General features: G+C 42.9%; 5 protein-coding genes across 5 annotated transcripts; 2 read left to right on the top strand and 3 right to left on the bottom strand.

Moving 5' to 3' along the window:
* Positions 1 to 21,554: 21,554 nt before the first annotated feature.
* On the bottom strand, positions 21,555 to 29,746 carry narf (nuclear prelamin A recognition factor). The gene is made up of 12 exons (XM_080747880.1): positions 29,442 to 29,746; positions 28,616 to 28,688; positions 28,446 to 28,514; positions 28,097 to 28,225; positions 27,568 to 27,700; positions 27,259 to 27,393; positions 26,126 to 26,244; positions 25,637 to 25,766; positions 24,121 to 24,193; positions 23,469 to 23,606; positions 22,854 to 23,011; positions 21,555 to 22,105 (listed from the first exon to the last, which is right to left on the bottom strand). Exons 2-12 carry the CDS (start codon positions 28,670 to 28,672, stop codon positions 21,855 to 21,857), a joined length of 1,392 nt encoding a protein of 463 aa, XP_080604006.1. The 5' UTR covers positions 28,673 to 28,688; positions 29,442 to 29,746; the 3' UTR covers positions 21,555 to 21,854.
* A 358-nt stretch (positions 29,747 to 30,104) lies between these two features.
* On the top strand, positions 30,105 to 35,268 carry cybc1 (cytochrome b-245 chaperone 1). Its single transcript, XM_080747874.1, has 6 exons — positions 30,105 to 30,234; positions 30,855 to 30,942; positions 31,220 to 31,261; positions 31,649 to 31,819; positions 32,424 to 32,577; positions 34,139 to 35,268. Exons 2-6 carry the CDS (start codon positions 30,855 to 30,857, stop codon positions 34,320 to 34,322), a joined length of 639 nt encoding a protein of 212 aa, XP_080604000.1. The 5' UTR covers positions 30,105 to 30,234; the 3' UTR covers positions 34,323 to 35,268.
* Positions 35,269 to 35,382: 114 nt separating this feature from the next.
* Positions 35,383 to 42,955, bottom strand: hexd (hexosaminidase d). The gene is made up of 12 exons (XM_080747873.1): positions 42,816 to 42,955; positions 42,498 to 42,615; positions 42,139 to 42,254; positions 41,717 to 41,804; positions 39,751 to 39,915; positions 39,001 to 39,184; positions 38,477 to 38,548; positions 37,602 to 37,800; positions 36,717 to 36,878; positions 36,530 to 36,634; positions 35,736 to 35,825; positions 35,383 to 35,642 (listed from the first exon to the last, which is right to left on the bottom strand). The coding sequence occupies exons 2-12, from the start codon at positions 42,582 to 42,584 to the stop codon at positions 35,435 to 35,437; spliced, it is 1,476 nt and encodes a 491-aa protein (XP_080603999.1). The 5' UTR covers positions 42,585 to 42,615; positions 42,816 to 42,955; the 3' UTR covers positions 35,383 to 35,434.
* Positions 42,956 to 43,418: 463 nt separating this feature from the next.
* Positions 43,419 to 74,066, top strand: ogfod3 (2-oxoglutarate and iron dependent oxygenase domain containing 3). Its single transcript, XM_080747059.1, has 9 exons — positions 43,419 to 43,638; positions 45,587 to 45,816; positions 46,996 to 47,071; positions 47,215 to 47,257; positions 47,997 to 48,061; positions 49,307 to 49,363; positions 51,261 to 51,414; positions 56,818 to 56,941; positions 73,873 to 74,066. The coding sequence occupies exons 1-9, from the start codon at positions 43,571 to 43,573 to the stop codon at positions 74,007 to 74,009; spliced, it is 954 nt and encodes a 317-aa protein (XP_080603185.1). The 5' UTR covers positions 43,419 to 43,570; the 3' UTR covers positions 74,010 to 74,066.
* Positions 74,067 to 81,332: 7,266 nt separating this feature from the next.
* Positions 81,333 to 82,442, bottom strand: LOC308302995 (urotensin-2 receptor; the record flags this gene model as incomplete). The annotated part of the gene is made up of 1 exon (XM_080747314.1): positions 81,333 to 82,442. One exon carries the CDS (start codon positions 82,440 to 82,442, stop codon positions 81,333 to 81,335), a length of 1,110 nt encoding a protein of 369 aa, XP_080603440.1.
* Between the last annotated feature and the right edge of the window lie 38,652 nt (positions 82,443 to 121,094).

Genomic DNA, 121,094 nt, shown 5'->3' with positions numbered 1-121,094 from the left:
AGTGTGTTAGTGTTTGTGCGTGCATGCATGTGTGTGCGTGCGTGTACAGGGTATTCTTCTAAGTGACCAAAGCACTTGGCTCCCAGGGAAGGGAAATCCTTCCTTGAGTTTCCTATAAGTATAGCATAAGTACCCTGACACCGTGGCAGGCCGCGGTAGACCGCGGTACGACTGTTACCGTACACAGTGCTATTAACTGGGGATGTAAAAATAATATATTTTCTCAAATAATTGACGTCGATTCCGGGGGCTTAAAACAACTTGTCGATTTTTAGAAGACAGCCCTACCGTATATAACACATTTTTATTCTGAATGATTAAAAGGGTTTGTGTGTGTGTGTGTGTGTGTGTGTGTGTGTGTTTTGTAACAACAACTTACATGCCCTCTTCGTAGGATCCGTAGAAGTTCATTTCACTTATTCCCTGCACCCAGCCGATGGTCCAGTCAGATCTAGATGGCCCAGAGTAAAACACTGTTACATCGGCGTGAAAGGTTGGACAAGTATGTTCCACCCACTAAAGGCGAGACATGGCAGATGAAAACAAAAAATGATAAATTTGAGATTTTGTGCTATTTTCCTTCCTTAACAATTAACATGTCTTATTCCAAACTAAGGCAAAACAAACCCTTTGTGTTCAGCGAAGTTGTTTTTCTTCCACTCATCTGTCAGGCACAATTTTGCCATTGGGCCGGTCAGGGAACTCTGATCGATGGGGTCGTTCCTGTAGTTGTAGTATGGGCCCCTCCACCTCACTGTCTTCCTCCCATCAAGTGTGGGATAAATCCCATCAAGCACCATCTTGAGGCTGTATCCCCAAGCTACCTTGAGTAACACAAAGTAGCTCAGGGAAGTTGTTTTTCTTCCACTCATCTGTCAGGCACAATTTTGCCCTTGGGCCAGTCAGTGCATCCAGGTCGATGGGGTCGTTGTTCCTGGTGTAGAATGGGCCCTTCCGTTGCACGGTCTTCCTCCCATCAAGTGTGGGATATATATATCTCCTCTTATATCCATCTTTGGCCAATTGGGGCACTATATCATTTTGAGCAATTTGTGAAACGCTTAAACCCGTTTTTATGCTGGGATTTTTGAGCAATTTGCATGAAACATTCTACATCCAATCTAAGGACCTTTATAAATAATATTAATAATAAGCAGCGATAAAGTGGCCAAAAACCTCAAATCATGAACACATGTGCGTGACATTTTGCAAGCACATTCCCACTAGGTCAAGGAACAGATGCCACCCTTCTCACATTGGTCCGATTGCGTCAGTAACGTCAAAGAGAGCACTGCCTGCGATCTTGACATTTTGTACTTTTATAGCCATTGTTTTTTGGCTTGAAGCGAGCCCACAATTGTTTCAAAGGAGCCATATTTTCTAGTTGTATTTTTTGTTGTATGCAAAACAATTTGTATTAGCTTTATAAATAAAGCACTTTGAAAATGAAGACGGTGAACAATATTGATGATGATAATAGGAAGAAAAAACGAACCCTTTTTTTAAACTTTTTTTCAAACGAGATAACGAATTGTGTTTTTTTGCAAACGATTGTTATAGCCCCCCCCCCCCCCCCCCCCCCTGGCCATTTGGAGTAAGATTAAGATTGGTTCAAACAGAATGAAACAAAACAAATTCTCTAGACCTACCCCGTTTGTGTTGTTCACAGCAACCAGCCAGGCTGTCATGTCGCTGGAATCGTGGATAGCACGTAGAGTGCGCTGATTGTTCTGACCGCTCCAACGCCAATACCAATGCCCCAGATTGATGTCAGTTAACACAAACGACCGTGTCTCGCCTAGCACGGCCGTGTTGTTGTCATACACATGAAAACGTGAGGCGCCGACCCAAGGAATGCTCCAATTTAGTCCCGCACAAATGGTTGGGCATGTGCACCCTCCAATGCAGGGTCTTCCCCCACCCGTCTGCCGGAGAGAGAGAGAGAGACTATTCAGTGACAGATAAATAAGCTACCATGTCTTTTGTTTGCCAGGATGTATGTATGTGTGTGTGTGTGTGTGTGTGTGTGTGTGTGTGTGTGTGTGTGTGTGTGTGCGCGCGCGCGTGTGTGTGTGCGTATGTGTGTGCGCGTGCATGAGTGTGTCTATCTCTGGGATCTAGGGCATTCACTGAATATTCGAATATTCGAATATCAAAGTCACTATTCGACGCTGCTCACCAAAGTCGAATATTCGGTTATTTTTTTTATTAATCCTAACTTTTTTTTTAAATAAATATTATTTCTTCATAATTTATACAGCTTGGCTAGCAAGTCATAAGAATACGTTGTCAATGCCCCTGGTGGATGAAATGGTTAATGCTCTATGCTGATGTCATGCGCCACGCTTCGTCTCCCGGAACTAATAACCAGTGGGAAAAACAGCGGCCAGCCGGCAAACTCAATGTCATGATGGAGGAGCCAGCTAATGCAACTGTCACAACTAGACCAAAAATTGCAAGTTTTTACTGGATGAAAAAATACATATATATTTCCTATTTTTCACCGTGGTAGGCCGCGGTAGACCGCGGTACGGCGGTTACCGTACACAGTGCTATTAACTGGTGATGTAAAAATTATATATTTTCTCAAATAATTGACGTCGTTTCCGGGGGCTTAAAACGACTTGACGATTCGTCGATTTTTAGAAGACAGCCCTACCGTATATAACAATTTTTTATGCTGAATGATTAAAAGGGTGTGTGTGTGTGTGTGTGTGTGTGTGTGTGTGTGTGTGTGCGCGCGCGTGCGTGTGTTTTTTGTAACAACAACTTACATGCCCTGTCTGTAGGATCCGTAGTATCGGAATTCACTAATTCCCTGCACCCAGCCGACGGTCCAGTTGACGTCAGTTTGCCTGGCGTAGTTCACATCAACCGTGACGGCAAAGGTGGGGCATTGATAGTCGACCATCTGAATCCGAGACATGGCAGATGAAAACAAAAAATGATAAATTAGAGATTTTGTGCTAGGGTTAGGGTTAGGTTAGGTTAGACACCTAACCTGTAAAGTAAGTGCATTTACTCAAGTATAGTTTTCTGTACTTTTACTTCTACTCCACATCGCAGAGGCAAATGTTGTACTTCTACTCCACTAAACTTTAGTTACGTCCCGGACCATTGGCTTAACCATCTGGGCCATTGTTTTTTGGCTTGAAGCGAGCCCACAATTGTTTCAAAGGAACCATATTTTCTAGTTGTATTTTTTGTTGTATGCAAAACAATTTGTATTAGCTTTATAAATAAAGCACTTTGAAAATGAAGACGGTGATTGAACAATATTAATGATAATAGGAAGAAAAAACTAACCCTTTTTTTCAACCGAGATAACGAATTGTGTTTTTCAAACTGCTCAAAATGGCGGAGCCTACTGGACAAAAAGACAGGTGTACTTCTTGAGTCAAGCCTATTTGCATTTGCAAACGATTGTTATAGCCCCCCCCCCCCCCCCCCCCCCCCCCCTGGCCATTTGGAGTAAGATTAAGATTGGTTCAAACAGAATGAAACAAAACAAATTCTCTAGACCTACCCCGTTTGTGTTGTTCACAGCAACCAGCCAGGCTGTCATGTCGCTGGAATCGTGGATAGCACGTAGAGTGCGCTGATTGTTCTGACCGCTCCAACGCCAATACCAATGCCCCAGATTGATGTCAGTTAACACAAACGACCGTGTCTCGCCTAGCAAGGCCGTGTTGTTGTCATACACATGAAAACGTGAGGCGCCGACCCAAGGAATGCTCCAATTTAGGGATGAGTCCCTGTAACAACAACTTACATGCCCTGTCTGTAGGATCCGTAGTATCGGAATTCACTAATTCCCTGCACCCAGCCGACGGTCCAGTTGACGTCAGTTTGCCTGGCGTAGTTCACATCAACCGTGACGGCAAAGGTGGGGCATTGATAGTCGACCATCTGAATCCGAGACATGGCAGATGAAAACAAAAAATGATAAATACCAAGACCCACCAGGTTGGTCCCTAAACGAACACTGCCTCACGCCTAACATGGCCGCATTGTTGTACAGCCAAAAATCTGTGGCGCGGGTCCAAGGAATGCTCCAAGGTAGTAGGGAGTCCCGCACAAATATTTGTTCATTTGGACCCTCCAATGCAGTCTCTTCCAACATCATACATCAGACAAATTGAAACACCTGTGCTGGCCTGGTCCTCAACATGGCCGTTGGACTACAAATGCAACCCATGAGTATAAGTTTGGCTTCATGATTGTTGCTTAAAAAGTGTGTAGCCTACTCACCTTTTTATTGTTCTGTAATGTTTTATTTTCCATGTTACTGTAAAGGGGTTTATGACTTTACCTGAAGGAAGGGAAGTGTGTGTGTGTGTGTGTGTGTGTGTGTGTGTGCGTGCGTGTGTGTGCGTGCGTGTGCGTGATTGGACACGGTTGGAGAGCAGGGCAGACCGTGTCTCGCCTAGCAAGGCCGTGTTGTTGTCATACACATGAAAACGTGAGGCGCCGACCCAAGGAATGCTCCAATTTAGGGATGAGTCCCTGTAACAACAACTTACATGCCCTGTCTGTAGGATCCGTAGTATCGGAATTCACTAATTCCCTGCACCCAGCCGACGGTCCAGTTGACGTCAGTTTGCCTGGCGTAGTTCACATCAACCGTGACGGCAAAGGTGGGGCATTGATAGTCGACCATCTGAATCCGAGACATGGCAGATGAAAACAAAAAATGATAAATTAGAGATTTTGTGCTAGGGTTAGGTTAGGTTAGACACCTAACCTGTAAAGTAAGTGCATTTACTCAAGTATAGTTTTCTGTACTTTTACTTCTACTCCACATCGCAGAGGCAAATGTTGTACTTCTACTCCACTAAACTTTAGTTACGTCCCGGACCATTGGCTTAACCATCTGGGCCATTGTTTTTTGGCTTGAAGCGAGCCCACAATTGTTTCAAAGGAACCATATTTTCTAGTTGTATTTTTTGTTGTATGCAAAACAATTTGTATTAGCTTTATAAATAAAGCACTTTGAAAATGAAGACGGTGATTGAACAATATTAATGATAATAGGAAGAAAAAACGAACCCTTTTTTTCAACCGAGATAACGAATTGTGTTTTTCAAACTGCTCAAAATGGCGGAGCCTACTGGACAAAAAGACAGATGTGTACTTCTTGAGTCAAGCCTATTTGCATTTGCAAACGATTGTTATAGCCCCCCCCCCTGGCCATTTGGAGTAAGATTAAGATTGGTTCAAACAGAATGAAACAAAACAAATTCTCTAGACCTACCCCGTTTGTGTTGTTCACAGCAACCAGCCAGGCTGTCATGTCGCTGGAATCGTGGATAGCACGTAGAGTGCGCTGATTGTTCTGACCGCTCCAACGCCAATACCAATGCCCCAGATTGATGTCAGTTAACACAAACGACCGTGTCTCGCCTAGCACGGCCGTGTTGTTGTCATACACATGAAAACGTGAGGCGCCGACCCAAGGAATGCTCCAATTTAGGGATGAGTCCCGCACAAATGGTTGGGCATGTGCACCCTCCAATGCAGGGTCTTCCCCCACCCGTCTGCCGGAGAGAGAGAGAGAGACTATTCAGTGACAGATAAATAAGCTACCATGTCTTTTGTTTGCCAGGGTGTGTGTGTGTGTGTGTGTGTGTGTGTGTGTGTGTGTGTGTGTGTGTGTGTGTGTGTGTGTGTGTGTGTGTGTGTGTGTGTGTGTGTGTGTGTGTGTGTGTGTGTGTGTGCGCGTATGTGTGTGCGTGTGCATGAGTGTGTCTATCTCTGGGATCTAGGGCATTCACTGAATATTCGAATATTCGAATATCAAAGTCACTATTCGACGCTGCTCACCAAAGTCGAATATTCGGTTATTTTTTTTATTAATCCTAACTTTTTTTTAAAATAAATATTATTTCTTCATAATTTATACAGCTTGGCTAGATAGGAAGTCATAAGAATACGTTGTCAATGCCCCTGGTGGATGAAATGGTTAATGCTCTATGCTGATGTCATGCGCCACGCTTCGTCTCCCGGAACTAATAACCAGTGGGAAAAACAGCGGCCAGCCGGCAAACTCAATGTCATGATGGAGGAGCCAGCTAATGCAACTGTCACAACTAGACCAAAAATTGCAAGTTTTTACTGGATGAAAAAATACATATATATTTCCTATTTTTCACCGTGGTAGGCCGCGGTAGACCGCGGTACGGCGGTTACCGTACACAGTGCTATTAACTGGTGATGTAAAAATTATATATTTTCTCAAATAATTGACGTCGTTTCCGGGGGCTTAAAACGACTTGACGATTCGTCGATTTTTAGAAGACAGCCCTACCGTATATAACAATTTTTTATGCTGAATGATTAAAAGGGTGTGTGTGTGTGTGTGTGTGTGTGTGTGTGTGTGTGTGTGTGTGTGTGTGTGTGTGTGCGTGTGCGTGTGCGTGTGCGTGTGCGCGTGTGTGTGTGTGTGTGTGTGTGTGTGTGCGCGTGTGCGCGTGTGCGTGTGTTTTTTGTAACAACAACTTACATGCCCTGTCTGTAGGATCCATAGTATCGGAATTCACTAATTCCCTGCACCCAGCCGACGGTCCAGTTGACGTCAGTTTGCCTGGCGTAGTTCACATCAACCGTGACGGCAAAGGTGGGGCATTGATAGTCGACCATCTGAATCCGAGACATGGCAGATGAAAACAAAAAATGATAAATTAGAGATTTTGTGCTAGGGTTAGGTTAGGTTAGACACCTAACCTGTAAAGTAAGTGCATTTACTCAAGTATAGTTTTCTGTACTTTTACTTCTACTCCACATCGCAGAGGCAAATGTTGTACTTCTACTCCACTAAACTTTAGTTACGTCCCGGACCATTGGCTTAACCATCTGGGCCATTGTTTTTTGGCTTGAAGCGAGCCCACAATTGTTTCAAAGGAACCATATTTTCTAGTTGTATTTTTTGTTGTATGCAAAACAATTTGTATTAGCTTTATAAATAAAGCACTTTGAAAATGAAGACGGTGATTGAACAATATTAATGATAATAGGAAGAAAAAACTAACCCTTTTTTTCAACCGAGATAACGAATTGTGTTTTTCAAACTGCTCAAAATGGCGGAGCCTACTGGACAAAAAGACAGATGTGTACTTCTTGAGTCAAGCCTATTTGCATTTGCAAACGATTGTTATAGCCCCCCCCCCCCCCCCCCCCTGGCCATTTGGAGTAAGATTAAGATTGGTTCAAACAGAATGAAACAAAACAAATTCTCTAGACCTACCCCGTTTGTGTTGTTCACAGCAACCAGCCAGGCTGTCATGTCGCTGGAATCGTGGATAGCACGTAGAGTGCGCTGATTGTTCTGACCGCTCCAACGCCAATACCAATGCCCCAGATTGATGTCAGTTAACACAAACGACCGTGTCTCGCCTAGCAAGGCCGTGTTGTTGTCATACACATGAAAACGTGAGGCGCCGACCCAAGGAATGCTCCAATTTAGGGATGAGTCCCTGTAACAACAACTTACATGCCCTGTCTGTAGGATCCGTAGTATCGGAATTCACTAATACCCTGCACCCAGCCGACGGTCCAGTTGACGTCAGTTTGCCTGGCGTAGTTCACATCAACCGTGACGGCAAAGGTGGGGCATTGATAGTCGACCATCTGAATCCGAGACATGGCAGATGAAAACAAAAAATGATAAATACCAAGACCCACCAGGTTGGTCCCTAAACGAACACTGCCTCACGCCTAACATGGCCGCATTGTTGTACAGCCAAAAATCTGTGGCGCGGGTCCAAGGAATGCTCCAAGGTAGTAGGGAGTCCCGCACAAATATTTGTTCATTTGGACCCTCCAATGCAGTCTCTTCCAACATCATACATCAGACAAATTGAAACACCTGTGCTGGCCTGGTCCTCAACATGGCCGTTGGACTACAAATGCAACCCATGAGTATAAGTTTGGCTTCATGATTGTTGCTTAAAAAGTGTGTAGCCTACTCACCTTTTTATTGTTCTGTAATGTTTTATTTTCCATGTTACTGTAAAGGGGTTTATGACTTTACCTGAAGGAAGGGAAGTGTGTGTGTGTGTGTGTGTGTGTGTGTGTGTGTGTGTGTGTGTGCGTGCGTGCGTGTGTGTGCGTGCGTGTGCGTGATTGGACACGGTTGGAGAGCAGGGCAGACCGTGTCTCGCCTAGCAAGGCCGTGTTGTTGTCATACACATGAAAACGTGAGGCGCCGACCCAAGGAATGCTCCAATTTAGGGATGAGTCCCTGTAACAACAACTTACATGCCCTGTCTGTAGGATCCGTAGTATCGGAATTCACTAATTCCCTGCACCCAGCCGACGGTCCAGTTGACGTCAGTTTGCCTGGCGTAGTTCACATCAACCGTGACGGCAAAGGTGGGGCATTGATAGTCGACCATCTGAATCCGAGACATGGCAGATGAAAACAAAAAATGATAAATTAGAGATTTTGTGCTAGGGTTAGGGTTAGGTTAGGTTAGACACCTAACCTGTAAAGTAAGTGCATTTACTCAAGTATAGTTTTCTGTACTTTTACTTCTACTCCACATCGCAGAGGCAAATGTTGTACTTCTACTCCACTAAACTTTAGTTACGTCCCGGACCATTGGCTTAACCATCTGGGCCATTGTTTTTTGGCTTGAAGCGAGCCCACAATTGTTTCAAAGGAACCATATTTTCTAGTTGTATTTTTTGTTGTATGCAAAACAATTTGTATTAGCTTTATAAATAAAGCACTTTGAAAATGAAGACGGTGATTGAACAATATTAATGATAATAGGAAGAAAAAACGAACCCTTTTTTTCAACCGAGATAACGAATTGTGTTTTTCAAACTGCTCAAAATGGCGGAGCCTACTGGACAAAAAGACAGATGTGTACTTCTTGAGTCAAGCCTATTTGCATTTGCAAACGATTGTTATAGCCCCCCCCCCCCCCCCCCCCTGGCCATTTGGAGTAAGATTAAGATTGGTTCAAACAGAATGAAACAAAACAAATTCTCTAGACCTACCCCGTTTGTGTTGTTCACAGCAACCAGCCAGGCTGTCATGTCGCTGGAATCGTGGATAGCACGTAGAGTGCGCTGATTGTTCTGACCGCTCCAACGCCAATACCAATGCCCCAGATTGATGTCAGTTAACACAAACGACCGTGTCTCGCCTAGCAAGGCCGTGTTGTTGTCATACACATGAAAACGTGAGGCGCCGACCCAAGGAATGCTCCAATTTAGGGATGAGTCCCTGTAACAACAACTTACATGCCCTGTCTGTAGGATCCGTAGTATCGGAATTCACTAATTCCCTGCACCCAGCCGACGGTCCAGTTGACGTCAGTTTGCCTGGCGTAGTTCACATCAACCGTGACGGCAAAGGTGGGGCATTGATAGTCGACCATCTGAATCCGAGACATGGCAGATGAAAACAAAAAATGATAAATACCAAGACCCACCAGGTTGGTCCCTAAACGAACACTGCCTCACGCCTAACATGGCCGCATTGTTGTACAGCCAAAAATCTGTGGCGCGGGTCCAAGGAATGCTCCAAGGTAGTAGGGAGTCCCGCACAAATATTTGTTCATTTGGACCCTCCAATGCAGTCTCTTCCAACATCATACATCAGACAAATTGAAACACCTGTGCTGGCCTGGTCCTCAACATGGCCGTTGGACTACAAATGCAACCCATGAGTATAAGTTTGGCTTCATGATTGTTGCTTAAAAAGTGTGTAGCCTACTCACCTTTTTATTGTTCTGTAATGTTTTATTTTCCATGTTACTGTAAAGGGGTTTATGACTTTACCTGAAGGAAGGGAAGTGTGTGTGTGTGTGTGTGTGTGTGTGTGTGTGTGCGTGCGTGTGTGTGCGTGCGTGTGCGTGATTGGACACGGTTGGAGAGCAGGGCAGACCGTGTCTCGCCTAGCAAGGCCGTGTTGTTGTCATACACATGAAAACGTGAGGCGCTGACCCAAGGAATGCTCCAATTTAGGGATGAGTCCCTGTAACAACAACTTACATGCCCTGTCTGTAGGATCCGTAGTATCGGAATTCACTAATTCCCTGCACCCAGCCGACGGTCCAGTTGACGTCAGTTTGCCTGGCGTAGTTCACATCAACCGTGACGGCAAAGGTGGGGCATTGATAGTCGACCATCTGAATCCGAGACATGGCAGATGAAAACAAAAAATGATAAATTAGAGATTTTGTGCTAGGGTTAGGGTTAGGTTAGGTTAGACACCTAACCTGTAAAGTAAGTGCATTTACTCAAGTATAGTTTTCTGTACTTTTACTTCTACTCCACATCGCAGAGGCAAATGTTGTACTTCTACTCCACTAAACTTTAGTTACGTCCCGGACCATTGGCTTAACCATCTGGGCCATTGTTTTTTGGCTTGAAGCGAGCCCACAATTGTTTCAAAGGAACCATATTTTCTAGTTGTATTTTTTGTTGTATGCAAAACAATTTGTATTAGCTTTATAAATAAAGCACTTTGAAAATGAAGACGGTGATTGAACAATATTAATGATAATAGGAAGAAAAAACGAACCCTTTTTTTCAACCGAGATAAGGAATTGTGTTTTTCAAACTGCTCAAAATGGCGGAGCCTACTGGACAAAAAGACAGATGTGTACTTCTTGAGTCAAGCCTATTTGCATTTGCAAACGATTGTTATAGCCCCCCCCCCCCCGGCCATTTGGAGTTAATTGGTTCAAGCAGAATGAAACAAAACAAATTCTCCAGACCTACCCCGGTGAGGTTGTTGACAGCAACCAGCCATGCTGTGAAGTAGGCGGCATCGTGGAACGACTTCAGCGTGAAGTTATCACCGGTATTTTCCCAACGCCAATACCAAGACCCACCAGGTTGGTCCCTAAACGAACACTGCCTCACGCCTAACATGGCCGCATTGTTGTACAGCCAAAAATCTGTGGCGCGGGTCCAAGGAATGCTCCAAGGTAGTAGGGAGTCCCGCACAAATATTTGTTCATTTGGACCCTCCAATGCAGTCTCTTCCAACATCATACATCAGACAAATTGAAACACCTGTGCTGGCCTGGTCCTCAACATGGCCGTTGGACTACAAATGCAACCCATGAGTATAAGTTTGGCTTCATGATTGTTGCTTAAAAAGTGTGTAGCCTACTCACCTTTTTATTGTTCTGTAATGTTTTATTTTCCATGTTACTGTAAAGGGGTTTATGACTTTACCTGAAGGAAGGGAAGTGTGTGTGTGTGTGTGTGTGCGTGTGTGTGCGTGCGTGTGCGTGATTGGACACGGTTGGAGAGCAGGGCATGAGTATGAAGAGAGAGTGGAGTTTGGAACAGAGCGGAGTCGGAGACAGCGTGAACGAGAGAGAAATGTTTGAGGAAGAAATCAAATAAATGTAACACGTTATTTTATGAAGCGTATTTACCAGTCCAGATTGGTGACAAAGCAGTCTGTAGAGTGAGTTATAAGTGCTGGACTGGTTGATGTGCAGTCAGTTGAGTCAGTTCGACAAGGAGTTACTACGACGTTTTCCAGCAGCAATGTGACACTGACAGTGACTATCTGTATGTAGACATAAATTATAAAAAACTTGTAGAGAACTTTTATTTTGAAGACGGAGAAAACGTAGTCAAAATAAGTGTTCTACACTACAGAATACAAAATAATGCTGTTATTTGTTCCAAAAGCTTTATACCCTGTTTATATATAAAATGTCACAATGCGAGCCGACATAGCTCTGTTTACACAATGCTGTACCCCCTCCCAATATATGTTCTCCATTTTCAACTGTTTTTATTTTTTTGTGACACTTTGGCAATTTAAACGTATGTTTTCTCATGAAAATAAAGCTCCTTTGAATTGAATTGTATGCTGTTGTTTGGAATGGATTCTAGCTAGCTAAGCTAGCAAGCTGGACAGTGTGGACCATAGGTGAAGGAGGTAGCCTGTTTCTAAAGCAGTCCACTTATTAGCTACTAAACCTCGCATGCAGCAAGACATCCCATAGCTGGGGCAAATCTGGTCAAAAATCATCAATTTCGTGCACTTGGTGCAAAGTTTTTGATTTTTGGTATGGTGTTAGATATGGGTATAAGGTTAAGGTTTTCAAAAACCATTGCAAACAAGTTGGGCTCGCCCCCTAGTGGTCTGTTTGCAATGAATTAAATATTCGATACATCAGTATATGGTTCAAACCCCAAATAATTGATAAAAGAGATTTTTCATGGATTCTGTTACTATTGGATATGATAAACAACATACTAAAAAATTGGGAAAAAATAACTACCGGAAAGGCACCATTTTCAAGATGGTGTCCAAGATGGCTGCCGGGAGCTGAAAATGCCTATAAACTGGGTTTTAATGTGTAAAAGTTCATAATAAATCTGCACTTGGTGAAGAGTTTTTGATTTTTGGTATAGTGTTAGGTATGGGTATAAGGTTTTCAAAAACCATCGCAAACAAGTTGGGCTCGCCCCCTAGTGGTATGTTTGCAATGAATTCAATAGATCTGTCAGTATATGGTTGAAACCCAAAATAATTGATAAAAGAGATTTTTCAATGGATTCTGTTACTATTGGATATGATAAACAACATAGTATAAGTTTAGGAAAAAATAACTACCGGAAAGCCATCATTTTCAAGATGGCGTCCACGATGGCTGCCGGGAGCTAAAAATGCCTATTTAATGTGTAAAAATTCATATAAAATATGCACTTGGTAACTAGCTTTTAAATGTTGACATGGTGTTAGGTATGGGTATAAGGTTTTCAAAAACTATCGCAAACAAGTTGGGCTCACCCCCTAGTGGTCTACAATATACTGACCTATCTAATATTTGATTCATTGCAAACAGACTCTCTTCCATCAATTATTTGGGGTTTGAACCATATACTGATGTATCGAATATTTGATTCATTGCAAACAGACCACTAGGGGGCGAGCCCAATTTGTTTGCGATGGTTTTTGAAAACCTTATACCAGGGCAGGAATTTCATGGAGGCCATGAAGGCCATGGCCGCTGTTGCCCCTCAGTTTGGCCTTGTGCCCCTCAAACCAATGGCATGACCTAAGGCCACAGTGGCCTTAATAGTTAGGTCAAATTAGCCAAAGGTTAAACCAATCTGGGAACTAAATCAAAATCAATATCTTTCTTCACAAATGTGTTCATAAAGGTGTCAACTATCACCTCTGAACTTTCTCAATCACAACTCCCTTGGGGAACTTTGTGGGAACCAATCAAAGTTGGGGGTATCGGGATACCTGGGCCTGGGATTAAAGGGGATAAAATGAAAGAAATGCCAATATGAGCATATGGGGTGTGTAATTAGGGTATTTTTGGGCTGCTGAATCCATTCCAACCATTCGTTTTCAGTTTAAATGACTCCTTGGCCATAAAATAGGCCTAATTGGCTAAGGCTTTGCCAATCATGTCATTCGAGTTCACCTGTGTCCTGTAAGTCCCTATGCTTTAAACCCTTTTGAGTGTTCCTTGTCAGATTGTATCATGTTATCATGTGTGTCATGATGTGCGCTTACCCACCTGATCTTGAATAGTTTTCATGAATTCAAACCCTACTCCAACCATTTTTTTATTGACAATATTATGTCTTGTGGACACAAAAAGGTAGTTTGTTGTGGCCTATTTTATGGCCAAGGAGTCATTTTTACTGATAACTAATGGTTGGAATGGATTCAGCAGCCCCCAAATACCCTAATTACATACCTCATATACTCATATTGGCCATTTTTTATTTTCCCCCCTTTAATCCCAGGCCCACGGGATACCCCCAACTTTGATTGGCTCCCACAAAGTCCCCCAAGGGAGTTGTGATTGAGAAAGTTCAGAGGTGATAGTTGACACCTTTATGAACACATTTGTGAAAAAAGATTTTGATTTTGATTTAGTTCCCAGATTGGTTTAACTTTTGGCTAATTTGACCTAACTATAATGCCCCAGCTGACTGTACCACTTTCTCCTCTGTCTCTCTCTTGTCAATATGTAGACAGTAGACACCAGTGTCTCTTTCTTGTCATGTAGACACCAGTGTCTCTTTCTTGTCATGTAGACACCAGTGTCTTTTGTTGAGATTCTGAAATCGTAACTCCCCCGAGTCCCCATCTTTAAACCAATCCAGTGAATCCAGACTTTGTTTGGAACAAGGCTGAGCATGGATTCATCAGATTGTAAATACCATCATTTATCTATTTCACTGCATATTAGGTTATCATCCCTAACCCTTAGATTCAATAAATTCTTTCTGTGGACTATTAAATCTTATTTTATTTTATGGCCTTCCTGCCCTGGCATTTGGCCTTTTTGCCCTCAACAGATGGACAACACCAAAGGCCAAGTGGCCTTGCCCCTAAAATGACAAAATTCCAGGCCTGCCTTATACCCATACCTAACACCATACCAAAAATCAAAAACTTTGCACCAAGTGCACGAACTTCACCAGATTTTCCCCAGCTACCAGATTCCTCTGGCAACCTAGGACCAGAGCCTGGGACCTGCCCCCTCATCTTTAACAGACTCACTCTGCCCACCTAAAATTAAGTCCCTTGCGCACGGACCACAGGCACGTTTGTCCACCGGTGCACAAAAGACACTCACACAGAGCCCTCACAAACTAGCGAGCCATAAATTAAAACCTTTGTGTGTACGTGTGTGTGTGTGTGTGTGTGTGTGTGTGTGTGCGTGCGCGCGGTTCCAGAATAGTTTTATTGTCAAACTGAGGCTGCATTCACACTGTGATATGCCCTCTCCTCCTTGGGGGATGAGGGCGTCGTCCAATTCATTCCCTATGGAAGTCACATGGTTTCATGCCTCTAGCAAGCCCCAACAAATCTACAAAAAAATCAGAATAGTAACAGAAAATATTGTTCATAACGAAACCATGTGGGCTTGCTTGAACGCTTCAAGCCAAAACATAATGGTATAACTCTTTCATGGTTCCAGGCAATGCTCTCTTTGATGTTACTGATGTAAAATGGTAATAGAACTACAATGCAGATAAGCAGTGTTATGTTAGTGTTAACTGAACTGTATGGACAACTAGAAAAATGTTTTAAGAAATTGTGTGTGTGAGAAGGGGTTAAATTGTGTGACTCACGCTCAAAGCGTGAGTCTTGGCAGCTAATATAATAAAACCACTGCAGTCGTTGGTTGAGTAAAAGGGTTTCAAAACACTTATGCATAACTTCATGAATCATCACACACTAATGAACTGTATGCACACAAACGTTTAATAAGCAATATATGGAGGGAATATCTGACATGTTTACAAGTTTTAGATGGCATATCACATCAACATGCCCTTACAGTTTGCTTGATATTACAGATCCTTCTCGGAAAATTAGAATATTGTGTTTTCAAACAACTCTGACTTCAGAAGGTTGACATTTCGCTATTATAAATCCTTGTTTTGAGTGGTTTCGTGTAATTGTGTAATATTTTGAAATATGGACTTTTGAAATTCATGAGATGTATGCCATAAAAATTCAACATTTTAACAAAAAAGGGTTTGAATAATTCGCTGAATGTCCAATGTATCTAGAATATATGAAAGTTTCAAGACATATGACAGTTTCAAGAAAATGTACTTTTACACAATATTCTAATTTTTCCAGAAGGATCTGTATATAGGCCTGCATCAAAGGCAGGATGTGGTGTCTGACTCATTTTGTCAGACTGACACAGGTTGACAAAACTGAGATAAAAAAACAACAACATTACAGACCTCAAATCACAAGCAGAGGAAATTACATAAGTGAACAGTTCAACAACACTGCATCTGCAATTGTCCTTTCAGCTGTATTTTGTTATGCTCCAGTTGATGGGGACTTGACAGTTTAACAGATTAAAGCATTAGTTTATTTCAATTGCTGGTACTGTATGTAGTTCTTTTTAACCTGTAGACATAAAAGGAACCACGTTAAGGGCAAATCCTAACATAACATGTCTTAAGCATTAAACGGTCATACTGTTCACTAGATTCATATTTTTACTTGTATACACTTTCTGTCTCTTATGTACAAATTGTTTATTTCCTTCCCTGTGAACATAGTAAATTACACATTGTAATTATAGGAGTAGTTCACCCCCAAAAAACTACTTATTTTCTATCAATTACACAGCCCATGAACCCTTTGATCTGCAGGGTCTCCAATAAGAGATCTTCAAATTATTGGCTGAGGAATGCAACAAAAACAAGAAAATCTCCATTAACTGCTCCTCATTAACTTGGTGAATACTTGCCCCCTCTGCATCTCCATAGCAGGGTTCCAATGAAGATGAGGAACATGACAGAGAATGAAGTCAAACTCAGGACAACCAAGGTGAAATCAATATGGGGAGTATTCTCAGTCTGGGACTGGGACCCACAGCTCTGCTCCCGCCTTGGGCCTATACGACACACATTTGGAGAGATGATTTACTTGTTTGCAGTGGTGGAAAGTAACTATGTACATTTACTTAAGGGCTGTACTTAAACCTTTTATGTTGGCCTACTCTTACTTTACTGTAGTATTTCCAATTTGTTATACTTTAAATTTGACTCCACTACATATCAGAGTCAAATGCTGTACTTTACTCCACTACAATTATTATAAAACTTTGGCTACAATGGTGGGTGGGCTGCAAACACAAGGATATTTTCAAGTCATACCAATATACAGTAACAAAAACGAATCTTTTACCTTTAACAATTAAAATTGTGCCACTGCTGTTAAACTCTGCATGGGAATACGTCCAGTGGCAGATGTATTGATCTGTGTCATCCACAGCCAACCGAGACAGCCGCAGGGTGATGCCACATCCTTGGCAGTGCTCAGGGCTCCTGCTGGGAGACGCGCGGACTCTGCCGCGGTAGTTCTCATCCTCGGTCTGCTGTTGGACCACTCCGTTCATCAGGGACACGGACACCACGTCTCGGTTGCCATGGAAACGGCCCCTCAGGTACAGCCCCTTTGGTCCAGGTAAAGATGTGGAGCACTGGATCTCAGCGGATGAGTTGACTCTCACCGAGGTGATGGCAGGTGGCTTCTGGGAAACTGTCGGGGACACACATAGCTGACACTGTGGACCAGTGATTCTCAAACCTTTATTTAATTTCAAGCACCCCCAGTTTGGTTTGCATTAGGCCACAGACCCAGACAGTGCACAAATGGAACCAAATGGATCCGTATAAGGGTCCATTTGTATACTCTGGTAACTCAGTGTCGATTTGTTTACTAAAGATGGGGACCCCCCGGAACCACCACTGCCGGTCCCTGGACCCCACTTTGAGAACCACTTATGTGGTCTACAGTACGAAGAGACACAGTCAAAAACACACTGCCCTCTCCTAGTAAAATCATCATCAGTGTGACACTAACAGTTCGATCTTTGCACTCTCAGAGAGAACACTGAAGATCTTACTGTGCAAAATACCAGAAGTCAGCATGATTTTCTACATGCATACCGGTAGTTTTCTAAAGATTAAAATAGTTTGAGACGAGACTGGAAGGAAGTGACAGATCTGTCCTTGAAGATAACTTCCTTTAATTTTCAATACTCTATACTCTCTCTCACATACACACACAGATCATCTTTTACATTTAGATGTTATTAGTGATGATGTACTGTACCTATAGTAAAACTACAGCATTATTGTAAACAGACCAACCACTAGTTCAGGCAGGCAGGCGCACGCACGCACGCACACACACACTCACCTGTCACACTGACCACTGCAGGTGTGCAGAGCAATCCCAAAATACAGCTCCACAGGTGCGGTTTCATCTCTCAACTTGGGCTGCAAGGACCTCTGTAAAACCTCTGTTAGTCTGAGACAGTACGGTGTCACAACAGCACAATACTGCCTGCAGAAGATGCTGAGGAAGTGTATTAGTCAGTTTGTGGTTACTGTCATGTGTGTGTGTGTGTGTGTGTGTGTGTGTGTGTGTGTGTGTGTGTGTGTGTGTGTGTGTGTGAGAGTGTGAGAGCGAGAGAGAGAGAGGTGCACATGCAGTATGTGCACTATACTGTTACACCTCTTTAATGAACAAATGTTGAAATATTTCTCTTTTACAAACCATTATGATTGTCTAATTCTAATACCAATTTGATATGTTATCAGGCATTTGGCCTATATAATAGTGGCAAAAACCTCTAACTTCAGAACAGTGTTTTAACTTCATCTAATATGTGCATATTTACACAAGGGACCAATAATAGCCATTGGTTATTTAGAACCAAAGATTAAAGGGGCCCCACCATGAATTTCACATTTTTCATTTTTTTCTTGTTTTTTGATCTTCCCAGTGTCTCTTACAGCAAAAAAAAAAGAAAATCATTAACTCTTGCCTTTCATTTCAGTGATTTTCTGAATGGGCATGTCTGAACGGTACTCTTTTGAAATCGAGCCCTTGTTTATGTCATCAGCCCTTCTTTATGTCACAAAGGGGCTAATTTCCTATTGGCCCCCCTCGAGAAGGGCTGTACTTTTTGGGAGGCTATATTCTATTGAGACTATATATATGAGGTGGAACCATGAGGTAAAGTGGTACTAAAATTGGGTTGAATGGACTGACTCTACATGATTCTCATCGTGATACCATGCTAAATTTGGAACAATACAGAGAAAATTAGCATGGTGCCATGCTAAAATTGGAACACTATAGAGAAGATTAGCATGGTGCCATGGTATCTTTGCTGTATTGTTCCAATTTTATCCCAAAGACAGCACCCCATTCATTGCCAACAAAGGGCATCTTGGTATTGCATCTGAAATGGCTAGGAATTAGAGACAGACAGAACATGATATCCGATTGGTTGTTTAGGCTAAAACCTGTATAAAACCGTATTATGGACCAATATTAATATAACAGGTTGGTTTTCTTCATCTTAACTTTTCATTGGCTGTATTTGTAGAATTCATTCCCAAAAAAGAGCTTAGGAACATGGTAAAAGGACAAATAAAACCAAATCAACCAAATGTATTGGGCTCTTTAGGTTGAAAATGCATTGTAGGTTGTACTGTACATAACATTCAAATGACTCTTCAACCAAAAGTGCCTGCATGACATAAGACAACCAGCTCATAATTATTTGGGGTTCAGATGGAAATCAAAATAGTTGCAAAGGAACCTCATTTGCTGGGGCACTAAGGCTTTTTCAGCATAAGAGGTTTTAGCATTTTTAATATACTGTAGCAGCAGATAAACAGACATGTTTCAGCTCCTCAGGTCATCATCCGGGGTAAAGAATTTAGCCCCAGGTAATTTTCCTTGCAATAATTGTGTTCCAAGGAAACAGTGTGAACTGTAATGCCATGATTAAGGGTGATTCCTTTCTAAACCCCCGACAGGCAAAAAGAGGAGGCGGCGGATTACTTGTAAAAACAAAATGTGTGACATTTCTTTTAAAAACATCCTTGTGGTTTCTGTTACGTAAAACCAAAGAGAACTAAAGATCAGAATCTGTGAACATGAACGTAACGTAACCTCAGAAACCATGATGCAAAATCCCCGGTATAGCTGTAGGCATAAGGTCTAAGAGGTGAATTTAAAGATCAAGACGAAGTAATATTGAACTACTTTTTACAGTAAAATTATTGACTGTGCTCTTGTGGGTTTACTTATAGTTTATATTCAAATTTGTATTTTGATTAAACTGTTGTGTATTGTATTGTGAAGTTGGAATGTGCATACTTGGCTTTTAAGAATATTTAAGACAAATCATACTGAGTATACATGAGTTTCTACTATCTACAGATCATAGGTTTGCTTACACTGACCCTTTACTCTCTCCCAGTTCAATTAACACTGGGGATATAAACCATGTACCCTTAACATACTTTATACAAAACCCTATTTACCAGTCATTTTCAAAAATGAGTTGAGGCCAGGGGTCGTCAACGTTTTTCAGCCAAACCACTTTGTTGACAGATGAGTTGAAGCCCGGACCCCGCACTACATATTGTATAATGTTGGATTCATGTTAACATGCATTTTTAGACATTTAACCATTAAACCCTCAATACTCAGTAAACTTGACCTCGCTCTTTCCTTACCTTCAGACAGGGTGGTCCCCAGCTAACTGATGGAGAGTTGGTAACTAAATGGACCCTTATTAGATCTTGAACTCTTGAAAGTGTAAAATGAAACCAAATGGACACTTAGGCTATGGGTAAATTTGGTTTCATTTTACACTCTCAAGAGTAAAATTATTGTTAAACATCTGCATTACTTAATTTACAAATGTCTCCACAATTAGAGAATGTAGAGGAATTGTTATTGTGATCAACGTTTTGCCTACGTTTTGCGACATCAATACAGCATGGAATTGTGGACAAAATCTTATCCAATGATAACACAATATTCTAAGTTTGGGGTGTGAGGCTAAACCTCCTCAAATGGTGGTCTGTGGCTCAAATGCCGAATACATAATGGTCCTTGATATGAAAAAGGTTGAAAACCAGTGACTTATTAGGCCAGTCAATCTACGCAAAAAAAAAAAAAGGCCCAACCCAAAATAAATTGCAATAGTAATCGTTTTAATATATTATTTGGATGACCCAAAGGATCATAAAAAACCCTGAATGATAACTATTGCAATTTCTTTTGGGTCAAACCACAGATTGACTGGACTATATAGGGTGGTTCAGATCACTGGAGGGGAAGTCATACAGATGTTTAACAGCGGATGCATTTGATTCCAACATCTAGAAATGACACCACAGCTGTTCACTTCTTTGAATGTTTTAGTGCTCAACATGTATGACATGTATGAAATATAACACAAAAAGCATAACAATACAAATATAATTGTTTGGACGTCTTTGTCAAACGAGAAGGACAAAAGAATACAACTTTAAAAAGAGTCCTGTACCGCTAAGAGGGATTTTGGATTCTTCATTTGGACGGCAGAATCAAACACTGGATTGGTAAAAACAAATAACTGGCGACTAATGTCAAATCATAGTATTTAAAGCAGTGCAGATGCGGGAGATGCCTTTAAATTGTTCTATCATACAGCAGCCCCAGTTTTTGCTATTTAGCTGATACACTATAAAATCATCAGTGTTAAAAAGAGTGAACAAATGGAACTCGCAAGGGTCTATTTGGTTCCATTTGTTCATTCCGAGTTAAGTCGACCCTGAGGATTTTATTGTGTACGTCAGATTGCTCTAACTGAAATCACATGCATTTCAACTGCAGTCATCTTTACACACTGATTCATACACAACAATACACACACAGATTTACCTAAGGTAGGCTAGCTTCTAAATTGGACCGTCTGGTTTCTAGTACAATTGGCTCCCAAATGCACATTCAGCTCCTTGATCTCCAGTTGCACCAAATACTTCAAAAAGATTTCCATTAGTGGCTTATTGCTCTGTTGAGATTGGCATAGATGGTTGCAATCTGCAAACCAACCAGAACCAACCAACCTGTAGCTCAGAAATGCTGGAGGAAATGGCTACAGGAGAATGACCATGACCTTGTACCCAACAATGTCTTTATTCCCAGTACAGTCTATATATGAGATGATACACTCCCAGATAGGATACCCCCCCCCCCCCCCCCCAGTTTGTAGAACATGTGTGTGGCTTTGCACCGTTTCCCTAGGCCTTTGATTGGCAGGAAAGTGGCCAAGTGTTAAATCTGCAGGAGACATCGCCCTCCTGTGGCCAAAGGTAGGAATGACAACTTTCAATGGTCCTCAGGTTATATCTATGGAAGCACCAGCGGCAATAATGTTGGCACCGATGTTGGCTTCATATTGTGACAGGAAGAACGTGTTTCCTCTAAATATGAAGCACACACGCAATGACTGAGTGCTGCTTCCAGCACTCCTTATCCACTCACTCACACACGCACGCACACATGTCTATCCTCACCACTGTATGTGTGGGGGCAGTGTGTGTAGCTGTGCATTGTGATGCCTGTACTCTGTGTGCAGGAGAGCGCTGGCCTGCTTGGAGTCTTGGCCCTCCAGCCAGTCTTGGTAAAGGGTGTGCAGGCTGGGATTGTGCTCTGGAAGACGGACTGGGAGGCTGCTGTACGCCTCTTCCATCTGCTGGACCAGGGCCTTGTCCACCCGCCCGGCCACCTCGCTCTCTGCCTGACCACGGCCACTCAGGCAGCCTGGCATGAGGACACAGGAGGAGATTAGAGGCAGGGGTCATCAATATGTCCGTGGTAAGACTTGGTTTTTTATTCTTTTTACACACCATTATAAAAACAAACACTGAACCCAAGTGTCCAGGTTTTTTTCAGAATTTGGCATATTGGGAGTCCACTAGTACTAGTGGTTCTCAAATGTTTTATTTGCAAGGGGGGTCCTCAGAGTTACTACAGGGGGTCCTCCAAATCTTTGCGTGATAGTCCATATTATGAGAACTTTAGCCAAAAATTGCAGATCTACAAGCTCACAACGCCTTGCGCCATGAGGCGTTGAGAGCTGAAAACACAAATTGACATGAATCCAAAACACACTGATGATCGTGCTGTCAAACAATGAAACTATATGGAATCTCTGAAAAGGTTAACCCTGCTTCATCTCTCTCTTAACTAAGGGGTCCTTGGCCTGAAAAGATTGAAGACCCCTGCTTTATGAGTATGTGTATGTTTCAGGTAATATTATTGTCCACTCATTTTGTATGTCCGTGGCAAAAACAATAATTTTTACAAAAATCCCCACCACAAACCAGTATAGCGATGATGACCCCAGTCAGATGACCAGCTTTTAGACGTGCTTTTAGCATTTTTGTGAAAGAATAAAATTATTAAATATGTCAGTAATTTCTTTGTCATATCTGGCCTGTGCGATCTTTGATTACGAAGCCTAAAAGACAAAAAAATAACCATCCATGTCTCTTAACGGCCATGTTACCTCCCGGGCAGGACAGCACCTCCACCAGCTGGTAGGGCACACGTCCCTTCCTCATGCGATGCACCAGCGTCTGGATGTTCCTGAAGCCGTAGACGGCAGCAAACTGCAGCAGTGTCTCTCCGTCCCGCTCCAGACTCACTTCCTGGAAGTCGCGGTTCCTACACAGTAACATTCTCAGGGTTAATGCAATCCTGAGAACGAGGCCGATTCTACCAATGCCTTGTAAGTCAGCAGTTCTCACACTTTCCAGATACTTCTAAAATTTACAAAAATAGCAGATGTACTGTGCACGCAGCGCATCAATTTGTGTCGCGCTTTGAGCTTGTACATGTGCTAACACAAAAATGTAAAATGGCACAGATGCTTTCCCGGTTTTAAAGGGTTAAAGATTCACTCCGTAAGATCCTATCCCGGCTGGGACCTCATTCATGTATTTTTGCATTGATTGTTTTGTGTATAATGTATACAGTACATAGATACAGTCATGGCCATGTTTTGATCACAAGATCCTGGCTCAATTGAGTAGACACAAAGATCGGATTGTGTTCTGTTCTATTCTTTGTCTTCACTCTATGTGTACATCCCCTACAATCGCATCCCCTTTTGCTCTCTCACCTGAGGGTCTTGTATGTGATCTCATGAACATCGAGACCAAATAGTTCTTTGGCAGCGTGTTTGAAAATGTGTTCTAGGAAGCCTTCAGAACCGCGTCCCTCGTATCTCACCAGCCCAGGATCACCAGCCTCTCCCAACCTGCAGAACACAGAAACTTTGAGGTTCAAAAGAGAAATTTGAGTAAACCACTTAAACCCTATTCTGGGCATGTCATAACATTCAGCAAAAATAGACAATCTATAAGTGATGCATTGTGAGCTAATAGATCATCAGCTTTTGCCAAATAGATTTGGTGTAGTGGGAAAGAAGGCCAATGAAGTGGTTAAGGGGAGGGGGGCTCTAATAGAAGATCTGTATTCTAAAGCTATTTGGAGGTCATCAGTTGAAACGGCGACTTTATCTCAATGTGTTTTTCACTGGTTAAATAAAATAAATCGTCAAAGACAAGTGTTCCAAACCCGTGCATTGTACCTACAGTAAAATTACAGCATTATCCTCCCACTAACTAAACCCAGTAACTACATTTACTGTGCAAAGTATAGCATGCCATTGGCCAAATGGGTGAGCTAAAATGTTCTGAATATTGCATACAGTAGATACTACTTGCTGTGATCTATGCTATACACTTCACATCCATGCTCACACCACTTACACATGATCTAGTGGAACTGAGTCCAGCTCCTCCACAGACACATGCCTCTGCTCCATCATGTAAAAGATCTCCCCTGCAACAGAGCGCACATTTTCAATTTGCATCGCCAGGAAGCTGGATGGGTTCAAAGCTGACATAATGTGAAGTGAAACAAGAAACCATGTCTTGTTTAAGAAGGACACGGGAAATGAGAAGAGAAATTGGAGAGCTGTAGACAGAGCTGTGTTGAAAAGGGTAGAAAAGGAGATGTACTGAAACAGATGGCTGAGAGAGTATATCCTAGCATATAGTATGCTAGGAGTTAACCAATCAAATGTATTTAATTGATTATAAATAATAATATATTTGAATAAAATAATCGATTCTCATAAAATACAGAACAGTAAGCTCACAATGTGTCACAACGCAATGCGTTAATCTTAACGGCAGGGCAACATAAGGTACAGAACAGATATTTCAGATATTTACATATTAAAGGCATTAATATATAAATAGGTTGCTTTCTTTATGGAAATGACTTACACTTAGATAAGTTCGTCATAACTGGGAAAAGGCCACTGTACAGGAATTAGAACCAGTAAGACTCCCTAATCTGGTCAGGTCATGGTGGCGCTAAATGGGACAGATCCATGTTGATGACATGAGTCTAGACATACTGTGTACCGCTTTGCGTGATTTTAGGGCAAAATCTGTAGGAGCAGTGTCCAAAAATGTGATGAGTTCGTCACAACTGGGAAAAAGCCACTGTACAGGAATTAGAATCATCAGGAGTGGAAGAAGTTAAAGGGGTTACACATTGAGCTCAGGGAACTTAGACTCACTCCCTGTTGCTGGTAACATAAACACAGTCAGTAGTACCGAGTCTGACATATATCTGATGAGGAAATTGAATGCTTAGGAATGACACAGGAACTACACATCACTAAGTCATTCATTGTAACTACTTTTACCCGTTGACTCACGTCGGCAGCACTCACGTGTGCCACATCGCGTTGGCGTGACGCTCCACAAAGGTATCATATCTCTAACTAAAAATAGGGTCAACGTGGGTCGCGTCGACATGATTTATTATTAGTCGTGTTGACACTAATTGTTGTTTTTGTCCCGTGGCCAGTCATATTTTAGTCATCTGAAATGTTTTAGTTTTGGTTGACTAAAAGGTTATTTTGGTGGAGTTGTAAAGTCTGATTTTACATTTTTGGTTGCATGCTGAAAATAGCCAAGCTTCAGCTTTGTAGAACGCAACACCCGAGCACAACCCAACACAAAATAAGTTGTCTTTTAGTTCCACTGGATCTCTTCTCCACTAGTCCCTCCCTAAACATTTTAGTCTAGTTTTTATTTGTTGACGAAATTGTCAATATAGTTAGTCTTAGTTTTAGTTATCATAGCTTAGTTTGTATATAGTTTTGTCAGCCAAATAAGGTAGTTGACCAACATTTTTCATCATAGTTTTAGTTGAGGAAATCAACACTGGGTGAGTGGTGTAAGGACGATGCAGAGATGAGGTCCAGACCTGAGGTGAGGACACAGTCAACGTCCCTGCTCTCCAGCAGACTGCTGTAGAACTCCTCTCTGACCGCCTCCAGCTTCTTATCAAAGCACGGAGCCACCACCACGTGGTACAGCTTCTCTGCACTCAGCTTCTGCTCCCAAATGAAAAGAATCACAATCAGGAATTTGGGATCGATGGCTGGCTACAGCATATCTCCAGACTGGCAGCCCAGTTGCAATTCTGGCAGCCCATGGAAGATTTTGCTCAAAATAGTCCACCTACAAGCTCACACAGCATCACATCGCATGCTTTGTTAGCTTGTTGATCGGGTATTTTAGCTATTAAAAGATTATAATAATTGAAGTATAAAAAATTAAATAGGAATTGTGATTAAAAGCAGGAAAAGACAACACTCTCACGACATGACACTGTCCAAAATCCAGGGCGATATGCAGTCTCATAATAACCCTGCCATACATACACCGATGGAAGCTAACAGACCATGCTGACCTGCTGCTTGGAGAAGTAGTCTTTGACCAGACAGCCCATGATCTGTTGAGAAGATCTGGCCGTGCAGATGTGGGGGGTGACCAGACTGCCCAGGATACGCTCAGCATACCGAATCCATCCTAAACCACACACACACACACACACACACACACACACACACACCTTAGAAGGTAACATTTTTGAGCGGTGGTCACAACGCTCCTATACGTGGCTGTGTGTGTGGGTCTGTCTGTCTGTATGTCTGTCTGTCTGTCTCCGTAGCCTGCAGTAACCTTTTCTGACCACACATGTTAAGCGAGGGGCGCTGTTGCGCGCACACACACACACACACACACACACACACACACACACACACACACACACACACACACACACACACACACACACACACACACACACCGCTCAGTTCACACGAGTGTGATTTTTCTTATGGGTTTAAATATAGTAAAAATCGAATTAAGATGGTGATTTAATTATAAAATATATATATATTTATTTCCTTGCAGGTCAATATCAAGGGGCTGTGTGCATTCAGGCAAAGGGTTGATGAACAAAATCAAAAGAAGAGAGGCAGGGAACATTCTGCACTCTTGCTGGTATCTCTGGTGGAGGGAGTGGTGTGAGCTCCACAGTCTATCTCCCTCCAACAGCACTCCCCTGCTATCTCTCCCCTCACTAAAAGAAGCTCTCTCAGCCTCTTTACAATATGTGACCCGCAACCACACGCTACACTTAGCAGCGTTGTTAGGGGCAGTATGACAAGAGAGCGAATAACAACAAATAAATGATGTATACTATTAAAATAGGAAGGCATGCATGTACCCGCACGGAGAGCGAACATGGGGGTGGGGCATTTAAGGACATGTTTAGCCCATTGACTGTGACTCGTCATGCTATACTTGACGTAATATAGTCCCTGTAGAAAGCAGAGAATTTTAAGGTTGGTATCTCTATGACTCTATCACTTGAAAGTTTTAATGAATATCATCTTACAAACAATATCACAGTAATTTCCAGCAGTTTTCAATGGGCTAGCAGCCAGACCACTGGTGTGGTTCTTTAAAAGAAAGAAATGAGAAAGGGGACCAGGACCATTAGCAGAGGCCTGACGGGGAGAGGAGAAGGCGGATTACCTGGGCAAGATGAGGTGAACATGGGCAAGGCGTGGGAGTCTTGGTTCCTCCTGCGGTACCTCTGAACAAACTCCCTCTGACTCTCTAGGATGCTGAAGCCTGCCGCCAGAGTGGTGTCAAACACATACTGCACTCCTACGGCAGAAAGGCATGGAGAGAACAAGAGAGGCAGAGAGAGAGAAAGGACAGAGTGGGGAAAAAGAGGCAAGTGAGGTGAGAGTGTTGAGCATCCACGATAGATACCAATGGGCACGGCACATTTTTTCACACACACATATTATAATCTATTGACACACACACACGGCTTACCAAGACTCTTTAGGAAGCCACAGAGCTTGTGGGCGGCCTCTGGAATGTCGAGGCCAAACTTGACGGCAAAGAAAGGCAAAGACTGGGGACACACTGAGACGACCAACACCTTGTGTTTGGACACATCACACTTCTGACGAGGAAAAAAGAAAAAATAAATGGTAGAGACAAATAACCTGAATGAATGGAATACAGTGCCAGGTGTAATGCGCATCGTGTCACGCATGAAACGTTGCCTATCTACAAGCTCGCAACGTGTCGCAATGTGATGTATTGTGAGCTTGTAGATCAGCTATTGTGATGCGCAACACGGGCACACAACTTAGGTATAAATCAGGCTTCAAGTGCAATGAAGAAACCTCGCTTCTGACCGGTTCCTTGTTCCTTTTTGAAAAGTAAAAGACAAAAGAATCTTGTATACGAGAAATCTGCTGCAACTAATAGTGGCCCCCAAAACAATAGTTACTGTTCTAAAACAATGGGTGCCTGTTCTGGGTATAGTAAACGTGTGGTCCTCCTAACAGTGTACCTTATTGAGGGCCAGAACGTGGTCCACCTCCTCCAGGCTCTGTTGAGATATCTTCTGGCTCTCCTCCTCTGATACACAGCCCTCACAGGACAGACAGGCACTTAGCAACACTGCAGAGCCTTCACTCACCTGAGAACACCACAGAGAGGAACCCATGTTCTAATCATGAATAGCCATGTAATAATCTTTCGATATATACTTCTGATTCGTGCAAACAGAAAGCCTATGGAAAGATTGTGACACTGATAAGTCTAATATACAATAATAAAAAATAAACACTATCTCAACTTTCTACCAGAACAGGTGAAGAAATATGTATTATAAAACAAAACAATTAAGATGAAGATACCTCTCCATTGGATTCAGGTTTCTCTTGGAGGGAGCTGATGCCATCATCCTCACTCTGTTTCTTGTTGCACTGAAAAGCAACACACATTTACAGACAGAAACGTTAAGCAAAAGGTTTCCCTTTCGCTACACATACGCAAAGCAATTACATCGTTCCACACACAAGCTCACCTGTTTCGTGCAATTCTCACACTTCTCCTTGCGCTTTGCTATGCTGACCTCGGCCATCTTTCTTTGAGGTTGTCTGTGAATAGGATACCACACACAAATAGAACATCACAAATCAGTGTTCAGTTCCTCAGTGACACACAGCAGTCCTAAGTGCGCTCTCTGAGCACTGACAGGATGACTGTTGATACATATACGCTCTCTGTGTGTGTGTGTGTGTGTGTGTGTGTGTGTGTGTGTGTGTGTGTGTGTGTGTGTGTGTGTGTGTGTGTGTGTGTGTGTGTGTGTGTTTTGTTTTGTCAACTCCACCCCAGACTAGAGAGCTCAGACGCTACTGTCCAATCAACAGCCACAGCAAGTAAAGTAGTTTCCCGTCATCAAAAATATAATGGCTCACAGTAATTATGTACACAATGACAAGAAGAGAGCCACAAATCTCCTTAGTACATCACATTGTATGAGGGGAAGATAAGACAAGTGTGGACATGTTAACCACAAACAATATTTGGACACCACAACAGTCTCCAATTACATCAACAATGGCTAAATGGTATATTAGATCACAGAGAACACCCCGAATTTGTCTAGAGCCTCTTTACCATTATTTTTCTTCCAGAATGTTATTACACGTTAATAATAAAACCCAACAAGTCTGTGACTGAATTAAAGACATGGAATGTATTACTTAATTTATTTTATATTCATAGCCTATATATGCTGGTAAGGTAACCTTAGGTAACCTTTCAGTTGCAGGGTAGAAGTAGTGCAGGATCGTTCAACAATAATCACTATAAGCCTTCCAGCAATGATCATATTGATCTGGACTCACCGGTTGATATCTGTAGTGTTAGTGTTATTATGATGTCAGACAAAGACATGGAGGTAGAAGTCACTGCTAAAGGACAGCGCCACTTGGTACGACAGGTGAACTCAAGTATTATCAGTCATCCAGCGAATTCTGTCTCTGAGATTAGATCGCTTGGGGGCAGGTTTACCATCGCTGCCTCTAAACACAACTCGGGCAACTGTTACGAAGTCTATAGCGAACTAAAACGCTGTTTTACAAGTCGGAGTTATTGATGAATGTCTTTCTTCAGCACGTCTGACTCCATTGTGTTGTTGTTCTTCCCTCGCTCCCCGGCTCGCTATGGACAGGGGCGCATGCGCAGAACTCCACTGTTATGTATGAAATAAATAAATAATATAACGAATAATCAATAATAAAATGTAAAAACAATAACATAATAATACGACAATATAAATATTATTATTAATAGTATAGTAAAAAAAAAATTATATACGGTATCTCTTTTAATAAAAAATGCGCAGGGCAAATCGCTGGGCGAAAAAAAAGAACGAATCTACAAGCTTACACCGAGTCGCGATGCGACGCGTTGTTAGATGTTAGATGTTGTAGATCTAGCCCTTTTGGGCAGCCACGTCAAGGCTTCAACCAATCAGAGGTGGTTAAAGCAGGAGGAAGTAGCAGCCTCTTCAAACGGCAGTTATGTGAAATGGAATGTGCAACTTCCTTGTAATGCAACTGAACTGAGTCAACTCACACATTTCTCTTGCTAAACTAACCAGTGCATAGCAGCTGAAGACAAGTTGAAGACTTTAAGGTAAGTCAATGGATAAATTAAGCTTTATCTATATTTATAGTGTAAAAGTCCCTTTGACTTATGCGGCCTGCATATGGACAGACAGTACCTGGTCATCATCATCATCATCAATCAGCATCATCATCTGTCGTACATTACAGTCAGTGTTGGTTTGTAACTGATCTGGATTCATTATTAGATTACAAAAAATAAGTAGCCATAATCAAGTCCTACTAAAAGAGCTGGCAGTGAATAGTAGCTCTAGAATAACTGTGATATCAAAGATACATTCATGTATTCCAGTAGCCCTGAAACATATTTCAGTATCCAGATTCCATAATACATGAAATGTATACTTGTATGTAATATCACAGCCACAGCAGCTGGACATAAGTCTATTTACTGGTCTAGTAATGTAAGTTTTAACAAAATGATATGACTGTCTGTATTCATTATTGACAAACGAACAAATAACAAACAAACATGATGGCACTGCAGTTAACATCTGGCTACATTTCAAAATGTAATCTGATCCAGCCCTGCCGGGAAAGAAACTCATGGCCCCAGTTCTAGTATAATGTATTAAATGTAATGTAAAGGGATGATAATGCAGCGCTAATAATATGTTCTCTGTTGGTCAGATGGGATACATGATGGTAGAGGAGCAGACTGCCACCCTGCTCCACTTGAAGAGGTCACCTGGGATCCGATCCTGGTCTCTCCTTGTTGGTAAGTTAGTTAGGTGTGTGTGTGTGTGTGTGTGTGTGTGTGTGTGTGTGTGTGTGTGTGTGTGTGTGTGTGTGTGTGTGTGTGTGTGTGTGTGTGTGTGTGTGTGTGTGTGTGTGTGTGCTCGCGCACATACGTGCGTTCACAAGGCTTACATATAACTGCTGTTGCTACTAGTAAATGGTACATGAAATGATTGGTTGAAGAAGTCTTGTCTGTATTTCTCTATCATTTGCCCTGGTCTTGTACTGCCTCAAAAGAGTTCTTTATCTGGTTTTAGGTATAGCATCGATTGGATTGGCTGCTGCATACTACAGCTCAGGTACACAAACAACACGCACCAATACCTATTAACCCACCCATTGTCAATAATATAGCCCTGTTTAGGATGATGTACAACAGTGGTTCCCAAACCTTTCAGGTCGGGAACCTAAAAAAGACGTTTGCCCGAGACACAAACTAGTGAAAATGGCAGATCTACAAGTTCACAACACGGTGCGAAGCGTTGTGAGCTTGTAGAGGGCAATTTTCACTGTGTACGCGACCCACAAATGGGTCCCAACCCAGTGCTTGATGTACAGTACTGCACTGTTTCACAGTACACCACTGTCCCAAATGGGGAAACGTTCTGTTGGAACCTGTTTGGCGACTCCATAGCAGATGGTGTCACCCATCATGTGTTCTGTTGTGTTTTATTTGGAACCAACAGACAGCATCCTGTGGAAACTCTTCTACGTGACTGGCTGCATCTTTGTGGCCATGCAAAACATGGAGGAATGGGAGGAGGCCGTATTCGACAAAACCAAGAACCTGATTGAGCTCAAGTCTTTTAGTCTGTACGCCCTCATCCTGACCTTGTGGAAGAGAGGACAGGAGAAAGGTCAGTAACATCGGGAAGATGGTTAGTGCTGTAAGGCATAACCTCTACAGGACAGACGACATTTAAATCCTAATTCATACTTATAATTCATGTTACTCTGTGACGATAGCTGACTTTTGCTGAATGGTGGTGGGCGCCTAATCACAATTATTTTAGCATTTACTTTTTCATGGTCGTCATAATCGTTTCCATGTTGATAAATGTTCATACATTTTCAAATATTTTCATAAAGTACATTATTCAGTGTCAGTATTTTCTTTGTATATTGAAGTTATTTGCCATATCTGCCCTGTGAAAGTTTTGTTCACAAAGAAGAAATAGTTTCTTTGTATATTGAAGGTATTTTCCATATCTGCGCTGTGAAAGTTTTGTACAAAAAGCAGAAATGTAACTTTTATTTACACATTCCAATATTCAATGCCAAAATCGCAACTATTTGTGTGTATATAAAATACTTTGAGATGCAGGTCTGCGGCCAAATACATATCATTCTGGGGGTCCTTGACATTAAAATGTTTGAGCACCCTGACATTATAGCAAGCAACACATGTTTTTCAGAAGACATGTTTTTGTATAAAGATTTCTTTCTCCATCCATCTCTCAGTGGTGCTGGACCTGACGCATCTGCGAGATGTCTCCGTCCAGGAGGAGACGGTCCGCTACTTGGGGACGGGCTTTGTGCTGATGCTGAGGCTCGCTACGGGTCTCTCCTACCCTCTGACACACACCGCTATGCTGGGTGGAGTCGGTGGACGCAGGTAACCCGAACAGAGATGCCTTACATTTTTACGTCTTCCCATTCTGTAGGGCTGGGATCCTTTTAGAATTTGAATAAGTCCGGTTCCTTAACAATTCCCTCTTTATCGGTCCAATTCCTTAACGGTTCCCCTTTAATGATTCCTATAGCGGGTTCCAAATATACAAATGGAACCAAATGGACCCAAACCTACAATGGTCTTTGACATTTTTGAGTACCGGTATTGTAATTGCATAGAAGATGTCTAGTCCATATATGACAGGTTCCAAATGTGATGGAACCAGTTCCGGTTCCTCTATAGGCCAGTCAATCTAAGCTAAAAAAGGGCCTGACCCAAAAGAAATTGCAATAGTAATGGTTCAAGGTTTTTTATGATCCTTAGGGTCATCCAAATAACATATTAAAAGTTGCGAATTATATATTTAGTGGATCAAGGTGAATTCAGGGGGTTCACGTTTAGGTCCATTCACTTACTATACAGGAAAAAAAGACCCCCAAAAAAATCTTATTTAAGTAGCATGTGAGGGGTCTAACTAGGGGTTTTTCATGATTCTGAATCCATTGCAAGCATTTGTTTTGCACGAAAAACATTCCTTGGGCTAGAAACGGACACTACAAAACTATGGATTAGTGATGAGTCATCACTTTTCTGGGGCCAGCTCCGTTTTGTGGTGTCCGCTTTTAACCTGACGAATGTTTTTTGTGCAAAACAAATGCTTGCAATGGATTCAGGATCATGAAAAACCCCTAGTTAGACCCCTCACATGCTACTTAAAGAAGATTCTTTGGGGGTCTTTTTTTTCCTGTATAGTAAGTGAATGGACTCAAACATGAACCCCCTGAATTTACCTTGATCCACTAAATATATAATTCACAATTTTTAATATGTTATTTGGATGACCCTAAGGATCATAAAAAACCTTGAACCATTACTATTGCAATTTCTTTTGGGTCAAACCTTAGATTGACTAGCCTACTAATGATGAAGGCCCTACAAAGCTGAAACGTGTCAGTCGTTTCTTTTAATATTGCTGCCATGATTTAAAATAAATTTGTTTTCTACTTGCAAGTAAGAGAGTTGCCTTGGATCTTGTCTATGTTCCCCACCTCATCTCTACACAGCTTTTATATAATGGAATGGAACTAGATTCTTTTGTCCTCTTATCTGTATACCCTCTCCAAAGATCACCTGTCCATAGTTTTTCTACTTTTATCTAAACAAACGTATATATTAGGTGAAACCACCGTGGGTGTGATACTTTTCAAGTTGCATTGTTCTTTGAATAAGTTGTTGCTCCATGGATCTTACTGGGTCAAATCTGTGCAAAGTTTAATTGCATATTAAAGCACAAGTTGCAACTAAGTAAATCAAGTCGGACAGCAGACCTGAAGTCAAGTCACAAATCTTGATTTTGTGTTAAGTATCTAGTCCTAGAGTAAGAGTAATGGGAAAATATTTTTAATAGCATGAGAATAAGTATGTACAATCCAGTACCTGCTTTGTCAATTATGTACATTCATAATGTATTCAACTCTGTTTCATATTTTGCCAAATCCACCAGCGATGTGGAGGCAGTTGGTGCATTGCTAAAGCGCTTCCTAGGCCTGGAGGAACTCCAGCGACGCTTGGAGCAAGAAGAGGCGGAGCAAGAAGAGGCAGAGTTTGTTGCGGATGAAGAGGCAGAGTTTGTTGCGGATGATGAAGATCTGGCGCATAGCAGTGACACGGAGGATGAGGCAGATTAACTTTGATCTCTCTGCGATAATTAGCCTTATTGTAAATGGGTTCTAACACAGGGCTTTGATCCTGCACATTAGAGGGTCTGCTTTCATTATGATGTTCAATATACAGTATCATACCTAAGGCCTACTTGGGAACCAATGGAATAGTCCCCTGAAGCATGTGCACTTAAAAGAATATTCTCTACATGAAAAGCAGATGAACACAGTGTACAGTAAGGTTTTTTTTGTTACATGGCACTCCAGACGCCTACAATTCCCTCAGTTTTATATACCGGTGCAACACAGTGAAGAAAAAAGAAGAAGAAAAAAGTCTGAATACCCTTTAAAGACAGTTTTGGATTACCTGGTACCGTTTATTTTTGAAGTACCTGAATGCAAGCATTCCTGGACCAATTACCACCCGAGATGTGTCTTCTACTGTATAGTTAACTGTGCCTTCCTACTGAACTGTAATAAGTATTTATGTGGTTAAGCCATTTGAAAGTGCTTTAGGTTTTTCCCACAGCAGAGGGAACGCCAGTGTTTTTCTGGACCACCCAGTTGATAATCACCTTTTGCATGTTTTGTCTATTCCAATCCTCCATGAATGCATATGATGGTGTAAACTATAATCAAGCATGAAGGATTCGCATGGCTCAATCAAGAGTGATTTGTGTGTGCAAGGTGATGTACTTTTGACTGTAGCTGTTTCTTTGTCCAACTGTTAAGAGTTATAGCATCTTTCCCTCTTTGTGAACCAAAGACTGAATCTCAGGCAAACTGTTTGGCTATTGATGAATCAAGGGCTGTATTATTTACTATATGTAAGAGAATCGTTTTTACTTTGATAATTGCAGGAATTATATTAAACCATTTTGTTTGTATGTAATTGATGTTTCATTGTAATTTCTGTGTGCACCGCACACATCAGCTTGTATTTGCACAGAAAATAAATCAAATAAAACTTTGATTACATTATTCCATACTAGTGCCTTTTATAGATCACAGGGAACACTTGGAATAAGCAATGGAGCGTGTTCCTTCTGTTGGATTAGGATGCATCTGTGAAAGATGAAAATCCCTTGTTGAACCTTTTCCTATTCTCATCCTCATTCTCACAATCCTTAACCTCTGGGTCACTTGGGCTTCTCAGCCAGAGCTGGGAGGCCGTTTTGGGTCATCATCTCCAGCAAACAGGCAGTGATATCCTCCACAATCTTCTGTATAGGAGCCACTACTGGGGCAACATGCTGCTCTATCCACTCCTGAGCTGTGGCGAGTGGGTAAAGACGTACCATCTCCTCCCTCACAGCGCTCACTTTCTGCTCCAACACATTCAACAACCTGAAAATAGAATAGTTTTAGGCATAATCAGAAAAAATAAAGGAGTCATAATTGGGAAGATACTATGGATGGAAATAAGAGCTTTAAGCTTACTCAGTCGCCTGAGTTCGAATCTGCATGGTGATAAGAGGGCTGACTGTTTTCCTCTGTCGGTGGTAAGGAGAAAACCACCCTCTTACATACCTACAGTAGCAAAGGCATACAGAATTCTTCACTTGGCAGTGTAGTTTAACATGACTATTGGCAATATAAGCTTATATCCATTGCAGTAAGAAAGTTGGATATTTGGTGCCTCAGTTAAAATGTAGGGTAAGTGATTTATTTGGTTACAATAAGTATATATTCTGATAGTACTCATTGCTATAGAGTAAGCAGAAAATGCATTTTCAGGTCTGGATACCAATTTTATCCAATCAGGCTAGAGAACTGACACAGTATCCACAACTTTCCAACATCCCATCGTGCATTGCGCAGAAGGCGAGCGGCATTTCCGGCGTCGCCGCCGAGTTGCATCTGCGACGCAACGTGAGCTTGTATGGCTGCTGTTAACCGGAAGTGTCCCGCAGATAATGCTACAGTAAAGTTTTGCGGAAACAGGTGGATACATAAGTGAATTTGGAAGACAAAATTGGAACTGAAACACTGGTACTCTCTCCTGGTTGGCTGACATTTGGCAACTCGCCAGAAAATGTATTATCCGTTTTATTAAGAGCTGGAGAGATAGGGTCCTGTTACTGAACAAACACTCTATAGCAATGATTACGATCAGAATATAGTGCTTAAATAAAACTATATCACCAACTATCTTTAAACCTTCTACTCTATAGTAGTAGAAGAGACACTGAAATTAGCTTCAAACGTCATTGCCCTTTTTTTATTTTACTCACATGTTGTTTTCAAAACCGCAAATATCGTTTGAGTTTAGTATCGATACGAGCTCTACGATCAGCGCAGCCAGTCTGCCACCAGGGAACGACGAGTCATCAACATTGCTGCATAGGGAACAAATCAAGTCATATATTTTTACATTGTATGATAGCAGTGCAGCAAATTGTATCACAGGCTGACTCTTACCTCTCTATTTTCTCAACCTCCACTGAGGAAACGCCTAGGCCCTTAGACACATTGGCTTGAACCTCGGAACTGAACTGGCCATGGATGAGAGTCTGCAGGCAGGCTGCTAGGGATGGCAATGCCAGGGGCATCAGCTCACACAGCACTGACAGATGGTCATACCTTACATGATGGGAAAATAAAAGTGAATACAGTGCACTAGGGAAGGGACGATATGAACATTTCATGTCACGATTATTGTGACCAAAGAAATAGCGATTTACAATATCGCGATAGTGAAAATATCCCCAACATTATCCCGGAGCGGAACATTTGCCAAAAAATAGAAAAACTTTGCGATGCGTCGTGAGCTTGTAGATCGGCTATTCTTCTTTGGCAAAGAGATTTGGTAGAGTACATTATTTCCAGGTCAGCTTTTACAATTATAGAGGGTTTTACCGCATATGCAGCTCTGTAAATAAAAGGTGAATCGATCCCAGTACATGACGATGACGGAGGATAATTTCACGATAAATTGTATTTTCCACAATATGATTATTGTTGTGAGTGTTTTTTATCATGATAAACCATAATAACGATTATCGTCCCATCCCTACAGACCACTTAGGCCAGGTAAAAGTAAAACACAAATGAATTCCTCACTCCTATGTTGACTTATGCACTGTTTTCAAAATCCACTGAAATGTGCAATACAAAAGTTCTAACCACATGAATCCTAGCGTCCCTATTCAGGGGCATTCTTGATAAAAATAGGTGAAAATAGATGAACATTCGATATTTGATTATTCTTTCCCCACTATTTGTACAGTCAAGTACGGTATATCCTACATATAAACGAAATACGAAAAAGTAAAGTTTGAGAATGACTACTAAGTAGATTCTTACCTTTGCCAGCCAGTGAGAGCAATGCCCTGGAGGCGCACGGCTGGGGAGACGGCGTCTGCCACCTTCAACCACTGCAGGTGGTTGTCCACGTGTCTCTGGGTAAGAGCCACGTTGGTGTGGACGCTGGTGGAGCCTTTAAAGGAGCTGGCTGCCCACAGCGTTGACAGACCGGCACTGCTGTACTTCTCCAACAGAGACACTGTGGAGACCAGAGCCGTCAAATTAATGTACCGGTATATGTCAATATGTCAGTAATAATATATTAGTAGCACCAAGAAGGCGGGTGAAAATGTATAATCTGATGCCGTTAACTGTGGGCATGCTCTCCTCTTGGGCTATATCAATATTGTGATAAGAGAATTTATATGATCTGTGTTTTTGGTCAAATAGCGTTGTCTTCTCCTGATTCTTTTTCTGTATTTAGTTGACTGTCCTAGGTGTTCTATTATTTGCCTTTACCCACATTATGTAGGCATTACTGATGATCATTTATTCTGTAAAAATTTGTTAAAACACCAATAGTCATCCACACTATCATCCCAATATCAAAGTACAAAATGTGGTATTTGGACAAAAACAAAATACTGTGATATTTGATATGGTCCATATTGCCCATACCTAATCACTACTTTATCGAACCATTTTCAAAATAGTGAAAATAGCAGATTTGTTGCCACAGCTACCTCTACATTATGAGCTTGCCTTGTACAGCTGTACAAGCTCATAATGCACTGCGACGTGACGCGTTGTAGATTGACCACTTCCACCGCACAACACCATCATACAGCGAAGTATAAAACAGGGCATATTCAAGTACTGTAGTTAAATGAACTTTACATGATGTATTATGTAAAGGTTTATGCTGGAGTTCCTACCGGTCGTCTCCACATCCAGAGCAGGGCTGTAGTCCCACAACATGGGCTGGACCAAACCTACTAGTCCACTAGCTGTCAGGTGGAAAACAGAGGATGCAATGAGCCAAGTACAGTATATTTCACACAGCAATCAAGCAGAACAGTGACAACCACACATATTGCATAATGTTGTAAATACATTTTAATTTACTATATCAGTACTTTGTGCACAATCATTTCCCAATACAGAGACAAATTCCGTAAAAACTAAAAATAAAAAAATAAAACCTTGTGCCAGTTCACTCAATTTTTTTTATTAAATATTCTTTTGGGGGCTTTTTCTGCATTTATTTATAGTGTTAAGTGGAGAAGGACAGAAAACAGTGAGAGGGAGATGCCTGGTGAGAGACAGGCAGCAAATATCGTCGGGAACAGGACGCGAACCCGTCAGGCTACATAGGAGCCTACTGTAAGTGCCTTGCCTTGAGATGCCTTTTATGTTTGATAACCACTGTAATACAAGAGCCATACCTCGCCCCCCTCACCTTTCAGAGTGTCATGGTTCATCCCTCTCAGCATGTCATCCCACATGACAAGGTTCAAGTCAGGCCATACCTCCTTGACGGCCTTGGCCACCCTGGTCACATGACCCAGGAAGAGCTGCTCCACTGTACGTCCGGGTGTGGACAACCAGAGTTTAGACTCCTCCCCTTCACCAAGCAGATACACCTGGGACACATGGGACATAGAAAGGGTCTATCGGTCTCAGCTGCACACGAAGACTGTAGATACAAACAGAGACCGATCCTCACTTCATGATACAGTATATTACACATGGTTAAGCTCACCATTAGTATGGTTATTCATGATAAATCAATCATTAATTAAGGGCTAATTACATGTATGAATTTGAATGCTCAAGTAAATTGTGACCCTTAATTAGGTTGTTGTACGCTATAATATTACAATAAGATAGCCATAATAAGATGCGGTGCTACTCGATGCCAATTGCCAAATTCACAGAAAAAATTTAACCCATTAAAACCGAGTGAGCATTTTGTGTCACTTTAGATTTTAGCGTTGACTATTCAAAAATAGCAGATATACAATCTCACAGCACACAACTTCCTGCCACGCTGCGAGCTTGCACATCTCTGCTACTTTTGAACATCTTGAAATTGTGGGAACTACTCATTTAGAAGACAATTGTAGAATTGGCCTCAGGTTTTAATGGGTTTTAATTTGGACCTTTTATAACTTTCACTCTGGTCTTCATGATAAAAAGCAGTCTTCACCTCGTCCGCTCCGATGTGCAGCGTGCGGAGGCCTGGATGGCGCTCCACCACCTGCCTCAGCATCTCCACCACTAGCTTCAGGCCGTCCTCTCTGTGGGGGTTCAGGGTTCCCAGACAGTGGCCCACCTCTCTGAGGCCCGACATGGACGGGTGTTTCAACACAAACTACAGCAACAGCAGGGAAACAAAGACAAAGACATGGGTGGCATTCCCAGCTCCTGCTGAATGGAAATAGCAAACGAGGAAGGCAAGCAGGAAATAATGAGTGGAAGGACAGCAGTGTGTGTTTGTGTGTGTGTGTGTGTGTGTGTGTGTGTGTGTGTGTGTGTGTGTGTGTGTGTGTGTGTGTGTGCGTGTGCGTGTGTGTGTGTGTGACTGTGTGTGTGAGTGTGAGTGAGTGCGTGCGCATGAGAGAGGTAAATGTTAAGTGTTCTTAAGTCAGTGATGTTGCTAGGTTTTCAATGTAATGGGTCCAGGGACCCATAGGTGGTCATTCAAATGGGTCCCAGAATTATTTTATGGCTCCCGCGACGACACATGCATTATATCAACGGTGAAAACATCAAAAAGGACTTTAATTTAAACAAATAGTGGCAAATAGCTACTTTTATGTTGTTAATAAAGGACAGAAGTTGTATGCATCCTGGGGGTGCAGTGATGCTTAGTTTAATGCGTCCTTCAGGGGCGTCACCACCATTCATTGTGAGTACGACGGAACACCCCAACTTTCATAAAAACGTGAACTCATCCCCCCCACCTTTTTTGCCGGCCGGGCTACTTTTTTTTTTTTTTTTTTTTTTTCTCCACTGCAAACTGGCTCTCTCATCAACACAAACGCAACCTCTCGTTACCGAAACTACAGCCAAGCGCTCCCAACCTCCTTGCCCATGTTGTATATTTTGAGACAAATTAGACTGAAAATGAATGACTAATCAGTACAGGCTGCCTGTCAACTAATTATTAGTTGGAATACTCATGGCAAATATACCTCAGTTGACACAGTCGTTCAAATTACATTCTTTAGTTACATAATCAAACATTCCTCTTATGTCAACTTTACACTAATTAGTCATCGTGATAATTTGTTTAGCTAAAAATCAACAACACATAAACTGATTCACTGAGGCACTGTAAAACAAAAGAGGTGTTATCGCACCCTCTCTAGCAGAATACCAATGAATATCAGCCTGGATCCCAGACTCACTGTCTCCATACATTCATTAGCCTACAGTGACATAAGAAATATGGAGTTATTAATATTGCCAGGCCCACTGGCCCCCACCATTGTGCTTACATTCCTTCCGGAAGCAGTCTCCCAGTTCCAATACAGAACCGCGAGGCTCCAGGCATATGTAAACAACATTGCATGCAACATTGACATCATGACAGTTCGTGCGCTATCGGATAAAGGGGGGTTTTAAAAAGGTGTCTCTCTCTCTCCCTCCTTCCCCCTTGGAGACATATATTTCTTACAATGCTGCCGCTGTCTATGCAAAAAAGCATGACTTATTTGCAAAACCGCCGTGCATTTTTTTTTCTGTCAGTAATAGCCTATTGAATCTAACGTGGGAACAGAACAATCTTTGTAGTGTGTGTGTGTGTGAGACATGCGTGCGTATGCGCTGTGCTGTGTGCTAACTATGGAGCTGTTTGCTGCTCCTGGCTTGCTATACCATTGTGTGGGGAAAAATTACCCAAAACCCCAATGAAAATCGCCCGAAAGCGCAATAAAAACACTCAAAACCGGATAAAAAACACAATATTTCAATCATCCCCCCCACTATCTAAGACCCTGTGACGCCCCTGGCGTCCTTTATTTAAAAGTATGCGTCAGGGACGCAGGATGCAGGGCTAGTTTAGCATCACTGTTAAGTGTTAAGAATAGTTCTGTAGTCTCTTCTAAACAGCAAGGTTTGTGAACTGTTGCTATTAAAGAAGGAACTCCAGTCTTCAGTGCCCGTCTCACCTCCATGTGACCAAACGTCTGCACCAGAGGGATGACCTCCAGCCCTCTGGACTTGGCAACGTCCTGTAAGGACAAGACCTCCTCGTGACTGCAACGAATGAACAGACCACAGTTAGGTCAATGCAACGTCAGTCCCCATACCTGAGGCTGGTCATTAAATGACCATCCTATCATTTTGTATATCTTTATGACGGGACGAGAGCTTTTGAATAAAGTGTCTTCTCACAGTAAGTTCAGTAAGTTCATTCCAGGTAATAATTGCAGTTTTATTACCTCACATTGTGGGTCAATCAGCAAGTCATAAACTGTCTGTGGGTGTATGCATGCAGAACCTGTCCTGTGCACACGCGCACGCCACACACACACACACACACACACACACACACACACATGCGCGAATCAAACAACGAACAATACATCACCTGTAGGCAGGATGGACTGTTGCCTGCAGCAGGTTCAAGTGCCCTTCATAGGGAAACATGTCCTCATACTCAACCAGTAGGCCATCAGCTCCCAGCTGAGAGAACAAGTCGATCAGCTGTGGGGACATGATGAAAGTAAAACACACATTTAACTCACTCAAGGAGAGAGGCAGACTCAAAACCAACATGATTGGCCTCAGGCTCTCACTGTCATATAATATACTACTACTGTGTTGAGTGTATTCAGAAATGTGTAATAACATATCAACAACAACAACTCACACTATCAACAATACATGCATGCTGTGTGGAAATGTGGACTGTGGACAGAACTCTTGTTTCACTGGGACCTTAATTACCTTGTGAAGGTATTCAATCCTTGGGGGGGCACCTTTCAGATCCAGGTGAACTAGTTTCTTTCCTTTCGGCCATGGTGAAAACGCCATTTCTGTCTGAATCAAGGTGCTGGTGGCACGCCTGAATAAGACATGTACATTATTAAACTGGTTTATACTTCGCACCCCGAAAATAGCCGATTTACAAACTCACAAATACATCTGCATGCCAAGGGTTGAGAGCTTGTAGATCTGCTATTTTCGGGGCGATCACACAGAAACCTTTGCATAAAGTGACCCAATCAATGAGCAGTCATAATTTCATTAATCGCTTGGACTCACCACGGAATAGTAGATACAGTAGATAGACAAGACCGTGCAACGGTGCGTGCGAGAAATGGTGACACTATTGAACTGACTGACACGAATGTGATAAACACTTCTCACACTAGATTCATAGTTACGCTTTCGTTTGCTCTACATCCTGGTGTAGGCAATCGATTCATTTTGCCTTAAAAATAACACAGAACAATCGATGCTGCTGTCATTGATTTTTCTTGGCATGATTGTAGGCCTATATATTTTTGGGGATGACATAATATTCAAGAGCAGCGTTAGGGTCGATCAACACTCTGCTCAGTGGGCAATTCGTGTGTGTTTTTTGGGGTATTTGTTTATAATATAGAAAGTCAGACATATTAATCATAGAGTAGACATAATAAAATAAGAAATACAATTGTATAATTGGCATATTATATTTTAATTTTAAATAATAAAATAAAATAAAAAGATGTATAATATGTTACAAAGTGTTTCTGTGTGTTTGTTTTTCAGGCTATGCACTGTCGATGATGATGTGGTCCAATCAAAACGCGTAGCTGCTCTGGGGAAGGACCAATGGGAGGAGCTGGTACGCGGTACACAGGAAGTAAACCACAATTCCGAACCATCCATCCATCCATGGTACCAGCCTGGTACCATACCAACCATACCAACCGTACCAACACGTTTGACTTGCTTGTACTACAGGGGACAATCTGGTCTTTCCCCCCGCACTCTTTAATTAATGCATATAAGGTAACACGCTGGATTTTATCATGACAGTGCAACGGCGAGCAAATCCCAAAGTTCCAGATGCAAATGGGATTGAAAAGAAAATCAAAAGGTAAGTCATCATCTGTGTTGAAAATGTAGCTTCTATGAAGGGAAATAGTAGGCTACTAAACGCATGCTGTGGCATGCATTATTGTGACTTTAAAACGCTGGTTGTATTGTGAAGTTTAGGCATTGGGTTTGGTGTGGTTAAGGAGGTTTATATGCTCCCCAACAGGCGGGGCATTCTGTTCTGGGACTGGGATGGTGATGATCAGGATCACATCCATTCTTAAACAGTGACCATATCCTTAAACCAGGGGTCTTCAACGTTCTCAGGCCAAGGACCCCTTAGTTGAGACTTGAGAGTGAGATGAAGCAGGGACCCCCACAACCAATATCATATATTCCATATAGTTTCATATGTTTGACAGCAAAATCATCAGTGTATTTTGGATTCATGTCAATTTGTGTTTTGAGATATTTAACCACTTGAACCGTCAATACTTAATAAACTTGACCTTTCACTCTGTACTTGGTCTGCTCTTTTTCTCCTCTACACCAAAGCTCTTTGCCAAAAATAGCCGATCTACATGAGCTTGTAGATCTGCTATTTTTGGCTAAAGTTCGCAGAATATGGACGTTAGGGTTCAAGTGGTTAATATGAAAAATGAGAAAAAAATGTTTCTATCACTCTAAGATTTCGAGGACCCCCTGTAGTAACTCTGAGAGGACCCTCTAGGCTAGGGCTTCCGGTCCCGGACCCCCTGTTGAAGACCCCTGCCTTAAACCGAATCTCCACCTCTTCAGTGAACTCCATAATATCTCTCTCTCTCTCGCTTGTCTTTCTGTTTCCCTCTCATTTCATTTCTCCTTTATTTGTCTGTGGAATAGTTGTAAATAAGTTGTAAACAGTGATTTCTGAATGTGTGGTTGAAGGGGTACTTATAACCATAGCCTTGGATCAAAGATGTATGATCCAATCTGACTTTTACTTTCATGTCAGAATCGATAAAATATCCTACATATATGATAGTCTTGATTCCAAGGCTTCTCTAACCACAACAACAATGCATCTTAACATTGAGAATGGATACTAGGTATCTGATCGCCTAGATTAGTGGTTCTCAAAGTGGGGTCCGGGGACACCCAGGGGTCCTTGAGGGCTTCCCCAGCAAAATGCATGAAAATCTGTTTAACCACTTTAACTGTATATACATCAGCTATTTGAAAATGAAGCAATGCGACACGTTGTGAACTTGTACATCTGCCATTTTCAAGAGATCTTGGGAAAAACAAGGAAACAGTATATCAATTTCGGGGTCTTTGACAAGGAAAAGGTTTCAGGAGGCCTCTTTCTTAGGTTGCCATTTTTATATAGGCTATAGTTTGTTCGTTACTTTTGAAGCAGTGGCGTTCAAAAGTAATCAATGTACAGATACCCTGTATACACTACTGCATGTTGGTTTGTTTACTGTTGTCTGAGTGACAAAACAATGTTCAGCCCCCTGTGGGAACCAGGGCGTTGAACCGTTTATGATAGTCCTGCTCCTAAGTGTAACAGGATAGGTTAGGTGGGCACTAGGGACATCTGGGCACCTCAATGTAAAATTGTCTATTTAGTCCAAAACGGTTAAAAAAAAAATATTAGTATGTAGTAATACATGATTAGAACATGCTTAAACATTTGACAATTAAGGTCTAATATTTGTACAAAAGTCATTTTGGGGCATAAACAAGAAGTTGAAGGATAAAATGAAGTCTGATAATGATGTACCGTGCATGTTTGTTCACATAGACACATCCCCAGAGCGGCAATCATAACTGCAGTGTCAAGCGGCCCCTGCAACTAGGGCAGTGCTCTGTGGATTCGTTAAGACAATTTTCTTTTCTTTTTCTTTTTACTATTTTACATGGAGTTGCAGGTGCCCAGATGTCCCTATAGTGCCCACCTATCCTGTATCCGTCATAAGTGCTCTAGTCACTGCTGGTCCCACAATGCTTTCTCCTCTCGTCCTCAGGGGCAATGCTCTGCGGCAAGCGTCTGCATGGAGAGGCACCAGAGTCCCTCTGCTCCTGCTGCTGCTCGGGGCGGTGTGTGTCTGCAGTCTGGGAGCGTGGTTCTATGTCACCCTGGGGGACAGCGAGGTCACAGAGACCCTCGTCAGATGGAAGGAACAGGTGTCCCCGCACCCCAGAGTCTTCAGCGTGCCGTGCTCTACAGACTATGAGAACTACAAGCGTTACCCTGGTGAGTTTCCTTCGCGTTTAATCCATTTAGGCCTAGAATTATTGAATGCTTTAACCAGTGAAAAATAGCAGATATACAAGCTCACAGCGCGGCACCGAGTGCCACGCTGCAAGCTTGTAGATCTGCTATTTTGAAAAAGTCGTAAAAATGTGTGCAAATCTTTGAATATACGTATTTTCAAAGCGAACGTTTGTAACTTATTTTGCTTCTGCGGGGTCCCTGGAACTAAATATGTTGAATGGGGGTCCGTGGCCAAATAAATATCATTTTGGGGGTCCTTCACATGAAAAGGTTTGAGAACCACTGACATAGTAGTCTCTCAAGAACAGACCAACTGAGCTCCATTTAAGTGAAAAGGACCTTTTCTTTGACGATGGCTGGCCAGATTGCTGACATAGAAACATAGGTTTTTCAAAAAATCTTAGAAGGATTCAAAAGACACTTATAGAATCGGGTCAAAATTCTAATTTTCACGATTTTTCAAAAATAGCAGATCTACAATCTAAAATAATGATACACAATAATGTGTACCCGTTCTAAATGGGTTTTAACAGGTGGCCTCTTGTTGAAACGTGACCATAATGAAATGACGTGAAGCCGGTGAATTATTTTGTCTTTGCGAAACACTACAGATAAAAGACTGTAATGCAGCCTGACATTGAGCCGCCACGGGTTCGATTCCCAGAGCCTGACGACCTTTTGTTGTGTGTCACTCCCAGTCTCTCGCTCCCTGTTTCCTGTCTCTCCTACCCTATGCAGCGCTATTATCTGCTCTTAGGTGGTGATTCTTAAGTCTTAATTGTTCCATGTAAAGCTATTAAATGGTAAATGGTGCATTTATATAGCGCTTTTATCCAAAGCGCTTTACAGAGATTGTGCATTACATTCACCCATTCACGCACACATTCATACACCGGTGGCGGAGGAAACCATGCAAGGCACCAACCAGCTCACCGGGAGCAATGTGGGGTTCAGAGTCTTGCCCAAGGACCCTTCGGCATTAACTCAGGGGGAGCCCGGATTCGAACTGGGAACCCTTCGGGAACCCTTCGTGCTCTAATAACGGTTTCTCTACCCCTGAGCTATGCCGCCCCACAAGCTACTGGGCACAGTCAGGGTTAATGATGGTCAATGTCTGGTGGTCATTTAAATTGGACCACATCCGTTATGTGTTCCCAGGATGCACTCCTAAGAAGTGTGGCCGCGCTGTCACAGATGGCGTGGTGACGAAGGAGGAGGCTCAGGCACTGAGAAGGTAGACAGACAGTCTAGACTCTAGACACTAGACACTATTATACAAATGACTGCAGTCTGTTCTAGCACTTAATGCATTCTCTTTCATTCTGTTCCTTCTCTCCATTACTGTAAAGTTCATTTCAATACTCTTCCTTTGCGTAGGTTGGCTGAGAGGGGACTATCTCTCGCTGGGTCAGAAGGAGGAGTGAGTATACTCTACCTGTAACATCATTTATACAGTTTAGTTAGAATAATACTGAAGGGTTTGAAGAGAGGTCGACTCACTCTCCTAATAATAAACCAAACAGCTGTTAAAAATGTCATTGTAAATATGTATTAAACCAGTTTAACTTAATGAACTACCCATGGGTGGTGTTTTTTTCTAAGTAGTTATACAGCTTTTTAGCTGCATTTGCCCTCTCTTGTCACTAGAGGGCAGGCTGGTACAGTATACACTTTGCTGGGCTGATATGACAGAGCACAGCATCTTGCACGCCTGTCGCCTGCAAGTGAGGCAGTGTAGATAGATAGATACCTTTTATTATCCCAAGGGGGAAAAGTGTTTGTAACATTCTTGTCCATGTTCTCTGGATGACCTTCATCTGCCCTACCCTCTGCACTCCACCCCTGCCGGCTTGGTCCCCAGCCAATACATTTGTTGTTTATAGAGTGTTAACACACCAAAATGAATGGAAGGTAAAACCACAGGGGACTTCAGAGAAAGTGACTTATTATATTGGCTGGCTTGTTAAAGACAATAGAGAGTCCCAGTTCACAGCAATAATAAGTAAACTATGACACAGCCAAGTTGCAGCAGTTATACGATGCAATGGATGTGTTCTCATATGAATTTTTTCATCCCTCTTTTATTTTCAGTTCAGCTATTATTATTTGTTAATTCAATTGTTTGTACTTGGAGAATTCATGTTTTGTTTTTACTTTAGGCCTCGATCCTGGACCTACACTCTGGAGCGCTGTCAATGGGAAAACAGTTTGTCAACATTTACAGGTATGCATACTGTATACATTTGTTCTGTTCCTCTGCTAATGTGTGTCTTGACAACTAGTTGTGTTTGCATCCCACAGGACACAGGAATATCGCCCCTATATCTGATAACACACAAATGTATTGAACAAAGAGTATAGTTTATTCATGGATCCTGTTGATGCTGGTTCCTCTTTGTCCACTTTATTAGTCCACCACTGGACCTCTGGGGGGCGGGTAACTATCGGTTTGCACTCTGCCTGTCATTCAGTCCGAGATCTTATCTGGAGCATTTCTCTCTCATATCTTTAGTCTACGGTCGGTCTAGGTCCCCTGGGATAACCAGACTTGGTACGTGGTGGTTACGTGTAGAGAAGACGTTGTTTCACGTACTAAAATGGCTCACAGTGTGGCCCAAACACAAAACCAGTCACAGTCAATGTTTCATCCAGTAGGGGGACTATCTCAGTTGACACACTACCTAAAAAAGATTACTGCATCAAAAGCAATCAACAAACTATACTATAACAACTGGTGAAACATTGGCCAAATTGTCAAATAATCTAAAAAAGAGACAAACATTTTGAAATAATGTAGATCTGCTATTTTCACAACACTGTATTCATCTGTTGAACCGAGTCAAACTAAATGTAATGCCTCAACTCCTACGATTCCAATTGCTTGCCAGGGTGGAGGGGTCCCCCTGTTGCTTAAAAAGGTTGAGAATGCCCCTGGACTATCTGGCTCCATCTCCCTGTCTTTGCCCCATTCACTAATCTGTGTCTCTCTACTTTCCTGACACTGCACCCTCCTCCATTCATTTCTCCGTGCCCTTCTTTATGCTTCCTAGTCCATTGATCAGGGACAGAAACGCAACCCTTCAGTACCGTTAAGCTGGTTCCATCTGAAAAGTTGATGAATGCCAATCCTCTGTCAGGGAACGTCGGGGCAGTCAGACGTTTCCCATCTGCCATGTTTGAATGGCTGGGTGGCGTCTGGTGTGCCCGCTTGAATAATTGTGTGCTGTGCCGTGTTCAGTGTGGTACCGTATGCTAATGATTCTGTTTTGCTCTGTTCCCTTCCCTGTCTGCCCTGTCTGGGACTTGTCTTTCATTGTGTGAGTTTGTGACTGTTTTATTGTGTCTGCTGTTCGTCTGTGATTGTCTGTGTCTGTGGTCGTCTGTGTCTGTGGTGGTCTGTGTCTGTGGTGGTCTATGTCTGTGATCATCTGTGTCTGTGCTTGTGGCTCTGTTGGGGATGTGACCACAGGTACTTTGGGGATCAGATCGGGGAGGTATTCACACAGGAGGACTTCGAGCTTTACAGGTGACTGATTGACTAACTTTGATTAACGGCCATCTATGTTTAAACCAGGGGTCTTCAACGTTTTCAGGCCAAGTTGAGAAAGAGATGAAGCAGGGACCCCCACAACCTTATTTTAATTGTATTTATAGTTTAATTGTTTGACAGCACAATCGTCAGTGTATTTTGGATTTATTTCAATTTGTGTTTTCAGATATTTAACCACTTGAACGGTCAATACTTAATAAACTTGACCTTTCACTCTGTACTTAGTCTGCTCTTTTTCCCCAATACACCAAACCTCTTTGCCGAGAATAGCCGATCTACAAGCTCACAATGCCAGTTGTGAGATCGGCTATTTTTGACTAAAGTTCTCAGAATTTGGTTTGACTAAAGTTCAAGTGGTTAATATAAAAAAGGAGCAAAAAAGTTTCTATCACACCAAGATTTGGCGGCCCCCCTGTTGTAACTCTGAGGACCCCCTAGGCGTCCCGGACCCCCTGTTGTAACTCTGAGGACCCCCTAGGCGTCCCGGACCCCCTGTTGTAACTCTGAGGACCCCCTAGGCGTCCCGGACCCCCTGTTGAAAGTCCCCTGGTTTAAACCATAACCCTACCACCCATCGGGTACACTGCTGAATCCTGAATCCTAATTTAACTCTGGGAGTGTAAAATGGACCCACAAGGGTGTTCAATTGTTTTCAACTATGTTAGGGCACACTGTTATTATTATAGAACTCCATAGGAAAGCAGAGTTTATTTTCTTTTGCCCTCACAGAGGACATGTACAGCAAAGGATACACACATAACATATTTTAGGTACCAACACATCTTCCAGTAAGAACTAAAAACTAGAAAGAATAAATTGCAAGTGTGGTTGCACTGACGCGAGTTGTGAGGAATCCCCTGGGAAAAGAACTGTGTAGTGTGTACTGTTCCTGATGAATTCTTTATATTACATATTGTGATGTCACATGAAGCTTGACCAATCCTGTCCGATTGGACATTATATTGTCCAATCAGAAAAGGGACAGAAAAAGTCCATTGAACACAATGGACTTTTGGGGTTACAGAAAAAAACTTTACTCTAGGTGAAATAAAAATCACAACCATTGTGAAGTGAGCAGTGCTATTTATGAGTTAATTATGTTAAGCGTCCTGCGAAGCTTTGCCAATGTGACCATGGCCATGCGTACAACAATTGACCAATGACAGTCGGGACGAACAGACAAAGCCAGATGTAGGAGCGGTTAGCACCGCTCTAAAATGGACAAGAACAAAAGTCACACACACACACACACACACACACACACACACACACACACACACACACACACACACACAATATATAGAATTGTGGAGATATCTCTTGTAAAATGATGCCATATAATGTTATCATGCTTTTGCAGCATTTCCCTGTTGTATGACAGTCTTGGTGTCTATAATATTAATATATAATATTGGATGTATTTATAGTGCCTGTGTTCATTCACCACGTCTGATGTCGACTCGACGTGTCAAATGTCAGTATATGTTGCTGTGTCATTGTGTATCGGGTGTGTCCTGACAGGTTTTGATTGATTGATTGAAGATTTTATTAGACACAAATGAAGTAAAAATCAAGTACAGTCAAAACAAGTCAAACACCCTGCCTAAAAGGAACACCCCCCAAAAAAAAACTCTTGCGGCCCTTGCTGTCTTGTTTCCGTTGGAGGTCCTTGGTCCTTGGCCTGACAGGTTGTGTGTGTGTGTGTGTGTGTGTGTGTGTGTGTGTGTGTGTGTGTGTGTGTGTGTGTGTGTGTGTGTGTGTGTGTGTGTGTGTGTGTGTGTGTGTGTGTGTGTGTGTGTGTGTGTGTGTGTGTGTGTGTGTGTGTGTGTGTGTGTGTGTGTGTGTGTGTGTGTGTGTGTTTTCCTCGTCTTAGAAACGTGCGTGGCCGTATCCAGGCGGTGATAGCCGAGACGTTTGGTTTGGAGCCGTCCCTGATGTATCTCACCAAGCCCACCTTCTTCTCCAGAATCAACAGCACTTCAGCCAAGATGGCACACGACGAGTACTGGCACCCACACGTGGATAAGGTAACAGACTTGTACGTAGGGATGGGACAATACGCGATATTATAGTTTATCGTTATAAAAAACACTCACGATAATCGTATGGTGGAGATTTAATTTATCGTGATATCGTGATTCGTCCTTTTATTTGCCTCGCTGCATATCCGGTACCACTTAAACCCTCTATAATTGGTAAAAGGTACTTATAACATTCGTACTGTTGATACAGTCTTTTTTTCACTCTCTATCAAATTACTTTGCCAAAAAATAGCCGATCTACAAGCTCACAACGCGTCGCAAATTAGTAGACTAAAATCTAATACTAAATCAAAATATGCTGTCAAAATTAACACTGCTCTCAACATGGACCAACAGCGTAGGGAAGGCGTCATTGAGAATTGATTGAGGCACTTCACGCACCACTGGGAACTTTCTCACAGTCCTCTCACTTGGTCTGAAATGTCTTTATTAGGAACAGTTCCTTGAGATGAGCCATCTGGTTTTCAAGGGGTTCCACAAATTACAAAATATACTTCATACTGTACATTAAGACAAAATATTTTACAGACAATTCAAACAACATCAACCAGCCAATACAAACGAAACAGAAAACAAAACATAACACAACAAAACAACAACTCCAACAATAACAACAGTATACATAGCACATATATCAATCATTGCATCATAGATCTGTTATAATGATGATTATTCAGAACATGAACAGGTAATCTCAAGGTGAGAGGACAGAGCAGGCTTAAACAATTGAAAAGATGTCATTGAACGAATATGAACAGGTAGATTGTTCCAGTCAGAAGGAGCTTTAAACACAAATGATTTAGATACAGTTGGAACCAGACTTCGCGCTAGGATTTTAAACTGCCAGTCACCGTGACCAGCATGATTAAAATTTACCGGACATCTGAAGAAAATACAGGACATAATCATTTTAATGCATACATTACAAGCAGGTGCACAAACAGCCAATATCAACAGTTAAAGTATTAGGCCTACTGCATAGTTGGGACTGAAAACGAATTGAATGAAAAAGTAGGCTAAAAAGAAAAAACGCTTCAATCTTGCATAAGGGAATTAATTATATTGGACTAATCACGCAGGCTGTCTGCATGTGGCACACTGCTTTCACAACAAGGTCTTTCTGTTGCATCATGTTTCATGCCAACAATACAATACCATGTCTTGACTTCAGAATAATGAAAAATAGCAATTGCTCCATAAGATTGATAGATTCATCATTCATCTGGCCAGCAATGAATCCAATACTCACTGTCGAGTGGTGACACAGACAGTGCGTTCATGCGCATGTTATGCAACTTTGGGAGAGTTGAAAAGGCTTTGTTCTTCCTTCTGTCTCCACTCCATCTCCTCATAAAGAACTTCAATTAAGTGTATAATATTTGTTTATGTGGGTTGATTGCTGACCGTGCGTGCATTCCTTAATTCCCATGGCTTTACATTCAGTGCGAGCATCGCAAACTGACACTGAAATGAGCGAGAGAGAGAGAGAGAGAGAGAGCGGGGGAGCGCCTGAGAGAGAGAGAGAGAGAGAGAGAGAGAGAGAGCGAGAGGGGGGGGGGGTAACAGTTCAGTAACATTTGCCATCATTGCCTGTTCATTATGTGTGCGGCATCTCCAGATCTTTCATATTCACATCTGTTTTCTGCTGAGAGGAGACCAGGCACATTTTTGAGAGAGATGTTTATGATCATAAACAGGGGCGTCACAAGGGGGGGGGGGGGGGGGGGGGGGGGAGGGGGGGAGGGAGTGGGACTGAGTTACTAGGGCCCAAGGTGGAGGGGGCCTTAATTATTTTATACTTAAGGTATACATTTTTTTTAAAGTCGTGAAAATGTCTGCAAATCTTTGAATATATGTATTTTTTAAGCGATCATTTGTAACTCAAATTTTGCTTCTGGGTGGTCCCTGGAACTAAATATTTTGAGATGGGGGGGGGGGGGGGGTCCGTGGCCAAATACATATCATTTTGGGGGTCCTTCACATGAAAAAGTTTGAGCACTGACATAGAAACGTAGGTTTTTCAAAGCTTGTATATCTGCTATTTTTCAATAGTTAAATCTCAAAATAATGTGTAATAATGCGTTCCCAGTCTAAATGGGTTAAACCCCCTCCCCCTATGAAGAACATTCATGGGGGGCCCGCAGTGAATCCTTGTACCCAGGGCCCAGAATTCAGTGCGACACCCCTGATCATGAATGTGGATAATGTGCAACTTATTCCTTTCCTAGTCCACACTGTAAATCTCATTATGTGTATAATTCCTCGGCTCTCCATCTTTATTTTCATCCGTAGAGTTAGAGTGTAGCTTTCTCGACACAGCTTTATTATCACACGTGTGCACGTGCATGTGTCTGTAGGGCTGTCACAATTATTACATAATCGTCTAATCGTGATTACTTGACATTATCGCAATTATTTTGTCATAATCGTCATAATCGTGAATGTTGAAAAATTTCCGAAATAGTGGAAATAGCAGATCTACAAGCTCACAACGCGTCGCATCACTGTGAGCTTGTAGATTGGCTATTTCCACTATCAATGTTATTTTTTAAGTACTAAGTTGTCAAATATGTCAGTAATGTATTTGTATATTTAGGTTATGTGTCATATCTACCATATGCAACTTCAAAGCCTAAAAGCCAAACAGAAATGTAATTATCAACGACGAATAGACAATTAAATCGTTATTCGCCAATTATTTGAGTGACAATTAATCGTCATGTAAAATGTCATATCGTGACAGCCCTAGCAATGACCTGCAATCGACCCATTATCAGCCTTCTGATTGGTCCCTGACCGTTCAACCAGCAGGCTCCTTCTGCCTTGTTCCGCCTCCTTCTGGTTGTTTATGAGTAGGATACAAAATAAAATACAATAAACATTCTCTTATGTGATGTGAAGAATATGGTATAGGATCCTCTGAGCAAGTGACATGCCAGCCATGCCCCAATAATGAATCTCTTTCATAATCGCTTCCATATTTTCCTCTTGATCCAAAATCGAGGAAACCGGGTCCGCTCAGCATTTCTATGCATTGGATCAATAATAATAGTTAACTACTTCCTACCGGAGTGGGAAATTCTGTATTTTCAGCCCAACCCAGCTGATTCGCTGCCCACAAGGAGCACGTGAGCAATTAGGGCTTAAGAGTCTTGCTCAGGGACATACATCGACATTGCTACCCTGGCCTGCTGGAATCGAACCAGGGACAACCAGGGGCTCTGGTTCCCCAGGTGGGCTCCCTAACCATTCAGCTATGACGCCTCCATGATCATGCAGTACACCTATATATATTCAGGACTCGCTGTTGTTGCTACGACGCCTGAATTTGCCCACAGGGATCTGTATATTTATCTGGTATATTTGTTCTGCTTCTATAATTTCGTGGAACATTACCTGTTTGCCCGTGCTTCTGTTCACAGCCCCGTCTCCCCAGAGTTTCTCAGCCATATTAATTTACCTCCAGTCATCCTCTCCTCCTGCCCCTTGACAGACGGACCGTTTTAATCCAAAAGCCCCCAGTCTCCCGCCCATCTGTCTGCCGCCATTTTGGGGCTAATTGGCTAACCCAGCCCTCATTTAAATGTAAATGGCTTCCAACGTCTTTGGTGGTAATTCCTCTCCATGAATCATATTGCTGATGTGGTGTCGTGGTGCAGTCATGAGGTGGCGGGAAAAGTGCCCTTTCCGTCATTCACGGAGGGGGAATAATCTTGGCAACGTAATGAGGCTGACTGTTACAGTGGAAAAACCAATGTCCTTTAGCTCCAGAAATCAATGCGCCGCAGACATCTCTGTTGACCCTGGAGGATGGTTCCTGCAATTTCCCTCATCAGTTAACCCATTAAAACCGGAAAGCATTATGTCATTTTAGATTTTTGCCAGACCCACGAAATGGGTAGGCCTACATAAGCAAATGTCTGTCCGGGTTTTCTATATAAAGGGTATATATGATGATGACATGATGATGACATGCCTACAAAAGGCATGATGTCATAAATGATGATGACCGGAGGGCCCAGAGGGTTGGCAGAACCGGGGTCTGGCACAACCAGGTTGACCTGGTCTAGTTAACTATATAGCAACATACATTTTTCATAAAACTTATGAGCAGATTTAGAACAGTTTTTGAAGCGGTGAAAGCCGCTTCCAAGGAGTGGCTTTGTGTGTCCCGTTCATGTCCATATATGGTCATTCCAGTCCAGAATGAACAGGTTTTATCTGTCCCATACACGTGTGTCCCGTGTGTGTGTCCCATGTGTTTCCCGTTCATGTCCATATATGGTCATTCCAGTCCAGAACAGGTTTTATCTGTCCTGTACACGTGTGTCCCGTGTGTGTCCCATGTGTGTCCCGTTCATGTCCATATATGGTCATTCCAGTCCAGAATGAACAGGTTTTATCTGTCCCGTACATCCAGAATATGTGTGTAACGTCCATCCCGGTCTGATGATTGGATGATTAAAAATGTCCAATGAGACCATACTTGGAGGATTGGTCACATGACAATTCGGCCCTCCAGATAAAATCATTCATTCATTCAGAATTGGAAGAATGTATAGATCACAGAGTTCATAGCTCTAGAACACATAGAATAAAAGTTCACCGCTTCAATTCGAACCGAGGTTTGATTTTTTTTAAAATAAATAGCAAATATACAAGCATGAACACTTAGTGATTAGTTTTGCATTTTGTAACACAAATATTCTCTTCTGGGGGTCCCTAGAACACAATATTTTCAGATGGAGGACTCTGCCGGCCAAATACACCAAGGGGTCCTTGGCACAAAAACATTTGGGAACCGCATTTGTAGAATCGGCCTCCGGTCTTGGTGGATTAATCTCACTGGTCCTCCACCAGAACGAAGGCGCTCTAGTGCTACGGGTTTGCACTCACAGTCGTAGAGACTTCACAATTACTGTTCGACTCCTTGTGGGTGTATTTATTGCTGCATGGCTAGGCGTGTTGGCTAGATCCATCTCAAGCTGTCAGCTTGTCTAATGTCGCATTATCTAAGCCACTTACTGTATCATTCAGATGACTGAGTTCATTGATTTGGATTTGAACATCAATCACCACAGGATCGTTGTGATATGCCGAGCATGAATAGCATGTATATCATCGCTCTCGGGCGTAAACCTTTAAGGGCGACAACTGGTGATTTTCAGGAAATGGAAAAGATGTAGTTATTACTTTGTCACAAGCTCTTCTTAATACTTTTCATTGGTTAAATATTTATGAAACGCACAGAAATACTTGACCACTTTCACTACACTTTAAGAAGATTAGTCTTTCACTACGATTCACACTTGTCCGGTTGAATTCATGGTAGGAAAGTTAATGAGGTCGGGTTTTTTAACTGCATTCTCCATCTTCGTCATGTTGCAGGTGACTTATGGCTCCTTTGACTACACATCCCTGCTGTACCTTTCTGATTATGGCTCTGACTTCACTGGAGGAAGATTCATCTTCATGGACCCCAATGCAAACCGGACTGTGGAGCCACGAGCAGGTGACCACCACCTCCACCTACACAATACTGCCCTAAAGTATTACCTAGAGAAACTGTGTTATGGTTTATAAAGCATAACATTTCTTAGTTCTCACTTGCCCCCCACGTAAAGCGTCTTTGGGTACTCGAAAAAGCGCTATATAAATTTGAGATATTATTAAATTCAAGATTAGATATTATTATTGTAAAATGCTGATTTTGAACTGAGTAGGGAATTTAGCCATGGTTATGGGTAAAACCACGTAAGTGATTTTTGCCTGTTATAAACATTCTTAATCCTGTTAGTGAGTAACCTTTGGTGCAAAGAATATAATACTAGTAAGACGCCTCAGGGTGACATGAGACCTCGCCCTTCGCGCCAGTTCTTGGCCATCTGGCCAGTGATGTATATATCGGACCAGTTAGCCATATATGGAGACCCCTGCATGATAGTCAACAATGTTATGTCAAAACATGCCCATATATGGGCATTACCAAATGTGGGCATTCCCAGATATGTCCTTAATATTGATGACATTGGGACAGGGATCTCCATATTTGGGCATAAAACGTATGTTAATTAGTAAAATCAAGCAGGGCCTTGGCAAGTTAGGGCCTGGTTTTGATGCCTAATAGGGAATCATCTGGGAATGCCCATACTGTATATGGACATTTGGTTTATTTTATCCTTTATTAACTCAGCGGGTGCCTACGCGTCAAACTCTTTGATGTCGCTGGAGGCCCACAATGTCCTTGTGTTCTAAGATCCTTTCCCACGTCCAAGATCCTCTCCCACGCCCATTTGCAGATCTACGCGGCTGCACAGAATCTGTCACCTCCAGCGCCATCTTTGCCTCGAGTTACTCCTGTTCGTTATTTTGGAAGGATCAAAACAACGTGAATGGCTTGTTTAGATCTTGGCACCGCCCCCATTACGAGTGCCTGCAGTGGCGCGCAGACTGCAGTTGTAAACAGAATGCAAAGAGAGAACAGCTGTGAGATCCCTGAGATGGAGAGATTATTGAATCGGCCTCATGGTGGCGCTAGAAGAGGGCCATGTGAGAAATGATGGGGTGGAGGTTGTGGTTTGGCAGTAGTGTGCAAAGTTTGCCATGGATACTGGGGTGGCGGAGATATGAGTAGGGCAAAAGTGTGACATGATGTGATGGACAGACTGACGGACTGACAGCCGGTGGAGGTTTTGATAGTAACTGGGACCTGAGGGTCGCAATAACACATTGAGTTCTGGGGGTTGAGAGCTCCTGCTGGAATCGCTGCCAGCTTATTATACGTAACACAGCATGTTCTCCTTGGTGGGTGGATGGATGATTGGATGGTTGCATTATTGCATATTCTACATAATTATGTTATCACGCAATGACATCACAACATTGTCATCACAAGTTCACAACCAATGTAACAGTCCTTTAAAAGTAAATGTCCAATTAAGAAAAATGTCATTCAACAACTTATTTCAACTTAACAACTTATCCTGGAAAGTGTTGCACTGATTCGCGGTGGTGCTGTTGTGTGAAATGATGCACTGGACGATACATCTGAAAGGAGGACCACAGAATGCCTTCCATGCTGCTGTGGTATTCGGACACAAGCTGTACTTTTTTGGAGGAATCATAGACCAGAAATGTGATCAGATTCAGATCCACATCTTCAACACATTGTCTTTGCGTTGGAGGAAGTTGCCACCAGTGAAAAATGGAAGAGGACAAAGACCCACTGAGGTTCCCTCCGGGCGCTGGGGCCACACAGCTGTGCTGGTAGAAGAAATTGTCTACATCTTGGGAGGAATTTATCCTTTATGCAATGTGCTTTATGCCTTTGATGTCAACACACACAGCTGGTTCAAACCCAATATTTCTGGGACTATTCCAGGAGGAAGAATAGACCACTCAGCCTGTGTCCTGGAGAAGGTTATGTATATTTATGGAGGAAAAGTGAACACTGGGCTAACTCCATATATACTAATGACATCTACAAGTTTGACACCACCATAATGCTCTGGTCTTTAATCAGCACCAGAGGCACTCCACCACCTGCTTCATCAGTACACTCTGCCACCATCATTGGGACAAAGATGTTTGTATTTGGGGGCTCTGTGGGCTCGCCGAGCGGCCACTTGAACAACAACACAGTGTTTGACACAGAGACTAACTGCTGGCTGAACATGCCTTCTGCACACCTTATCCCAGAAGGACGCTGGGGTCATTCAGCCTTTGCCTACAATGGAGAGCTGTACATATGTGGTGGCCATACTGGGAACCAGTTCATCAATCAGTCATCATTAGTTCTGTGGAAATTCAGTCCAGAGACCTTTTCCTGGAAGCAGATTGAGCCCAAGGGGAAAGCCCCCCCTGCTATTTATGGGATGTGCTGTTGCGTTGTGGGAGATTGTATTGTCGTCCATGGAGGAAGAAACAGCCTCAACTCTGGTGACCTGTACATCCTAGACTTAAATCCCAGCCTGAAGATGTTATGCAAGCTAGCAGTCATCCAGCATGGTCTGGAGAAGTCTGGACTCCCACATGATATCAGGTGGGAACTGGCAACAATGACTACCAACAGCAACAGAAAACAATGACAGGAGAGTCACGTGAGGCACAAAGCAAGATGATCGCACGGCACTGAGTGCTGATATAGTTTCCTCTTTTTTATAACATTACTGACTCATACTACATACCGGTACTACCCAGTATAATTATTTTTTTCAACGTTGATACAGATAAAGACCGAGTTTCACGTTATGGACCCAAATATTGATCCATTCGCTCCAAAAATGCAAGATTCAGACGGAGGACAGCATTCCAGCGTTCTGCCAGGGGACATGGCTAAGCTAATCAAACAATCAATCGAGACGCAGATGGCATCCTGGCAAGGAATGGTAACTTCAATCGTGAAAGATGTAATTTGGGCAAGCTCTAGTCTAGACCCCATTCAGAATGGTTTAACAGAGAATGGAGATTATGCTCAAGGCCCTAAAAGGACAACTAAGGGCTCCCGTGCTAAAAAGTTTGAAAAGCTGTCCACCCAAGCGGATGGCCTGGAGGTGGACATGCGTAAAAGCGAAAAGGACAATGATACCTACCGGTATCTTGCTGAGATGTTCAGGATCCAGATGAACAAAATTGAAGATAGATCCGGAATGAATAATGTCCGCCTTGAGGCATGTTTTCATTGCAATTCCGGAATTTTTCCTGCAAAATAAATAATTATAATTAGCATAACTTGCCGAGAGTTTCGTTTTTTGGGTGTTTTCACATGCCCTCATCGGCAGCAAAAATGCTGGTATCGCTCGTTTTCACTAAACCATTGTAACGGCATGAAAGACCAGTTGCCAGACTTTGCGAGAAAAATAAGCAACCAAGTGTACGAAAATGAGCCCCAAAAAGTGATATTATCTAGGCCACACGAGCTTTAAAACTATATGCATCGCCGCATCAGCTACTTGAACATTGCCGATCTACAACCTCACAACAAATAAAACGCAACCAGCAACTATCAACCTACAAAGCAACTTTTACGAAAATCAAGCCCAGAGTCGCTTATAATTAGCAGACATGGCAACCGCCACACTGCCTGATGCCTGATTTGGAATCGCACGCATGTGTCTGACAGCTTGCTGCTCGTCACTTCTTTTTTTGTCAGTCTCTTTCTCTCTCTCACCCTGAACCTACAAATGGATTTTACAAGAATTATTCTTCATGCAACAACACATACGGTTCAGAAAGGATCGCTGATGTGTAGTAGCTGTGTTTTTTTCACGCTGCACGTAAAAAGAGTTGGTAAAGATTCCAGCTTTCATCACATTATTACGAGCGCATCGCGTCCCGTCTCCCGTTCTCCAGACCGGACTTGTATCGAAACCCACACAGCTTAATTAAAAATAGGCTATAGAATACAAATAAGTTTGAACCATGAATTGATCTAGCAAGCTTGCATTTCTCAGCACCGCGGCCGTATAGGCTGGAGATTGTAGAAAGAAAAGACGTCTGTCTTCTGTGTTTGGCAGGCTTACATAACATTCGAATGCAATATGGATTCTGAATCTTTCAATCCCAATTACAACGCTTTAACTGTTAACTCATTCTGTGCCAATCACGAGTATACACGTGATATATTAGCGCATCCCACAGTGCCAATCACGTGTATACTCGTGATTCAAAAAAAAAAAAAAAAAAAAAAATTAAAATTTTTTTTTGAATTTTTTTTTTTTGGACCCCATCAAAACTAGTGAACATGATTTCAATCGCGATTTTGCATGTTTAACCCCCATACAACCCCCATACAACTCAGGTAGCAGACCTCCAAGCTCACAACAGTGTAAAACATAATGGCTATTATCTCAAGAATGCCTGAACGGATTTCCAATCGGATTTTTTTGTTTGAAAGCTGTGAACAAACTGCACAAACCCACAACAATGCAATCCAGGATTGCATTGGATTTTTTAGAGCTCATTCTTCTCTGTTTTTTTCCCATGCATGAGGTGTGCAAGGTTTAATCATGGCTAAGTTGACGAAAATAAGGCTTTTAAAATGCTTGGTAGCCAATAGCTAACTTCAAGCTAACTTCATCCTCTTCCTGTACATGCACAAAGGAAAGTGTTTAGGCAAGTCATGGCTGCAGGGCTTCTGCATATACCAGCATATCTCTATGGGATTGTCTGTGGCACACTTGGCCCCCTCTAGTGGTGAAAGGGTGGCATTAAATGAGTTAATATTGGGCTCCTTGCATGGACCTGCTTGTCCGAAAAAAGTAAAACTCACGGTATGCCGTTTTCACTGTGGGGAAATTTCTATTCTCCCAGTACTTTCAGCAAAAATTACTAGGTATTTTGCCGTCAAATTTCGGACTCCAAAACTAACGGAAGACAAAATAAGTGGCCGTTTTCACATGGCGTGAATTTCAAAACTGCCGTCATTTTGGAAAAAACTTCCAGAAGTTTGACTCAGTGAAAACGGGGCATTGTAAATGTACCGATTGGAGCAGAGGGGGAGGATGCGAGGGTTATCTCCAAAAGATGCTACTACCCAAATGGATTCCGACCCTGTAGAGATTGCGCTGCTGTTTTTTGCGGATTACAGCCCCGGTACGACCAAGGCGCGTCGTTCATTCAAAGAAATCCGTGCCAGATTGTGGCAACAAGGCATCGAATCGTGCCTCGTCTAACCAACCATTTTGAAGGTAACCTACCAGGGCAAGAAGATGTCGTTCAGCTTGGCGGAGGAGGCGAGGGCGGCACTGGATCCACGCAAGGCTGGAGACGCTTCGCCGGTGATGGTGGAGGACATCGGCGACGCAGATGGAGACGCCGCCGCCCACCAAACTGTTGCTTAATGAAGATGGGGTGAGCTGTATCTAACCATGCGATCGGAGATTGAATAGACATGGACACGTGAATGTATCAGGGGTCTTTTATGGGCCTTAGATTTTATTTGTTTAATTTTTTTATATTTTTTTGTTTGAGAAAACCGAGGATACTTAACACTTATGTTGCAATGATTTTTTCCGGCCAATGTCCCGCGTTGCCATGGTTACCATAGACTTCCATGTAATTGTGCAAGTGTGTAAAAAGTGCACGCCCATGCCTAGATGATGCACCACGTGTGTAGATGCTGTTCACAGCTTTCAAACAAAAAAATCCTCTTGGAAATCCGTGCAGGCATTCATGATTTATCAGCCATTATGTTTTCTTCAGATGTAAACAAACATGGCTGCCATGTTTGAAAGAATGGGTTGGTATGGGGGTTAAACATGCAATTTCGCGATCATGCCTAATACATTTCTGGAGGTCCAAAGAAAATTTTTGAATTTTTTTTTTTTTTTTTTTTAATTCAAAAACGGCCCAAACTCGGGAAACTCGGGGTTGGCACAGCACTAGTACCAATACAAACTCGGGAAACTCGGGGTTGGCACCATATGTGTTAATAAGAAAGGTATCATTTGTTTTGATCTTATCATACAAGTACAACATGAGGCTGGATCGTATTGAAAGATGATGAAAAATCAACGAAGAGCAGCCAGGCATGTTTCTTACTACCTTCTAAATGTTTAAGAAGATTAAAGTTGCTATGTCACCTAAAGGGATACTGTCACCTTAAGAAATCATCTTAAAAACAAGTTAATATTTTTTTTATGTCATTGTGGGAATGCACGATAAGCCAATCAAATGAATGAATTGACTGTTACTTACTGTATGTCTGTACAATGTACATTCCCATCCCATCGCCCGCAGGGCCACTCTCGCAGCCCTCAGAAAGCACTGCTCCTACAATTGTAAGGTGGATAAAGCGTCTTGCACACCTCTCCTGGCTCTGTAGGCAAATTGAAAAGGGTCTAACAGAGACTCGGTTTTTACCAGGAGATCTGTTTTAACTAATGTTTGCCGCGTTTACTGTATTTACAGTATTAACTTTAAATCTCACCGTAATGTGGGGGCTACGCCTGGATGCAGCCCATTCACCGCGGGTTGCTTTGAATTGACGCTGAGAGCATCGCGCGGCCGTTTTTCTCCATATAGGCCTACTCCAATGCATTTCCCCATCTTTAACGCCCTTTATCTCTGAAGTTTGTTTTATGGCTAAAACTGTGGCAGGCTGCGGCAAAATGACCAACTTTTGATCGGCAAACAACAGCTATGATCAACACTGGTCCATACAGTATGTTACACAATAACATCTGTCTGCGGTCATGTGACCAAGTGACGTCATGACGCATGCATTGACGCAGCAGGGCCGTATTCAATAGAATGGTGGTGGGCCTGGGAAGCGAGAGGGGATAAATGGGGCTCAATCCAGGGTCACCCAATGTGTTAATATATATCCATATACTGTACATATATGGACTTAATATTAACGTTTTCAGAGTAAAGCAGGCTTTTGGGCCAGTTAGGCCCTGGGATTGATGACATCAGAAATGTTCATATATAGGCATAAAAGGGATTTTGTTTCTGGGAATGACCATATATGGACTTTTTATTTTATTTTATCCTTTATTAATAATAATATGTATCCATATACATACAATATATTTTATGCTTAGTCTTAATTCACATTTGATACCAGGGCATAATATATATGTTGTTACACTACTTAAAGGGACTACACCATGAATTTTCATTTTTCCAATTTTTATGTATTTTCTTGGTGTCCCACCAGCAACTTCTATCCTCACAAAGTCCTATTTCTGACCATTGTGTCTTTCTCAGTTTATGGGCAGATCTATGTTAGCATGTCTCAGAACGGTCCTGATTGTGAAATGTCAGATTTGTGATGTCACAAGGCCTGAGAAGGAGGCAGGAGGAGCTGGGAGAGGGTTGGGGAGGGGTGGGCAGGCCTGAGAAGGAGGCAGGAGGAGCTGGGAGAGGGTTGGGGAGGAGTGGGCAGGCCTGCTGAGCAGGAGGTGGGGAGGAGTGTGGGGCCAAAACTGGCTCAATAGCGCAGTCCTCCCACTCAGGACAAGGTGGTACTGCAGCTGAAAATGCTCTGAAAGCCAGGCAGAAATGACAGGGGCTCTGTATTCAGGAGTGGTAATTTAGCCTCAAACCTTTTCAAAAACGTTTTTGGAACACAAACAGTGTTATATAAATTATTTTTAAATGCATGGTGTAGGACCTTTAAACCAGGGGTCTTCAACAGTCCAAGTCATTAGAGTTATTGCAGGGTTAAATGTCTGAAAACATTAACAAAAAATAAAAACATTAATTTACACAACAGGGATAGGCCCTGGTAGTGCTGTCAAACAATCTATGTATGAAAAGTTTGAAAAAGTTTAATCTGACTGCAACACAATGTTATACAATATGTAGTGGGGCTCCATGATTCATCACGCTCTCAGCTAAGTAAAGGGGTCCTTGGGCAGAAAAACGACCCCTGAAAAACTTTTGACTTGAAAAGTACACTTGAGGAGAAACCCCAAATTGAGGCAGATTGCCTGTCATTTTTTACGTGTTTGCTTGCTTTTCTTTCTCCTTGGATTCATATCGGTCGAGTTGCCTCAAGGGAAATTCAAACCACTGCAATCTTTCTCTACAATGTTCTAATGCTTAAAAACCTCCACCGGCTGTCAGTCAGTCTGTCAGTCTGTCGGTCAGTTTGTCCGTCACACGTCACGTCACACTTTTGCCCTTCTCATATCTCTGCCACCGTTGCCCCTATCCATGCAAAACTTTGCACACACACTCCTTGGCTGCCAAACCACAACCTAATTTCTCACATGGCCCTCTTCTAGTACCACCATGAGGCCGATTCTTGCAAATCACATTTTTGAACACTGCTCCTACAGATTCTGCCCTAAAATCACGCAAAGGGGTACACAGTATTGCTAAAGTCATCAACATTGATCTGTCCCATTTCCCATATTCCCTCCTGATTGGCTACCATTGCTTTCTAAAGTTTGTGTATGCGACCTGACGGTCGCTTATCTCCCGATTAGGGAGTCTTACTGGTTTATGCTTTGTCATACGATGGCGTTGCACAACAAAAGTATAGCTATTCTACACACTATTCGACGCGCTGTGTGAGCGTAGGCGACACCATCGTACAGTGGAATATAATCTGGTGTAAGTAAAGGGTTTTGTCTCGTGGTCACGTCTCTTTGGTTTGAACTAGGCTTCAGACACATTTACAAGTTCAAGCAACATGGGAAATAGGCTCACAGCCAGTGCATCTGACTGACAGTATCACTTCCTCTCTCTGAACCTCACAATCAGCAATCCTGTCCCTTTCTAACTTTTCCCCATCCATCTCCACTTACCTTGTCCCCTCTCTCACTCTTTCTCTCTGTCTTCCCCCTAGCTTTCCTCCTTCCTTGACCCCCTTTATCTCATCCTCTTGTGTGTAGTCTTCCGCATACAAAGCTCTCCAACTTTAATCTTCCAAGGAGCCTTTGCAGTGACCGACCAACCTCCCCTCCCTCTCTTTCTGTTCTTTATTTTCTACCCTCTCTCATTAGTTTTGTCCCTTATCTCACCGCCGCTCCTGTTTCACACCCTCCGTGCCCTCTCAACCAGTCAGCTAGCGCAGTGAGCGACCCGAGTCTTGACACGCCACTTCCCATAGAACGACCCCGTAAACGGTGCCGACATCTGCTGAAGGGCATATGGTAATGGGGATTGGGGAAACACTGCAGTCCGCCTGCTGCCGGGTCTCCCTCTGGTAAGGCTTTGTCAAACCACCGAGCCATCCTGCATCACCGAACTTAGAATCGACAGCACACAACAGATTGAACTAGGGCATCCTCATCTCAAACCCTGTGGACCCCGCTAGTTGAATTTCAAGCGAGTGCACGTCTCTGGTGAGCCGAGAATGGGTAGAGACACTGACAGACATGAGGAAGAGAGAGAGGAAGGGATGGAATTAAATATTCTTTTCTCTCAACAGAGAGAAAAAAGCACATCTGTTTGGCTGGAGTAAAATCCACAACAAGGTGCTGTTTGGTACAACTGGGTAACACGATTTATGCAAATGAGAACAAGGCACTCTGGTGGAAAAGTTAAAAGCCTGTAATAGTCTGGATAATGCATAGCAAGAATCGAAAATACACCTACGCATACATACGTGGGTTAGCTAATTCACTAACAAGTTTGTTTTTTTACTTTGGTCGTTCCCTGCAACGTTTTTTCGCCACGGCACGCTGACACCTACTTCAATATGCCACTCTGTCACCATCTTCGGGAGAAAGGTGTTTGTATTCAGAGTCCAACTGCTGGCTGAGCACAACTTCTACACAGTTTTCTCATCTGAAACCCGGGGGATCCTGGGGATCCATCTCAGGCGAGTGCACTTCGTGGTGATCCGAGAAGGCGTAGTGACAGATAAAGGGAGAGAGAGGAACAGATGGAATGAGGAAGATATTCTTTATCTTACTTTGAGTATGGGTTCCAATACCTCAGCAGACCTGGATTATGTGAACCACTCAAGCCTATTTTATACCTATGTTATACTTCATCATACAATAGTGTTATGCGGCGAGAATAGATGCAGTCTACTCTACAGTACAAGCTCACAAAGTGCCACATTGTGACATGTTGTGAGCTTGTAGATCTATAACAAGCTGCTATTTAACTTAAACTGTTTTTTTTACATTGTTGCATATAATGACATGCACAGGTTGAAATTTTATACAAGAAATTATCAAATGTTGCGTCTTACAAAGCTGCTGATGTTGATGTACCAAACCCATGGTGATAGTGTTGTGCAGTGTTCTGTTTTTTAGAGAAGCTAGTCAAGAGAGGGAGGAAGCCAGCATTCATACATAATGCATCAATAGCCCGGGTCTTATTGTTGCAGTTGTTTTTTTTGTTCTGGAATACACAGCTAACTTCGCCCACAAAGATCAACTTCAGATGGTTGACTGGCAGGCTTTGACTTGGGGAGAGTCAGACCGTCATGCCCTGAGCTGATCATTATTTCACAGAGATAATGATGGCTCTCTGTCTTCTATGCCAGCTCACTTCTGTGCTCCTCGGGAGGGATAAAACCGAGGATTTAACTACCGTAAATAAGTAGCATATTGTCGATGTTCAAAACGGTTATCCCCACCCCCCCCCCCCCCCCACCCCCAAAAAGAACCCCTGTTCCAACAGATAAACACACAGAAAGACTTAATAAGCACTTTCACTTTGACTGAAAAAATGTAATAAAGCAGCAAGAATTGCTGATCTACAGTACCAGCTCACAGGCGACATTGTGACTTGTAGATTGGCTTTTCTGTTCTACTTTAGTGTGACACTTTGTATGACAATGTAGGGCATTAATTAACAAAGGATTAAATGCACAATGATCTGGGCTAAGGAGGAAGGAGTGCAGAAGAAAAATGAGCAAAGGTGGGACCAAGCTAGCCTGGGGCCAGCCTAGATACTAATGCATCTAGCTAACTAACTGCAGTATCATTCCCTCCTTGTTTTAACATGGGTCGGGATGTCTAGCTGGCTAGGCTAGGATCAAGCACCATGATGAAGAAAGGAGAGTAGCAAATAGGAAGTGGTGGGAAGTACATTTAGTACTCAAGTACTGTACTGTATATCAGGAGCATCACAGGGGGGGCTGAGTTACTAGGGCCCAAGGTGGAGGGGCCTGGAATTATTGTATACTTTACAGTAGCTATTGAAAAGTTGTGAAAATGTGTCCAAATCTCTGGAACGAAATATTTTGAGATGGGGGGTCCATGGCCAAATACATATCATTTCAGGGCTCCTTCACATGAAAAGGTTTGAGCACCACTGACATAGAAATATATATTTTTTCAAAAAACCTTCGAAGGATTTGATATTCAAAGGCTTGCACAGATTTTCACGATTTTTCAAAAATAGCAGATCTACAAGCTTGCAGCTGCGAGCTTGTATATCTGCTATTTTTCAATAGTTAAAGCACAAAATGATGCGTAATAATGTGTTCCCAGTCTAAATGCAGTGAATCCTTGTACCCAGGGCCCAGAATTTAGTGCGAGTACAATTATGAGTTACATTTACTTTGCGTATTCCTTTTTACTTGTAACAGCATTTTTGTATTGTGGTACTGCCCGGTATTACTACTAAGTAGTAATATAAATAAATATCAGTACTTCTTCCACCACTGCAAAGAGGACAGACAGTAAAGGCTGTGAGAATGAGGGATGACCATGGTGATGAAGAAGGGACATTGGCAAAGAGGACAGCAGTCTAATAGACTGACGGTTTGAGAAAGAGTGTGTTAAAGGACTAGAAAAGACAGGTTGGATGAGTGATGGAGTGGTTAGAAATGGGAGATACCTGGTAGATGGGCTCTGCGTGATGGAGCGATAGTGCATGCAGCAGGGAGCGAGAGATACAGATGGTGCAGTGGGGGCAGAAGCGTGAAAGAAGCACATCGGCCCATCCTGAGAACTGATGGGGGGGGGTTTAACCTTGCACTCCGCGTGGCATCTGCAGGGGAAACTAATGCTTTGGTGTGTTTCATACTTAAGACCTAGAATTATTTTATGCTTTAACTATTAAAAAATAGCAGATATACAAGCTCGCCGAGGGCACCGGGTGTCGCCCTGCGAGCTTGTAGATCCGCTATTTTTGAAGTTGTGAATATTTGTGCAAATCTTTGAATATATATTTTTTAAAGTGAACATTTGTAACTCAAATATTTGCTTCTGGGGGGTCCCTGAATATTTTGAGATGGGGTTCGGCAGCCAAATAATTCTAGGGGTCCTTGGCATGTAGGATTTTAGAGAACCAATGCAGGGGAAACAAATGCATTGGTGTGTTTAAACCACCAGCTTAGCCGTGGTGCCTTACTACTCCTACTTGAGAGGTATGCCTTAGATGAGATGAGCTCTATAGATGAATTTCATTCAGTTTGTATACTGTTTTTAGCTGGTTATGCTTGTTTTATGACACTAATAGCTATTATAGCTGAATAGCTAGTATTTTTGCTGCTTGAACTAGGAGAAACCATTTAGTTTTTCCGAAGCTGCTTGCATTCATTCATTCATTCATTCATTCATTCATTCCACCCAACATCTGGCCTTTATTTAACCACTTGAGCCGTAGTAGCTTCCCAAGTATGGGGGGAACATTTGCTGAAAATAGCTGAGCTGAAGGGATTTGGCGTAGAGGGAAAAAAGTGAACCAAGTACAGTGGCAACTCATGTACTAAGAATAGAGGGACAGTCCCTGCCCGTCAACTGCCTGATCAACAATTTAACTAGGGGGTTCCCTGCCGATCAACTTTGGTCAACTTTTATATAAAGAGTAATTTTTTAGATATTTTTTTCTATAAGGAAAACGCTGATTTTGCTGTCAGGAGCTGGATTATTTATGTATTTACTCCAAAATGACAAGAGCATGACGAAACCCATAAAGGTCTCTCTCCACCTTTGCTGTCATTTTCCACTTTCACTCAACAGTTGTTCTTCACAAACTTGTTGCATGAAGTCCTCTTTCATACCTGTATGCTCTGTAGTCTGTTTCCTTTCCCAAAGCATCCGTCTTTTAGACACAAGCAGGGACATGCTGGGCCCCTGATTCAGCCCGGGAAAAGGAGTTGCAGAGGCCCTCATTGCGCGCTATAGAGAGAGATATCTCTCTAGATATCTCTCTATAGCGCTGATATCTCTCACACAGGTTGCGAACCACTGTTATATCACTTTCTGTGTACCAGAAAGGACAACAGAGGGAACAGGCTGTATCCAATTACCATATATACTACAAGTGGGCCGATGCATAAATAATTAAGTAAATCCAGACACTAGGAATGCTGCTCATGCTCCCCAGATTTACATTTTAAAACCTGATGTGAAATTCCTTATAGCGCACGTGGCCCTGCATCAGTGTGAAATTCCTTTTTAGTGCACGTGGCGCTCAGCTGTGAGCAGTGTGAAACTTACATCATCCTCTGCCACTAGTGTCACAATTTTAAGGGTGGCAACTCCAGCCCATAACCAAGTACAGTGATGGAAAAGGTACTCTGTACTGTACATCAGGGGTCTTAAACAGGGGGTCCGGGACCCTCAGAGTTACTACAGGTGGTCCTTCAAATCTTTGTTTGATAGAAACTTTTTTCTCCTTTTTTATAAACCACTTGAACCCTAACATCCATATTCTGATAACTTTAACCAAAAATAGCAGATCTACAAGCTCACAACGCCTCGCAGCGCGAGGCGTTGTGATCTTGTAGATCTGCTATTTTTGGCAAAGAGGTTTGGTGTAGAGGGGAAAAAAGCAGACTAAGTACAGAGTGAAAGGTCAAGTTTATTAAGTATTGACGGTTCAAGTGGTTAAATATCTGAAAACACAAATTGACATGAATCCAAAATTCACGATGATTGTGCTGTCAAACAATGAAACTATATGGAATCTATGAAAAGGTTGTGGGGGTCCCTGCTTCATCTCTCTCTCAACTAAGGGGTCCTTGGCCTGAAAATGTTGAAGACCCCTGCATTACTGTATTCAAAATGTTCTAAATCTACATCTAGTCAATAAGTCAAAAGTAAAAAAATGTTCTTCTGAAATGCACTGGAGAAAAAGTAAAGTATTGAAAAATGGTAATGCCCTAGTAAAGTAAATACCTGAAAACTGTATGTAAGTGCATTGCTCAGTTACTTTCCACCGCTGAAATTAATTCAGGACTTTGCTGAGTCACACTCCTGAGTATTCAAACCCCCTTCCTCTTCCACATTCCACCTTGAACTCTAATTATGTTATAATGATAAGCTCCAAAAGGCCTCTAACAGTCCCCTAAGATATTGTACACATTCATCTTATGTTAATTAATTATGATGTGTGTGTATAAATTGACTGGGATGTGTATTGATGTGCACACATGGGTGTCTTCCACTCCGCAGTAGCGTTAACCTCCGGTGTATCGACATACTGTATGATGAATCGCTGTATGCAGCAACTATTGAGCTAACAAGTACCCTCGTCTCCCTTGGGCCTGGTAAAGTGCCATGAATGTCAAATTGGAATTAATTTTCCGGACGTTGGGATTTAAAAGGAAAAGGGGAAATATAGGCAGCATAATAATTTCATCGTTTGACAGCGCAATCATCAGTGTGTTTTGGATTCATGTCAATTTGTGTTTTCACATATTTAAACACTTGAACTGTCAATACTTAATCAAGTTGACCTTTCACTCTGTACTCTGTTTCAGTCTGCTCTTTTCCCCCTCTAGGGCCTCTACACCAAACCTCTTTGCCGAAAATAGCCGATCTACAAGCCGTTGCGAGGCGTTGTGAGCTTGTAGATGGATTATTTTTGTCTAAAGCTCTCAGAATATGAACACTAGGCTTCAAGTGGAGAATATAAAAAAGGGGGAAAAAACAAGTTTCTATCACTCAAAGATTTGGAGGACCCCCTGTAGAAAAACAGAGCTTCGATAACACCTGAATCTCACCAAGATAATCTAAATAATATGCCCATAACCCTGCAAGGCCCAGCGTTGCTTTTTGGCAACATTTTTTAAATCATTTTTTAAAAAATGTTATAATTAGTTTTCCTGTTCTTTTTTTCACATTAACATCACCATTAAATCCTATTGTTTAGTATTCCAATGCCATTGGCCACGATATTTTCATATCAATACCCCCCACAGAGGCTGACATTCACACCTCCCAGAGAAGTTGAAATTCCAGCGTCTGGACGAACAATATCTCACTTTTTAACTGAAGCTATTCCTCACTAAAACATAAGTAAAATGCCTGTAATATTTTTTTTCGTGATCATTAAAATGTCTAGAACACGTGCATATGTTAATATTGTGAAACATATCCCCAAAATGTAAATTAGAGCATGATTTATGGCTATAAAATCTTACAAAAACATTATTAATTTTTAACATTACATTTTCCTGTGATTAGGACTGCTACAACACCATCTGATTTAAAAAAAATAAAAAATTGGCCAGTAGAAATTAATTCGGGTCTTGCTGGGTTAATGCTATTTTGGTAAATTGAAATAAAATGCACACTGTTTTATTTTCAAAATTGCAAAAGTACATAGTATACTGTATACACATAAGCTATTTTTTACTATTTTTAGTTACTATATCTGTATGTATCTTTATTGTTATTATTGTTATGTTGTTGCTAGAACAGTTTTGCGGACTTTACCACAATTGCATGCAGCTGCTTGTACCTGTATGATTGACAATATAATAGTGACAAATAAACCTTCTTGGTTCTTAGCATCCATTTACATAGATCTTGTAGTAGCCTAATGGTTAGAAAGACTTGAAGCCATACAAGATGGGACTAACTGAATCCAGGGCCACCGATTAAATAGACCATCCAAACATACTGTACGTACAATGACAATGAGAGAAAAAACAGACCCAATTAACTTTTTGGATAAGTCTATATCCCTCTATTGTATAGTCACTAATCCGCCTTACCGAAGGTGCTGAATTTACTGTTTCTTTCACAGTAAACAGTGGAAATGTTAATGCAAGGGATTATTTTCAAAAAGAAACGTATTGTGCAGCAGTTATCTAAAGCAGTGTGACAAATTCTAGTACTTCAGAATGCCTTAACTTTTCTTGGATACGAGTTGAAAGCAGAAAAACACATCATGAGCTCCTGCTTGCTTATTCTTTTGTTTATGTGCTAACTTCTGAGTTATTCTACTCACACTCCATTCTTTAGTTCTTTAGTGATTCCCTCTATTCTCACTGTCAGAGTAAAGAATTTCATTACGTAGACACACATCCAAGTGCTGATTTGCTCTGGATATCCTGCCTGGGGGATTTATATATGGGCACACAAACACAAATGATCAGACAATAGTATTTCCCCATGGAATAGAGAGCAAATAAATTGGTGCACAATTCTTGCATTTTGTATTTATTTATTTATTTTTTACAGTAGCTCTTTAAAAAGCAACAACTCTTTAGCTATATATGCCTATGTTCCAGCCAAGCAAAGCCTCGGCTGACAGAGCTGATGTTACCCTTGAGGAACTTGACCAAACTTAACAGTTACGTCAGAGAATGAGTGTTAGTTTTTTATTCAGGCAGTCAACTCTTGTCAGATGTCTTGGATTTTAAAATAACTTGTCACATCACAAGTTTACAGCAAGTATAAAAGAATTGGTGCCGTTATTTTGCACAAGCTTCCCATGTTACATGAAATAAAGAATACAATAAACATCTCAAGTATCTGTTCTTTGTTAGCTAGCTACAGGGGACCTCAAGAACCTGATCCTGTCCATTAGTAATCTCCTCTTGATGTCTGAATGTTCTCCATCGACTGCATCAAACTTTCCATCTTCTATCTCCCAATTCCTTTGTCAAGACTTTTGCTTCTCATTTCTCCTACTATTTTACTGTGTTTCTAATGTAGTTTCTCCCCCTTCTTTCTCACATGTTGCTTGTGAGGCAACCATAAACCCTCCCAAGAGGCCTCAAGCCCTCGAACCAAAGTGTTCCCTTCCCTCATAAAAAGTTCCCTTCTCCTCTCTCGTCATCCTCTGCAGGGCGAGTCTCCTTCTTCTCCTCTGGCTCGGAGAACCTCCACCGTGTAGAGCAGGTGGCGTGGGGCACGCGGTACGCCATCACCGTTGCCTTCACCTGCGATCCGGCACACAGCATCTCTGACCCCATGCTGACCTGAATGGCACCCGGGTGACCGCGGCGCCTGCTGGCCGGAATAAGCACTGAAACACAGAGTGGGCAGAGGGAGGGGCGGGGGTTGGGTTGTGGAAAAAAGTGTTAAGGCTTTGTGGGGGCAGGGTACGGGGGGGGGTTGGACATGGAGAGAGGAGATGAAGATGAAAGAGAATAGTAAAGAGGAGGCTGTGAAAGGAGAGCGATAAAATGACGTAAAATGATTTTGTTGCACATTCCATTTTTACGTGCTGTTTCATTTACAGTCATGGCACATGTGTGTGCATGTCTTTAAGTTTTTCCTTTTCATTTATAGAGTTGCTTCTCATAATTGTGCCAGAGAAAACAGTCACATAATATGAAGCCCTTTTTTTTCTTTTTTTTTTAAATGCTGCCCTGTATGTGTTTGTTCCTTGATTTTGTTTCCTCTTGTTGTGTACCAGTTGCTTGGTCAGGGTACATCACACTCAGACGTTACAGTACAGTACGTCCATTTCTACAACATGTCTCCTTTTGATTGAAGCCAAAGTGGAAATTGCTTAAAGACAAACAGGGTTTGTTGAAAGAGGCACAAGTAATAATGTGTTTCCCCTCGTAACTCTTTAGTACTTTGGAAGAAAGAGTGGTCTATTTCTGCTTGAAGACACGACATCAGTCTGCTGAATCATCTGTAGAAATCGCCTCTTCCATCCTGGAATCTGCCACTTGCCCCTTTACTCAGACATCCAGGAGGTATTTTCTTCTGAGAAGAACCCTCTCTTTGTCCGAGCACAATTTGTGATTTCTGTCTCATTAATGTTTTACTTTGAATGACGTCTTTGCGAAGGAGATGAAATGCAATCCAGAGACGAGTACATTGTGTCTCTAGGCCTCCTCACACCTGCTTCTCTTTATCCAGTGGTTGGTGTCTGCCCCGTGGGGCTTGTTTTGAACCAATAGTTATGGTTTCTGTCAATGTTTTATTCAAGACCAACAGACAGGGAAATTAATTTGAGAGATGCAGAATCAATTGCATATTTTAAAATATTATGCAGTCAGACAAAAACCCTTGATATCATGTTTCTTTCAGCTGGTGATGTGAAAATCCAATTGAATTTACTTCACTTGAATCAGTAATGTTTCTTTCAGTGCCAAACCATGCAGTAGATACGTGTATATACACGTAGATAGCTCATTGGCTGCTACTGTTCAATGGAGTGAGGCGTCAACTCAGCCGGTACATTGGTCTTTGTGCATGTAAAAGCCAGCAGAGTTTCTAGTTCAGAAGTGTTCAACAGGGGGTCCTCAGAGTTGCTACAGGGGGTCCGCCAAATCTCTTTGTGTGATAGCCAGGATATTGTTTTTTTTTACATTACCCACTTGAACCCTAGAAACCCTATTCTAAGGAGAACTTTAGTCAAAAACAGATCCACAAGCTCACAACGCCTCGCAGCGTTGTGAGCTTGTAGATCGGCTATTTTTGGCAAAGCGGTTTGGGTTTGCTGTCGATAGAAGAAAGAGCAGACCAAATACAGCGTGAAAAGTCAAGTTTACAAAGTATTGAGGATTTAAGTGGTTAAATGTCTGAAAATACACTAAGCCGACTCGGGTATATGAAGCCATCTACGAAATTGATGACAAAAGTTTAATCTGCGACACGTAGAAACGTGCGAAACGTACAATGTATAGTGGGGGTCCCTGCTTCATCTCTCTCTCAGCTAAGGGGTCCTTGGTCAGAAATGAACTCTGCTACCGTAGTGAGGTGCTCGCGGGCAAACACTCTTAACAAGCTTCAGATGTTGCCTAGATATTGACGTGCGATCCAGCGGCCAATGCGGCGCCTATGTATATTATGCTTTATGATCTTATGTCTATTTTTCTGAGCACTCTGTTTCTTTGATCAAGATTACACGTTCAAATGTCTTCTTGTGGTTGGCATTGTGCGAAAGGAACAAGCGAGAACAATGTCAAGGATTTCGACTGATGCTTAATTTATACGAAAAGGGATGTCATATTGCACGTCATATTGCATGCCACTTTCACACTTTCACTTTCCTCATTAAATCTGTTTGTATTGCAGTGAAGGCAACCGGGAAATCGACTTTGTGTACTTGTGTGTTCTTTGTACAAAAGGTGCTATGAGAATATAATCAGTATAGTTCATCTATATTGATATTTAATTGAATTACCATTAAATTGGCTAATGTTATAACTAGTATGCACAATGGTTATTGTGCATAATGTTTCTCTTACTATTGATTCTTATAGCTTTTCCTTTCTGAGCCTGACTTGTGGAATTGCTTCTCTCAAGGGCAAGGCTGATGTTCACACATTAGGCACTTTAAGAAATCATTGGATCTTTTGTATTTTTGCAGCAAAGATGTCATAATATATGCAGTACATATTATGCGAAGAACCCCCCTCTTCATTCCTCCTTGACTGACACCATTATTGATGGAAATCTAATTACTTTGCAACAACTGCCTGTGAGCATCAAAGTGACTACTATATTTGCTTAGCTTCATATCGATTGGCCTGATATTTTGTAAGGCCACAGTTGGTTTCAGAAATCACATAAATAGTGCATTGAACATCACATTGTATATTATTTTCCTTACTTACTTTCCTTATCTTGTCTAGTACGCACAGTGTAATAACATGTCTATTCTTTGACTATGAGTACGCAGAAACTAAAACTTTCATTTTGCTGAGGTTTTAAGGGGTGTGAAGCTCCATGCCTCTGCTTTCGAATTCGATACCCCCCATCAGTCTCTAGAGCTGCTAGTGACTAAATGTGATTAAAATAATAACGCTAGCATCGTGACTAGTATCACTATTTTATTTTTTAATATATATATATATATATTTTTTTTTTTTTTTTTTTTTTTGCTCACAAGCTCACAAGGTTTACAAGCCATGGTTGTAGATTGGCTATTTTGACTATTTGTTGAACTAAGCAGTATCACCACCCCCTCCACCCCCTCTGAGCTTGGCCGGATATGAAACCTATATATCGTTGTTGTCGGGTGGAAACCTTGTCCAAACCGTTTATCATTTTAAAACTAGTGAGAAAACTAGTGAAAATAGGCCCCCACTTATTTTCTATATGTTCTGTCCTTTTGTCATCTTACTAGATTATGATATTTACTGCATGCAACACCAGGCTTTAGTAGTCATACCTCTGGTAACTCCCTTGTAGTGAACTCCCTTTAGTGAATAATCTACCAAAGCGATTTACAGAAAGTAAGGAAAACACAAGTTAGTACATTAAATAGCATAGCAATAGTAATCAAGGATCATAGGCAAACCAATCAGTCTAAACGGTATAATTAAAAAAAAACTATAATCTGTACATACAAACTATACACTACACTATATGATGCCAGGGCAACACATTTACCTGGAATCTGTCTACATAACATGCTATCTAAATAAATTACATTTTAGCCTTTGCATAAGCCTGCAAGGACAAGGTCGCCAAGGCTAGGGAAAGTGCTAAAGTGGAGTCTGAAGAGATGAGTGTTCAGATTATGGCGGAACATTGAGTTCTAACTGCAATGGGGAGATCATTCCACAGTTTGGGAGCCAGAAGGGAGAATCATAATGATTGTTTAAGAATGTCAGAGCTGAAAGCAACTCCATGATGACTTTATTTTGTACTGAAGGGAAAGTGACACATCACCATTCTCGCTTTAACTGCTTTAACTTGGCCCCACTTATTAGAAACCCCACACACATATGTCAGGACTCGGGACAGACAAGTAATCTGAGCTTTGACACTGGCTGGAGTGTGCAGCATGCTTGCCTTTAATTTCTATTAAACCTGATATAGTATTTATACTGGCCTGCCACAATAAACACAGGCATGGGTTCCAGTCAGGCCACTCCTGAAGTAATCGGAGCGGCTGACAGAGTCATAAGAAAATGTTAGACATTTAACTGGCCCTATCGATATCAAACTTGTCTAATTGCTTTTCGGAGTGACAAATTATCACACTTTTATTGCTAAACACGGCCAAGTGGTGACACACTATTAGGTGAAGTAATTCTCACGCCGTGTGTCTTGGAGTCACTGATCCCACGGACAGAAAACAGACCCTATTTCATGAAAGTGATAAGCAAACAGCGATATTTGGTGTAGAGGAGTAAAAAAGGAGGGGGCCTAGGCGACCCTGGGAGACTCAGGTCAACTAAGTATATAGGTTTAAGTGGTTAAGCTGCTTAGCTCCTTTGTTACAGACCTCACTCTTCCTGGTCTCAGTAATCTTGGGTGGATTTAAACACCTGAGCCTTAGACGTGTACATCAACTTACAATGATGTGCGTAGTACCTGATCTCCCAGTAGCTCCCAGTCACTGGCCGCACTGAGTATAAAATGTCGATATTGGCCTACAAAGGCATAGCCTGGCATTGTCAGCCTGATAATGTGGATTCACTCACACGTTCCACTGTTTCCGAAAATTCTTGAAAGGTTTTACCCATGCCCAAAATAGGGACGCCAGATTAGAAGTGGTTAAGGAAAATGATCACTGTTTCTCCCCAGCTCGGTGATTACAGTATTGGCTGGCTTTCCTTAGTGCAGGAGAAGATTTAAGATAGATACAGATGCTAGATTAATTCCAGTCCTACATTTGTGTTCTGCTTGAAAATGTGACAGATATCTGCAACCAACGGCTTTTCCACATGTGACCGTGTGCGTCTTTGTCTTTTGAAGAAGAGGATACACTGCATAATACAGAGTGTTCAGTTATCTCTTGAGTGTATTTAAACGTGCCGTATCCCTCAGGATTTTACTGAATATGTGGCCAAAGCTGCAGCATAGTCATCGATTCATTTTGGTACAGCCAGATGGTTCCATCTGACCGTATCGAACTATGAAACTGACTGGTGATTTGAGTGTATGAGAAGTGGGTCTGAAGAGGCAAGTATGTACAGTAGGTATTTGGCTTAAAGATTGAGGAAAATGTACCTTTGGGCAAGTGGGCATGACCTTTGGGCAAGTAGAACCACCTGGTTCTAATGATATCAACGCACTTAATGCGAAATATTCACGTGCTTTCAGACTCTTCAATGCAGAAAGTATCCAGGATACTTGGATATTCAGTATCCAATAACTCACCAATGCAGAGATATTAGTAGTAAAATGTCGACATCTAGTGGTCAACCTCAGAGGAGCGCAAAAATAAAACCTGAGGTGACTCCCAGCCTCGAACCAGATGCCAAGTGTGCTCTGTTCCCCAGTGTAACGCTCCACGCCACTGACCCCGACGGAGCGGCGCGGTATTGGGCGCCGATGACCCCCGTGAGTCGCCACCGAGGCGAGCGCTAGCGAGCCGAGTTGCCGCGACGAGCGGTGGGAACGGCGCCCAATCCCACTCAGCCGCGTTACCGAGTTATGTGCCGTTATGGACAGAATAGTAAATATTCCGTCCCTCACTATCAACATCTACCCCACTATCCACGTCATAGATAAATGCACAAAAAAGGAGTCACTTCATCCGTTCATTAGCTCAGTCAGTAGAGCACGGATGCAACAAACCCACGGTTTGGGTTCGATTCCCCTGAGGGGAATAATATTCAAGGCGAGAGATATCGGCGCATGCGTACTTCAAAGTATCCACTCCGTGGATACCCAGTGCATACTCTCTGCATTCAAACGTCTGAGAAATGGTGAAAAAGTCGGATTGAATGCGAAGAGAGCAGTCGAAGCCGGTGAGTAGAACAGCCTCTGAGACCTGCTTACACCAGTGGTTCTCAGGCTTTTTAGGCAGCGACCTCCCAAGATAATCATATTTTTTTAACTGAGGACCCTCCACCCTGATAAGCACTTGGAATTGTAGGAGTTTGAGACTTTTTGTTTGACTCGGTTCGGTTCCACAGATAAATATTGTGAAAATAGCCGATCTACAAGCTCACAATGACTCACAATGTGAGGTGTTGTGAGCTTGTAGATCACCAATTTTCACAATTTCTACCTCTTTCTTATATGATTTGACAGTTTGGCCAATGTTTGTCCTAGTTTTTATAGTTTGTTGAATACTTTAGATTTTTTAGGTATTAAAAAGGCCTTAAAAGTCCTTCAATTGTCACTTCATTGTGACGCTGGGGGCGCCACAGGTTGAGAAGACTTACAGGATAGGAGTGGTTCTCAAAGTAGTCCTTGAGTGGATCCAGGGGCTACCCAGCAAAACGAGGAGCAATGTAACCACTTAAACCCTATACTATAAAAGCTATAAAAGTAAATGGCCAATCTACAATCACCATGCAATGTGAGCTTGTAAAATGTCTATTTTCAATTTTGACAACTTTTTAACAACACAAATCTTCTCTTATATGAGTCCCTGCCCCTGGCTTAAAATCCTTTCGGATGGGGGTCCACGGCCAAATCCTTGACATGAAAATGTTTCAGAACATCTGCAGTACTAGTACAGCAGGTGACCTGACATGAAACAGATGCTGCTTAGCACTCCTAGAAGGGATTATAGAGCCAAGGAGCTTCTTTCCAGCACCGGAGGCCATCTGAATTAAGACGTTATGGCCTCTATATGAAACATGAGGCGCAGTTCAGCATCGCTCATGAAGAGATCTGCCAAAAAATATGAAACATCCTGAACACTGGACCCACTCCTGCATATCTCAGGTTTAGATCTGTGTTTGGTTTGTTAAATCAAACAGCCCTCTGCAGGGTGATCAATAAAGGAACAGAAGGAATAGGCCTAAATAATTCTGTTGATGTCATCTATTTCCTCAATGATTAACAGTACAGATAAATAGGACAGGGCTGCAGTGCTACACACCATCTCACACACAGGCATTTATTTGTACACCCTGGAGGTCTTGGAAATTAATAGTTTGAGAACCTCTGTTCTCTCTCTCTCTCTCTGTGTGTGTGTGTGTGTGTGTGTGTGTGTGTGTGTGTGTGTGTGTGTGTGTGTGTGTGTGTGTGTGTGTGTGTGTGTGTGTGAGTGTGTGTGTGTGTGTGTGTGTGTGTAGTAATGGACAGGACCAGCGGTGTGATGCAATGACAGTGACGCAGCAAAAGAAAACGGAGAGATGGAAAGCGATGGAGGGCTTAGGAATGATCAATATATTTACAGTCTCTGTTGTTCCATTCATACACTATGTCTTAAATTAAGTTTTGAAAAACATATTTTACTTTTAGTAGGCTAGCCTACACATTCTGAAACACGGAATGCTAGAAAACAGTTATGAAGTAAATAATTTGGTCGTCCATGCGCCTTTTACGCACAATTACGCACGAACAAAACGGCACGTTTGTAACGCCTGTTTTTACCTGTTGTGGTTCCTACAACAACGTCTGTCTTTCCCTCGCGACGCGACTCACGGACGGTCACTTCAGTGTCCCCATGGCCAGGGTCTCGGAGTTGAACTCGAACTGGTTGCTGGAGGACGCCGACTTCCCCCAGGAGTACAGGCTGGGCGGCCGCTGCTTGAACGAGGACGTGTAGCGGTAGAAGCTCTTGTGCCGGTTCTTCAGGTACTCCCTGTAGTTCTTGGTGAGCAGCGTGTAGAGGAACGGGTTGATGCAGCTGTTGCTGTAGGTGAGGCTCGCCACCAGGTAGTTGATGCACGTGTGCGTCTGCGAGGCCAGGCTGAGGGGCTTGGTGTGGTACAGGGGCAGCAGCTGCCAGATCCAGAAGGGCAGAAAGCACGCCCAGAACACCAGCACGATGGTGAAGATCATGATCAGGACCTTCTGCTTCGGGGACTTCTTCCTGCCGCCCCTGTTTATGTCAGCGTTGCGCTGGGACTCCAGGTAGGTGCGCGCCAACTTTATGTACAGGTAGCCGATGATCAGCCCCGGTGCCATGATGCTGGTGCCGAACAGGACGGTCACGTACACTTTGTAGGCGATGGGCGCCCAGGTGGGCGCGCACATCCTCTTCACGCCCCCGTCCGGTGTGCTCTTCGTGGTCTGCGCGACCATCACCATCATGGGCACGGTGAGGACCAGGGAGACGAGCCACACCCCCCCGGCCAGGGCTTTGCGGTAGCTCTTGGAGCGCCGGACCGTGTCCAGCGGCTTGGTGACGGCCAGGTAGCGCTCCGTGCACATCACCGTGAGCGTGAAGATGCTCGCGTGCATGGTCAGCAGGTCCAGGCTGAGCAGGACGCGGCAGCCCACGTCCCCGAAGTACCAGTCCTTCAGGAAGTAGGTGGACACCACGAAGGGGATGGTGGAGAGGTAGAGCAGGTCCGCCAGCGCCAGGTTGATGATGGAGATGTACATGGAGGTGGCGAAGCGGATGGAGTGGCACTGGCACATCACCACCAGCGTGTACACGTTCCCCGACACCCCGATGATGTACACGAAGGAGAGAAGCGTGCCGAAGGTGGAGGTGATGATCAGCTCCAGGTCGTCGGTCCCAGAGCCGCCGCCGCTGCTGCTGCCGGTGGCCCGCGGCGGGCTGCTGTTCGGATGAATAGACTTGTTATTCATTGCTTCGGGTGTTCTGTGTCCTCTAATTTCCTCGTACAATGTGTTTTTCCAACGCGCTCTTCCTTTCACACAGAAGTTTGTGAAGACGCCGACGGGCGCGGGCAGCGACGCGCACCACCGGCACAGGTTGTGTGCATGGTCCTGACGCGCTGCTTATCTCTCTCTCCTCTCCTCTCCTCTCCTCTCCTGCGATCTCCTCTCCGCGCTCGCTGCCTGTCCGGTCCTCCTGAGCCCTGACGTCAACACACTTCAACATCTCTTAAAAGAGAGTGTGGGACAGAAAAGAGATCAGATATAAAAATGATGACTTTGTGTTACGTTCAAATTGAACATTTATCTATTAATTGACATTATGAGCAGTTCTATTTAAATCTGGCAAAAGCTATAAAGTCTAGCACTCACTCTGGATTCGTCAGTGCCACAAATCGAATAGGATATTACGGATTAAATCAGCAGGCTCTGGCTAATTCTTTATTTCAGATTTCCCCTCCTATATGTGTGTTTACCAATTAAACCCATATAGCAGCAAAAGCAAGCTCACAATCCATTGCAGTGGAACAAACTTGCAGAATTGCTATTTTTGGTGAATGTTTGCCTATTTTCGCAAAATGTTTGCCTATAGATAACAGGGTCGCTAGGGTTCAAGTGCATGCTTAATATAAGCTCACAAATGAGATCAGCACTTTGAAGCTTACTGTGCATGAATGTGGCTTTATAACGTTATAAGACACCAACTGTGTTCAATCAATTATGAATTCCCCCCCAAGTCCCAACCAAGGACAAGACTGTTGATTAAGGAGAAAGAGATTCAAGATGGAGAGCAGCCTTGAAATGAATGCATGCATATTTCATAGACGTGATTAAATTAGCTATGTTGAATGGGCTTGCATATTAAAGGAAAACAATATTTGCTTAATCATAAATTGCCCACACACTCTTGAGTGGCTTTTCACAAAGAAAACACCAGTCACCACGCATTTAATGAATTATTTGTAGTTTAGCCTAGGCTGCTAATTGGAAATCAAGCAACAACATACTAATTTTAGCCAAGATATGCAAGCACCTGAATACAAAATAAGGAGGATTAAAGCAGTTTACAAGCAGTAGCCCTTTACCCCCATCACTCATCATCTCATGCAGTAGATTATATCCGCCAGTATATCACAGAAACCTTGTAGGCATATTTATGTAAACTTTAGATTTTTTTTTCGTAAAGATATAGGGAATGAAGACTTGAAGTAATTTCATGAACATTGTAATGTGAGGGTCACAGTGACCTTGACCTTTCACCTTTCTTTGACCACCTATACTCATAATCTGTTCATCCATGAGTCCAAGTGGGCTTGTAATGTCATGGAATTCCGTCAAAGTGTTTGCATTGTGAGCCTGTAGATCTGCTATTTTTCAAGAATTATTTATACATTTTGAACTCTGACTATTTTGATGCAGAATGCAGATACCTTTGTACTTTTACTCAAGTACATTTTGAATACGGGACTACTTCTACTCTACAGAGTATATATCTATCTACATTGCAGTATTGATACTTTTACTTGCTTAAACATGAATACTTCCATCACTGGATGTACATACATAGGGGATTAGGGACGGACATATGGACAGATGATTCGTCATACAAATGTTTAATTGTTGTTATATGTAGACCCCTACTGTTTTTATTTCTGTGTATTATGGAGCACCCCCCAACCAAGTTTTTACTTGTGTACTTGTGCATTCTTGCAACCATAAACATCTTGAATCTTGAATTGTTGGAGATGCTCACAGCTGCGTGCAGTGTAGGCCAGTGCATGGTTGGTTTTCAACCCTTTTTAATGTCAAAGTCCATTATGTATTTGGCATTTGAGCCACGGACCAACATTTGATGAGAGTTAGCCTCTCAGACCCAAAACGTAGAATATTTTGTTATCGTTGGATAAGATGTCCACAATTCCATGCTGTATTGATGTGGTGCCATAGGAGATAACAGGCACATATTGTAGACTTCTTAAGTGATGCAGATGTTTAACAATAATTTAACACTTTAAAGCAAAGTGAAACCAAATGGTCCATTTGGTTTCATTATACACTCTCAAGAGTTAAAGATCTATAAGGGTCCATTTGGTTACCATCATTTAGCTGGGAACCACCTGGAACCCCCTCAAGGACCACTGGTGCCTCCGGACCACTGATTGAAAACCACTGGCCCACATAGTTTCCTCCTCCACTGGCCTCCACTTGTAGCTTTTCAGAGGTGGGAAGCCAATAGCCATGCTAAAAATAATTAATTACTACAATGATGTTTATGTTCCCTAAAAGCAGAATATACATTTTTATTGATATATCAATTGTATCATACTGGAGATCTAGCTTTATGCCTATAGGCTATACATATATTCAGTATCAACTTTTCTGTCCACACCAGCGAAAACAAAACAAAACGGAAACGTGTTGAATATGAGAACAACAGCCTCTGCATTGGCTGAGTCTTAAACATCTGCCAGGGGTTAACCTAGACTAGAGGGTAGACAGCCAGGAGGAAGGAGATGAAAGCAAGATGTGGGAGGAGAAGAACTGAAAACAAGGAAGAGAAAAATGTTTTCAGAGCGAAGAACGACAAAGAGAGAAGTGTGAAGAGGAGAGATGAAGATCTGCGTGTTTATCTGTCTCTCTGGAATGTAGAGAAGCGACCCGACACTGTGCTGTGCACTAACGTTAGTGTCTATTCTTAGGATGAATGCAGGATGAACGCAAAGCCTGCTGTCTTATGCAAGGGGGGAGTATTTTGTGAGGTGTTTCATTAACAGTCCGTACTTGTGATGCTATGAAAGACAATACAACAAGAACCACCCGATCTACTATGTGCACCAACATAAGTTTCACTTCAGAATTTCCCATAGGAAGTATCTGGAGGGGAGGGTCATACAGTTATTAACTTGTTGAAAACTTCTTATAGGCTTTAGGGTAGCTGAGAGAGAACAGTGGAGCTGTGGTACCGGTCAGATCTCTGATAATCTTGCTAATAAAACCTACCTAATGATTATAGGGTGCAGCACAGATAGCTGCAATGGAGTTATGGATGACATAGACCTCTGGTTCCCAAACACTGGGTCAGGACCCATTTGTGGGTCGCGGACACATTTTTATGGGTCCCTTAATTTTTTGTTTCCTACATTCCTACATTGTCAAAAAAACATTCCCCAAAAATCTAAGATTGTCATGAATCAAAAAATGCAATGATTTTTTCTAAGTCATTTCATTATTAAATAAATGAACAATCGAATACAAATGTTTAAGAAGTATAGTGAAAATAGCCAAATAGTGTGTGTGTGTGTGTGTGTGTGTGTGTGTGTGTGTGTGTGTGTGTGTGTGTGTGTGTGTGTGTGTGTGTGTGTGTGTGTGTGTGTGTGTGTGTGTGTGTGTGTGTGTGTGTGTGTGTGTGTGTGTGTGTGTGTGTGTGTGTGTGTGTGTGTGTGAATGATAAAGAGTGCAGGCACATGAATCATCATGGTAATGGAACATACAGTAGACTACTTAGAGCATGTGCACACTCTACAGCAACTCTCAACTCAATATTGAAACAGATTATCCCCTTTACCATACCATGGTTCTGCTTTTATCCCAATAAAGAACTTTGATAAGATAATTGCAAGCTACAATGACATAATGTCATATCCTGTTGGACTTTGCTAGTCTCGTTTCCATTGTGACACTTGGAATATTATATGTTGTTATTTTAGTCCCGTCTTCACTGTGTGTTGTGCATCATCAAAATCAGAAAAAAACTGTATGTTATTCCTGCTTTTTGCACTGATTGTAGTGTATGCCATTCAATATATTATTTTCAAAGGTCTTACACTCGTTGCTACTTACCACCTTACCATGTACCTTTTATAATGAGCAGACAGATAGATAATCGTTGCCCTTTATTCAAGAAGTCTAAAGACTCCCTTATCAGAATAGTTTTTTGCCCTCGTGAACAAGGAATCACAAGATATCAAGACACTATTTGAAATATTTTGCTAATAGATTTTTGCCTGCAGATAATTTAATAAAGCTTCTGTATGTAGACTCCCCCCCCTGCCCCCCGCCCATTTGTTGAGTGAAGTCATTCATTTATTTTGTTGATTGATGCCTAGAGGAAGTAATATTTGATCACTTTTCTCTTCAAGGTGATTTCTTTTTAAAGCGTCATCATCAGACACAGCCTCTTCCTCTTGATAAGGAGCTTGACAGGAGCCTCCAGTAAGATGTTTTGTCCATTCGTTTAACCTTTAATTATATTTATTTGTTGTATGTTAGTTATTTCGTTTCCTTGGATGATCAGTTCTCCCACATGCTGGAAGATCATTTAATGCATTAAACCTCTGACGCACTGATGTCTCTGTTCTCTTTTTCTGAAGCCTTCACCCACTGATTTCTAAATTGTCCAGACAGGTTGAAGTTGTTTCAACCTGTCTGGACAGTTGTTTACACACTCATGCTTTTTACTTCATTTATCATGATGCCATTGCTGTTGGAAAGAAATCCATGTCCGGGACTAACAGAAACAAACTTTACAGTATTACCCGTATTGCTTTCAAGATCATCTGACTTCCCACAAGCGACAAACTTTTGAGGCTCAACATTATGACAGCTTTGAAATGACAGCAGTATGGGATGGCAAAAGTAAAAATTTACTTATTTATGATCTACACTAAGACCTTGCCCTGTTGATGTCAACCTGGCATTTTTCATTAACCATATTATTTAACCTTTGTCTCTCAAGATAAGGGGTCCTTGGCCTGAAAGATGTCGAAGACCCCTGTTCTAATTCACTGAAATTCAGACATACAAACTGTTGTATATCTGTACCTTGTACATTTGGCATAAAGTTAATTGAATGTGAGATCAAATAAAACATATTTTTCTGCAGATAACACAACACAAGCTCCATAGAAATGAGAACAAAATACATCTCTGGTTTATTTTGCTCCGGGGTGAAATTCCTCTTAAAGAATTTACAGCTTTCTGTAATTCAGCACAGATGCTTATATATTTAATATTTCATTATATTCAATTATATATATTCAATACTGTATAGCGTCCCACAATTAATCTATGACTGGTCCCTGAAATTCTAGCAAAGTTTCTACGTAAGACTACTCTCTCTCTGTACTCTGCAGTTGCACTAAAGATCAATATTTTTCAACTGTTCAGCAGTGACAGAGATGACCACCTCGTTACTTCTCTGAGAATCGCAACCAACAGACTGGCCACTATAGTTCCCAGTGCAAACTCTCACACCAAGGGTGAAACCCGGGTGAAACATCAAAGATAATTGCGACCGTAGGTCGCATTTACTACCAAAACCTCCACAGGCTGTCTGTGAGTGAGTGAGTCAGTCAGTCACACTTTTGCCCTGCTCATATCTCCACAACCGTTGCCCCCATCCATGCCAAATTTTGCCTGGGGACCTGGGGGTCCCCCAGATGTAAAAAATGACCAAATGTGCAAAAATTACCAAATGACCACCCCAACGGGGCTGCTCACAGGGAATTCCCGGGGACCACCGACTCCTGGTGCTCCAGAACGGATGCAAAAGTGGTGGCGCCCCCAGTGGAGGACCCCCTGCCACTGCAGCGCACATAAAATGCCGTAACTCGGGCTAGGAGGGTCCGGGAGAGCCGGGGTCGGTACCTATTCGTCCGCCAAGGCAACGCGGAGACCCCACCCCTCATTTCTCACATGGCCCTATTCTAGCGCCACCTTCAGGCCGATTTTTAAAACACATTTTTGGACACTGCTCCTACAGTTTTTGCCCTAAAATCACGAATATCACTACACAGCATGTCTACACTCATGTCATCAACATGGATCAGGAAGATTTTGGAAAAACAAATTTTTGCCCTATTTGTGGAGATAAGGCACCTACGGTCGCTTATCTCCCGATTAGGGAGTCTTACTGGTTTTATGAATGAACTATTTTATGTCGATGCAATATAGGGGGAGAAGACCACAGCCTCCATGTGGCCTCCCCTGCAAGTAAGAAGAAAATCTTGTGAAACAAATGTCACCATGCCAATCAAGTTCAAGTTCACTTTATTGTCACTTAGGATGCACGGTTTAGGTACATACATGTGAAAAACTTATGCACAGGAGCTCCAATAAAAACAACCAATAAAAACAACAACAGTAAAACATGATCATATCATCACATGATAAAAGCCTAAAAACACAGGTCAATAAAGTCAGTCCAAAAGTGCATAGTGCAAAGTGCATAGCCTTCTAAAGTGCTTTACAGTAATATTGCACATTCACAGTCACTTTTTGTTAAGGATCCTGACAGCCTGCGGAAAGAAACTGTTCCTCAGCCTGCTTGTGCGAGCTGGCAGGATTTTATATCCCTTCACCCTTTGTGAGCGGTTGGGTGAGAAGAGTCCTCTGTGGGGGTGGGTGGGGTCCTCAATGATCCTCAGGGACTTGTTGAGGCATCGCTGGGCGTATAGGTCCTCCAGACTGGGCAGCTCGCACCCAGTGATCTTTCCGGCGGTGCGGACAACCCTCCTCAACGCCTTCTGGTTTTTGTCCGTACAGCTGCCGTACCAGGAGGTAAAGCTGCCTGTCAGGAGGCTCTCTATTGTTCCTCTATAGAAGTCCCTGATGGTATTGGGTCTCAGGCCAAATTTCTTCAGCCGCCTGAGGCCATACAGGCGCTGTTGAGCCTTTTTCACAATGGCAGTGACGTGGCAGTCCCAGGTCAGGTCTTTCTGAATGTTCACCCCGAGGTATTTAAAACTGTCCACTCTTTCCACCACTGTGCCATTGATGCTGACTGGCTGGAGCTCATCTTTCTTCTTCCTGTAGTCGACCACTATCTCCTTAGTCTTCTTGACATTCAGGGAGAGGTGATTTTCCAGACACCACTGCTCCAGAGTGGCCACCTCCTCCCTGTAGGCCGACTCGTCGCCACCAGAGATCAAGCCAACCACTGCCGTGTCGTCCGCGAACTTTACGACATGGTTTGACTCCTGTGTCGCAATGCAGTCATATGTGTACAACGAGTACAGCAGGGGACTGAGGACACAGCCCTGTGGTGCCCCAATACTGACAGTTAGGCTGGAGGACATGCGACCATCCACTCTCACTGTCTGGGGGCGGTCTGTCAGGAAGCTCTGGATCCAGTTGCACAACGATGTATTCAGGCCCAAGTCTCGGAGCTTTCCATCAAGCCTGGAGGGAATTATGGTGTTAAATGCAGAACTGTAGTCCACAAACAGCATCCTCACATAGGTGCGACTTCCCTCCAGGTGGGTAAGGGCCGTGTGCAAGACATGGGCGATGGCATCTTCGGTGCTCCTGTTTGCACGGTATGCAAACTGTAGGGGGTCGAGGGTGGGCGGAAGCATGGGCAGTATGAGTCCTTTGACCAGGCCCTCGAAGCATTTGCTCACTATGGGAGTGAGTGCTATAGGGAATGGGGACGATGGTACTGGTCTTGAAGCTGGTGGGAACCATCATCAAGGACGATGACACACAAAGAAGAAGACAGCAAAAGATGTGCTTAATGATAATACAGTTTATATACAGTGTGTGACACAAACAAGCTTGTGCTGCAGCACAAAGTGGTAGTGTGCACATATTCACATAAGAACGGCATTAAAAGTTTGTAATTTTGTATCTCCATATTTAGTGGATTGGTTGCATGGTAGAGGGTACGGCACAGGGTAGGGTACGCATTCCTAAACAAAATCATTCCCGAGAAGCATTGGTCCAGGCCAGTTTTTTTACACATGTGCGTCTGTGCGTGTGTGTGTGTGTGTGCACGCGCAACTTTGTGTACTGTAGATTTGAGAATTTACATGCAATAATATCAAACCAGGGTTGTAGCACACATTTCTGGTCCCTGTACAAATCACTGATCAGTATGTCTGGGACCCCTTCCCGTCTCTTGAAAATCTTGGAAACAATAAAGTCAGTTATATATGATGAGAAAAACTTTTACTTTATTTGCAAAAATGTTTTAATCTTCTAAATGTTTATTTTATTTGTGAGATTCTATAGTTCTACCCCTTGTGGTCTCCCATTCTAGTCAAAGCAGGGGGTATATAGTGCTTATAATATAACTCATGAGATGCGCGACCACCTTCCTAAGTTACTATCTCCGCCAATGGAGTTGGCCAGGCTAGATATTCAGGAAACTTGGTTGGAATGATGATCACAGTAGGCTGCCATGAAAAATGATTAACTTTTGGGCCAAAAGGTCAAAGGAAAAAGTCTATCTAGGGCAAGGGCAAAATTACACACATATACTAAGGTGGAGATGGGATATCTTAACATTTGTACAGTGTTGGCGTAAATATGAACTCTAAAGAGTGGTAGTCTCTGATACCCATAGCAACATCACTTTAATTTGTTTAGATCTTGTCAAATATGGTGATCATCAGACAGTAATTGCAGTCGTTTACCGTTTCTAAATGAGTGGTGCTGAAGTAGCCTACGATTGATAAGCCCTTGACCTGGCATCCTCCTTTTAGTCCTTAGTCAGACAGTAACTATTCCAAGTGGCTGTCACTGAAAGTACCTCTTTCCCAGCTGTTAATCAAATGTTGCAAAGTGCCAAATGCAGAAGCACTCATTCAGGCATGTGACAGGAAATGGGATGTTCAGCAGGCCGCAGAACTGGTTTCCAAGTCTTTGGAAAGAACCAATTCGTTTGAGAGCAAAATACCAAAACTCAAAAGAAAGAAATTACACCTTTGACAAATTGACACCCATTCAGAAGCCAAAAGCAGATATAGGCTACTCAAAGACCTCACATCAGACTTTGGTTTAAAAAAAGTTAAAATCCTCAGTAACCATTATTAGTAACCTAAATCTAAATGAACCCCATTTCATTACATTTTGTACACTCTCAGACGTAACACCAAGGGGCCTGACCTATTTGACCTAATTCGCACCACTCTTGAGTCTTGACTAATCTTATTAGTCATACGTTGGTATAAGATCCAAGATGGCGCCGTGGCATGGCGACACGTTGAGAGCTGCTCTTGCCTTGTTGCTGGTTTTTATGTTGTATGTCACTGTTTTTGCACGTAATGCGTCCTGTACGATGACCTACGATCGCCAGACGTTACTGGACTTGAGATTTGTTGCCTCGGACGTTTTCAGACCGGATTTGCCGGGAGAACTGTATAACAACAACAGCAGCACGGTTCCACCATGGCGTGGCCATAGGAGGAAGAGAGGGAAGCGAGGGGGTTCACTAGTGAAGCTACGTGGACGCCCTTCGCGACCACCCATCCCCAGCATACTGTTGGCAAACGTCCAAGCGATCGACAACAAGATGGACGACCTCCGAACCCGGCTACGCGTTGAAAGGGATATAAAGAACTGCTGTGTGCTCTGTTTCACGGAGACGTGGCTGAAGGCTGACGTTCCTGACAGGGCGGTACAGCTAGATGGCTTCTCTGTGTTCCGCACGGACCGTTCGATGGCAAACACGGGGAAGACGAAAGCGGGCGGTGTTCTGTTTTATATCAACGACTCTTGGTGCACTAATGTGGATATAGTCTCACACCACTGCTCGTCGGTGCTGGAGCACTTAACACTACGGTGCAGACCGTTTTACCTACCCAGAGAATTTCCTTGTGTGTTGCTGACGGCTGTATACATCCCACCAGAAGTGAATGCATCCGAAGCTATGGACGAGCTAAGCGATGTCATTTGTAAGCAGGAAAATAAGCACCCGGAAGCCATTTCAATCGTGGCGGGGGACTTTAACCACTGCAACTTGAAATCGGTGTTGCCGCACTTCTACCAGCACGTTAAGTGCCCAACAAGGAAGGTAAGGACGCTGGATCACTGTTATTCCACCATCAAGGATGCCTACAAAGCGGTCCAACGGCCCCACTTTGGGAGATCTGACCACCATGCGGTGCTACTACTACCTGCCTACAAGCAGAGAATGAAGAGCGAACAACCCAGGGTGAGGTCTGTACAGTGCTGGTCCACAGATAATGTATCTAAACTCCAGGGCTGCTTTGAATCGACAGAATGGTCCATCTTCAAAGACTCAGCCACAAGTTTGGATAACTATGCTGACACTGTCACCAGCTATGTTAAATTCTGTGTGGATAATTGCATCCCAGCGCGAACCGTTCGCTCCTATCCCAACGAGAAGCCGTGGATGAACCAGGATACTCGTCTGAAGTTGAGGGAGCGCCGAGCCGCTTTTCAATCTGGGGACGAGGAACGGTACAAAAAATCCAGATACGACCTGAGGAGGGCGATCAGAGACGCTAAGAGACAATATAGGGACAAACTGGAGAACAACTATAGTGGCTGTGACGCACGGCGTATGTGGAGAGGGCTGCAGGCGATTACGGATTACAAACCGAAGCCGGCTGTTATTAACACCTCGGACTCTCTACCGGACGAATTGAATAACTTTTTCGCCCGCTTTGAATCTCACAACACGGACCCAGTTACACCGGTGCGGGGTACACCCGGTGCGGTGGAGCTGCAGGTGACACAACGAGATGTGAGTAAAACTTTTAAAAGCGTTGGGACTCATAAAGCGGCCGGTCCTGATGGGATTGCCTCACGTGTCCTTAAGTTGTGTTTTGACCAGCTTTCGGGAGTCTTTACTGACATTTTCAATATGTCCCTGTCATTGTGTGTGGTACCGTTGTGTTTCAAGGAAACCATAATTGTACCCATAGCAAAGAAAAAACCTGTCACCTGTCTTAATGATTATCGCCCTGTGGCTTTGACCTCTGTTCTTATGAAGTGTCTGGAAAAAATGGTTATATCACATATAACGCACATTATCCCTGCCAATACTGATCCATTACAGTTTGCATACTGTGCTAATAGATCAGTCGATGATGCTATTTCTCTCGCACTACACATTGCCTTGAAACATCTGGAGAATAAGAACTCTTATGTCAGACTACTCTTCATAGATTATAGCTCTGCCTTTAACACGATTGTACCATCTAAGCTTGTGTTGAAACTCAGGGGTCTTGGTCTGGGCAGTAGTATCTGCAACTGGCTGTTTGACTTTTTGACAGGCAGGCCACAATCTGTACGAATAGGGAACAAGCATTCATCTAAGATATTGACCAGGACTGGAGCGCCCCAGGGCTGTTGCCTCAGTCCCTTGTTGTATAGTCTGTTCACCTATGACTGTGTTGCCAGGTATGGAAATAATTCTATTCTCAAATTTGCAGATGACACCACGGTTATAGGACTAATATCCAACGATGATGAGAGGGCCTATAGGAGGGAAATTGAAGAACTAACCCTATGGTGCCAGAATAACAATCTCTCTCTAAATGTTAGTAAAACAAAAGAGATCATCGTTGACTTTAGGAAATCTGAAGTCAATCACAGTCCTGTAACCATAAATGGTTCACCTGTAGACATAGTGGACAGTTTCAAATTCCTGGGTGTTCACATAACAAACTCACTCACATGGTCTCAAAACAGCGAAGGTATCCTTAAGAAAGCGCAGCAGCGATTGTACTTTCTGCGGCGCCTCAGGAGATTTGGCCTAAGCACCAAGGCTCTTGTTAATTTCTATCGCTGTACCATAGAAAGTGTATTGACAGGATGCATAACAGTGTGGTTTGGTAACGTGACTGCTCAAGACAGTAAACAGTTACAGAGAATTGTGAAGAGAGCTGCCAAAATCATTGGCACAGAATTACCACAGCTACACACAATCTATAACACACGCTGTAAGAAAAAGACAGAGAACATCTTAAAGGACAGCTGTCATCCCGCCCATTCCCTGTTTACTGTCAATATTCCAGGATGACCTCCCACTTGGGTAATGACGCCCCCTGGCGATCATTCAGAGAAACTACTTCAGCTCCCGTACTAACGTAGGTAGGAAGGGCCTGTCACTCAAACCGGAGTGACCCGCCTCCAGGCTATATAAACCCCCGGAGGCGGAAGTAACATCCTCTTTTCACTCTCTGCGATATCACATTCAGATAAGTTGAAACTCAGCCTTTGTATTATTATTCTTCGCGCATTAGCCTAAAGCGGTGGCATTGGAGTCGCCCACTGGCGAGTGTTGAATTAACCCGTACTTAAGAATACTTATTCTTGTTCCGTCCTAAATCGACGGTTATTTCCTTTTATAACAAAGGATTATTACTGCTTGTTCAGGCCTCCGCCGAAGCAAGCGTGGCATAGCATTAGCCGTTAGCTTGTTAGCTCGTCTGCTATTGTTAACGTTAGCTACACTGCTTACCGCTTGTTCAGGCCCTGCCCGAATCAAGCGTGGCCTAGCCTTAGCCGTTAGCTTGTTAGCTCGTCTGCTTCTGGTTAACTCTATCTACAGTGCTTCGCCATGGATCCTCTGGCTTTCCTGCCGAGGCAATGTCCAGGCTGTCCAGGACTCATCGACGGACAGGATCTTCACCATCTCTGTGTCGGCTGCATGGGCGTTGCACACGCCTTCTCTGCACTGAGTCCTCAGGGGAGAGCAGGACCTTTCTGTGACTGCTGCGTGGCCTACGACCACGATGTACTGATACACCGGTTCTACCTAGCCAGGGCAGGCCTCGGGGCCTGCGCTCCACCAGGTGGGTCCACTGCTCTCAACCCCACAGCCCAGTCTTTCCTTCCCCAGGCGGCCCGCACCGTTGGTCAAGGTGCGGCGCTGCCTTCCGGAGATCCGCTTGGCAATCAGCGCGCCATTCCAAGTCAAGATGGCGCCGTGCTACATGAGACACCGCCTGCCGCGCAACCGACCGCAGCTAGCTCCACTGTCACTGGAGCTGGCGGGTCTGGTGAAGTCGCCGCTAAGAAGGCGACCAAGAAGGCTAACATCCAGAAATCTCCGGTAGCCTTTTCCCCTTCGGGCGCGGTGCCCAAAAAGAAACGCTTGGATGTGACCGTCGGGGACGTCCCCCTCGACGTGAGCATCACCAAAACAGTCCAGACCTTCAGGCGAGAGTCGGACCTGAGCTCCTGTCAGAGCGAGGGTTCTGGTTCTGAATACTCTGGATACACGGCCGAGGAGGAGGAGGACTCCGTCGAGGACGAGGGTTCTCGACTCACGGTCACTGTGAAAGGTAATGCCCCTGCGGCTCCAGCACGTCAACTGGACGCCGCAGGGAGCTCCCAGGCCTCCTCAGGCACCACTGCCCCTCCACCCGCCAGTCAAGCGAGTGAAGCGGGAGCAGAGGACGTCGATTCTGCAGCAGAAATGCTGGATCATCTCACAGTCTACATGAGAGCTCTGGCCAGAGTTGGAGAGGAGTTGCCACCTCCTCTCCCCTCTGAAGAGGCCGAGGATGATGACGAGATGCCCGGGCAGGAGCCTTCGGTTCCCGCCCCGTATGTCCTCTCCAGGCTGCCGCTGGTGAAAGGTTTCACCAAGGCCCTCCATTCCTCATGGAAGACACATAAAGACCCCAGGAAGCTGCCTTTTTCTGTGTTGGATTTGGTGGGCGGTGCGGAGGCAGGCATGTCCACCTGCCCTAACCTGGACCACCTGTTGGCACAATCTTTTCTGAGTTCCGTCAGACCCCAGTACAAAGATGTAGGCACAGCTAAAAACGGGCCGTTTGTTGGCCCCGTCGGCACCAACCCGCCGGGGTTCACTGTCCTGGAGGACAAGCTGCAGTCGGACAGGGCTCGTAACGCCTACCGGTCCGCTGCTCTGGCCGCTAAGGACCTGAATCTGATCCAGCTCTTGCTCGCTTCCACCAAGGACCTGGTCAAAGGTCTGCCCACGGGGGAGCACACAGCTGAACTGAACACTCTATTTGACATCATGCTGAAGGTCAATTGGCATGCGGTTAAGTGGATGGGCAGGTCCATGGACTACAACCTCCAGTCTGAGAGAGCCCGCTGGCTCGACTATGTCGACCTCGAGCCTAAGAGGGACGTGGGCGAGAAGCCTCTAGGTCCTCACGGGGAGATGTACAAGTCTCTCATAAACATGGAGAACAGTCCCACCACCCTCATGGGTGGGGGCTTGGAGCTGCTGCAGGGTAGAGTTACCTTCTTCAAGGCGGCTAAGGACATCGTCGAGTCCACCACAGTGCCACAGGATGAACCGCAGCAAGCTAGGAGGACGTCCCGCTCCTCCCGCGCCAAGGAAAGGGGCCGCTCTGCTTCTTTTAAGAAGCACTCGTCTTCCTCCAGGGGAGCCTCTGCAGCCAGGGCGCCTGACAGGCCCCGCAGCAAGGCTGTGGTTCCCGAGCGCGCTCAGCCGCGCCGCCCGTCCAAGGATGGCAGGCAGCAGTCTTCATACCGCGGTGGCCGCGGTAGGGGACAGCGCAAATGACACTTTGAAGAGGGGAATTGTGCTGGGGCGGGGGTCCGAGGTGTCTCTCGGTCCCCCTCCCCCCAAACGAGGGCGTTTTTCGGTACCCCGTGTCGGGGAAATGAAAATGTTGATTTTGATGCCTCCTGTGTCGACAATAAACATGTTGAAAGAGCAAAGTCTGTCTCTGTCCAACTCTCTCGCACTAGCACAGACGACCCCATCGTGCATGCCTCCTGTAGTAATGATGAAGTCCTGTCAGGACTCGATAATCAATCACAGGTTTTATCAGAATCCAGTAATGTTAATGTCAAACAATTATGTGGTTCCTCAAGCGCGCGAGTGGGATATCCCTCGCGTCGACAATATGAATCCTTTATGCATGCCTCCTGTAAGAATGATGGAGTCCCGTCAGGACTCTTTAATCAGTCAGAGGTTTTATCAGCAACCAGTAATGTTAACGTCAAACAATTATATGGTTCCTCATGCGCGCGAGTGGATTTTCCCTCGCGTGAGCGATGCTATGAATTTAACCTTGAGTCAGAAATTCTGTCGGCCTACTATGAGCCCGGGTCAAGGGACAAGCATAAAGGCCTTAGAGCAGGTATTAAACGTAAAAGTTCCTCTCCTGTCAGGGGAGAATGCTTTAGTTGTGGGCGAGTCTGTTTATCAGTCGAATCGCTTTGCTCTTCCTGTCGCTCTATCGAGCGAAAACCGAACGCTTCCGGTTTCACCGGATACGGATTCGCTAGCTCCCCGCTTCCGGTCCGGCCGCAAAAGAGCTCCGCTAGTCAAGCGGTACAATCAGAAGGTGTTCCCACCTTGCGGCCTATTGAACCCCCGCGCTCCGCATCCGGGTGTTCCGGATACGGATACGCAGGTTCCCCACTTCCGGTCCCGCCGCAAAATAGCTCCGCTAGTCAAGCGGTACAACCAGAAGGTGTTTCCGCCATGCGGCCTATTGAACCCTTGCGCTCCGCATCCGGTCGTTCCGGATACGGATACGCAGGTTCCCCACTTCCGGTCCGGCCGCCAAAAAGCTCCGCCGTCACGGAAGCACAGTGGTGGGGTTTCTCTCGCTCAAAACACGCTAGCACGCTGTGCGCGCCAGTGGAAGTTATGCAACCCGAGCCATTGGGTATTTCGAACGATAACCAGGGGTTACAGGTTACAGTTCGCAGATATACCCCCGCTTTCGAGCAGGGTTATTCATACCAGAGCACGTGGTTTAAAAGCAAGTCTTTTGAGAGAAGAGATCAGCTCATTGCTAAGCAAGGGTGCTATAGTGGAGCTGGACAGGACCCAATCCCGCATGGGATTTTGGAGCCGTTATTTCCTGGTGCCCAAAAAAGGGGGGGGGGCTACGTCCCATCCTGGACCTAAAGGCACTAAACGTGTACCTGAAGAAGTACGTTTTCAGGATGCTAACAGTACCCACCATGTTACGGTCGGTCAGGCAAGGGGATTTCCACTGTTCAGTGGATCTGAAGGATGCTTATCAGCACGTCCAGATTTATCCCCCACACAGGAAATTCCTTCGGTTCGCCTTCGAGGGTCGCCTGTACGAGTATACAGTACTCCCTTTCGGTCTGTCACTGAGCCCGAGGGTTTTCGTGAAAGTGACCGAAGCAGCCATCGCCCCGCTGAGACAGCAGGGCGTCAGGTTGGCGACGTACATCGACGATTGGATGATTTCAGCGAGCTCCGCCCACGAAGTGGCGCGTCACACACAAGTGGTTTTGGCTCACCTGAAGGCCTTAGGTTTCATAGTCAACCACGGCAAGAGCATGCTGACTCCAGCAAGTCGTCTTACATTCATTGGGGTCCTTCTGGACTCATCCGACATGTCGGCCCGTCTCTCAGAGGAGAGGGTGGACAGGTTTCGGGAATGTCTCGACTCCTTTCAAGTGGGCCAGGAGGTCACTTACAGGAGTTGCATGGTACTGACGGGAATGATGGCTTCCGCAGTACATCTGTTGCGTTTGGGCAGGTTTCATATGAGACCTTTTCAAAGATGGATGTTATCCCTCGGGATCCCGCCCTCCTTGAAGTACAAGAAGGTTACGGTTTCCCCTTCCTGCGCGATCGCCCTGTCTCCGTGGCTGGTGGAGGGGTTCCTCACCAGCGGAGTCTCGATTGGCGAGGTGGTTTCCCACAAGTCGATCACGACAGACGCCAGTCTCAGTGGATGGGGAGCCACTTTCGAGGGGCGCACAGCGCAGGGGCTTTGGCCTCTGGAGATGAGGGGTCGTCACATCAACTATTTGGAGTTGATGGCTATACTCCTGGCGCTCAAGTATTTCGAGCCTTGGATTTTGCATTGTCACGTCCTGGTCAGGACAGACAATACGACGGCCATGTTTTATGTCAACAAACAGGGGGGCCTGTCGTCGTTGCCACTGGACCGTCTGGCTCGAGAATTGACGGTTTGGTGCTTGTCGCGCCTCAAGTCGATCAGGGCCTCACACGTCCCAGGTCTCCTCAACAGCGGAGCAGATCTCCTGTCCAGGGGAGGTCCTCGCTACGAGGATTGGTCTCTCCACCCCAGGGTGGTGAGCCAGATTTTTCGCAAGTTTGGTCAGCCAGTGGCGGACCTGTTTGCGTCAGCGGAGAATACGAAGTGTCCGTTGTTCTTCGCGGTGAAGGGCAGTCCTCCCTTGGGGTTGGACGCCTTAGCGCACACGTGGCCGAGAGGTCTACTGTACGCGTTTCCCCCCTTCGACTTAATCCGACCCACTCTGGAGAGAGTCAGGAGGTTCGGTCTGGAGATGCTCCTGGTGGCTCCCTACAAGGGCACGTGGAGATCGGCGATCGCCCCTCTCCTTTGCGAACCGGGTTGGCAGCTGCCTCAGTGCAGGGACCTGTTGAGTCAGGCCAGGGGGGAGATCTTCCACCAAGACCTGCAGGTCCTAGACCTGTGGGTTTGGCACGTGAAAGGTTAAACCTGCTGGCAGCCGGTTTTTCTTCTGAAGTGGTTGATACCATTCAGAGTGCTAAGGCGCCCTCTACGAGGGCGTCTTATGATGGAAGGTGGAATGCCTTTGAGGACTGGTGTGAGTCGCGTGTTCCACCTGTGGTGGCTCATGTGGCGTCAGCCCAGGAAATTCTGGAATTTATGCAGAACCGCTTGAGAAGTGGTCTAGCATTTTCTACCCTTAGGGGGTATTTGGCGGCTATTAATGCCTGTCACCTGGGGGTGGCGGGCAAGGCACCTTCTAAAGTCCCGGAGGTCATCAAGTTCATGCAAGGAGTTGAACGTTTGAGGCCGGTGACTAGGTCTTTGTTCCCAGTTTGGGATCTGCAGGTGGTTCTAGGGGGCCTATGTCGGGCTCCCTTTGAGCCGCTTGTAGGGATGCCTTTGAAACTTTTGAGTTTCAAGACGGCTCTTTTGCTGGCTTTGGCCACGGCTAAAAGAGTTGGTGACCTGCAAGCTCTCTCGGTGTCTGCGGAGTGCATGCAGTTTATGAACAATGATCTCAAGGTGTTGCTCAAGCCTCATCTTAAGTTTGTTCCTAAGAACATGGTGGTTCCTAAGGAGCCTGTTGTTCTTCTGGCTTTTCATCCTCCTCCGTTTGTCTCGGTGGAGGATGAACGGCTGAATTGCCTTTGTCCTGTCAGGGCATTGAAGGCCTACTGTGACAGGACTGCTGGTTCTAGAGCTTCTTCTCAGCTCTTTGTAGAAATGGGCAATGTTCTTGTCAGAAAGCCGGTGTCTAGACCCACTCTTTCGAGGTGGATTGTGGATGCTATTAGGCTGGCTTACTCTAGTGCGGGTGTGGAAGTGCCGGCGGCACTTAAAGCCCATAGCACTAGAGGTGTGGCTACTTCGTGGGCACTGGCAAAGGGAGTCTCCGTTCAGGAGATTTGTGTTTCGGCGAATTGGTCTTCGCCTTCTACCTTTGCAGCCTACTATCACCTGGATATCGAATCCTCTTCGCTAGCGCATTCGGTTCTGGGTGCAGTTGCCTCCTCTACGTCATAGAGGAGTCGGATCTTCCCCTCCCACAGGTGGGCATGTAGCCACCTGGGGTACTTTGGGGGGACCCTGTGTTTTCCTTATATAGTGTGTCTTACTTATAAGGCGGACTTGTCCTTTTCATTTAGTTGAATGAGGCGGACTTCGGTCTGTCAGGGTCTCTCTTTATTTTCTCATGCCTTCACACCCAGGTCCGGTGGGCCTGGGACCTTCTGGGTGATGGGTCACGCCCGTTTGGGCTGTGCTCACCCGTATGAGGGGTGTGTGGGGGTATGAGAGTAGGTTGTGGCTTAGAGGGGAGTTTAAGAATCCCAAGTGGGAGGTCATCCTGGAATATTGACAGTAAACGGTAGGTTCCGTACGGAACCATTGTTTACTTAGATATGGAAGGATGACCTCCCACGTAATGCCCCTCTGTTTCACTGAATGTGGCAGAGAGTGGTATTAAGAGGATGTTACTTCCGCCTCCGGGGGTTTATATAGCCTGGAGGCGGGTCACTCCGGTTTGAGTGACAGGCCCTTCCTACCTACGTTAGTACGGGAGCTGAAGTAGTTTCTCTGAATGATCGCCAGGGGGCGTCATTACCCAAGTGGGAGGTCATCCTTCCATATCTAAGTAAACAATGGTTCCGTACGGAACCTACCGTTCTATCTCCTCCCTTCAAAAAAACGTTACCAGAGCATCAAATCTCACACCACCCGTTTCAGTAATAGTTTTTATGCTCAAGCAATCAGGTTGCTTAACGAAGAGATGGAAGCGAGACGTAGGTAGTCATGTGCAATATACGCAGTTTTTAAACTGTACACTGTCACACTGTATGGTTGTTTTGTTGTTTTTTGGGTTGTCCTGGGTGACCTGTTGTCGTCGTATTGTTTTGTGTGCAATAAGGCTGAGAGTGCTCTTGGCACAAGCATTTCATTGTTTGTCTGTACTTGTATGGATACGCATTTGACTAATAAACCGAACCTGAACCTGAACCTATATGATCTACAAGCTAAAAATGTGTCGCTGTAGTTCAAAATAATAAATAACATTAGTCATAAGGCATAAGTTGCCACAAAGATTTTCATTGTTACATAGCAAAAGTAATGGCTTTTATCTGATAAACACTCGTGGCCGTATTGGCTCGAATGAGAAGGGGATCCCCACTTGACGACCCACAGTCTTATGAAGAACCAGCATTCGGGAGTTGTGAAACCTGTGTAAATTAAACACACACACACACACACACACACACACACACACACACACACACACACACACACACACACACACACACACACACACACACACACATACACACACACACACACACACACACACACACACACACACACACACACACACACACACACACACACACACACACATATTTGTATTTTGGTGTGGGAGAAAAAGCTTGAAATTAAATAATGAATGTTAAGGAATTGATTTAATGATAATACGTGCAACAAATTATATTGAGCCCAGGCTTTATTTAACTGAAATATGCACAAAAAAGGTTGAGAACCACAGATCTATTACTATCCCACTGTTACCCTTATTCCATTCTCTTACTTTATCCAACCTTCCATTAAACTCATATTAGCTGATTTGTATGTGAGTGAGCAGACACATGTGATTATATGGGCACATATCTCAACCAGGAAATCCTGTACACTTCCCTTTCTAACTGTGGAATTTCTAGAACTCCGACTTACCAGTAATTGACAAAATTGACGCTCAATCATAGGTCATTTAGTATACTCTTTCGTGGAAGAAATCCTTTAATAAATCTTCACTTTCTTACATTACTAAATGCATGGTCAGGGACCACATCATGCCATACCATCATGTATGTATGTACTAGTGAGCAGATTCAGTGTCCCATGGTGACACAGAGCTGTGTGTCAGAGTCCATGAAAGGCTGGAATCCTTGTCGTCTCATACAGGCTAATGGCGGGAAAAGCTGCTCCTCAGGGGAAACTCATCCCAGTGAATCCAGCTCCACCCCCGTCAAGGAAAAGAATAACCTCATGGTCAGGTGTGTTTGGAATGTTCAAAATAGCTAGTATCAGTGAACTGATCGTATTCATTTATATTAATTAATTTACACGATTTATGTTATATTTTGTTTTGTATTTATTTATTTTCATTCAAATATCAAACATTCAAACACCGGTCGACTATATGCTAAACATTGTTTTAGTTGTACTGTATATGTTTTATCTATTGTGTACTCTCTCATGCAATATGTTGATATTTTTGGCATGTGATACTGAAATGTAAATTAGGTGTAAAGAGATAGTTCACCCCCAAAATGGCTATTTTCTATCGATTAATCACCCCATGTAGACTTGAATTCATGTCAATTCATATCAAACTGGGTTCCTTAAAATAAGAAGGGTTGAGAATCACTCTTATTGGCCTAAATGAAGCAGTGATCATGGAGGCCACATTTGATATAAAATCAAACGATAAGAGTAGAATAACAAAGGCAAATGCAGGTATTTGTATTGTAAATTATGTTCTGCTTCTGTGAAATGGCATTCATTACTGGACATACCAGCTACCATAATTGTCAGATTTGTCATCATAAAGTCAGGTCCCCTTGCTTTATTTGTAATCAGAGATATGATGACATATTCGTATTTGCCTCCTGTTCCTCAGTCTTGAGTCTGTCACTATACTGGAGGTCTCAGTCTCACAGCTGACATCTCTCTGTAGTGTGTAATGATTCTGACCTATGTACTGAACATTGAGTAGTGCACACCAGTGGTGGAAAGTAGTAAAAGTTTGGACACAACTTCTCTCACACATTGAATGTGAAGCTGTGTCCAAACTTTTACTTACAGTAAGTAAAACATTTGAACATACTTTTTTCCACGACTGGTGCTCACCCAAATTCCAAGTGCCCCCCGGGGAGCTATGTCCCATGACCCATCGCACTCCTTCGTCTCCCAAGGAGCACACACTGAGGGTTCCCTGCTGGGTCTGTCACCAGCACACCCACTCCAACTCCTGGACGTTTAACGCTTATTTCTGACATCTCTTCCCGTATTTCCACTTTGAAACAATACTGACAAATGGACGAATGTTGACACCACACCACCAACTGATATCACATATCTTGTACCTCATGGGTTGCATTATGTAGTCCTACACCAGCCATTGATTGATTGAAGAATTTATTAGAAGTTTGCAATAGAAAAAAGTACAGTTTCATGACAGTACAAATCACTGGTACAAGGTCAACTAAAAGGAGATCCTAGAAAGCCGAGGCTTATTTCCACAGGAACCACACTAAGTATCTCATATAACATTGAAAGACAGACGGATAGAACATAGTACTTTATCTAGGATAATATCAGTTTCAAAAGCATAACATCATGTTGCATGTTGCAATCTCACAACACCGACACAGGTGTTCTGATTGGCATAGTAGAACATCAATGCCAATCAGACAAATTGAGTAACCTGTGTTGGTCTGGTGTTGGTCCTCAACATGGCTGTTTAGGACTACAAAGTACAAATGCAACCCTTGAATACGATAACAAACGTGCACATGTGTTCTTCTAGTTCCGCCTGCGTAATGCTCCAGTATTGTTTCAATGGGTCTGATCTGGTTGCTGCCCATGGAGTTACTGCCATCTACTAGCCGAGAGGTCCTATTTAAAGGTCAGTGGAAGTAAAAGTAAGTATTTTATTTGTATTACTACGTTATCCCTGGAAGGACCACCCCATAACTCTGAGTTACACCTTTAAGGATCCCTGGAGTTTGGAACCCACTTGAACCACTGAGCCGCATCATCTTGACAATGCATTCAGTAGCCATAAATTATAACCCTTGTAGAGGACGTCTTCAAAATAAAAGTACTCTACAAGGGTTATAATAGCTAGCATTCATGCATGCATGCGTGAATGAAAATAATTAGGCCTATAAGTAGGCTACAGTAAATAAGTAACTGGTTTAAAATCAAATAATCGAACAAAACAAAACAAACATAGGCTACATATACAGTAGGCTTATACATAGCTGTTGATCTATTGCTGTCATATTGTGTTGTACGTTGTGTACTAATTTGATTTCATGCTGTCGTCTATTGCAGTCATATTAGGACTCAATGACTGGGTGACAATGTATCATGTTCAGTGACTGTTTCTGGCTCTTGAAAGAAGAGAGAAGACTCATGTGAATCTTTAGTGTCTCTTGTTGAAGGTAGATTGAGTTGTGACAGGGTATACTGTAGACTAGCATACGTTGTGTATGGCTGGCTCTTGATCACTTAAAGGAGTCACGTGTCAATAATGTTTTTCCTCACTCATGATGACAACATATAAATAATATGATTATTTATTTTATTCTGTATGACGTTTGAATCCGTTTTCAGACCACTTCGAAGGCAGGCAGTGTTCCTTCCCATGGCTCCTTCTAGCGTAGTGGCTGATTGTGTTTGTTGTTGTCAGCTATGAGCAGGGCGCTCGCACCTTTTTCAATCTGACACCAGCTTTTCCAAACATACTGCGACACACACACACACACACACACACACACACACACACACACACTCACTCGCTCGCTCACTCACTCGCTCACTCACTCGCTCACACGCACACACACACACACACACGCAATTCAATTTCAATTCAAGGGGCTTTATTGGCATGAGAAAACACACACACACACACGCACGCACGCACGCACGCACGCACGCACGCACACACACACACACACACACACACACACACACACACACACACACACACACACACACACACACACACACACACACACACACACACACACTGGAACTGCTCCATGACTGCTGCCCAATTCTGCCTTTATAAAGTACTTGAAACTAAGCCACACTTGAGTTAAAATAAATATATTTTTACTATTTTAAAGGTTAATTACACCCATGAAATCACTCAAATAGTTAAATTAGCTCACATTAAATGTAGGCTACTTATGAAAAGTGCTAAAACATAGTTAAGTAGCCTATCAAGAGTTAAGTATCAAGAATCCTAAGTAAAAGTACAGGTATCAAGCTTTTCATAGAGCAAAGAAACAAAACTGCCAGAAATGATTTCTCTCCTCGCTTTACAGATTTTTTACTTCTTTTTTTATGTTAAATAAAGCAATAAAAATACTGGATAATTTGTCCCATACCATTCTTCCAGGTGAATGATCTCTCATATGCCAGTGTATGCCAGACATGTCCAAATAGCTTGTGGCTAGATACTTCCAGAATAGCTTTCAAATAGTTCAGCTACTTTTTTCACTTGGGCAGGGTAATTGCTACATTTTCAGTGACACATCATCACAATATGGGTTTTGAGTACAGTTCGTCCATTACGTTCCATCTCCCTCCATTTGTATAGCTTTTGTTCCATCACACCAAAGAAAGAATTCTCCATCTCATCCATTAGTTTTTGTTCTTGAGTTTCTCCAAATCACTTAACGTCATGATGCACTAAATTCCCAACACATCTCAAGAGCCTGTGCCCTTATCAGCCAGGTATTCAAACAAAAACCAAAAACCTTTCAGTCATACAAACATAGAAACACTCCAGAACCATGTTAGCCTCATTACTTTTCTCACAAAGATGCTTCTATGCAAGGGTCCCAAACACAGAACACATTTGAAATGCATACGTTTTATTTTCTCAATTCGTAAATGTATGAAATGTCCATTATGGTCCTATAGTAGCCTATCCAAAGTACCTATAGCACATAATGTACTGTGCAATGGACACACTTTTGTACTATAGCACAAAATAATTGAGTTTTGGTTAACTGTTATGAAAAGCATAAATTGTATCCTGTACAACCAACCATCCAATATATATACTTTCGGGATATGGAATGTGTTCTTGTTGGAATGTTTACAAGAGAACTCCACAGGGGCCGAATTTGGCCCACAGGCCTCCAGTTGAATATCACTGCTATACGGTATACACAAACTCTAATACTATATCTTAATATTAATCAAAGTGTGAATGTTTGTTTTACAAATACAAAAGGTCAAGAGAGTTTATCCAACAAACACTCCTACACCCACTTCCACACAAAAATATATGAACCCTTAGTAGTTTGCTGTTTACGCCTCGAGATGATTTATAATTCATAGCAGCCTTTTGGTTGTGACTAAGGTCAATATCAGCTGTGCTAACATACAATTTAATGCCAATTCCTTCTAATTGCATTCAGTGGGAGAGTTGTGTAGAGGTGATTAGGACTGACTTATTATTGATATAAAGTGCGAGGCCTCGATAATGATGATAGTGTAGTAGGGTGGATTTTATGAGATGCTTTGCTGGCTAATTACCAGGTCCTTGAGTGTTAATCAATGGGCCAAACCTATGTTAGATAACACAAAATACTTAATGTGTCATTTGTGATGATAAATCATCTGAAAACTAGGTTGGGGCTTATGCAATAATAACAGTTTTAAGCTAAATGAGGACAAATGAATAACAAATTAACGGTCATGGATTAGCATATCTCCCCCTGCTAATGTATTCAAACCATTAGCATTCTCAGATGTATTGTACGTTAGCACTGGGTCAGAAGTTTTTTCATTGAATGTATTACAGTAATTAAAGAATTATGAATCTGAAAAGAAATGCAAAAGAGATGAGTATTGTGTTCAGTATTCGTGTCACAGCCCCCATGAGAGACTGTGTGATTGGGTCGTTTAAGTTTGAAATTACCAATTCTCCGGGAAAAATGCTTGAGTTGCAAGCCGTTCCACAACCTAATTTCTACAAATCAAAGGCAACTTTAATGTCACTCTGTGTACCTTTGTACGTGTCTTTGTGTGTACATTTGTTTGTACATCTGTTCACATTTGCCCATGTCACAGTCCCCTCCTCAGTGCATGGACTTTGACTGTGTTTATTCTTTTTGTACGTTTAGGCCTAATTTAACCTGACTGCGCCCGATGATGGCAGCAGTGCGTATGCCTGGCTGCATATCGCTCTGCTTACCATCATCTGGAATCGCTCAGGCAGACCCGATGTAAGGGGTGGGCCATTTTTTCAAATTCTTTAGCAGGTGATTGGATGTGGCCGTCTCTCTATCACAGTCTGGGAGTGCCAACTCCAACCACTCATATTGGCCTGTCTGTATCCACGTGGTCTGCAATCAGACTCTATTGGCTCAGAGCCCGCCCGTAGCTGCCGCTGATTCGTCCGGCCCGGGACTTTACGAGCGTTATCAACTCCCCCCGAGAGATCTCAGATGGTAAAGTAGGGCGGTAGCCTACGCACTACTGCCACCATCTGGCTCAGTCAGGTTAGGCCTAATTCTGTTCTAGGTTACAATTGACAATTTAGGAATTTAGCATACACACTTAATCCAGAGTGATTTTCAATATGCAAGGACAGCACAAGGTAAACCGAGAACCTATCATCGGTCCAACAGAGAATACAAAATAAAATAAAATCAATAATCTGTACTTTGAAATTTTACACACTATTCACCATATTGACACGGTGGCCTTGTTGCTAAGTTATTAATGATATTTGTTCATTTCTTCCCCACCGCAAATATGTCATGAGAACAAAATGGCTGCTGTGTGAATAAATAGTCAATAGGATGCATCAGTCTTCATAACAAGCTATCTAAATTACATTTTAGCCTTTGCATAAGCCTGCAAGGTCGTCGAGGCTACGGTAGTTTCTTACCGCTATGTTCTGTTTTAGTCTTGTATTCTGGCAGTTTGTTGATTCCCCAATGCCTTATTTTGTAGGGTTTTGTAACTTTTGTTAGTTCTGTACTAGTCTCGCGTGGCCAGACTGTTGACTCCGCGATTTGCAAATGCTCCCGGCTGTCATACAATCTGGGGGACAGAAGTTCTTATGATGAGAACCCTAACCCTAAACCTAACCTCCGTGGGGTGAGGCACTATCATTCCTGCCGATGCAATGTTGTCGTTGTTGTGGATCAAAGTGACCGCTTGTTCCGCCCCGCGCTGCACGACGAGCGCTCCGGTTCTTGATCTTACTGATTCTCGATCTAGCGGTGACATATATACTCCCCTGTGTGTTTAGAATAGATGCTTGCTAGTTTGTCATGTGTTTGGCGTCACGCCTTCCTTTTTTCCTGTTAATGGTTGCCATTAATGTTAGATTTTTGCATCTGTCTGCCTATGTTTAGCCAGTTTTTGGAACAATCCTGGTTATTCTAATACATGAACCTTTGCTGCCTTTGGTCATCCTGCATCCTCACGTAACAGCCCATATTATATAGATTGCTATGTCATTATCATTCTCTTCAAGTTTGCACTCCCTGTCTGTTGTAGGCCCACATGAGAGTGGGGTCAGATGACATGTACAAGACTACCGGTAGAGTTCATACCCAGTGATTTAAATGGCGCCTCCTATCTGGCCCAGCTGTCAAAAAGGTCTTCAATGTATAATTTATGGAATAGAAAAGATCCAAATATCTGTCATTATTCTGAGTTAGGATGTGCAGTACAGCCAAGCTTGTCCAAGTTATTCAAAGGGGTCCAGTGATGATAGCTAGACATTTTGAGAATGAGTTTAGAGATGTTTCAAAGACTCTGGCTGTTCTCTGTTTGCTAAGGTACCAAAAATTGAATTTGTTATGGATTATGGATTGCTGATACATGGACGGATCAGATGATATTGACTCTGGAGATTTCTATAGTTGACCACTGCAGAGTTTGAGGGGTCTTTAAATTGAATAACGATTTTGCTAGAAAGAAGTTAATGGCAGGAGGACAGGTGAATAGAGATCGGTGTTGAAAGCCCTTCCAATAATCCAATTATCTTTCTGCACAACCTGTCGGTTTCAAAAGCTTTCCTGATTGTAGACCAGATTAAATAAATATATATCTGAGTGTATCTTTAGAAGACAGTTCTTAGGGGTTGTGTCCACCAAGGTTTTTTTTCCCCCCATGCTCAGCCAGAATATGTTTTGAATTGTTTTCAATGGGAGTGCCACATATTTACGCTCTGCTAGAAAGGCCAGCAGCATGTCGAGGCTCTGAATTTCTATTCTGTGATGAGCTGTGAACCTTTGGCATTTTATTGCTGAGAGTTGACAACTTTGATAGAATGCAGTGCTCACCCAACAATCGCTTCACCACTCAAGGGCACCCAGACGAGCGGGTTAGAAGAGTGCCTTGCATTTTCAGCTGAAAAAAAAAGAAGAACAAACATGCTTTTGGGGATACATACTATTGCTTACTATAAAATCTGTTTTAAAACTGATTGTAGTCTGATACAAGCATGTGTGCAATTTGTGCATGTCTATGTGTGAATATGACCCGAGGAATAGAAACACATACAAAACCCAAGCTGTTTAAAAGAGCAGTGCACGAAAACATAGCTCCCTTTAGTCCCTTAGCAACCAAAATGGTGTTCCTCAAGCTTGATGCACTAAGCACTAGTCCTGGTGGGCAGCGTCCTGGTGGGCTGCTTTGAAGCATCTTATCAACAACTCCTGCTTGTCATCGCCTTCCATTAAAGTTGTGCTCATATAGAGCACTTAGACTTTTTCCTTATTTTTTTATTTTTTTAACCTCAAGCACTGACATTATATACAACTAGATGTTTAGGCACATCTGGGGTATTAAGTCTCTGCATGTTTACCTGTGTCGATTTAATTCCCTGATGTCTGTCTATGTCGGTGGTTCTGGATCTGGACAACTAGATATCCATATATACCATGTATGGGCATAGTGGTCGGTTCTGTGGCTCAAGACAACCGGACCTCCATATATGCCTTTATATGGGCGTATCAGATTTGTTTATGGCTATGTCTGAGACACAGTGACATGCCAATATATATAGGCATATTGGGTTTGTTTATGGTTATGTCTGAGTCAGAGTGAGGTGACTGTGGTCCGCCCACCGGCCACCCTCCCATTAGCCAATTTTAATATAGGAGGATAGACAAATGGGATTTTTCGGGTGGGTTAAAATAAGTGTTAAATATTAAAGGACAACTCCGGGCTAAATAACATCTCAGCTTTGTTTTTTACTTGTACTGTATTGGTCCCAAATGACTGTCTATTAGGCAGATATGCCCCTTCCGTCCAGTTTCCCCAACAGACCCCAGCAGTCCTCATATAGAGTGGAGCTCATAAGACTATCGCTTTTATGCTGTTTGTTGTGGTCAAAAGTGTTTTCTTTTTTCATGAAGGCATTATTAGTTGACATTAAATACATTGCCATGCCTTAATTGTCTCAAATGATCCCCCTTAATCTATAAATAGCATAAAGACGAAGTGGTGGTTTCAGCACATGTTGCGTTGTGTACAAATAGCAGGCTGGCTGTGTTCAGTACACTCCGAGTCCTAAACAGACTCAGGCGCGGATTCAACGGTGTAGTAGTGCCATCCTCTCCGGCTCTTCGAGTTCTTCATCGTTGTTTTCAGGCTCAAACATACCTCCGCAGACCCACACTATCATATTCAAAGGTGTCTGCATCGTCTGAATGTTTTTTTTGTGTTCCACTTATCAATTTTGTCTGCTCATTTCTGTCGTAACTCCAATTTCAATGTCCTGTATCCATTAGACAGTACAAAACAAGGTAGCCCGCACTCACTTTTAGTTGCTCCAATTTTTATTTAGCAAGCAGCAAATAAAATATAGACGTTTCGACCGTGAGGTCTTCTTCAGTGTATCCATTAGACAACACTATAGATGCTTAAAAAAAAGAAAAAAAAGAGAAAAGAAACAGGTTGGCAATGGGGTGGCATTTCATTAACCGTGTGAATATGGTCTACTCTATAACAATGATTGCTATCAGAATATATATCTATATATATATTTTCACTTAAAGCACATGCCTATGCCTCTGTACTTGCGTGTAATTAATACATGATCTTGTGAAAAAACTGATTATGGGCCTGATGCGCAGTGTACTTTAGGAGTGTGTCATGCATACTAATATTTGACTGTCATTAATAATTTTCCGCTCTTCAGGCACCGCGTCTCAACTATGGCACCTGCATGTATCTGTGCTGAATGGGGCATTAGGCGAGAGAGGGACCACAATACTAATGAGCAGTGGTGTAAAGTAACAAAGTAAATTTACTTAAGTACAATGTTAAGGTATGTGGTACTTTTACTCCACTTCATTTATTTGTTAACTTTAGTTACTAGTTACTTTGTAGATTGATTATTATTTCAAAACATACATTAACTAATATATATTTCGGCCATTTGAAAATAGCCGATACAAGCTTAGAGTTGTTAACTCCTTACGAGGGAGGTGCTGGCCAGGAACATTTGTGGGATCCTCGATGTTGTGGTGAAGCCTGGAGGGTTCTGCTGCCTTCCACTGGTCCGTCCATCTTGCCTTCACCTAGCTCTGCTCCATAGCGTTAGTGGAGTTCTCCATATCACTATGTTCGTCTCCCCCCAAATCCTTGGCAAATCCGGAAAGACACGCCGTCTGGTCCAAAAAAAAAAATATATATATACTTTTACTTTTCTTTTCCACCACTGCAGCACTGCAAGTCTTTGTAATGTTCACTTGGGAACAGCACAGGATGTTCACTCTGTGTCTGTCAAAGTCTCTGGACAAAGAAAGCTCTGGCATGTTGATTTTTCGAAGGCCTTTTCTATAGAAAAAGTGTTACGTGTTTTGGCAGTCATTGTACTTGGTCCATTAGTTAAACGATTTTCTGTGGTTCAAGGTTGAAGGTTCATTGTCACATACAATACATATCAAATACATCTGGCAGCAGCTTTTGTCTCTATTTGCTGCGCCTGCTACACTGAATGCCATTGTGTATAGCCTACAATGCTGTATAGTATAGATTTATTTTATTTCCCTCTTTTTTTTGTTATCATGTTACTATGTGTTGCTGCAATGGCAGAGGAGTCTAACAAAAGTAAATTAGTCATTTACCTACACATGATGTAACAAAGACCCTTGAACCTTATATTATACAGAAGGTTTGATGATTGAATGATTGATTGATAATAATAATATTGAAAGGTAAAATAGTAGTAATAATGGTAGGGATAAAATGGGTAAAACAAATTAGCAAAAAACACACACACACACACACACACACACACACACACCCACACACACCAACACACACACACAACACACACACACACAACACACACACAACACACACACACAACGCACACACACACACACACACACACACACACACACACACACACACACACACACACACACACACACACACGTTATAAATCGATTATGAGGCTGAAAAGGGTCACCAGGTAAGAGGATTGACCTTCCCAGGCATGCTGAAGAGCTCAGGCATGCCCCGCGCTCCCCGCTCGCGTGCCTACAGCAACAGCCAGGGATGAATCATTGTCATCATATCAGCTGATAACAACCGCATCCTAGATGCAGCCTGGTAGAAAATGCCACCATGACGGTTTACACATTTTATGCTGGAGCACAGGTGAATCTAATGAGGTATGAAATGGACACAGCGTGACCAAAGAAAAAGAAGCAGGGTGGAGGGGAAGTTGGGGAACTATGTGTACATTTTCAAAGAAGCACACAGTAATCATGCTTCATGTACCCTGCTGCCAATCTTTTGGGGAGCTATTTTCCAGAGAGCTATCGAGACCCCTGTGGTGCTCTAAGGATGACTAGATTTGTCTATCGATCGATACTGTAGACTCCATAGCCCTTTCCTCTAGTGCCACCAATTAGACCAACATTTCCACCTGCACACGATATCTCAAACTGCACTGGGTGGATTGCAATTGCAGAGCGCCATATTCCCTGCAGAATGAAGCCTATACTGAGTTTGGTTTTGCTTTGTAACTGTTTTATTTGATAACCGTATACTTTTATTAAACCCAACATTCTTAGTCAAAACAGAGTGTACGGAGTGTGCATGTTATCATTGAGGAGTTTATACTGTATATTATCATTGAGGTGACAGACTTCTTTCCATGACTTAGACTTTTTTCATAACATTTTTCTGAGAAATAGCTGCTCAACAAGCTAACAACGTGTCATGCACACTTGGGGATGCGTTTTGAGCTTGTAGATCAGCTATTTTTGAAGATTGTTGGATTTTGCTTGTAATTGACTAGGCTATAGCCTACAATATAACACATCTCCTGTGTGTGTGTGTGTGTTGTGTGTGTGTGTGTGTGTGTGTGTGTGTGTGTGTGTGTGAGTGTGTGTGTGTGTGTGTGTGTGTGTGTGTGTGTGTGTGTGTGTGTGTGTGTGTGTGTGTGTGTGTGTGTGTGTGTGTGTGTTCAAATTTAAAGTTTTGAAGTGGATTTCTTATTTCTGCATGTACTGTGTGGAAAAGCAATACTTTCAGGTCATCTTTAAAGCCTCAGAACAATTGCAGGTCAAATCAAATCTGATAGAATGAGGCCACACGGCCAAACTGTTTCTAAGATTCGAGAGGGGGAGAAAAGCTCATTTACTCTGTACTTTTCATCGATGGACATTATGCTCTGGCTTGTGAAACAGGAAGCCAATCTTAAGTGGCAATATGAGTGGTTGAAAATAGCTTGACAATGCCACCACAGTGCTTTATCTATTTCCTGTAACACTTTTGCCTGGTTGAGAAAGCAGATAATTGACAAGGAAAACATATAGTCGAACCGGTGAGGTCCTCTCAGCACTAAGCACAAACACAAGTGGTCTCCGTGAACTCTCAAAGCACATATGGCTTTGGAGCTGACAGGCTGTCACAGATCCTCTTCCTGTTATTCCAGAGGTGATAGAGTGTTTTGACATATAGGCCAGGTTTTGACAAGTTAATAACCCTATATTCAGTGGACTGAAGACTGAAGATTGATATTGCATTATAGATTTTGTTGAGCACCACCACAAATCATTTGAATGCATGTGCAGTCTGCACAATATTGAAACCTGGATGAACCTTTGGTGGAACTAAAAGCTAGAGCCTAGGGATTATGCTCCCTCTGGCTTGACTTTGTCGCTTCAATGAAAAATTATTTCCAGTAGTATTATTTCCAGTACTGTTTGATCGTCACACACGCGCGCGAGCGCACACACACGCAGGCACACGCATGCACACGCATGCACACGCACACGCCTGATATTTAAAAATCTTTTTTCAAGTGATAATTTGATGAATTTGGTGTGGTATTAGCATTACTTTCATTCTAGTTATAGATATCTTCTCTGAAGATTATCACATCAAAGTCTTGCTCATCTGAGATGTTTCTTATCGCTTGGAATCATTTCTCCATGGTGGTCACTTTTTTCATCTTTTCACTTTTTATCCCAATTTATTCGTTAAGCCAATTAATCTGGTTTTATAATAATAATCAAAATCTTCAAAGTAACTAGTATCTAAGGTTTTCAAATAGAGAAATGGAGAAAAAGTACAATATTTGCCTTTGAGATGTAGTAGAAGTAAAGTTATTGAAAACTTTCCAGTCAATTAAATACCTCAAAATTGGTACAGTACATATTCTTGGTCAATGGTACTGTAGATACACTGTTGACATTGGCAAAGATACTGAATGACTGCTGTCTGGATTTCTTTTAAACCAATGGACTATAACAGTATCAATCATATCCGCTATGACAGTTAAGACTTTACCCATGCGGTTGTCTTTGAATTATGTAAAGACATTTGTGATGAAAGATATTACCAGTAAGACCGTGTTGAAAAACTCCCTAATCATGTCGCATACACAAACGTTAGAAGGCAATCGTAGCCAAACAGGAGGGAATATGGGAAATGGGACAGATCCGTGTTGATGACATGACTTCAGAGATACTGTGTACCGCTTTGTGTGATTTTAGGCCAAAATCTGTAGGAGCAGTGTCCAAAAATGTGTTTTGCAAAAATCGGACTGATGGTGGCGCTAGAAGAGGGTCATGTGAGAAATCAGGGGCGGAAGTTGAGATTTGCCATCCAAGGAGTGTGAGTGCAAAGTTTGGCATCGATAGGGCCAAGGTGCCAGAGATAAGAGTAGGGGCAAAAGTGTGACGTGACGTGACGGGCAGACAGAGGGACTGACGGACAGCCGGTGGAGCTTTTCACAGTAACTTGCGGCCAAACGGTCGCAACTAAAATATTCACTACACTACACTATCACTTAGAATATGCATTCCTCTATATTCTCACCATTGATGCCACAGTTAATCTCCTGAGGTTGGGCTGGTATAGCCTCTCTCACTGAAAGGCTGTGATTGATGTCATGATCAATATACATGCTCACAACGCCTTGCAGTGCGAGGCGTGCGAGGCGTTGTGAACATGTAGATCGCTATTTTCACAATGTTCGCCTCTTGCTTACTTAAATATTTGACAGTTTGGCCAGTTTGGTATTAAAATGGTCTTGAAAATCCAGTCTTGAAATACCGGTCTTGAAAATAATTGTCACTTAATAAATGTGCAGATACCCTGTATACACTTATGTTCGTTTGTTTACCGTTGAGTGAGACTTTTTTACATTAAGCTAATCATCTGGGGACCCCATAAAATAATTTGGGGACCCCAAGTTGGGGTCCTGAGTCTGACCCCAAGTTTGAGAACCACTGCTCTATGCCCCCCCTGTTCCTCCCCTTGAACTTATTACTGGGGTTCTTACTAAACTTCGTTCTTGCAAAACATCAACTCAGAGGTGACCTTTTTATGCATGTATATGTACTAGTGATTGTTGATTGGATGAATTATGGGAGCCATTTCTGTCAGCTGAGACCAAATGCTTCAGCTTTGTTTGACTTATTTCATTGATGTTTTGTGTCTCGTGTTTAGAATCGTGTTTACTGGTTTGCAAACATTTGCTTAAAATGAGCATGTTGTGTGAGAACAATGATAAATGACTTGCTGTTTTGCAACAAACCACACTCCTCTGCTCATTTAGGTCATCATCATGATTAATTGGGCAACAGTTTAAAATGTACTTAGCAATAGAGGAAAACCGTATTCTATGGGGGCAAGTAGGGCCTCATTGCACTTCAATCAAAAGAACACTTCATCATGAATCACCTGATTGCAAATATTTCTTGAATGTACAAGAACAAACACAGCTAAAATGAGATAATAGCTCATACCATCAGACTGTTGAATTAGGCCTGAGCACTGGCTGCTGCCCAGCGGGCCTGTCACACTGGAATACTTCCATTATGTCGGTCTAGTCTTCCTATACTGCAGGGATCTTCAACAGGGGGTCCGAAACCCCTAGGGGGTCCCTTATGGGTCCTCCAAATCTTGTGCGATAGAAACTGTTTTTCTCCTTTTTTATATTAACCACTTGAACCCGAGCATCCATATTCTGAGAACTTTAGCCAAAAATAGCACATCTACAAGCTCGCGCTGCGAGGCGTTGTGAGCTTGTAGATCGGCTATTTTTGGCAAAGAGGTTTGGTGTAGAGGGGAAAAAGAGCAGACTGAGTACAGAGGGAACGGTCCAGTTTATTAAGAATTTGACGGTTCAAGTGGATAAATATCTGAAAACACAAATTGACATGAATCCAAAATACATTGATTGTGCTGTCAAACGATGAAACTATAGGGAATCTATGAAAAGGTTGTGGGGCGTCCCTGCTTCATCTCTCTCTCAACTTAGGGGTCCTTGGCTTGAAAATGTTGAAGACCCCTGCTATACTGGATTAATTTCCTTATGGATTATGCTCATACGTCCTCATGCAGATTTTACCTTGCACAGCTGTTCTATACCTGATGTGGATTATACATATGTAAACATGTGGTTAGCTCCACAAAATGGTCTATTGAACTGCACCATACTGAACACTGTACCTGCTGCTACTTTCTTTAACCTCAACCCAGGGCAGCATGTTATGTACACAACTGCATATGATGTTCCTCAAAGGACATGCACACAAACATGCAAACAATGCTAATGTTCTAAACATCATGTAGAATAGGCCTACAACTATTACAGACACTATCTATATATTTGATTATTGACCTCTTTGTATCCGCTTTATTTCTTTCTCTTATTATTTTCCTTTCTCTTCTCACAAAGTGTCAATGATGGGGCACCCTTGAAAAAAATAATCAAACCTGTGTGACAATAAATGTGATTCAGAGACTCCGTCAACATAGCTTTGGTGAATCATTACATTCAGGCAACACAATACCTTGTTTCTTGTTCTAATGCTGTGACAGTAATTTACTGTACTCGCTATAGTTTCTGCCATGGTATTTTAATAAAGATTTAATGCTTACTCCTACGGAATGCCTAAAGATGGTGATTTACAAATCGAGTGCAGACATAATTATTATTTAAGCGTACATAGAGGCCCATGATGTGAATGTAAGGGCTTTTAACAGAGAAAAGTAAAAGTATCAATACTGCAATGTAGAAATATTCCATTACAAGTAAAAGTTCGGAATTCAAAATATATTTCAGTAAAAGTGCAAAAGTATTGACATTAAAATGTACTGAAAGTGAATGTCCGATTTCAAGTTTTCATTGTGAGCATTGTACGTGAGCTTGTGAGTTAATTTACACCACTGGAACCAGGATTATACAGTATCGCAGCCATGACATGCAAATCTTCCAGAGGCGGTGAAGTAAATCTCCCACAGCAGTAATGTACACATAATTATATAGTTTTAACGTTAATATAGATTTTGTCAGATGAGAGCAGGGCCTTCAGCATGGTAATCTGTCTAGCAGCTAATACAGTGTGGGAGGTTTCTGTCACTGAGTAAGTAGTACTAACACAGACCACGCTTTAATGATCACTTTGTGTGGGTATGTGTGTGCACTGTATACCTATAAAAAGAGAGATTATGAGAGAAGAAAAAGTGACTGGTGTCTTGCACATGGTGTCTTGCACATGACTGGTGTCTTGCACGCGCGCCTTCGCGCGCGTGCAAGACACCAGTCATGTTGCCATACCTTAGCAACAGGCATGATACATTAATTTTAAGAAGTACATTCCATTTTTCCCCAAATATTTCTATGGTTATTGGGCTGGATATGGCAGTCTGGAACAGTTGTTCAAGTGCAGCTATATTGGCATAATATAGTAAACATGCCACAATTAACAATAATGAATTGCACCTGTGCAGCTGACCTGCGGAACCTGGGAATATAGGCTACTATTCTGTCAAGATGGGGAGAATAAAAGTGTGGAGAATATAATTATAATACCTTGTTAAATTTTGCATTTGTAGTTATTTTAATGTAATTTAACAACATAACCAGCACAGATAGACAGAGACATTCATGGATTTATATTTTAAAGTAACTTGTATTCTCCCCCCTGGACCCAAGGTATGGCAGCTGCATACCCCTGCCATACCCAATTGACGCCCCCCCTGATGCCAGGTTCCAGACCTGCTTTTATAGCCTTTGATCTGTCTGTGAATCACTAGGCAGCTCTGCAGACTGCAGATTGTCTCTAGGTCGCTTATTATTCACTGCCACATTAAACGTTAATTAACTGTCGTTTATCAATTTGTTTGGGATCAACCATGGCAAATTAAAATCTGATATGTGATATTAATTTATTTTGCATGCTGCAGACTCTCAGACGTTTAATTGGTGTGTCACCATGCTTGCACTCGGGACGTGGGCAGAAAATGTCATCCTCTGGCACCTGTTTGACCACCTGCAGTATGCCTCTTCTCTTCTCTTCTCTTCTCTTCTCTTCTCTTCTCTTCTCTTCTCTTCTCTTCTCTCTCCTTCCCCTCCATTTCTCCACTTCATTCATCCTGTTCTTTTCTCCTCTCACTTCCTCATGTCCATCTATAGGCCCAAGTCTTGGTGATTCTCAAATAAGTTAATTCGTCAAAAAATTCGCCATGGATGTGGCTTTTCTGATGTGGTTGTGTGGGCAATGTTCTGCTGACAATGTCTAAGTTTGATTAATAAAAAAAAATACATATTTAACCCGCAAACGATAATAGTGCCAACTGGCTTGTGCACTCGTGGCCATGTATGGCCTATATGCGCCAGCAGAGTGCGTAAAGTACTGCGATCAGTGATAGTTATGTGACGACACTTGGTGAAAACAGTGGAAACAGACGGCACCGAAAGGAGCGCTCTGCTGGCGCAAGTAATAATACTAGAAATCTCCATCGAGAAATTGAATGGTAACTTTACTTTAGACACCACACTATTCAGCTCTATAGTGTGTTGTGAATCACACATGCCTTCCTTTCGATTGCAATACTGTCACAGTGAATGTGTGCAATGAACTGTGACTAAAGCCCTGACTCAGCTATGATAAGAAGATAAACGTTTATTGATCGCCCGACCAAAATTCTGGCGTCAGCAGTCATTAACGCCCAGTCAAATTCCTTGTACAGTATGTATGCGTGAAAGCATACATGGCCAATTCATGCTGATGCTCATTGTCATTTTGTACACATCCTCTTCCTGTGAATTTACTCCTAGCGTATTAGAGATGACATGACGGCAGCACGCCAGCAGGGGCAATATTAATAGTGCATCAACCACAATAATAAAACTCATGCTTCAATTAGGGGTGGAGACCTGTGTTGTCTCCCCTGCCTCTCTGCCCTCATCAGTTTAAATAGAGCAAAACCTTAAAAAAACATGACACGGTTATGCTAAAGCAAGATAAATGGACAGGGGCCCACAATGGGCTCCACAGTTAACTAATTCAGGCAAGAGCAATCTGTCCTGTCCTGTGTTGCATAATGAGATGCATGAGTTCTCTTTGCTGACTGTTTGTCTCTGTGTGGTTCTGTTTGTCTCAGTTTATTTAGTTTTCCTGTTCTCTCCTGTTTCTTTTTCCACCTCCTCCCCACACCTTGCTGTGTCCCTGTCAACAACCCTCAACTAAACAAGCCTGTCTAATGCCTTGTTTATGGCACAGTTTATATTTAGCTCAGTCACTAAACATCTTATAGTTATACTTTGTTGCACGGTGAAGAATTAATTAGGCTCATTAAATGCTCATCAACACTAATCAGGTGATGTTATGTCAAGAATCCCTCTCCCAGTTCTCATCTCATCTCTCTCTCTCTCTCTCTCTCTCTCTCTCTCTCTCTCTCTCTCTCTCTCTCTCTCAAAATGTCTCTCTCAAACTCACTCGTTCTGCTACAGATATTACATGGACTAAGATACAATACAAAACTACAATATTGAGCTGGTAACGGTGCTTGTCTGAGTCTGACATGGATCCATGACTAATAGTGATTTGCTCTAAGCGTTAGGCCTATGTTCAGGTACACAATTGTCACGGCCCCCTTGGGGGCTCGCGCCGTTCGTGAAAAGTTGGAACTCGGGTTGGCCGTGACATTGGTGACAGGTAAAGTAATCTTCCTGTGTTGTTTAAAGCTGGTATAGTTATTGGCATTTTTGGTCACGGCAGTAGGAGGAGGCGCTTGGTAGTGGTCGTTTGATTTATTTGAGTTAACAATCTGGTTTTGAATAAGTTGAGTTTGAGTTTGTTTGAGTTATTTAAAGTAAAAGTAAAAGTAATCTAAGTAAAAGTAATCTAAGTAA

This window comes from Nannobrachium achirus, assembly GCF_963921795.1.
Source record: "Nannobrachium achirus genome assembly, chromosome: 18".
NCBI lineage: Eukaryota > Metazoa > Chordata > Actinopteri > Myctophiformes > Myctophidae > Nannobrachium > Nannobrachium achirus.
This window is presented reverse-complemented; position numbering and strand designations above follow the sequence as displayed.

What these genes read in the sequence shown, in the direction of transcription:
- narf (XM_080747880.1), bottom strand. Translation starts at nt 28,672, where the DNA reads ATGGCCGAGGTCAGCATAGCAAAGCGCAAGGAGAAGTGTGAGAATTGC. An exon ending in GTTCACCTCATCTTGCCCAG is followed by an intron (nt 26,245 to 27,258) that starts GTAATCCGCCTT and finishes TGTGTGGTTTAG; the next exon opens with GATGGATTCGGTATGCTGAG. An exon ending in TCAGTTCCACTAGATCATGT is followed by an intron (nt 23,607 to 24,120) that starts GTAAGTGGTGTG and finishes TGTGTTCTGCAG; the next exon opens with GTTGGGAGAGGCTGGTGATC.
- ogfod3 (XM_080747059.1), top strand. Translation starts at nt 43,571, where the DNA reads ATGACAGTGCAACGGCGAGCAAATCCCAAAGTTCCAGATGCAAATGGG. An exon ending in TCGCTGGGTCAGAAGGAGGA is followed by an intron (nt 47,258 to 47,996) that starts GTGAGTATACTC and finishes TTTTTACTTTAG; the next exon opens with GCCTCGATCCTGGACCTACA. An exon ending in GGCACCCACACGTGGATAAG is followed by an intron (nt 51,415 to 56,817) that starts GTAACAGACTTG and finishes GTCATGTTGCAG; the next exon opens with GTGACTTATGGCTCCTTTGA.
- cybc1 (XM_080747874.1), top strand. Translation starts at nt 30,855, where the DNA reads ATGGGATACATGATGGTAGAGGAGCAGACTGCCACCCTGCTCCACTTG. An exon ending in TGCTGCATACTACAGCTCAG is followed by an intron (nt 31,262 to 31,648) that starts GTACACAAACAA and finishes TGGAACCAACAG; the next exon opens with ACAGCATCCTGTGGAAACTC. An exon ending in GAAGAGAGGACAGGAGAAAG is followed by an intron (nt 31,820 to 32,423) that starts GTCAGTAACATC and finishes TCCATCTCTCAG; the next exon opens with TGGTGCTGGACCTGACGCAT.
- hexd (XM_080747873.1), bottom strand. Translation starts at nt 42,584, where the DNA reads ATGGCGTTTTCACCATGGCCGAAAGGAAAGAAACTAGTTCACCTGGAT. An exon ending in GCTCTCACTGGCTGGCAAAG is followed by an intron (nt 36,879 to 37,601) that starts GTAAGAATCTAC and finishes CCATCATGTAAG; the next exon opens with GTATGACCATCTGTCAGTGC. An exon ending in TGCGGTTTTGAAAACAACAT is followed by an intron (nt 35,826 to 36,529) that starts GTGAGTAAAATA and finishes TTGCTACTGTAG; the next exon opens with GTATGTAAGAGGGTGGTTTT.